This window comes from Anser anser (assembly GCF_964211835.1).
Source record: "Anser anser genome assembly, chromosome: 1".
In the NCBI taxonomy this organism is placed as follows: domain Eukaryota; kingdom Metazoa; phylum Chordata; class Aves; order Anseriformes; family Anatidae; genus Anser; species Anser anser.
The window spans coordinates 30,947,721-31,086,061 of record NC_139720.1 but is presented as its reverse complement, the minus strand read 5'-3'; the positions used below and the strand labels follow the sequence as shown (position 1 = coordinate 31,086,061).

At 38.4% G+C, this 138,341-nt stretch overlaps 3 protein-coding genes and 1 long non-coding RNA gene across 14 annotated transcripts; 2 read left to right on the top strand and 2 right to left on the bottom strand.

Moving 5' to 3' along the window:
* Window positions 1–25,943: 25,943 nt before the first annotated feature.
* Window positions 25,944–32,338, bottom strand: THAP5 (THAP domain containing 5). Of its 3 annotated transcripts, none has more exons than XM_083831759.1 (3): window positions 32,131–32,338; window positions 28,856–29,045; window positions 25,944–27,477 (listed from the first exon to the last, which is right to left on the bottom strand). In XM_083831759.1, the coding sequence occupies exons 1-3, from the start codon at window positions 32,211–32,213 to the stop codon at window positions 26,509–26,511; spliced, it is 1,242 nt and encodes a 413-aa protein (XP_083687885.1). In that variant the 5' UTR covers window positions 32,214–32,338; the 3' UTR covers window positions 25,944–26,508. The 3 variants fall into 3 exon arrangements, with proteins under 3 accessions (XP_083687885.1, XP_083687887.1, XP_083687886.1); XM_083831761.1 differs by lacking the exon at window positions 32,131–32,338 and adding an exon at window positions 31,780–32,005; XM_083831760.1 differs by lacking the exon at window positions 32,131–32,338 and adding an exon at window positions 31,799–31,982.
* Window positions 32,339–32,394: 56 nt separating this feature from the next.
* On the top strand, window positions 32,395–40,966 carry DNAJB9 (DnaJ heat shock protein family (Hsp40) member B9). Of its 2 annotated transcripts, none has more exons than XM_083831789.1 (3): window positions 32,395–32,490; window positions 35,631–35,858; window positions 37,286–40,966. In XM_083831789.1, the coding sequence occupies exons 2-3, from the start codon at window positions 35,642–35,644 to the stop codon at window positions 37,714–37,716; spliced, it is 648 nt and encodes a 215-aa protein (XP_083687915.1). In that variant the 5' UTR covers window positions 32,395–32,490; window positions 35,631–35,641; the 3' UTR covers window positions 37,717–40,966. The 2 variants fall into 2 exon arrangements, with proteins under 2 accessions (XP_083687915.1, XP_083687916.1); XM_083831790.1 differs by lacking the exon at window positions 32,395–32,490 and adding an exon at window positions 32,722–32,898.
* Window positions 40,967–52,573: 11,607 nt separating this feature from the next.
* Window positions 52,574–124,400, top strand: LOC310897767 (uncharacterized protein). Of its 8 annotated transcripts, none has more exons than XM_083831716.1 (10): window positions 52,574–52,794; window positions 63,278–63,350; window positions 74,182–76,639; window positions 100,876–100,946; window positions 101,555–104,384; window positions 109,298–109,396; window positions 112,591–112,636; window positions 113,193–113,252; window positions 120,418–120,473; window positions 121,839–124,400. In XM_083831716.1, the coding sequence occupies exons 5-10, from the start codon at window positions 104,371–104,373 to the stop codon at window positions 121,858–121,860; spliced, it is 297 nt and encodes a 98-aa protein (XP_083687842.1). In that variant the 5' UTR covers window positions 52,574–52,794; window positions 63,278–63,350; window positions 74,182–76,639; window positions 100,876–100,946; window positions 101,555–104,370; the 3' UTR covers window positions 121,861–124,400. The 8 variants fall into 8 exon arrangements, 3 of the variants coding, with proteins under 3 accessions (XP_083687842.1, XP_083687841.1, XP_083687843.1); XM_083831715.1 differs by having other exon boundaries at window positions 121,796–124,400; XM_083831717.1 differs by lacking the exon at window positions 113,193–113,252 and having other exon boundaries at window positions 121,796–124,400.
* On the bottom strand, window positions 77,140–101,559 carry LOC310897791. Its single transcript, XR_014582590.1, has 2 exons — window positions 78,977–101,559; window positions 77,140–77,341 (listed from the first exon to the last, which is right to left on the bottom strand). It is a non-coding gene; the product is annotated as an uncharacterized lncRNA (long non-coding RNA).
* Window positions 124,401–138,341: the final 13,941 nt, after the last annotated feature.

Genomic DNA, 138,341 nt, shown 5'->3' with positions numbered 1-138,341 from the left:
TTCAGAAGATGGTGATATCTGTACTCACCACCCTGCTGGTGAGTACGAGCATGCCTCTGATCATTCTCTTATTGGCAAAAAATATGAGGAGAGGTAAGTTTGGACTTGGGAACAAGCTCAAACCAGCTCTAGAAATGCAGTGGAGATCCTGCCCTGTATTGAAGTGCACACTAGGAGCAATAATTCACTTGAATGATTCTGTTTCTCTAGTTGCTCAGGATGGATAAAAAGAGGTGACTTCATTCACGGGTACCAAAGGAGTTGAACTGCACAATATACATCATTTTGTTTTCACATTTGTTTCAACTCTGTAAACTTTGGTGCCATTCTGACAACAACTGTCTCATAGTACGGTCTTTTAGTATCCATTAGATGGCATATGCTCTTATCTAAAAAGGCTTTTGTCATCTAGACCAGATGGTATAATTCATTTCTGTAATGAATGCTTTTTAATGTGGACATTATAAAATAAAGACATGACAAATATACAGAAGGATGGCTGGAAGAAGTCATATATAACTAAATGGTTCCAGGAAGATCAGATATGTCATTTCTGTACTTTATGTCAGCAGAAATTACTGCAATTTCATTGTCTTTTTTTATTTATTTTTTTTTATATTTTTTTCTGGCTTTACAAATGCACTGGGTTTAGTGAGCTGAATATACAAAAAGAGCACTTATTTTAACAAGTGAAATTAGAAAGTAAAAGCAAGATCTGCTGAGGGACCTTGTGGACCTTACCATAAGTTAGGTGGCTGGGAGAAGCATGGATCCTAGAGCACTAGTTTGGGGTGCATACATACTCTATGCAGTGCAAAACATTGGTGTCAATGCCCATACAAGCCAACAAGCAAACACTGCAGAAAGAGGTGGACATGAGATTCTTCTGTTCTATGAATTTGTCTCCAAAGCTGTCTTCTATTGGCGATGCTTGTCACCTTCTTCATCTTCTTTTTTTTTTTTTTTAAATCAGTTTTTTTTTCCTCACTCTCTTCTCTGACAAACCTTTCATATGTGATACTTGTTTGCTTGTATTGGTGGGCCCATGAGGTGGGCATTTAGTGTTTCTAGCTCTCAAATTATAGTCTAGAGATAAGAATACTTGTCCCCAAAGTGGAACGCTTAAGTTCAGTTTTCTGCTCAGATTGTGGGACTTCAAATTCAAATGGCACAGCATGGAAGAGTGACTCTATGGACAGTTGAGTTCATTTATTCCTGCTGGAAGTTTTAGTGAATTTACTCAAAGCTGTCCTGCAGTGTTCAGTAGTCTAAGTAGCAGGTCCACAAAGGACCTTCTCTAATGCTTGCACGTGTGTATGTGCGGATATTATTTGAACAGAGAAGTAAGATAATAGAAATGTTGCTAGTTACCAATACCATTAACAGTATTAGACTTGTACAGGGAAAGAACTATGTAATTTAACTCAAAGATACAAGACTTTCCCACCAAAGAAAAAAGTAAAAAAAAAAAAAAAAGAAAAAATATTTACTCTGCAACTTAATGAGTGATTAACCTATTCATATTCTCTTCTAACCTTTTATTTTTATTTTTTTTAATTTTTATTTTATTTTTATTTTTTTAGGGCAAGTGGAATGAAACAGCTCAGAGCTAACTACAGACTCTTTCAGATTTACTGTGGACTAGGATGCCTCAACTCCTGCTGAAGAACTCATGTTCTTTGAGAGACATCCTTAATCTTATTCTCTTGGGTTCCCTGCCTTTTGTTTTTACTGAAATATTGTGTTTAACATGAATATTGATGACATTACAACCCCTAACCTCCATCCCAGCCTACTAGGCTCAGAGACTGTTGCATACAATGCCACATCAAGTAGTGTCAGACTACCCATGTACAGAAGATAAGAGATTATTCTCTTCTGTCTGATGAAATGAAAAATGGATAAAACTTCATCAGCTTCTCAGGCATTTTGCTATCCTTTTTTTCTTTTTGTATGTGTCTTGAAGCCTTCTTTAAAAGTCTTCAGTATAATATAAAGCTTCACTTCTACAGAGGCTTTTACTTTTTCCAGCCTTCCACTAGGAGAATTATCTTGGTTTTATTCCTGTTATGTCACGTCTGACACTCCTGATCCCATGTTCAGTGATCGCAAAGAGCCAAAGGTCCAACAGAAGTATACCTCATTCCATGTTCTTAACTCACCTGAATACCTTCAACAAGAGTCTTAAAATTGCAGGTGCCTATTGATTCTATACTTTATTTATTTATTTATTTATTTATTTATTTGGAGGTGCCATTTCTCCATTTAATTATTATTGGCATAGACACGACAACTGATTTACTGGGATGTCTTCTGAGTGAGACCAGTTTTGTTTAGGGAAAATGAACTTTCCATAGCTGCTGCTTAATCATCAGAAATAATACCATTTAACAATCATTCATTTATTCCAGGCCAAGTTGTTAGCTTGGGAAATTTTAATTATTTCAAGAGAATGCAGTCAAGAGCAGTTTTATTAAATTTAGTTTCATGTTTGTTCAGATGTTTAAGAATTTCTTCTGTTGGTTGGACAGAACATTTAATTGGGCAGACAGAGCACCTGAAAGGGCTTCAGTTTGCTGAAACACTCCATCTACAAATGCACAAAAGCCCCTCTCTCTAAGCAATAGCTTCAATAGTTCCTTCCTGCCTACACTTCAGTTTCTGTTTACCCCCCATTCAAAGCCATAGTAAAAAGGTTGACAACACAAACAGAAGATCAGGAAGATCAGGACTACCCATTCTAGAGGTATTTTTCCTATCAACCTTAAAGAGAAAAATGTTTTAGGGATCTTGGGAAAGTCTTGTTAAAAAGATAAATGCAAAGACTTGCTGAAAGGATGAAATGAAGCCTCCTGAAGCCAGCTTCCTCACTTCCTTCCTTCACTTCTTCCTCACATCCTAACCACTGACACCTTTAAGCCCATGCTTGCTTTGGTTGTACATCTGCTTGCACTCACCATAACCATGTCTCAAAGGCATGATAAGACTGAAAATCTTCCTAGATTTTCTTCGTATCTTCATATCCAAACATCAGACTTGATGTTTCCTTCTAGCCCACAATGGATGCCTGAGGAGGGTGCTAGGTGTACTCAGGACTTGCAACTGACTACAAAAAAAACATAGAGCAGTGTACTGTTGAAGAAGGCTCTTTTAGTCTCCTTTTGTGACTGATTTACTTCACTCTTTGTAGCAAACATAAAGCTGCTGGTTAAACACGACAAGATCGCAGGTCATTCTAAAGTAATTAAGCATGATTTTAAGCCACAACATTGACAAACAAATATATATTGGGGTCTGGAGATTTGCTTGGCTTTTTTTTTAATTATTATTTTTAGTTCATGTTCGGGATATTTTATCAGCCCTTTGCTGAAACTAAGAGAACTAGAAACTTACCAGAGGCTTTCATGCAATGACTTAAATACAGAAACTTGGTCTTTAATATGTTATTTATTGCTAGACTTTCAAGAAAGTTGCAGTGACTAAAAATAATTTTGTTGTAGAGGTGTTTATGTGAGTGTATGCTGAAATCAGGAAAAAAAAAAAAATGCCAAAGGGAGGTCAGAACTTCCCTCTTGATGCATTGCAGACTGGAAGGTGAAAACCCCAAAATGTGATTTTTAAGTTCAGATATCCTAACCTTCCTCCACTGCTTCCTCACCTCCTCCTCAAATCCTGCCATTTTTAATTTGTTTCAAAAGAAAATAATATGCTCCTTGGAAGTATACTCACACATTTAGTAATACAACATTACTAGCAAAAATGGTTTTTTTGGGGGCAAGTGAAATGAATAGCCCTGAGTATTCCCTGGCAAGCTGTTTGATGCCTGGAGCTCACGCGTATAATTATCCTCTTTTTTTTTTTTTTTTTTTTTCCTGCCTTGGCTATTGGAATAAAGATAAAAGTGTCTTTTTGTCTCCCAAAGAAAATTTGGGGGGAAAATGGCGTTCATATAAGTCACATCTCATTTTTTTGAAGAGGCTTAAGGGAAGGGATTTTTGAAAGAAGCTTAATAACTGCCACACCACAGAAACTCTACAGACACACTGCTAAATAAGAAGGGCAAACTAATGATATCGACAGGGACAATCTATTTCAAAGGAAGAAAACACAGCTGATAAATATGTATCTAAGCAGAGTAGAAAGAACTGAAACAGTGGAATATGTCAGAAGGAAATGTTTTTCTTGCAAAACACAATAGATCTTATTTAGTTAAATAACTAGCGTAGCTTATTTAACTAAGCATTTCTTTTTACTTTCTCTCTCTTGTTTGGCAAAACGAGATTTCAGGGCAGATATCCAAGTAGGGGGGCTGAACTTTCATGGCAAGCAGTAACAGCTGGTAAGCTAATCAACTGAGTCAATGTTTCTAGTAAAGATGTTCCTCTACATATGCATTAGCTATCTATAAATATTTATTACAGGCATCCAAGTTTCGCTAACTGGGAGAAGTAGCAAGTGAAAATTAGAAGTGGTATTTCTGGTCTATCATTTCTATTTGGAAAAATATCCAAAGTAGTTTTTCCATGTGCTGTTTTCTATGCATGGAAAGGGATTTCTGTCCAATTAAAACCAATGGAAAAAAATCAGGATTTTGCTTTTGCTCTTGGTAATTTCAGAAAACATGGCACTGCTGTGTCACCTGTTAAGAAGGTGAATTATGCACTTTTTTTTTTTTTTTGAATCTAGGTCTCTGTGCCGGCTTGTGTCGATATTCCCCCCTTTTAGAACACACTTTCCCATTGATCAATAGCTAGATTAAATTCTTTACATATTATCTATCAGTGGTAACAAGAAAGGAGGCAGGTGAATTGGTTCTGTTATGCATATGTTCATTGGGTCACAGCAGAAGGGTGAAGAGACAATTTATATAGAAATCTTATTTCTTGATCCAAATTCTGCTAAAAGCAATGAAAATGAATGGAGGACTTATATGCAAACATCCATTGCATAACTGAGAAGATTGGCCTAGAAGAGAATGTGGAAATCAACACACATTCAGGAACAAGATCTGAGGTATACTGAAAAATGTCATTATAAAAATAATATGTTTTTTTTTCTATTATACTCCTGTACAAAACTAGGAAGATATGTCAAAGTAATGTGTAACACCTGAAGGACTGAGGGAGAATAAAACTTTTAAAAATCAGATTGCTTTAATACAACCCTAAAAGGCCTTAATTGTAATAAGATCCTCGGTGGGACAATAGCGTGTGTGTATGTGTGTATGTGAATGAACATTTTTTCTGTATTTGAACAGCTTACTATAAACTTTTTAGTTCCTGTGTTACAGCTATTAGCTGGGGTTCCAGGCCTTGATTATATCTAACTGAATAATACCTGAATAATTGCAATGGTTGAATGTTTGCAAATAGAAAGAGTATTCACTGTTAGATTGCATTGTGAATATTAATGCATATTAATTCAAGGGGCAAGCAAAGAGATAAATTCCCAGTGCTTTAAAGACATTTATTCTTGCCATTATTTATGATTGTATTTTAATATGAATTGAAGTGGATTTGTTGTCAAGGAAGTTTTTATCAAAAGTTCCTGCAAAATTGTATTTTTCAATATAAAAAACATTTCCTGGGGAGCTTATAGTTCAAAGTACCTAAGCACAAGAGATAAAAAGGGCTGCAAACATGTAGAAGCACTGTGTGGCTCCTCCTTGGTTATTTGGAAATTCTAATTATGTCAAATGCACATTCACTAGCTCCAGAGAAAAAGATCCCAATTTCAAGCTGTTGTCTGCCTGCTACATGGTTCCTGGCACCTTCTTTTAGATAAGTCTCATCATGGCAGTTCTTTGAGGTGGGCTGTGGGTCTGAGTGGGCTGGTCTGGTCTCCACAAGTAAGGCAGTGATTGCATTTCAAACTCAGCCTCAGGTTGAGCATCCTCACCCTTGCTTTCCCTAGGCAGGAGGTACGAGGGATCCACCACACCTCACTGCTGGGGCTGTTCACAGCCCCCAACAGCGGTGCTGCACAGGATGACTCGGAGCGGCCTCCTCTCTGCTTCCCTTTCCAGGCCCACACCTCCAGGAAATGCCTCCTCCTCCGTCAGCCACTGGTCTCTGAAAGCTGAAAACTGTTCTCCAGCAGCATTAAACTGAGGATCTGCCTCTCATGAGGCATTTGTCTGAGGCTGAAGGCATTAAAGGCTTTGTATGCATTAGTACATTCACAGGCTGAGCTCTGGTATGTGCTTGCCATCTGCTAAAATGTTTGCACAGATTTTGGCCCAGTTCTGGCCTCAGTCATCCAGGGCTTCCCCAGCAGTATCCGGGCTTGCGGCAGCTGGCACAAGCTGGACACCATTCCCAAACAGCCATATATTAATATTGTTGACATCAGTATTTAATATAGTACGCATTAATATAACAAACATTTTATTAATATGACTATAATATTAACATTATCTACCAATATTAGTGTATGTGATGCTAATGTAAGTGCTCTGTCTGGAGGGAGCCTGGGCTGTGTCATATTGCTTGTCTCAGGACCAGGCAGCGCCTCCCTCTCCATTTCACTTACCCACGAGGATGCAACCACAAATCCCAGCAACCTATCTATAGGCAGAGCAGTGACTTCTGAACTGCCGAGGGTTACGTTAACTTCTGAAAGCATCTACCACAAAACAGATGCTGAAGCTAGAGATACCTGTGGTCACTTTATGACAAAAACATGAACCCTGCTGCTATCTGCCTGTTGCCAGCAGTATGGCTGGGGGTCACTGGCCCCGAGGGCTGGATTCTTTTCTATTGTGATGCTTTTTCAGCTGGCTTTTGTTTTTTTATATATTATCATTAAAATTCTTAGAAGCGCAAATAAGCAAATAACAGGCATCATTTTCAGCTAGAGAACAGAAACATGTAGCCTCGTCAGTAAGTCTTCTGTGGTCAGTGTTTGCGTATGTGTGCAACACTGCTAGGGATCACACCGGGGTCTGACTCAGATTTGTAAACCACAGAAAAAGCAGGGGCAGGAGACTGGTAAAACAATACTTGTTCTGTCAGCTGTCCTAAAACACGTTTAATCAATTCCCTTTATCAGGACCATGCAGACCTCGTTTGCCAAGAGAAATTAGCTGCAACTAATTTACAAGCAATGAGTAATAAGCAATTTATCTAGAAGCTTACAACTGTTGCCTGGATACAAATCTGTTCAAATGTGTTTGTATATAAAATGCTTTCAGGGTATTTGCAGCAATTTGGATTGATGACAAATTGTGGTACAGAAAGCCAGGGCACACAACACAGTGCCTTTAGCCTCCTGTATGACTCAAAGAGCTGTCCTTACGCCACCACTGAATAGGCACAATGAGGAGCTGCCGGCTGTTGGGCACTGGTGACACAGCCCTTGCAGTCTCTGAATGTGGTGCTTGGCTTGCCTCTGGAGGCTTAGGAAGGTGAAAGCACAAAGAGCAGACTCTCATTTAATCAGCTCTCTACATTTATTAGCTGCTGTTATTTGGCACACTAAAATCCTGGAGAAAACTAAAAAAAATGAAATACAGTGGGTTAATAAAGGGTACTCTTAGGAGCTGAACTGTCAGAACTGATTGCAAGGATGTTAAAAATTTATGAGTAGGAACAAAAAAACACATGTAAAAGTGAAATGTGTAAGTGTACAGTCTGGAGAGGTGTTTTCAACCAGCTTTTCTTCTCATTCTAATGCGTGTTTGCATTGCCAAAGTCAGCCTCTGTACAGATACGTGCAAATAAAATACTGGAATTCCCAAGGTGAATGCCGAGCTGCATCCACATGTCCAGCAGCTGAACTGAGTCCCAGAAACACCAGACTGTGGTAGGAAACAAGGAAACCTCCTTTTCAGTGATTTGCTGTTCACTCATTTAGACCCACACCCTGATTTTGGTAGAATGAGAGGTTTGATATAACTGTGACATACCTGGTTATGAGCTAGAAGATCTGTTCTATTTGGCAGGAAAAGAAAGAGAAGTGGAAAACAAAAGAAAGAAGAAAGTACCACTGGGGACTGCAGTGAAGCTTCTGCTGCATTTTCCCTTCTGAATTTATTCCCTTTATTTCTGTACTTCATTAAAGGAAGAACAGCAGCATGTCCTTTAGGAGCTTGGGCCGACAGGAGAGGAACTTACTTTTGGCAGTTTGTGATATTCCTCAGGTTCCCTTTCCCTGGCACCTTCCCATGCAGAATGTGGGCAGACTGGGTAGAACAAGTGGGTTCCCATTCCTGAAATCTTCTGCACATTACTTTATATGAAGATAATACATGACAGAAACAATAGAGTTTATAATATTTTGTTGTTTGTTTTAGAAGTTTCTAATAATCAGGATTTTCCTTTTTAAAATTCTACTTAACATTTTCACAAACTTTAAACAAACAAGCAAGTGAATGCATAGAATAAAATATTTTTTATCCACTATATTACACTGCTTCCCTCTGTCACCTTCAGCCTTTGTCTCATTGGCATACATTTCCTAGGTTTAAAAGATCCAGATATTGACAGTGTTAAGAGTCACTACCAAGTCACTTTGGCCATAGCTGCATGAAAGTAGGACTAACTAAAACATAGGCTGTGCATATTTTGTGCTCCCAATCCTTTCAGTTCTCAATTGAATTTTGATATCTCATTTTCCTGTTAGTATTTGTGGATAACAAATCCACAAATAATTTGTGGATTGTGTATAACACCATTGCCGGCATGTCAAGTTTATATGTCATTCTTTGAAATACACTCTTATTCCGCTAGGCTGTTCTGGTAAGGAAAAAGACTATGCCATAAAAATCAGTACAGCCATATAAAAATTGCCTCTTTGCTTTCTCTTGGAAAAAAAAAAAAACTTTTATTTTTTTGGGGGGTGGGGGGGTTGGGGGTGGGGTGATGTTTAGAAACATGGCCCCAGCGGTCTCCTTTCTGGTAAAACGCAGTCAGCTCTGCATGACTGATGGAAGTACTGCCACTTGGCTCGAATACTTAGCCAGGATTCAGGGCCTTGCTAGCAAGGTTTTCCTTGGAAGACAAATTCTTGAAAGATTCAAGTATTTCTTTGGCACGGCTCTCTTTATCTACAGAAATGCAGTCAGCAGCGCATTTCCCGCAACACAGACAGGCCGAGCAGCAGGAGGTAGTCTTCTCTTTCAGAAGCCCAGGAATCACCCCTGCCAAGCCCAGAACAGATCTCTGTTGCCTTTCCCATGGTGGAACCATGCATCCGCCACTGGCTCTGTGCCAAGAATGAAAGCAGTAAAATGTTCCACTACTTTTTTTTTTTTTTTTTAACCTATAGAAACATCTTTGCCTGCTTGACTCACCTTCTATTTTGCCAAATAAAGCTAATTTGCCAATCACTTCGGTGCTAGTTGCTCCTGCTTAACTGCTGACAAAAGAGCAGCTTTCTTCTTTTAGCTTGAATAAGAAGTGGCTGCTGTGCCACCCTTTCAAGAATGAAAGATCAAAGGCAGCACCTTCTTAGCACCTATCATCACTTCAGAGCATCAAGTAATTGTTCACAGAAACCTTTGGCCACATCTCTTTAAGGTACAATATCATTTCCACAGCTTGAAATGAAGCTGCTCACTTTGAAACTGAAGAACACTCATCCAGACTTCTAAATGTGAGAACGCAGGACATTTTATTAAAAGATTGCATTTTATGGCTAAATTAAATTCTTTGGAAATTTTCTCCAGGATAGTTTTCTGTTGTAAAGTCAATGGCTAAAAGTTTTAAGTTGACACATTAAGATGCAAAGCAGAAACCCAACCTTTGCCTGTAAATGGTAGAAAGTGCTAGTGAGTAATCAGGCAGGAAGAAATGAAGACAGTAAAAGAGAAAAAAAGTTACTGCTTTTTTTTTTTTTTGTCAAATTCTTTAAGACCCTTGAAAACGCTGTATTTAAAATGAAGAATGAAGAAAAGAAGCTTACCCAAGTATGCAAGAGAGACAGCTGCAGCTGAGAATCCATGCAAGTTTAAGTTTAGGTGGCACAGAAGGGCTGCTGCCTTTGCCCAGTATTACCTGGAGCTCCGCTGCATCACTGTACCAAGTCCTGGAGCTGACGTGCATTAAGGGACCCACAGGCAGGAGGGAGCAGGGTGATTTGCTGCTGAAAGACAGTGAAGAACGTATGTAGGTGATGAAGCCATTCAGGAACAGAAAAGGGTTGGGGGGAATCCAGCACACTGCCACTTGATTTCATGCCCACCGCAGCTGGCTATGGTGCGAGGTGGATGTTCAAGCTGTGCTCAGTGGTGACGCTGTAGACCTGTCTGATTGTTTGTTGGGGGGCTTGGGTTGCAGGTTAGAAGAAGGATACTCTACCATTCTTACGAGGAACAATGTGCTAAGTGACCCTGCTTGGCAGGGCGATGAACCAGGTGATCTCCAGAGGTCCCTTCCGACCTTGGCCATTCTGTGATTCTGTGAATTCACTTTCAGTATGTCTGTACTGATAGCTTCAATGATATTGTCAGTATAAGATGAAAATTAGGAAGAGGAATCAGCTAAAGCAGATTTTAGGGGCTGCCTTCTTCACTGAGAATTACTAATTCATGGAGCGTATTAGTGCTGTTGCAGGTTTTGGAATAAAGAGTAAGCTTTTGTGCTGGGGAACTTGAATTTTGTAACAGAAATAGTTTTGATTAGATAACAGTCTTTAATATCTTCCAATGTCGTGATAGAAGGCATCAGCAAAGTGAAGTAAAAGCACAACTTGGAATTTAGAAATGACTTCAAGTTACTCTTCAGGTCACTAAGTTTGTTCCTGGTAAGTAAAATATAAATGGAAAATTGACAAGAGTGTGCCTTATGGTAGAGAGAAAATCTTAATCCAAGTGGATGTGCATTGGTTAAAATTACACGGGAAGTGCTGAAGCAGACTACACAGATATGAGCTTATTGATGTTCTATTTCATGGTGTCTTTTTTTTGTTTTTTCTCCTCTGCCTCTAGTTTGACTCAAGTTTCCAGAGATACTTGTTTTGACAGTTTGAAGAGACTTTAAGACAATACAAGGGTTTCAGTTCTGTGCATACCAGCATATTTTTCCATATTCTAAAGCATATTAGATGAAGACTGAATTTTGATTTCTGTAGAAAATAAAAGTATGTTTTATAGTTCCTTAACAAAACAGCTCTGGAATTATTGCTATTATATGACACCTATAAAATAAATTTGTTTGCTTCTTTATTTTTATTAAAAAGCATGGAAGATACGGCAAATGCCCAAAGTAGGGGTTTTATCTGCAAATATTCCTTCAGTAGTTGTATGTATTGTCACTAATGCTCCCACTGAAGCCGTTCTTAAATGTCATTAATGAAGCATTGTTTTTTTGATGTATACAAAGTCCTTTCAATTGCATTACATTTGAATAGTAATGAACATTTACCATAATAATTATCATAAATTAATGTCAGAGCATTGGAATATTTGTAGCAGCTAAAGTCAAAGGTCCACTTAATCTGGCATTCTGTGTCCAGGAATGGCCATAAGTGCAAGAACAGGATAAATATGTGTGACACTTCCTTCCTATTCTCCTGGATGTAATTTGCTTACTTAGAGGATCTAAATAGTAGCCAGGTGCCCAGTAGGTGTCTTTCCAATTCATTGTCAGTGTCCTCTTGAGCCTGAGTAGACTATTTGCATCCCATGTCCTCTGGCCAAGTTCCATGAAAGTACTTGTTCTAAAACAGGTTCCACCCATTGCACAAAACACTGCCTGCTGCTGGACATTTCAGACATTTGCAAGAGATGGGAAAGAATGCCTGTTCTAAAGAAAATGTAATAAAAAATATGGGTAGTCTCCTATTTTCCATCACATGTGTACACGTAGTATGTGTATTTTGCTGTAATCTTGATGTCATGACACCCGTAAGATTGAAACCTGCCATGCACTACAGACTTGACAAACAATCCGATATGTATCTCCATGGACAACATAACATCTGAGTAGCTCCTGCGTTTTAGAAGGAGAAACAATTGGCCAGGTTAAACTCAAGAGCAAGGCTTGACACACTTGGAAATAACCCATATGGCTTACTGCACCACCTCCACAGCAGTTCTCCACTGGTGGTCTTCTCCCCTCCTTGTGCAGGTGACAAGGGCTGGACCCCTCTGTGTTGTGGCCAGTGGCTGTTGTGGCTCTTCATGGGTGAAGAAAGCTTGGGTGTCGGAATTAAAAGAAAAACTTAAACAAACTCTTTCCAGGCAGATAATACTGTAGATGTACAAGCTCTCATTTTAGAAAGTATAAAAACAGTTGTTCTTCATTGGCCATGAAATTCAGATGCAAGAGGAAAAACTTGGTGGCCTGTGGAGCTGTACTGGGAAGTTACAGAGAGCACAGCAGTTGTCCTGGCATACATACTCATGTTCTTCTGGAGATGGCAGCTGCTCTGGGCTGATTAGCAGCTGTGAAACTGCTTGGGTGCAGGCCAGACTGATAAATAAAGTAACTCTTTCAATACCAAATCTGCCCTTAGATGTTAGAATGGAAATGTATCAAATTAACTGTTCCACTTTATTTTCTAGCCCTACTTACAAGAGTGTCACCTAAAACAAGAGTAAAGCTCTATAATGCTGAAATGTGCTATCTAAATTTAATGGACTTTTTAAGGAACTCTGAGATAAATAAGTAAATTACTTCAGACTGTGGAATGAAATCAGAATGACCTCAGTCCAGTTAGTCAAAAGGGATCTTCACTCCCACTCTGTTCTGAAAAATACTGCTGGCCGTCAGCAGTGTCCAAAACTGTTTTCATTTCAGCCTTCTTAGCTAAGCTGGGCTGTTAAACAGCGTGTTTGATCCCCAGAGCAGAATTAACATGATCCTAGCTGCAGTGGTTAGCCAGGAGTATCTAGGTTGCCCAAAGGAGCTACAAAAGCTGAGCATGCTGAAGAGAGGCTCCTCTAAGCTGTGACACACAAAGGATTTCGTGAAGGAATAACACTGACTTCAAAGGTAAGCAAGTTGCTACGAAAATTAAATCCCATTGAGTATGATGACAGCTGGGGAAACCAAATAAGAAGATTAGTCGAAAAATGTAGTAGTCATAAGATTTAGCAAGTCGGCAACTCACTATTTGATCCTGGAAAGCATTTTTGAGATGGTGGGGAAAATAACAACTCAAGGATATTTCCTAGGTACCCTCCATCATGGCATAAAACTGATTTACACTTAAATACCAATGGCAAAGAAAAAAACTCTAGAAAATAAGGGAAAGATTATTTTCACTTAAGGGGAAAGTGTGTCTGCAAGGTAATTTGTTCTCAGAGAAAACTAAAACCAAAAGACGTCATAAAATTAGTACCCATCAAAACATAATTTCCTATGGGCTTGCAGATTGCCAGAACCTAAACTCTAACCACATCATCCCGGTGCAGATCTCATGGTTTGATAGAGGTGGCAAGCTACTGCCTGCTCCTTGTGTTTGAGTATCGCTGTGTCTTATTGATGAGCTTGGCAGCTGCTGACTTGGAAATCACGTTGTGCTGCTGGTGGTGATGTCTGAGCAGAGCTGCTCAAGCAGAAAGGCTCTTTGTGTGGAAAATAGCATCTATTTGCAGCCTACCAGACTCGGTGAGGGTAGCTCAGTCTGTTAAACAAGAAAGCTTGCATATTATAACATCCGTGCTGCTAGAAGCACAGGTTTCCTTTAAAATCAAGTGTTCAGAGGTATTAATGTCTGCGAGTGTGTGCTCCAATGAAATAATTAGGATGGCATATGGAAAATAAGAGGATTTATCAATGACAAGATCTTTCTCTCTCTTTCCATCATTTAAGTTCTCTGGTACGTTTCAGTCATTTCTGGCCAAATACTGTGCTAATTGGTTTCAGTTTCCCTGGGGAAAGTATCTGACCTTTTTTTTTCCCTTCCCCTGAGAACATGTTTTCACACTTTTAATCAGAATATGCCTCAAGTCAGAGGAGTCTGTCAAAATACACAATAAAACCTGGAAAGTTGTAGTGGCAAGTTGGCTTTTTCTTTTTATAACTCTTCATATTTTTTCTTTTTAGGAAACAACTTCAACCTGTTCATAAACATATATCCAGATATATTTAAGTATCATTTGTGGAGATTTTCATGATTGACTTCTTAGACTGAATTAGGGAACTGGCAGACAAAGGCAGGATTTTGAGTCATTTTGCAGCCCTGGGGGATGCTATCAGAAGGAGAAGTGGTGCTGCTTACCCCAAAGAACATCAGCTGATACTCAGGCCCCTTTTTATTCTCCCATTGATATTTCTCTTTCAGAATCATCATGATCACAATCTGAAAACAAAGCAGGATTTAGTATGGGAGGATTATGCTGTTCCACTGCCACTGTTTCGAATGGATGTTCCTAGTTCTCCGTTAATCACACAGGGATGTCTCTAATGCCACCAAAGCCTGCATATTATAAGAAATGGCAAACAAGAGGCTCTACTGCCCCCTTGTCCCCCATCCTTTGACCTAGTTTTCATTCTTTTTTTCTTCTTTTTTTTTTTTTTCCCTAGCTAAATATGGCAAAGGAATATTTACAAAAGAATCATAAAAAATAATAATAAAGCAGTAAGTATATTTATGACCACAAAAATAAACTGCTAGTGCTTAAGTATTTGTACTAATTCTGAGAAGCTGTGTCAAATAATGGAAATTTTTTTATTTTTTCCTTTTCTACTAACTGGAGCAGGTACAGAACAGTGCTTCGCAGCCTTTCCATGGATTATGGTGTGTTTTGCATCATCATGATGCGCTCCTCACCCAGCAGAATTGGAGCTCTGCATGTCATCCTAAAATCAGAATGACTTTGTTCAGCCTTAAAGTAGTAGGGCTGGGACATGACTGGATGCCATTGCTATTCTTGCTCCATGTCATTTTAGTTTTCATTGATGACATGTTCTCACTAAAGGTAAAACCAGAGAATATTAAAAAAAAAAAATTAAAAAAGACATAAAAAGACATTTAAAAGTCTTCAGACGAAAAATATTGGTTGCTTGGTCTATACACTCTTGCGAACATGAGCACATCGTTGTGCCAATATTATATTCAGAAATGATAGGGAGGAACTTGTTACTTTTATTTTATGCAGTGCTTGCCCATAAAAGAGAGAGCATCTCGGTGTGGGGCTACAGGCTGTGCCAGCATCAGGGCCCTTTCCTCCCTCTGATGCTGGTGGGGAGCAGCCCAGCCCAGAGCCCTGTTGCATCAGGGATGCAACTGTAGGGCGGTAGGGCTGCTTTGAGAAGGATCACATTAAGTGCCCTCCACAGTCCTGGTGGAACCAACATTTCTGGGATTTTTTGGTTTTGTGGTTTGAGGCTAAGATACTGGATTGGCATTTGGAAGCTCTGGGGTCTTTTTGCACCTCTTCCAAGAGCTTCCATCTCCCTGAATGGCTCCAGCTCTGTAAATCAGGGGTGCTAAAAAAAACCATCTTTCTGTTACTTGCTAGCTGATTGGATTCATTACTGGATATGTTTTTGGGGCCCATAGTCCCTGAGACACGTTCCTTTTGTAGTAGTAATGCAAATTACTGCTAACCCCCCTGGGCAGTTGTGCTGTGGTTGTGATGGGTCATGGGAGATGGAATTTGGATAAAAGTTGAATGTTTTATGTTACTTTGGCCCCCACTCTCTCTTTAACCACTTTCAAACTATTTTTGCAACATGTTTTATAGTCTCTACAGGATCTTCAGGATCACGAGTTAGTTCCTTTTCTTCTTTTGTGTTTTTCATTTTAGATATATGTTTTGGCTCAAGTTTTAAATAAATGTTTTCAGTTACAATGCTTACTATCAGTTTTAAGAGTATTGTTTCCCTCAGCATCAAACGTTCAGAACAGAGCTGTGTTATACATGAAATTAAATCATCTGAATATTTATTAACAATTACATGTCTAAAGAAAATATTACCTAAAAAAGGAGTTAAAAAAAAAAAGTAAAATGGAAATGTGCATGATGTGTTCTTGTGGAGCTGCTCTAAAAGCAAGGAGTTGGCAGTAGAGGAATAATGCATTTTGTAAACTGTGTGAAACTGGCAGATTATCTTCACTGGCTTATAGAGCTGTGTTTTGCATGTAGTATTTCAAAAGTTACTGTTCTCACTTTTCAAATTAATAAAACGTCTTCACTGTGGGGGGGAAGGTTTGCATTTCTTCCTTTAGGAGCTACTTCACAGTGACTTCTTCCCAAGAGAGGACGTGACACTGATTTCAGCAGAGTGCAAATATTTGTCCTTTCCTGGGGTTGCTCCAGTGCTCTTTGGAGCAAGCACTGATGGCAGGCGGCTCGGGGGCAGCTGCTGGTGCATAGTGCCCTCATAGGGGATTGTGTTTCAAGGGGGGATTCAGGGAGATGCATTATCTGCAGGGAGAAGAGGGGGCAGCATTTTTCAGAAGAAGCACAGGGAATGTTATCTGAATATGAACAGTTTTCTGCTCTCTTGCTATCTCAGATCTGCATAAGCTTTTCCTTAGTATAGAGCTGGAGTGTTTTGATACTAAATTGTGTCAGGTGACAAAGGTACCAGCCCTCTCTTTTAGCATTTGTAGAGTCCTCCCAGCCCCTAGACTGTATAAAGTATGCTACCTGCTCCTACCAGCTATTGCTCTCCCTTTGGGGCAGGTTGTGTGTGGGGGAACATGCCTGGGCTAGAAACAGTATGAAAAACTGTATGTTGAAAATTCAGCTTCACCTCCATCTTATTCTGTGTGAGGAGGCTGGGGAAAAGGACAGCAGAAATTTGCAGTCTGTACTTTGCATTAGAAACAGCAGCAGTAAATTTCATACAGGCAATGAGGTCCCCAGTGCGTCATCCCACTGCTCGCGGGATCCAACGTACTGCTGCCTTCCTGAGAGTTACTCATGGAGTTTCTTTCATAACAGAAATGTGCTTTTGCTGTAGAGAACAGGAAATTACTAGTGTAATAAATAAAGAGTAGCAAGGTTGGTTTAAACTTCAAAAAAATCATGACTGTTTACAGTCTTCACTCAGATCCCTTGAAAATCACAAATCTCCTGGGAAGAAAAGCAAAATGAATAAGCACTTAGTGTAGTTAATATTCCTGCAGTTCTTAAGTATTACCGGCTTCTGCTTCTTGCTGCAGAAACCTGGACTGTTGTGCATCTGTCAATATTAATTTCAAATTGGACATCCACAGCTACAGCGAATCTGAAAGATAACTTGTTTCTGTTTGAACAGCTGTCAGTTTTGCTGATTAGAATGCAGTAAAGGGAGTTTCCCAGAAGGCTATTGATCCTGTCAAGGTTTGAGGTATCATGAAACAGTGATTTCCAACATTTCACAGTGTTAGAGAAGTCCTGCAAGAAAAGGCAGGATATGTTGTTCTGTCACATGCCTTTTTATTACTGCTTCATGTTCCTTTGCTAGAAAGTGTCATAGAAAGAATAAAATGTGTGTTTGCCATAGATGCTGAGGAGCACTTTTTTTTTTTTTTGTATGCTTAGAGGAAGAAGGTATTGATATAACTAGGACTGGTTCTGGCAATGTTCTTTCTTTCTTTCTTTCTTTCTTTCTTTCTTTCTTTCTTTCTTTCTTTCTTTCTTTCTTTCTTTCTCTTTCTTTCTTTCTTTCTTTCTTTCTTTCTTTCTTTCTTTCTTTCTTTCTTTCTTTCTTTCTTTCTTTCTTTCTTTTTCTCTTTCCTTCCTTCCTTCCTTCCTTCCTTCCTTCCTTCCTTCCTTCCTTCCTTCCTTCCTTCCTTCCTTCTTTCTCCCTCTCTCTCTCTCTTTCTCTCTTTCTCTCTTTCTCTCTCTCTTTCTGCAAATGTGGTACTCTGAGTGTTTTGTGAGTGTGCATGTATGTGAGACAGTGAGGCAGGGCACTCTATCACTCCACACCAGTTCTGCATTGTGTTCATATCAATGCATGACACTCATTGCATCACTTCATATGCAATGAAACCTACACTGTGTGCTCAATTTTTTATTGTTATTAAACATGTTTATTTAAAACCCAAAGAAAACTTTCATGGCTAACTGGGTTATTATTTGGCAAGCTTAAGCATTTCTTTAACTATCAGTCTACTGTGTTTTTTTTTTTTTTTTTTTTTTTTTTCTGGAGTATGTAAGTAGAATATTAAAAAAAACCTGCAGGTGTTTTTAGAACAAGGAGTTCTTAAAGCAGCTTCCAAAAGCTTTCTAGCTTTTATGTCTCCTATGATGGGAAGTAAACCAGTAATTTCTATTATATTATTTCTACAGCTGTTAATTGAGAGGGGAAAGTATACCAATTTTCGAACTCTGTATTTGTCAAAGAATCAGATCAAATAAACCTAATTTTTTTTTATTTGCATTTTATTCTTCCATTCCCATGTATTTTCTGGTATAAACAATGAGGGAGCTGGAGCTGCAGACACCACAGTTGAGAGTTTATTAACAGCAAAATCATTCAGACATAATAGGTTGTTTCTTTTAAACGAAGTGGGTTAAAAGATACACTATTCATTAGAAAGATCAATACAGAACTTATTTACATTAACTGGTGGAAAATAATTCACCTTACCAGCCAAGGCATAGTCAAAGGAAGATGAGGATTTCAACATAATAAGCCATATGCTTGCCCTTAACCTGATTTTAGTGTGAGCTTGGAGTAAGACAAAGAGATGCAGGCTGAAAGCAGTGCCTGTTAAAAGCTGCAGGCACTCAGAAGCTTGGCTAGGGATTTTGCAATAGGAAGCCATATTCCAGGAGTCCTGAAATGAGATTAGTGCAAAAGGTGAACAGAAACAACAGGAAAACCAGGGCTCTGCCTTCTTGCAGTGACTGTGCTTTGTAAATGAAGGTAAGCAAAGAGTGTCTGCAGTCCCCCAGCGCGGAGTCTCTCTGAATGAAGAATTCATCTAATTTGTGAGCCTGAAGCTTTCTTGTACTGTTGGGAGCTAGGACACTGTTACACATCAAAACCTGTGGATAAAGCTAGAAATCCATTTCAGATGCTAAGTGCAGGAAAGAAAAAAACAAACAAAAAAAAACCACACCACTGAATCCTTGCAAATCACAAATGTGTAAATACTTTTACTGAAGTCTCGTAAAATGGATCCCTAAAGAGAAGAGTTGATGGCTTTAACGTCAAAGCTGTAAAATACAATTTAATTTGGATTTATGGCTGTGATATCATTATGGTGAATTATACATTTAAAAGTTGTGAAATTAGTCAACTCAAGTGCAACTGTGGCTGAGTGCATATTTCTGTAGCAATTCTTCGATAAGTGTCAGTTTCTAATATAATTTTAATTAAAAATCTAATTGGGATTTGTTAGTGCTTCTAATTAATCTCCATAAATGAAACATAGTTTTCTGCTCATTATCTGCCTGTTATTCTCCGCGCAGCATCTCGTACCCCAGCAAATCCCAGGAGCTTGGCTTATTGGTCCCTACATAAAGCAAACCAAAGGGACAGGGGGATAAAAGCCAGCATCCATCCATGTTTTGCATCCTTGTGGAGTCCCTGCTGGAGGCCTGATCCAGTTCAAAGCCACGTCCTCTGTGCCAGCCAAACCTTGAATATTTGGGGCAAATTTTGTCCTTCTGCACCAGAGGACTTGCAGAGCTGTGCTGGGGTGAGCCCCTGGCACCTGGGGCTGTGGTGCAGTGCCCTGATGTGGTCCTGTGCAGGAAACTTCACAGCAAACTTTCAGGGCCAGTAATTTCACAAGGCATCAGATAATCTCTCTAACATCAGCCAGACAAGGCTCTAATTCCACCCCTGGACTTCCTGAAGGTCAGACCCAAAGTAGGAACTGCCTGATTTAATCTACTTTCGGGCTAGGGACAAGAAAAGCCAATTTCCCCCTTTTTAAGGGACTGCACAGATAACAAAGAGGTGGAGAGGAGCTGCTGCATTGCTAGCGAGGTGTGAAAGGCTTTCCGCAGGAGTCTGCTGGGGCTGTGACCTGGAGAGAGCATGAGTTGTTGTACACCCTTATCTAGTGACAGCAGAATATTGGGCATTTCCTGAAAACTAATGGTCAGTCTGCAAGGCCAGATAACGCAGTGCTGGGAGAGTATCCATGGCTGGTCAATAGGCATCGAGGCCGTATGGGCTTAGTGCTCTGTAAATGTCCTGTAGCCAAAGCCAGCTTTACACAGTACAGGATTTCTCATCATGTAAAACACTCAATAAAGGACTTTGATGTAAATTTAATAACATCTGCTTGCAAGTATGAGATCCAAAAGGTTTGATATATTTTGCATGCTGTGAAACCAACAGGCCTTGTATCTTTATTATCCCCCATCTCTAAAGAGTAACTATTCTGGTCGTTGAGAGCTCCCAAACCTGTTCTTGTTTGTCCTCATAGTCTATTGACTCAGAGTGAAGGTCAAACTATCTACATTTGCAATCTATAATGTCCTTACCCAAGCAGGCATGGCTGAAAAAGAGCTCAACATGGTGTTTTATACTACTTTGGCATGAGCCTACAGTGGGCACAAGGTTGTTTTCCATCCCAAGGGGCTATAAGGTGTCTGATGATTATCAATTTATGTTATCCATGAAGCAATGCAGAGCTCTTAGGTCTGATGTGCACCTTGTGAGGATGTTCTGCAGCACTGAGAAATGTGCCTTGGATACTCTGACTAAGCTAGGCACCTGTTGAATCAGTTTTCCAACTTGTCCAAATTTTCTATACAGAAAAAAATTCTTTCAAAATCTTCAGAAAAAAATGCTGCAACTGCATGAATGATATATCTGAACAGAATCTCCTCTAGAAACTTTGAAGGACCTTCCTCTTGTCGCTAGCTGTACAAGAAATCGAAGCACAATTTGGACGGACTGCCTTGCCAAGAGCTTTTGAATTAGGACTTGGTTTTCCTAACCTGCCCGTCTAAAAACTATGTGACTATCAAAACACAAGGTCACATTCATTTTAGCTAACTCCAGGTATTTATAACAACAACAACAAAAAATCTAAATCTAACATATTTGTCTACAACATCCCATTGGCCATAATCAGTAGATAAATGGGCATTTCCTCACTTCCTTTCTTAATGAAGATATTAGATATTGGTTAATGGAAGAACAGCTCATGATGGAGACAGGTGAGATGCCTTCTTTCAGGAGGCTGTGGAGGAGTTGTGTCTCCCTGGTTCTGTTAGGTGGCTGGATCTGATCAGTGAACAACAGGCTGAGTACCGCAGGCTGTACACCCAGAGAAGATGCAACCAGCCTTGAGGCAAATGGATGCTTCCAAACCAGAGTTTACCTAGGCATGGCTTTCTTCACTGTCTGTTTTTGCAATTCCTGTTTTAAGATCTGTTCCATACATTCAGAAATTCACAGAGTGCCATTGTTTTGGCTGGGATAGAGCTAATGCTGCCTGCCAGGGTTGAACCACAACACACAGATGCTTCTAACCTGCTCTGTAATACCTTATTACCTATTATATTTTGAAAGTTACACTGGAATAAGCAGGAAAAAAACCATTTGAGTCTACAGGACCAATGTTGTCCTGTACCAATGCAGTTTGTACCATCCAAAGTTGTATATTCTCTGTACAAAGTCTGTTCCACAATATTTTAAGAGAGGACTAAGCCATGCATAAAGCTGATGTGCATGCATCTTCCCAGTTAGAAAAACATGGCCACAGTGCTTGTGTAGCAAAACAGACATTCTTGATGACGGCTGTGATTAAACACTCACACCATTACCCTGATTAATATGCAAATGAGCAATGCTAAACTCTTTATGGGATTCAAACTTTAATCACTGACCCACTTCAACATATGATGAATGCAATCATGCTCCACAAAAGGACAATGAATAGATCGTCTTTTACTACTCTCTTGAGCAGAAAGCTCTCAAATTTCATGTTTTATGCTCAGAATATAAATGAGTTTCTTCTCTGAAGCTTTACTTCTGTAAAATTGAGGAAAATTAGCCATAATGTTTTACTCAGATACTACCCTACTTTATTAAAGACACATATAAATCATAAGGAAAAATCCCTGAATAGTTAACTCGTTTGCTTGTTTCTGAGTAAAAATAAAAATAAAATCAGCTTTAGGCTGATTCTACAGAGCAATCCAGTAGCACCACCTACTGTTTATATGGAGCGCTGCTTTTTTATATATGCAATATATATACACGTATAAATGCATATAATATTATGTATTCTGCAATAATCTATATAGTTTAATGTCTTAGAAAGAATGAGGCACATGCTTCAAAATTGTGTTTATGCTTTCAGAAATGGTCTTCTAAATGTCCTCTGCAGGAAAGGCAGATATTAAAACAGTGACAGGCTTTTAGCAATATGCCCCATGACATTTAACGATGCCCAGAGTTACATTTACTGGAAAAAAAAAAAAAAAGTTTAATTTAGAAAATATTTTGGGAGAAATTCATGTCTTTACTGCAGGAGTAAATGGCCTGGTAAATTAGAAAGTCATCACACTGATTTCAGTGAAGGAGAAAATAGAGCGGTGATATTTTTATTTAATTTAGTGTGAATAATATTCTAAAATTTCCAGCTTGTGTCAGTAAGTCATAAAATTCTTGGGTAATTGAGCAAAAGAAAATATATTCTGTATCTAAATTTAAGTCCAATTTTAAGTCACAATAGCATGTAATTACCACCCCCCCCCCCCCCCCCCCCCGCCTTGCCTTGGTGCTGGTAGCTCATGCGTCCTGTGGGATCCTGAAGACAGAACTTTCCCCAGGCAGCAACCCTAAATGCCAAAGCCTGCTCTTTTCTCCCTGTCCCATGCATGGTGCTGAGCATCTCTCACAAGGTCTCACACTTCCCCTCCAGCCTTGCAGTACGGTGCAGGGCTTCCTGCTGAAGGATTTTACAAAAGGGAAGCGAACAGAGTTGCTCAGCATCACCTGTGTCTTGCATGGCTGGATGTGGACTTTTTCTAGTTCTGCCTGGGAAGATAGAAAATGGTTGAGCTGCTGCCCACAGTGTCTCCTGGGTGTGCCCCAAAACCACGTGGGGCTTTCCCACTACGTCTCGGTATGTTTTCTCACAGATGCAGCATCTCAGTTTCATTGACTTACTGCCCTGATGAACTTCTAAACACGTACGAGTGACGCAATTTCAACAGTCCCCTCAGTAAGTCTGGAGATAATGCGTCCTGGCAAGCAAAGTGCACCACCGTCACTGACACAAATAAATAATTAGGGCTGTAGCAATCCAGGGCATGCAGGCAACCCCTGTCTGCACAAGCCCTCACCTAGCTACGTGATGGGGTCCATGGGTGTTACACCACGTCGCTGTGACGCAGAAGGGCTCTGCAGGCTGTGCCTGGTGCTTTACTAAGCCAGCACTGGATACAGGCTGAGGTGCCAGAGTGATGCATTGTGTGTGTGAGACACTGGCTTGCAGATAAGCAGCATTATCTAGTGAGATGAAGCATCAAGTAGTATGCAAGGCATTTTCACCAACGTGCAGTTAGGTGTTGAGGAAATCAGGCTACTAGAGAAGGAGTCCGGAGATGGAGGTAAGTGTAATTTTTAAGATGCAACATGTAGCTTTGAGCTTAAAGACAAGACAGCACCTAGTGAAACAGTATCCAGGTTTTCGAATGTCCTACTCTGAGACCCACATTTCAGAGCAGGACAGGATTTAAGTAGAAAGGAAGAATAACTACAACCTCACTAAGGTAAAGGAGAGTAACGAGATACTTTAGACAGCTAATGACAGGTCTTGGCAGACTCCTAACGAATGCCCTTGAAGTATGTAGGAACGATGTCACTACTGGTGGCACTGATGCAAGAAAGTACAGAAGAGAACTCACAGATACTGACAGAAAGAAAACATCCTCTGCTGCATCCTCTACTGCATCCAGATTGTGTTAAATAAAACATCTCACTCCACCTTGTAAAGAAAATGAAAAACTAGGGGAACTGCAGAGAACTAGGAGAAATGGGTAGCAGTTCATTCCATGTGGAGCAACACTGCTCATCCATAACTTTATTAAAGCTGGTAGAATTTAAATGAAGATCTAGGAGAAAGCCAAATGCCATATTTCCGTAGTAGTAGAAAAGATAAACTGCTTAACAGTTCAATATGTGTATTAAACTGCTGACACCTCTTATATATGTAAAATTTTGAAATAATTAATTGAATCACTGGAAAAAAGCAGTCAAAAGTAAAAAAAAAAAGATGCAAATGCAAAAATATTGAAAAGACACATAAGATCATTTAATTTTGATCACTGTAAGTTGGATACATTACAAAATGTTTAATGATTTAATGTACTATTACCACAGTGAGCTGCAGCTGCTCAAGAGCAGTTTCCATTGGATCTGAAAGAATAACATAGCATCTCTTAAAGTCCTTACGTTTAGTGGAAAAGGTTACACATTTTTATGATCAGGAAACACTAAGAACAAGACACACGTAACACCTAATCAGTGGAGTGTGGCAATTTCCAGCGCAGTTTTTCCTGTATTTATACTGATTAGCTTGAGTAAGTCAGTGTCAGCATATTTTGAAGCTAAGACCTTAGTCATATTTTTCTGTAAGCAAACATAGTCAGCTATAATTCTAAATGTTTTTAAATGAATACAAAACTTCTCTGCCCAAAGTAATTTATTGGAATCAATTTGCAACAATGATTTACAAAACACAGCACTGATTCTGGTCAAACTGCAGACTGTTTCGTGGTGGTTCAGCCTCTTCATCACTACAAGGCTGGCCCTGAGAAAGGCTACATACAAAATCATCTCATTTTCCATCTCTGGCCTTTTTTAAAGTTAAGTTGGTGATGCTGGCTGCTACTGCAAAATTCATGAATCTGGATGAGAGGGACTATGATCTAGCAGAGAGCAATCAAACATAAAATTCAGAATTAAGGAAAACTGGTAAATTTACACAGCTCTACTTGAACACTCAAGGTTAATAGGCTGGCATGTTATTTAACATCTATTGTTAGACACAAGAAAATTAAAAAAATAGAAAAATAAAGCTGTAACATCCTGCTTGATAAGAGTAGAGGTTACTTTGGGCAGCAGTTAAGGTAATAGGCTCAGCTGAGAAGAGCTAATTGTACGCCTTAACAATGACCTATCTGGCATAAAAAGTTGTGTGTGACGTAGAAAGGCAGAGGACCATTTAAGCCCACCCAAGCCTCATTGGCTCAAATCATCCTGTAGGAGAGAAATTCATAAACTTGGTGACATGCTTACTGAGGTGAGTTTTTTCTGTTATATTCCCAAGATAGTCCATAAAAAAAAAGAAAAAATATGGATCTTTTTTTTTTTCTCCCAAGTTTAAAGATATCTATGCCACAAAAAACATTTTTAGTATTACTATCAGGAATTTTTCTGAAATTTTACTAGTTTATAACTTCTCTAGTTGCAGGTCAACTTTATAATCACTGTTGCTTGGATCCTCAATTTAATAATCAAAAAATTCCCCAAAAAATTTCAGAATGAATCCAACAGAGAGCACAGGTAATACACTGCAAAGAAACACATTAGGTCCAGTCCTATACTGAACTGGTGGTGGGGGGAGATGTGCAAATATAGGAAAATACATGGAAGCCCCTCAAGAATTACAGTCACTACACACTGAACTCTAGCTCTAATCCGTAGCATGCTGAGAGAATAAGCAGAAAGTATTTAAGCAAATTCATGCCCTCAAAATGGATTATATTTCCAATGCACTCATGTCCTGCACACTAGAAACAGTTAATACAGGGGAGCAAATTTCTAATCTCTATATCCCACTTCTTGAAGAATTAGCTATAGAAAAATAGTGTGACAGATTCTGTCGCTTTGCTCCATAAAGCATTACTTTCTTCAGTGTACTATTAAGTGTACATGAATTTATGCAGATATAGATTGCATCATGATCAAAGCTGAGCAGATAGCACTCACTGAATATTTACAATTTTCCTTTTTACTAACCACAAAAAATCACTATTTGTCTCTTTTCATTTGAGTGGAATATTCCATCAGCACAAAAGAGGAGAGGGACTTGTTCATTGCAGCAATATTCTCAGAAAAAAAAACAGGAAAACTAAATGAACAGACACACCTTTTATTGCAGAAAAATTTAATAAGGTCAAATTTAATAAGGTCAAAATGTACAAAAAGCTATCAGAATTAATGCTAGATGAACAGAAGACCAAAGAGTAATTGTGGCCTCACTGGACAATGTGTATTACATACCTCCTTACTGGTTTGAAAGAGAACCAGGAGACTTTCTTTTCCTTTTAGACAGCTGTTTTATAATTTTCCATTCTACCCAGTTACACTGTCCATTCTACTGCTGCCCCAAATGCAAGATTTGCATGTTTCAGGGAAACCTGCACCTGGAAGAGTTACACTTACTTTTATTGATTCGCTTTACATACTTTAACAAGACTAACAGGTTTAGCTTTTCTTTTAAAGCTCACTTGCAAGTCATATTTTATGGGCAATGGTCTACCGTCTAGCATTGATAGGAGTTGATGTAACATTTAGGGTATTTGCTATTCACACAATTTGCATTAGATATCTAAAATACCATGATTGAATCAAAACTTATTTTGTTCAAAAGGACAGTCAAGAAGCTGTAAAGATACTGTAGAACAATAACTGAAAGCCTTTACTGTATCATAGTCACTTCCAGTGTTGTGAAGCAGTTTTCTACCATCTTGAGCTTTTCCTCAGAAAGAAGGTTTTCTTGCTTCAGTTGTCCAATAAGAGCTTCCAAGGACCTGAGTCTCCCCAAAGTCTTTATCTCCTGCATTTCAAGTAGAGTTATCTTAGAGTGGAGCTTTGAAATTTTTTGCCAGAGGTGCTCTCTGTCTATGTCTTGTTTGCAGTATGAATGCTCAGTTTGTAACACTTCACTTCCACTATATGCATTCATATACACAGATTTATCTGTTTCTGCTTCTTCCGTGTCGAGAAATTCTTGCTTAATAGGTAGGAAAGAACTATCTATTATTTCAGACTCTTTTGGACTCTCAGCTGGTAGGATGATGGCAATGACAGATTCTTCACCTCCACTGAATTGTTCAATAGTTTGTGTGACTGTACTGACTAAAACTGTGTTTTCACTTGTAGGCTGTACTTCAACAGCACAGCCTAAAACATGAGAGTTTGGGTTTTCAAGTGCATAGTCAGTTATTGAACCTAAAGCGCTGTTCAATTTCAGAGACGAATTCAAGTAATCAGGGTCTGAAAATTGCAAGACTGTAGCTGTGCAACTTACTGAATCCTCTACAGAAGTATGAACATTGGCAGTTTCCATGTTCTGGACTGCTGTTGCCAATAAAACAGGCTCAGGTTGATGTATATGCTGCTGAGATGAATTATCGAGAATAACACTGTCTGCCTGAAAGTCTTCTCTGTTTTGAAGTTGTAGTTTTTGCTTTTGTAAAGGTTTACTCAATGCAGTTGAGCAAACTACTTCTGCTTTTTCATCTAGATTTTCTGCCTTTGCAGGACTTTTCTTTGGTCTACAAAGTTCAAGTGATACAGGTACTTTCTCGGACTCTACGTTTTTAGTTGTTTCTTCCAGGTCTGCTCTCTTTATCTCTTGTGGGCTGTTCTGAGAAGAGTCTTTTTCCTGGACAACAAAAACAAACAGAAAAACCCACCAAACTTCAGTCTTAAGTGACTGAAAAATGTATGCAAAGATAAAATTAAAGAAAACCAAATGAATTCTATCATTTCAAATGTGATACTTAACATCTCAGCAATCCTAGGGATTTTGAAAGAATGAATCAATTCACTTCTGAATTAATTTCAGCAACCTGAGATTCCCACGGGCAGTAGCTCTTCAAGAACTGCTCCCACATGGCTCCATACCACGGGGTCCATCCCCCAGGAGCAAACTGCTCCAGCACGGGTCCCCCACGGGCGGCAGCTCCCCCCAGACCCCCTGCTCCTGCGTGGGCTCCTCTCCACGGGCTGCAGCTCCGGCCCGGGGCCTGCTCCTGCGGGGGCTCTCCATGGGCCGCAGCCTCCTCCAGGCCACATCCACCTGCTCCACCGGGGGCTCCTCCACGGGCTGCAGCGTGGAGATCTGCTCCGTGTGGGACCCATGGGCTGCAGGGGGACAGCCTGCTCCACCAGGGGCCTCTCCACAGGCCGCGGGGGAACTGCTGCTGCGTGCCTGGAGCACCTCCTGCCCTCCTGCTGCACTGACCTTGGGGGCTGCAGGGCTGGTTCTCTTACATGTTCTCACTCTTCTCTCCCAGATGTTGTTGCACAGCATTTTATTTTTAATTTATTTTTTCCCCCTTTCTTAAATCTGCTCTCCCAGAGGCCCAACTAGTGTTGCTCACTGGCTCAGCTCCGGCCAGTGGCGGGTCCTTTTTGGAGCCGTCTGGAGCTGGCTCTGATCTGACGTGGGGCAGCTGCTGGGCTCTGCTCACAGAGGCCACCCCTGCAGCACCACCCTGCTACCAAGCCCTTCCACGTAAACCCAATACACCAATTCCATAACTCTGTGAAAGACAAGACGGAATAGCCTTTGTGGCAAAACTTTAACAGCCTACACTCCTGAGCTCTTAGGTGTTTGAGGCTAGGGCCAGGAAAGAGAAATGCTGAGTTTGAAACAAAAACATTTTGAAGTCAGTATTTATGTACAGTTAGTTAAGAGAAGACCTTAAAAAAAAAACCACAACAACGACAACAAAAAAAAAAACAGACTAATAATAGTAATCACACAGTAAAAGAATTTTTCTATGGGGAATTTTCTAAAGAACATGCTCTTGGAACTTCCAATTAAAAAATAATACTGAACCTCCACTCAAAGTATGGGTAGTTGTTTTTCCTTTACACTACGGAATCACATACTAGTTTTATGTCAGTTCTGTTGGCAAAACATTTTGATGGATGGGTATTTTTAAAATAAGCTATATTATACACAGTTAGCACATCTTTATTACATAAATAGTTGGTTAGTTTTCTATTATAATAAAAAGATAGGAACACATTACCTCATCATCTGGGGAAGAGAAAATTGTTGGTACAGCTGTATGTTTCAAGTATCGTATACCCCATCGCACATCAAGGGAATCGGGGGTAAAATGATCACTGCATAGAAGCTGGTGTTTACTTGGAGTCCATGCATCTCGCTTCATATTCCGCAACCATTTCTCAAGTCTCTCTTTATCATGGAGTGGAAATCTTTTTTAAAACAGTTGGGAAAAAAAATAAAAAGAAACAGAAAAGCAAAGAATTGTTATTTTTTTCTTTCTTTCTGTTTTCTTTTTAAACAAAGAACTTTCTGTTGTTCCTTACCAGGCTGTCCTTCCTTGATTCTCTTGAAAGGAATAAAAAGAAAGTAATGATTTTAATTTCTTTCTTTTTTTTTTTTCCCTAAATATGAAAAGCTAATCAGGATGTCAATTACATGTTAATCTAACAATCATCGAAATGGTTCCTATTTGGATATTTGCTCCAGAGTTCAGCAGCAGAATTTCTATTGATTTCTGCTGGTGAAGGGCTTCAAAACCCTAGGCCAAGGCATTTAAAAAATCTTGATTCTGCAATACTTGCTCAAAAAGTAATTCTCCTGAAGTCAGAGGAAATACTTAATTAAAAAAATGTTAGATCTGACCCTCGTTTTAGAAATAGTATTTTTTTTGTTGCCTTACTAGACAAAATTAGTATCCAACCCTTTTGTTATTATTTTTCTTTGACTAAGTGTCGCTTAGCATACACCATATTCAGGATTGTCTGATAACTTATAAATGTGAATAGTATTTCCAGTGCAGGATCTAAATTTTGTTCAAAAAGTAAAAATGTTTTGTGTTGGTGTGCATTTACTTTTTGTTTCAGAAATTAAGCTGTCTTACAGTGTTGAGTATCCCAACGATGTCACGTAACCCAGAACTAACTTTTCAACCCTCTAACCTACTTGCAAAATACATGAAATTGATTTTGAAAGTATATACAAACAGTCATATTACATGGGAAAGTGAGCTAAGTTAAAAGAAAGTGAGCAAACGCATGTAATCTACCCAATGAATCACGATACACAAAAATTAAAGGGAAATTAAAGGCTCGTTATGATGCATGTCCAGTCATGCAGTTAAGGTAATGGCAACACAAACATAGAGACCACCCTGAACTCTCAGCTCTTACTAGACGGACATCAAAGTACTTGAAATGAGCTTATAGATTTCTCTGGGAGTGCTAAGTTTCTTTCTACTCTAGCCTACAATTACATATGATACATAGAATGTAACTTGATTTCTGAACACTCAGAAATGACTCCCGTTAAGAAAGCAATACTCTAATATTCCTTAGAATCATGAACAACAATAACTTTAAAAAAACCCTACATTTTTGAGTAAGAGACAGATTCATTTGGTCATCAAACCTGAGCTGATCATAAGCATAGGACGTAAAGAGTATTTATTAGATGTTGGCAGTAAGAGGGACAACAACCATCCAGATGTGACAAGTGCCTATAGCCTTGCTACAAACCAGTTTTGTCTCTCTCCCTAAATAGCTGAATTTTTCCTTTTAATTAACAACCAGTTCTTTCTATGATGTTTATTACTGTACGTTAATTGACCAGAATAACATTAACTGAATTTCAATGCACAAAAAAAATGGCTCAGCAGTGAGGTATTCCCACAAAACAGAAGCTGTGGAGACAGCCTGGTGTGCCGAGGGGCTGTGTGTCACCCAAATTCTATGAAAGGCTGGTTACTTCTTGGCAAACCCTAGATCCCACCCCTGAAACTACAGGTTTCTTCTCAGCTGCCATACGTGGCAATGACTCTCCTCTGCAGGCCCACAGTGTCCTAAAACTGCAAGTAGCTGCACTTTTTCAACCTTTATCCCACCTTTTGAATTTGCTGCCATTTAAGTTTTCAAGTTACCAAGGAAACGGTGCAAACTGTTGATCCACCTAGCTCTTTGCAGGAATGCAAAGAATAATGCTAGTAAAAGGAAGATAACCTCTCAAGGACAGGTCAGGGGTTCAGCCTTTTCAATTGCTGCCTGCTTAGACTGTGTACACCCAATAGCAGCATTACACATGTTATACAGCATGTTACAGAGCTCAGCCTGGGATGTTACTACCTAGGTCCAAAGAAGGTTCTCAGTAAGAGGACAAGGTTCTCAGCAAGAGGACAAGGTTCTCAGCAAGAGGACAAGGTTCTTTCAGTAGGAGATCACACCACCAAACACACCCTCTCCAAGAAGACCTTGAGAGCGTTTGCTTCCACTGTCATTACCCTTGCAAGACAGCACTCACTGCCTTCCCCACCACCAGCCAGCTTCGGACTGGGAAGCAAAAAAAAATCTGCAGTGAGAGACAAAGTCTGGTTGCGAAATGTATTATTTGGGCTACAGAATAACCTGCTCCTGCTCTCAAATACCCCCTAAATCATATTCAGCATCTGTTCTCTGGTATAAACAAGTCTCAGCACCTCTTCTGCCAGACTGTGATAGTTTTAACACAAAACAGTTCAATGGCTAGATAAAATGGCAGGGATTTTGAAATCATAGAATCATAAGGGTTGGAAAAGAGCTCCAAGATCATCTGGTCCAACCATCGCCCTACTACCAATGTCACCCACTAAACCATGTCCCTAAGCACCGTGTCATATTTACATTGATGCCGTACACTTGAATATGAATATGTACCAGCACTCCAACTTGCTTTAATCATCCGTGTGGCACACAGATTATCCATATCACTCTAGAAAATGTATTTCCACTCGTTTTCATGATTGTTTTATGATGCTAACGTATTTCGGCTGAATCATGCATGGCATATGTTGTAGGCGAAGTAGTTTAATTTGATCTAAACTAAAGCCCTTTTGAAGGTGTCTTCCTGTGAGCTTTCCGGATGTTGGAACAACGACTGTCGAACAACACTGACCGCGCAGTGAAACAAACTCACGGCTCAGCTCAGGTCTCACCAAAACGAAGTCTCGGGCTGCCTGCGGAGCCGACCCCTCGATTTTCTCCTCAACGTTAGACGATTATCTCCACGCACCCGCACTTACTGCGCCTTAACTCGACAGCAACCCGCCGATATCGGCGCCGCGCTCCTCACAGGGCCGAGCGGCTCGGCTCTGAGCCCCCACAGCAGCGCTGCCCTTCCCTTCCCTTCCCTTCCCTTCCCTTCCCTTCCCGTCCCTTCCCTTCCCTTCCCGTCCCTTCCCTTCCCGTCCCTTCCCTTCCCTTCCCTCTCCCTACACCCTTCCAGCCCCAGCCCCGTCCCCCCAGGCCCCCCAGGCCGCCCACTCACGGGTAGAAGCTGAGCTTGCGGCGGTCCCTGGCGCTCTGCCCGCCGCGGTTCTTGCAGCAGGCGGCGGCGCAGTACCGCGGCATGGCGGCGCGGCCCGGACCGCCGCCGGAACCATGGGCAGCGGGGGCTGGGGGGGAGAGCGGGGGGGGGCGGCAGTCACGGGGACAACGGGGAGGGGAGGGGAAGGGAAGGGAGGGGGAGCGCCGCCGCGGCGTCACGTGGGGGCGGAGGGGCCAATGGCGCAGCGCTTCGTGTAGCAGCGGCGGGAGGGCGGGGTGCGGAGGGGAGGGGAAGGGAAGGGGCTGCGCGCGCGCTGGCGGCTGTTGGGCGGGAGCGGCGCGCGGGGACGGCGGCGCTGAGGTGAGGTGGGGGCAGGGGGGAGCGGGACCCCCTGAGGGGGAGCGGGGAGCATGGCGGGGTCGCTCGGTCCTGTCCCGGGCACTCGCCCGCCGCCAGGCCCGCAGCAGCAGCGGCCGGGGCATGAGCAGGAGGGAGGCCCGCGGCGTGAAGGGGCGAGGGTCGGGCACCTGCCGGTGGCAGCGTCGGTGGTGGTGCCCGGCTGGGTGGTGGTTGGGGTGGGGGCTGCTCGGCCGGCAGCCTGGGGGTAATTACTTCTTGATATAAATCTCTGACCGATGCTGGATGTGCCCAGCTAAAACGGGGTTCTTCAGTGCTCTTCGTAAGAGTTATAGGGGCTGTTCTGTTGCTGAAGCCTGTTATCAGGAAGCATACAGAGCTTACCAATCCCCAAACAAGTCTAAATTCTAGGTAATTACACTGCAGAGCCTGCGAAGTGAAACTTACCTAATGGGGAGGTGAGGGAGGAGAGGCATACGCAGAGTAAGCATGGAAGAGAGGTTTTGTAGCGAAAGCGATAGCAAAGATACTTGGGGAGGGGGAGGAGGTCAGGCCTGGCCTTTATTGTTAACTAAGATGCCAGTAGTAAGATGCTGACACCATATCAAACACGTCTTCTGGCGAAAAAAATCAATAATTCAAAATACATCGTGTAAACTTAAGACCTGTTATCAGGTTAAAATGCTGCTTAGCTTTGGGTTTCCTTTATATTTGCTTTTCATTTGAGTTTTATTATTACGTTCGAGTTTCACGGAGTTCTTCAAGGACAGCGTTAAGTCTGCCAGTGTCCTGAGGTCTTTTTTCTGTAAAACTTAACAGGTTTGATAGAGGTTTTGGGGAATTTTTTAAATGCAAAGAAATGCGTCCTTTTATTATTATTATTATTGTTTAATTTAAAATTAAGTTAATTTTCAGTACAAATTTAAAAAGACTAGAAATCCAAGTAAAACTAGGGGCAGTAGAGCATGGAACTGCATTACCGAAATCTCAGTGTAAAACTATAGGGAAAGGAAAACCTAGGTATAATTCATTATCAAAAGTCATAGAAGTTGAGGGGTGTAAACAGAGCAGAAAACTTGGGTGACTTGATGTTCTCAGGCTCTGATAAATGTGGAAGTTATAATAGAGGGTTTGGCCCTTAATGAAGGAGTTAAACAACTCTTTTTAGCATCTTTTGGTGTTTACTTGTAGAAGCATGGAGTTGAGCCTTCGGAAAGTGGAACAGATTGGTTTTTATTTCATTTCCTCACACCTACATCATGCTTATGTAATATTTGGCATGACAGGAAGGCATGAGTCTGTATCTGCAAAGCAGAAACAGAAAGAAGGTGCATAAAGTGTGGAGGGATATACGTGTGTCTTGGCATCCAGGTGGCAAAGTTTCAGGTTAGTGAACTGGTGGGAGAAAATATGTGGAAAAGGCTTGGAAAGCTTCTTGTACTAAAAATATGTTCGGAGTCATGCAAGGGGAATATGGAAAAGAACCGTCCATTTGGTATCCAGATACAGTGCTCAAAATACAGTTTGTTTTAACTGCTACTCCTTACCACTTGATATCACGCGGGCTGCTTGCCAAATAAATGCTTTAGAGGGCATGGGAATGTTAATCGTACATGAGCTTTTTGCTCTGACCTCACAACATTCGTTTTAGCCCCCTGCCTTACCTATTGGAAATGGTGTTTTTGCCAGTTTTGATGCTTAGGTGTTAATTTTCTTTAGAGGGTGTGGACTTCCTATTAAAGGCTGAGTTGTCTCATGTGCCTGATACACAGAGTTCAAAACCTTTGAATGACAAATGTTTAGGCCACGTACAGTCTAAAAGTATAGTCAGAGTACCATTAAAGCTAGAATAATGTTAGCTTATTCAGCTTTCAGGAAAATGATGTTACTCTTAGCTATAGAATTCTTCTCCTTGAGTTGTGATTGTGATGCTGTCATATCAGTGCAATATGATGGGGGCTGGGGGGGGCAGGGAGCATGCTATTTCTGGCATGTTCAAGGCATTGCCATACATCATACTGGTTAGGGGACAACCAGCACTCTGTCTTTGAATGTTCACGGTTCTGTACTGTATGTTTTATGTACCTCTTTATATACATAAGTCCTCCAAATATCATTTAAGCTTGTCTTCTGGTAGGAAGAGCCCACTCTTGTCATTTATAAAAAATCATGTAAGATGATATGGCTACGTGGAGCTGATTTTTTCTGTTTCTTATCTATGCCACTGCTTTTTCCCTGAGTTTTAGTTTCAATTTGTTTTTAAATATAAGTTTTTGACAAATAAATTTGTTAAAAAATGGTTAAACTTTTAGTTATAGTTGAAGCTGTTTGTATAGAAGGTTTTTTTCGAGCTCCATTCAGACATTGAGAATCGCATGTGTAAATCTTTATATGCAGTGGCATTTATTAGATAAATTCTCTGATATCAGAGGTATGGTAGGTGTTTATATTTAGAATACAGTCTAAAATGAAAGTAAATTAAGCCCAGCCTGTTATAAAATAGTGTTCTACTTGACTGACCTCTGTACTCTAGATGAGTGTTTCCTTGTATCATGCTCACCTTAGGTCAGTTAGATGACCTTCTGAAGCCGACTGTGAGCATCTAACAGCCCAAAGTTGATTTTCAGGCCTGTTGTGTTTTCAGGTTCTTATTATTGCACAAGCTAATCAATGAGTTACTCTACCAGCATATTCAGTAGGTTTTGAAACCTGTGCTCTAATTTAGAGCTGCTGTGTTTATGATCCTAGAACTTAGGGCTTAGTTAAAAGCTAGTCTAGGTATGCCAGCATGAACTGTTTGGTGCAGTGAAAGGTACTGTATGTTTAATTCAACAGCTGGAAACAGGACTGGGGGGAAATGTGTGGGTAAGGATAGCTGTAGACCAAAGGTGAACACCAAAGAGCACTTGAGATGGATGTGAAATGTGAATTTGCAGCATTTCCATTCACGTTTTCTGTGATTATGAACCTAGGGAGGTGGGGTTTGTTAACTAACAACACAGGTGAAAGAACCTGCTGATGTGTCAGTCACAGAGTGACTCCTAAAAAATACACGTCTTCCTCTTTCAGTTTATGGTTGTGCCTTTTTAAGCTGCTGTGGAACCTGAAATAACCTGTTCAAGTATATTTCTCTTTCTTTCTAGGAACCAGAGAAATGGCAACTACACAATCTGTCTTCACGTTTGCCCTCTGCATTTTAATGATAACTGAGTTAATACTGGCTACGGAGAGCTATTACGATATCTTAGGAGTTCCAAAAAATGCATCTGACCGCCAAATCAAGAAGGCGTTTCACAAACTGGCTATGAAATACCACCCAGACAAAAATAAGAGTCCTGGTGCCGAAGCAAAATTTAGAGAAATTGCTGAAGGTAATATACGCTAACCTCAGTCTTAATAACTGGATACGTGGCTTATATCTGTGAACAAATGCAGTTACTTAAGCGTACTGTTTTTACTGAATAAGAGATGATTTTTTTTTTGTTCTACTTCTGTGGTGGCAAATGCCCTGTATCAATTTCTGACTGGTTTCCATTTTCTTGCGCATAGGCAGGCCTTTTGCACAGTTTATGCATTCCTGCCTATTAGACTTTAGGCTCGTGCCTCTTCTCACAAAAAATTCTTGGCAGGAGGACAACTTTGGCACTAGAAGAGTATTTTAAATACTGTTCTTGTATTCTGGTCTGTCTAGTAAGATCCAGCTCAGGGTTACTAGGGCTTCGGGGGACCTAATGGAAACCTTACAGTACTTAGGGGGAGTTTTTGTGTGTTTTTATTAAAAACAACCTGCAGCAGGGCTCTTCAGTGGTTCTTGGTAGGAATACGAGAGACAGCAGTTACAAGAGATGCAATGTGGCTGTAAAGAAAAACTTTGAAACTTTCTTCACCGTGAGGACAGGCAAGCGTTTGAACAGGTTGACTGGAGAGGCTGGGCACGTTCCATCCTTGGGGAGTTTTCAGGAATGAGAGGATAAAGCCCTGAGTAACTAGTCTGATCTCATAGCTGACCTTGCTTTGAGCAAAACATTACACTAGAAACCTGAGGGCACTTTCAGCCCGAACTATCCTGTGATCCTAGGAATACACCATTCATAAGTGTATTGGGATTAAAATATATTAACAGAAATGAATGATCAAGAACATGAAAAGGCTTGCTGAAGAATAAAGTGTTTCCATTTCTGCTTCCCATAGACTATTATAACATAGGTGTCCATTTTGTCTGACAAAGCTAACAAGACTTCTGGGTTTTATCTTCATGTCTACAGAACTGTTCTTTTGAAAGAAAGGTAGTGATTAATGTAGTGTATCTCTTTAGATACTGCAGCTGTTAGCACCTACTAAAGGAGGAAGCGGGGAGTTCTAAAGAAATGTTGAGTTATTTAGAACAGTTGGGAAGCCAATGCCAGGTAAGAAAATGGAGGAGTTTAAAATACCCATTCTAGTAACAGTATGTATGTTATCTGTCAACTGCTGCCTTGGAGCAACAGTAGATGTAGTTTTGGACCAAGATCAGATGGAAACCTAATTCCACTTCAGTTTTCCCCAATCACAAAATCTAGGTTTATTGTTAAACTTCTGCAGAGTTGAAAATTTGGTATGTGGTATTATATGGTAATTATGGTAATATATATGGTAATTAATTTCCTTTATTTTATCTCCATGCTGTTTAGCTTGCCACTTAGCTGTAACTGCAGCGTGGCTAGAGCTTACTGTGCTGTTGTTCTGTGTATGTGTTTGTCTTTTTATAATGGGCATGCAACTGAAGTTTTTCTGCTTTTTTCTTTTTAAACTGAAATAGCATATGAAACATTATCAGATGAGAATAAACGAAGAGAATACGATCAATTTGGCCGTCATGGAGGACAAGGAAATAATGGAAGCCCATTCCATCAGTCATTTAACTTCAACTTTGATGATCTGTTCAAAGACTTTGACCTCTTCAGTCAAAACTCACGGTCAAAAAAGCACTTTGAAAATCACTTCCGAAGTCATCGGGAAGCTCACAATCGGCAAAGACGTTCTTTCCAAGAGTTCTCCTTTGGAGGTGGACTGTTTGATGATGTGTTTGAAAATATGGAAAAAATGTTTTCTTTTAGTGACTTTGAAAACGCACACCGACATGCAGTGCGAACTGATAGCAGGTTTCATGGATCCAGCAAGCACTGTAGGACTGTCACTCAGAGACGAGGAAACATGGTCACTACATACACGGACTGTTCTGGACAATAATGTTTCCGTTCCTCTTCTTTCAACATCTTCATAATTTTCCTTGGTTTTGTGCTAATATGGAAAAAAAATCTTTGTGTTCTAAACAACACTTAACACAACTGCTATAAAGAAATTATAGATGAAACTAATCCTCAGAATAGAAATAACATGCAATTGGGAGCTAAATGCCTCAGTAACTACTTAAAATGGGAGAGAAATAATCCCATGTGACAAAAGAACTTGTGTATTTCAGTTTAGTAAACACTTTCCGTAAATTTGAACTTTAACTTTTTAATTTTAGATATGTAATATAATTCTCCTATGCCAATTTAAGAATGTTTGAGTTACTGGTGCATGGATTTCAGCAGAGGAGATACTTTATTCTGAAGTGCTGCTTTTTTTATCATGACTTTGAGTTTTCACTAGCAGTTTTTACTCGATGTGGACTTACTGCACAAATTAGACAACTTGCACAAAATAGCAGCAGAAGTATAACTTACCTGGGTCTTTATTTGTTACTGTCCAGCACTGCAAATCTATTAAAAATAAAACACTTGTTATTTTCCAACTTAAAAATGTGTTTCACCTAGAAGAGTGATGCAGGAATGACTTCTGTTTCCAAGTAACTTTTCATTGGCCTGAAAGTATTTTTAGGATGTGAATAACCCTTGACTTTCTTAAGGGCTGTTCATGTATACAGTTCTGTCTGCACGAGGTTAGTGTGTCTCTCCCCTCTCCCCTCCAAAACAAAAATATCCCTTAAAAAGTTTTGGAAGAACATATTGAGTACACGCTTGCTTTATGCTGATTATATTGTCATGTGTGCAATGTAGTTTCCATATCTCAGTTTTTTGAACTTTAATACTCCTCTGTGCTTTGGCAAACTTAAAAAAGATAAGCTTACCTACAGATTCCTAGTGTTTCTGGAAGGGCCTAAATAATAATAATAAAAAAGGTAGATTGTTTAAATTTACTACTTGTCAGCAGGGAGCTTTTGGCTTTGTGATTTGAAAGGTAAACTCTTGGCATAAAGAAAGAGTAAAACTGAAAATTACAATCCACGTTTTCACCTAATGCCTTGTGGTGCTGGAATCTGATAATAAAAGCAGTACTAATGGGTAACAGTTTCAGTGCCGTGGAAATCCATAACCAGTGTAAACTATTCAAAACATAACAAACCTCGTAATATAACTGATGCCAACCCAAAAGTTCTGTTTTATTTCTTAACTGGTAGTATAAGTCCAGTATATTAAATTGATTCCCCTTAGTAAGATGGCTATCATACACACATTGCTATCTTTTTAAACGTGTGAGTGAAGAATTTACCTTTCAAATTGATTGCATGAGCAAAATGAGCATTTTGAACAGCAATATTGCAAATAGGTTTTGAATTCTTAAAATCTTTAAAGAGATCTAACCATATGTTTCTTGAACTGATACTGAAAGCTGACTGTTTACTAAGTAACTTTAACCTTTCCCGTAAGGGTGCGTGTTATTGCTTATTCAGTTCTCATTCACTAATTACTTGGATTATTGCATTGTATTAAGTGCTTTTCCATTTCCATTTTTTCTTTATTTATTAATGGACTAATACCTCATATATGGTCTTTATAAAAAGCCAGTAATTTGTGCAACATTATCGGAATGTGCAATATTCTTGTAGTAGGAAAAGTGCTGGGGTGAGCGTGTATGTCTGTTACTTCCACCCTCTTTCTGTGTAAGTAGATATTAGTTTCTTCTGTATAAGTAATATGACTGAACTGAAAGTTGTAATTCATGTAGATTTCTGCAGCTGTTTTAACAGACTCCATCAGTCCTAAGCATGAATCAAATTGTCTGATTCGTACCATGTGGGCATCCAAGTGAACAAATTACTAACTTACAGTTATGAATTATTTTCTCACAAATATCAGTTTATTTTTTTTTTTGAGAGAACTTTTCTGTATGCATTTGGGGGGAATTGTTCACACTGATAAAAGCTACATCCTTTCAGTAATGCTGTTGTATTTAAATATTAAGTAATGTTCTTTAGGGATGAGAATTTGCTGGAATTTGCAGGTGGGAAACAACTCTAGAAGCAGGCTGTAAAGGTAAAATATTAATGTATTTCTTAGCCTAGTGAACAGTTTCTTAATTGCTTAAAAATAATTTGGGAACAGCAGAATGAGCAGTTTTTAAGTGTTGAAGAAGGAATACTTAAAGTTCCTGCTAGAAGCAAACTACTGACTTCTCCAAAGGTAGTTTTTTCTGGTTATGAACTTGGGTCTGTTCCCTAAAATGAACTCTTTAAATTGTAGGAAGCACAGCTACTGCCAAAATGTAAATATCTTAAGTGGCTACACGAGTTCCTCTTTCAGGCAAAGGTGGTTTTTTTTTTTTAAGTGAAAATTAATGAGTCCTTGGTTGCTTCTGTGTTAGCTCCCCCTCTTCAAGGATGCTCCAAGCTTTATTAATAAAAAGTGTACCCATTTTCCTTGTCTCTTGAAAGCCAAAGTATCGAGCTGGTAATAAAATGATTGGATCACTAGTTTTCTTGCTGATAATACCTTAAAAAGACTTTTGCCTAGTCTATTTTTATCTGCTTCCATATTAGTTCTCTTAAATTACATGTCATAGGAAAGCCAACAAATACATCCCATAATTCCTGTGGCTTCTCAGAGTGACCTTTTTGCTTGCTTTGGTTGTTGATCAAAGGTAAAATCCAAAGGAGAGCTTGTCAGGATAGAAGAGTAGTGTATTGCTAGCCCTATGGCTTTCTGTGATGGGTGTATTTTAAGAGGACTCAGCTGAAGAAATTCAGACAGGCTTTCCTCAGTCAGCAGTCTGCAGTTCACGGCTGTCAGAGCACAAGCTTGCAAAACATGCAGTGCCTCTCACTTATTCGGAGCCCTTGCACATTCTTTTCCTATTTATAGGGTCTGCTTCACGGCAGGCTCACTAACGGAAGTCCTGATATAACCTTATGACACCCCTGACTTCAGGAGTTTCTCAAGTGCTTGAGTCTTGTCATCTTTGATTTCCATATCTCGTGAAAAGACCCAGCGAAGGTTATTTTTTTGTTATGTAAGGGTGAAAAATACAACTCTTAGTTTTTAAGAAGGCATTTATGCATATGTATCTCCACATGGTTGAGTTTCTAACACTTTATAAAAGACTAGTGTTCTACTCACATTTGTTTTTTCCCATTATGCTTTCGAAACACAGTATCTAATGGAGATGAAAGTACTGTAAACATGATTAGGGTGCCATTACATTAAATGTGTGAAAATTGTTTGTGTGTGGAAAATCTTTTTTCTCTCTCACAGTAGTTTGTAGATTGAAGCCAGATTAAAGGGCATTGTATAGAACTTGTGTATTATAGGGCATCTCGAGTGCTACATTTTCTGTGAAGACATCAATGGGATTGACAGGGAAAAAGAATTGGAATTGAAAGAAATAGATGTGATTTTCCCTGGTCTGTTTTTCCTAGAGTTGTTGGGAATCAGTTGGAATTTAGGGATTATGCCAGCAAACTAAGCAGACAAAAAAAGCCTGTGTAAAAGGGTCCTCTTTCTTCCTAGAGGTACTAGGTGTATCAGCAGAAAGCTTCTGCCTTGAACTGTGGTCTTTCCCTGCTGTCTGAATTGTCTACCCTGCTGAGCTGCATGAGAGCAGTATGACCAACACTAATGGTCCTCCACTGAATTCTGAGGGACAGGTTAGGATGGTGCCATGTTGGTTTGAAAGTTCTTGGTTTTTCAGGCCTAATCCTTCAAAGGTGGGGGATGTGGAAGTTTCAGAACTCAAAATGTCTCATTGGGCCATCTATCATTAGAACTGTCTTTCCTGGAATCTGAGCAGGTCTTCCATCTTAACGGTGCAAAACCAAATTTTTAGGTCTAAATGTATTGGAGATGATGGAAGATCTCTGTTTTATGCTGAGGGATGGTTGTTTGTGCTTAACTCGTATCGAGAGTGTCTCTTAAGAGCTTTTTTGGGACTTGATTGTCCAAAGTCCTCAGCTGAAGACCTGTGGATAGCATTACTTCTGGAAGCCAGAACCACACGCAGAGACAGTTTCAGGCTGGATGTAAGGGAAGGAAATGTTTGTAGTGGTTGTTCTAGTGTTAGTGTTCACCCAGCTCCTTACGAATCACAGCACTCCTCCCTGCACAGGGATGGCAACCTCTACCCTGGAACCGTTCTAGGAAGTAGTCAGGCTGAAAATGCGTGTTTGTGTTTCAGTTGCGCAGTTGTGTTCAGGTCCCAGATGAAACACGAATAAAGGACTCTGCTTTCTCCTGATATAACTGCCTGACTAGGGAGTGTGTGGTGTCTCCTGTTATGCATGCAGCTGGTCTGAATCGATGGAGACTGAGGTCCACTGGGGATACTGGCCTGGCTCCAGGGAGAGACTGGGAATTGTGGAAGACCCAGGGGACATGCACTAGTGGTGCAGCTCATCTTCCAAAACAGGAATCTCATCCAATGCAATGTTTATAATGTTGTTGTAGAGTGGACAGTGTGGGGGACAATATACGGAGATGAGTCTTCATGTGACTTCAGGGATGTTATGGATGTGTTGCAGGATATTGAGCTACAGGATGGTACCCTCAGATGGGGTGTGGAAGGATTTTTTTTTTTTTTTTCCAGAGTCCAGGACATCTGCTGTTTGGGGTGGATTAGGTCAAGAGATGCAGAACATTAAGTAGTCCCCATCAGCTGACCTGGGCAATGTGACTGTATTGCTGTTTCCTGAAGCTGTGGTTTTCTGTTTCACAACAAACCTCTTGTTAGGCACCACTTGTTACCAGAATTTTATCTAAACACGAGGAGGAGAGAAAATACATTTCAGGTGGTTGCTTGTTGATGATACCACTATCATCTGTTCCTCATCTCCCACTGGCACAGAGGTGAATGTGCTAAATGGGAAATAAGAAAGATGAAGTGAGCCTTGTCTGAGGGGTCCCACTTGACTTCACACCATTTTGCTTCAACACCTGGCACAGGCAAGACTTTTAGCTTTGAATATGCAGGGCTTTGGTTAGTGATTTGATGAAAAGTTGTATATTATGCCCACGGGGCAGGGGTAACATACGTTTCTCTTCTGTCATGCAACAATAGGCACTTTAGAGAACTCAATTAAATTATAAAGCAAATTTGAAATGCCTGTCCTGGGGCAGTGTTCTCCAGACTCCACCTGGCTGAAGAACAAGAACCCGTTGTAATGCCATGATCATAATGCTGAGCATGCAGAGTTCCAGCAGAGAGGGAAGATACTCTATCCTCCACCCAAATTCCTTAATGAGTCCAAACAAAGGCTTTGATTCAGTCATTCTGCTTTAATATGTAAATTTGAAGTCTTTTAAAATAACGGGTCTTTGGCCTGCTGGGCAGCTAACCCACCTGCTTGGGGGTTGATGGTTCTGCCACCTGTCTTGGGGACAGGGCAGTGTGGAGGGAGCGCTGGCTGTGTCGCTGGGGTCAGTTCAGATGTTAACACTTGTGTACAAATAAATGAAGTAACTACCTGTGCAGGTGAAGCGTATATACAACATGCTCCTGCTAGGAACTGAATGCAGAACTCGTGGTTTGTTGTTAAAAATGTTGTTAATCACAGAACTGTAGTGGTTAGAAGGGACCTCGAGAAATCATCAGGTCCAAAACCCCTGTCAAAGCAGGATCCCTAGAGCAAATTGCACAGGTAGGCATCCAGATTCTTGATTAAAATCAAGAGACACATTCTCTGTTCCTTGTGTAATACCTCCTCCCCCGCCCCCTCTTTTTTTTTTTTTTCTTTTCCTTTGGATGTTTTGGCCTCCACTCCTTCTACTTTTCCCATTTGGCAATTGCTGTGGTTATCATGTTTCTACTTGCGTTTTATTCTGTGCATATGAAAAATATTTTGCAACCCAAGGAAGTTTTTTGAAATGGTACAAACCACTTTGGTGCAACCTGATTTCCTCCTGTCTTTCCCCATATTCTACTGAGTTAGCCAAGCGCACAGCATGGGCTTTTATACTGACTTTCTGCTTTTATCCTGTCAGTGGTAGGACAAATGATACCCAATCTCGCATAAAGCTAGACAGGTGCTGACAGAGGATCTCTCACATGAAATCTGTTGGTATAAATTTAACCTATCAACATTTCAAAAAGAAAAAAAAAAAAAAGACCTGGCAGAGCAAGTTTACACTAAAGCAGTACTTTGCATGATAACCTTGAAGTCAAACAAAGAAACGAAAAACTTTGGTGAGTGTAGACTAATGTGAGTAGGGTAACTTTTATCTTATAAAATTCCTTTAGTGTTGAGGGAATCAGGACATTTAATACTTGATTAAAACAAAAACAAAACAGAATTCTGTATGAGATACTGGAAATAAGAGACTTAAACACTTAGACTTTTGTGCTCTTTAAAAACAATGATTTATTTCAACTTACAGGCACCTAAGAAAAACAGCATGTGGCACTTCATGAAGTTATCCCTGTCATAGGAATTTTGTTAAGCAAGTGCTGTCTTATGCCCAGTTCCAAGGCACTGGGATCAGCTTACGTGTCCTTCACTGGCGATGCAAGTTGTTATCGTGAGTTATCGCTGCTGAGACACACAGTCACTTATTAGATACTCATAATTCAGTCGTGCATTTGAGCCCTGACCTGAGTCACCCCTGGTTACGTAAATAATCTGAGATACAGCTGCAAGGAATGGCAAGGTTTCTTGTCTCCTGACGCTGTAGTCTTATCATGAGTTACTTCTGGCTTTACTCAGCGTGTTTTTACTTTGGTAAGGTACCGCCTGGATCAGAGTCAAATTAACATGCTGCATCAGATAATGACTGTTGGCTGTGTTACAAAACATGTCCTGTTTACATGGTGCTTCTGTTGAAACATTTTTCTTCTGTTGTGGCAAAGGTGGATGTGGTGGTTTCACAGTGACGGGCAGCTAAGCTCCACCAACACCAGTCTCTGTCCCCTTCCTCAAAAGAACAAGAGGAGAAAGTGTGATGGGAAGAAAGGCTCATGGGGTTGAGATAAGGACACTGAGATCACTCACCAATTACTGTCATGGGCAAAACACATATATAATTTATTGCCCATTACTAACAGAGTAGAGCAGCGAGAACTAAAAGAAAGTTAAAAACACCTTCCACCCATCCTCCATCCTCTACCACCTCTCCCAGAAGCGCAGGGGAACAGGGAATGGGGGCTGCGGTCAGTCCCTAACGTTTCATCTCCGCCGCTCCTTCACGGTCACTGTCTGCCCCTGCTCCACGCGGGGTCCCTCCCACGGGATGCCGTCCTTCCCCAACTGAGCCTGCGGGGGCTGCCCACAGGCAGCAGCTCTTCAAGAACTGCTCCCACACGGCTCCGTACCACGGGGTCCATCCCCCAGGAGCAAACTGCTCCAGCACGGGTCCCCCACGGGCGGCAGCTCCCCCCAGACCCCCTGCTCCTGCGTGGGCTCCTCTCCACGGGCTGCAGCTCCGGCCCGGGGCCTGCTCCTGCGGGGGCTCTCCATGGGCCGCAGCCTCCTCCAGGCCACATCCACCTGCTCCACCGGGGGCTCCTCCACGGGCTGCAGCGTGGAGATCTGCTCCGTGTGGGACCCATGGGCTGCAGGGGGACAGCCTGCTCCACCAGGGGCCTCTCCACAGGCCGCAGGGGAACTGCTGCGGCGTGCCTGGAGCACCTCCTGCCCTCCTTCTGCACTGACCTTGGGGGCTGCAGGGCTGCTTCTCTCACATTTTCTCACTCCTCACTCTACCAGCTGCTGTAGCACAGCAGTTTTATTTATTTTTTATTTTTTATTTTTTTTTCCTTCTATCTGTTCTCCCGGAGGCCCAACCAGCATCGCTCCCTGGCTTGGCTCTGGCCAGCAGTGGGTCCCTTTTGGAACCGTCCGGAGCTGACTGTGATCTGACATGGGGCAGCTGCTGGGCTCTGCTCACAGAGATCACCCCTGCAGCCTTCCCCCACTCCTCCCCCCAAGCTACCAAAGCCTTGCCCTAGAAGCTCAATATGTTGGATCAGGAATTATCCTTGTTTTATGTTGATATGTGTATTATTATTTTATTTTTCCAATACACATCTTTTATAGAGAAGACATAAGTGGTTATTTTCATATCTGTGGTTTTACTGGTAATTCAGTTGGTCTGTGTTTTAAAAAGGATTCAGGTTGGAAAAATGGCAAATGCAACAGGACTGTACATTTGAGAAGGCGTGGGTCCTGCCATAAAGAATAGCAAAGCGTGAAGAATGGGTGATTTGTCATGGAACATCACAGCTACCCAGTGAGCAGTCTTGATGTGCCAAGGCGAGTACATCCGAAAGAGGGAGTGTAACTACATTATTGTGTTTACATGCTGGAGGAATCATGTGGATACACATTATTTATGCCTGTAGGTATCATTTCCAGTGTGTGGCTGACTGTCACTTCACTCTGACTTAAATAGTATGAAATAACAGCTGTCACACCTCATGAGAGCCACAGTCTATTCTAACAATACCATAAATCTGCTTATTTGCCATCCATGAAGTCTGAGGACCAAAGAAGTGCTGCATCACACAGCAGTACTTCCCTATGAAATAAAAAACAAGCTATCCTTTTGTGCATTATTGTACGCCATACAGTGCTTTTCAAGGCAAATAAATTACATAAATTAGGTTCAGAAAATACATTAGTTACCTATCATGTTCTAGAAATACAGGCTTGTTTCTTATGAATATGCTTGTAGGTTTTACTCCATTTCAAATCTTAAAAGTCAACCAGCAACCATGTCTCCAAAACAGTGACTAAGAGATTATTGTGCCTAGGAAAGCTTATTTTTCTTCAGAAATCCATTGACATGCTGGTCTTTCTGCAGAGACTATGTTTCTTCTTGCTGGAACCACTCTACTGAACATTTGTAAAAAATTAATACCCCCCCCCCCCCCCAATTTGACTGCATTGAAAATTTGAAGGGCCGGCTATAATAATGATCTCTTCACAGTTATTTATTATATAAGTAAATTAGTAAATATTTTGACCAGCAAAAATTAGCTTCCTGTGAATAGAGCAGTGTCTTAGGGTGTAAAATCTTTCATATTTGCTCAGCTGATCTGTAGAGGTCTACGAAGCAAGAGTGTACATAAACCAATATTAAAATCTTGAAAGAGTAAAGAGAAAGATTTGCCATTTGAGGCACATATAACTGTGGATAAATTGTATGAAAACAACAATTTCGCCTGTACAGGATTCTCAAGTGTATCTTCTATAGCACTCATTGAAATTAATAGTTTTGCTGATGCCATGTCAGATTTATTTTGTATTTATTACTTGGAAAGTCATTCTGATGCTTCATTCCTTATGAGTGTTTTTGAGAAACTTCTGAGAAGCCTGGATAGCTGAACAGTAAAATGGAATTCAAAGTAAATAAAGTGGTGTTCAGGGGGTAAAAAGTAAAATAATGGGCCTGTGATGATTACTGTTAACAAGATCTTGTAGGGAATAGGTTTAGGAAAGCATCAGCTCTGTGCTTAGGAGCAATGAGAAAGCAAAACAGATGTTAGGAAGGAGTAGACAACAAGAAAAATATAACTATGACACGGACCTGTAGAGTACTATGGTCAATTCTGATCCCCTTACTTTCAAGATGCTATAGTAGAATTGGAAAGAATTTGGAAAATGGCAGCAAGGGTAATTAAATGGTAAGGGTTTCCATGTGATGAATGACTAAGAGGCATTCTTCAGCCTTGAAGAGATGGCTACGGTGGGGATGAGCAGAAGCACAATCATCGGTGATAATGAGATTGTGTATAGAGATCAACTGTTGACTGTCTTTTGGTGTTACAAGGACCAGCCAGTTCCAGGAAAACAAAGAAAATCAGCAATGTTTCATGGAAGAGATAGTAGATACACAGAACTAGCCAAAAAATAGGGTGGAGACGAGAATATTAGACAAATTCAAGGTGAAAATGGGCAAATCTTGGAAGAGATTTCTGTTGGGGATAAATAAATAGATAAACCTCTTCAAACTCAGGAATTTCCTGAACAGAAAATATTTGGAACTGGGGGAGTAGAAGGGAAAAGCATGAAATATGCTTACTCTGTGCTAACATTCCTATGTATTCCCTTATTGGAGTGGCTGGAGACAGAGTACTAGACTTGAAGGACCCTGGGTTTGAGCTAGTACAACCATTCTGATGTTCTAAGACTTAAAATCACAGGCTGTACTAAAGTCTGCAATCAACTTACAGCTTGTTAGTATGACTTTTTCTAATAAGAATCGACTTGCAGATGCATTCCTACTCAGCTTGATGTGATGCTCTCTATGCAGATACAAGTCTCTAATAGTAGTTTCTTACAGCCTCATTGTATGCATTCAGGTTTCAGTTCTGTCTTCTGTCACTCCTAATTCTTTCTGCACTTTTTCGGGGCAAATCCTGTCTCCGCACACGAAATTTTATTTTTCATTAGAAGAAATAACTTCGGTCTTGTTCTCTTTTTCACCCATACTCATCATCACTTATGATTTAGACTTCTAGGCCCCCTCTTCTGAGAGAGAGAGATTACAACATAAACGTCCAACTATAAATTATACAATCTAAATTATACAGCTTTAAGATGGACATATCTAAAGGAATAGTATAAGAAATTGAGTCTTATTTATATTCTTCATCTTTCTTTTTACAGTTTGCTATGAAATGGCATATGCATGAGCATAGAAAATCAGAAAAATTTACGTACCACGTGCCAATTTCACACCCAATCCTTGCTTGTGAAGTTAGAAGTGTTATTAGGAAGGTTGGGTCAATGAACTATTGCTAACCTAAAATGACTTCAGCTAATTTGCTGGGGCAAACATTTAAGATGAATTGCAGCTTCCCCAGTTAGTATATTAGCAATATGTTTTCTGAAGCCTTTATCATATGGAACTGTTAGAATTACATGCATATTTCTCTCTCTCTGAATAGCCAAACAGATAAAAAGCTTCTCAGAAAAGACATCTGGGTATCAGATCCCCTTTTGTAAATAAATGTCTGTTCAAATTTGTTAGGTTTATAAAGCCTATGGATTGTTCAGGAACATCTAAGATGATAGTCCTCTCTTTTTTTACACACACGTATGTGCACACATAGTACCTTGTGCTGCTGCCTGGTGTTGCAGGTGAATTATTGAAAATATTTTTATCTTGAGGTTAACCAAAAGGATTTATTAATCAATGATCAAGCAGAATTAATGATCAAACATAGATGGCAGTCAAGCATTCTATTATGGTTGATTGGAGGTCAAACCTGCTACCTACTACAAGCCTAATAATTAAGCTAGGTTGATGTATACAAAATGTCACTTAAACTTGGTAAATTTAAATGTTGCAAGTATATAGCAGTGCCACTTACCCTGCTGTAAACATCAGATGCCAGGTAAGGGATCTCTAAGCTTTGAGGAACAACCCTGAGAGGTGTCCCTGCTCAGTGGGCTCTAGTGGCTGCAAGTATTTATAGTGTAAAGTTGTTGACTTGTAGTCAAATTCCTTCCTTCAACAGTCATCCAATACAGGCCTTTTTTTTTTTCTTTTTTCTTTTCCTTCTTTTTTCTTTTTTCTTATTAGTAGTTTCTCAACTACACCAGCTCTGCATAGGAATTCATGTCCTTGGACAGGCAGCTTAGTTCCTGATAAGGTGTGACTCTGTACAATTTTACAATGTCTGTGTCCAATTAGGACTGCTTATCAGCAGCAGCTGAGCTAGAGTGCTGCTAGCACAAAATAGAGGAGGGATGCAACTGTCACACATGCCTGTCAGGTCTTCTAGTTACTGTGCAGAACCGTGTACTCAGACTCTGTACTGCTGTGATGCAGAACCCGTAAGTATAGGTATAAGCCAGGCAAAGCAGCGAGATATGGGGAGTGCCTGTCAGCATGCCCTGTCCTCCTTGCAGCCCCCCTCCCTGCCCTAAATAAATCTGTGCATGTCCAGAATTAGTGTTTGTTCTGGGAGAATGGAGGAGGAGCAATGGTGAACTGAGTTCCCAGAAAAATAAACATGTCCTAACCTGGGAAAGTTGGAATAAAAGTGGAGAAATCCCAGCTCCCAGTGCAATAATGATATGTCAGGAAGGATTTCAGATGATGATGATGATTATTATTATTATTTTTTCTTCAAGTACCCATTATTTATCACAAGCTGTAATTGTAAGAAGTTAGTCTCCTAGGCATAGCAAGGAAGTCAATGTTGACCAACTCCTGTAGCTAATGAAGGGCTCAGAATATTTTTACCTAGCACAGGATAGCACAGTGATACCAGCACAGATGTGGAAGACAGGCCACAAGCTTTAGTTTAGCATTGCAGCCAGCTGCAAGGGAGGGATTCTTTGGCAGCTCACTCATGGTTGCTGTTGGCTGTTCTTTACTGTCATTTTAAGAGACTCAGTGTCAAGGTCATCACCTGGACTGGGTGGGGGGGATGGAGAGACCCAGGAAGGACTTGGGGGTTTTCCCTAGCAGGGACTAGGAGGTTGACTGGAGAGAATGATGGCCACCAGTCTCTGCACGCTGGGGGTAGGTATGTAAACTCTCCAACTCTACTGACCCTTGACCCTGGAGCTACTTGTAATAATAAGAGAGATGACTGAGAAACAGAACTAGGTAGGGATCCAATGATATGTGGTGGCTGCTAGTTTTGTTACTTACAAGAAGACTGTTATGACTTAAGAGCTGGTGCTACCAACCAGCTAGGGTTAAGCTATTAACCTGGGTTAAGCTCTGAAACATTGCTTTCTGACCACCCACACACATATAAAGCCATGAACAACTGTGCATATTCAGGAGCATATAAAGTGATTTCTGTGACTCCACATCAGCGGCACCACTTTAGAGCCTGGCCAGGTGAATAGGGCTGATCAGACCTAATGGGACTTCAGTGGGACTGTGACATGAAAGGATATGCAGCATAAGGGAGTCATCTGATGCTGATTTCTGGTGTGGATGAAAAGCCCTGCAAGGCTGGCTGGTCATACATCTATAAGTTACTGTGGGAGGCTGGAAACTCTTCAGTCAGATCTGTACAGAGTGTCCAGCCAAGAAATGGGTGATGGCTGCCTTGACTTGTTTAACAGACAGAAGAAACTTTCCATGAAAGCACTTCTATGTTCTGAAGTTTTCTTTCCTTGGACAAAGGGTACACGCATAATTCCACGTATCGGAGGATTTAAATGTGGTGAATGACTAAGAGTTTGGGCGGTTCAAGGCCTTTTCTCAAAGGCATTGTAAATTGACCAGAATTACTTCTGTGTAAAAGATGGTGGAGAACTCTCGGGTCATTGCAGGCTGATGGGGCCAGAAGATTTGTGAGTTTCAGGGAGCAAGGTTAGGAACTGATAAATCAGCTAGATATCATAGTCAGCCTCCGTCTCATCTGTGGGATTGTCTGGAAAGGTAGTTAGGTGATTACTTGTATCTCTATATGGCAAAGGTTTAAGAGAATGCATCTGTTAAAGAAGATGAAAAATGGAGGAGAGAGGAAGGACAATAGATGTGATGTGATGGGCTAAGGTGCTGAGCCTGATATCCTTACCCAGTGGATATAATCTGTTTAGGAAGGAATCTGTATTTTACCTGTACTTACTGGTAAAATACACTTGCTGGTAGATCCCACTTCAACTGATAATTAGACCACGTCCTTGGCCTTGTACTTTTCTCCCTGTATGACAAGGTTAGTAAATTTGTTTCCTTTCTGATTGTCTTTAAGTGGAAAAAATAACATACTTTTTAGGCAGTAGAGTTCATGTGGCAAACATCTAAAAAGAAGCAGGGGCAGGAGCCCCTGTCTAGATGCAAGTTTGCTCCAGTAGCGCTGTTGCTGGACTTTCAGGACTCCCTCTGAGCAGAGGAGACTGCTCTCTGTCTCCTGTTTCAGGTGTGCAGATGTCTTTTGGCCTCTTCTCTCTTCTTCCAAGCCAACAAAACAGGCCAATTCTAGCCTGAATGCTTTCCTTGAAAATGGATCCTGAGAGTGGAGGTGTGTGCTGGTAAAGACATGGCCAAGGAAAGATACAAACAGGTCGTGGAGATCTGGAGAACTTTTTTTTTTTTTTTCAAAATGTCGTGTCTTTTTGAAGAATTGAATCATTTATTTTAAAGAAACCTGAGTGGAATTAAAGGCAGATTGTTTAATTTTTAGTCTTACTAATGCTTTTCCTGAGAGAGAGAGATTTTCTTCTATATAAATTCATAGCTTTCTTCAGCACTTCAACAATGAAAGAAGAAATAACCTCAGTACTTCCAGGTTTGCAGTCTAGTTTAATGAGGGTTTAAAACTAGATTATGAGCATATGTTCACACATAACTTCATGTGCTCTTAGTGTCTTGTCGGCGCTGTTCAGTCTAGAAGGGCCATTTGAATGAACCAAGCTGTTTGCTGAGGCTGTAACCTAGGAACAAGGAGGTGGTCCAAACAGTCCTGAACTTTCTGGCACGACTAATTTCAAAACTTTCTGGAATCAAGGGTATGACCTGGCAGCTGATGCGAATGGCAACTGAGCATTCAGTAGCAAAATCTTTCTCCAAATGTTCCAGGCACAGCTGTGCTGCCAACTCTTTTTATCGACTTCAGAGCTATGATGCCTTCAAAAGGGAAGGGACCATGCATGGATTTAAAATTCTGAAATGTAATATTGAATAAATTGGTTGCTTCCTAATCCCATACTACAGCTTCACACATGCACAGGAGGTAGGGTGCATCTGTACAGACTTCAGCAACATCCTCAGAATACAAAGACCTCCAGTCTGAGCTGTGCCAGTACTGCCTTGAGGGTAGTCCAAGGAGATGGGTTAAAAATGGAGTTGCACTGTTTTTCTGCTCCTGGTTTCTGGAGACCGGCCAGACCTTGGCATACTTGAAAGCAATTAGGGAAAACAAAACTAAACAAAAAGCAGGTCAATGTAACATTGCTGAGAGTCTGGCACAGACCATTTATCGTCTGAGTTAACCTTTCACACCGTTTTTTGATAAAGTTGCTCTTGCCTTATTCAGACAGCATCATTTTTTCTCTTCTTTGTGAGGAGAATCTGGGACCAAATGTTTGCTGAGGCCATGCCAAAAATGAAGAGAAGGGAAAAAAATAATGAATTCCTGAAGAGCAAGGTAAGAGTCAAGCTGGGGCATCCTGGCTCTAAAATACTTAAAGCATAAGCTGCTACAGTGAAGAATAAACCTAGCATTCCTTTGGGTAGTGACAGCCGACTCTGTCTGAATTTTTTTCTTTTCTATCCATGGCAGCTAAAATCAACATGGCAATGAAGCAGGATCTTAATTACTGAGTGTCTGCTGGTGAAGCTGCGTTCGTTCATTTAACCCAGCACACTCTGTAGTGGAGTCCTGCTGCTGCCACACCTAAGAAATGTGAACTGCCAGAAGTACTCCTCTTTTACATTAGACAAGAGGAGGTTATTGATGTAGCTGTATGAAGCCGGAGGAGGAACAGGAGAGGGAGGTGGGTGAGTTCCTCCCTTCTTGTCTCCAGACACTGTTATATTGGCAGAAGAGTATCAGCTTTCAAAGTGAATGTTGAGAACTGAGGGAGGATAAGAATTAAAACACACAGCAGTTGCTGTTGAGATTTTTGTAACAAAAAAACCCTCATTTTATTATAGGAGTGTGCATTTTTAGGTTTCATATGTGATGTTTCAGTGTAGTTATCCAGTTAATAGTTTTTGCAATTTATGATCAGCACTTAATGTATTTCATGCTTAACAAGAAGTCTGAAATACTGTAGCTCCAGGAAAGCATTTTTAAAGTTTCACCACTGGATGGAGACAACACTCTAAGACTTGTGAGTAATTACTAGTGGGTCTGTAATGAAATCCCTTGTGATAAAGAGATTGAATAGATTAGCAGACACTGCAGCAACAAACAGTGGAACACCAGCAAGATTTATGGCAGAAAATGTATTGAAGGCACATCCTTTAGATTTGTGTTTGACCTATTTTTACAGAAAGAAGAGATTTAGTTTTTTTAAAAAATTAATTCTGCTTCTCTTTCTACACACGCACAGAGCTGTGATGACACAGACCAGCAAGAAACAAGGGAAGATAAAGTGAGGCTTTATAGGGCCCTCTTTATTTTTTCCGAGGTCACAGTATATTTTTCGCTGACAGGTTCATTGGCAGTGGGATCCTTCAGCCTTGTAGGTCCGGCCTTGAGGGCTCGGTGCTGCTGGTAGCAGCTGAGGTTGCTCCAGCAATGGATGCCTGCAGTACAGATACTTCCCTAGGGCAGGGACATGGGGAGGAAGTCACTGGGTGGGAGGCAGCAGCAGGAGCCATTCCCACCAGCCAGCCTCTGCAGGTCAGGGCAGAAACATCTTCAGCAGAAATCACTGCAGGTCTGGGGTGAAAATACAGATGTGGGAGAACCTGTCCTATTGAGGTTAATTTCTCTCCTCAGATATTTTAAGGTATTTTTGCACATTTTCTTCTCTCTTTGCATGCCAGCGTGTAGAGAAGCAAGGAGGGAAGGGCTGCGGTGATTCTTAGCTCAGTCTCTTATGTAATCCCACTGCGCTTCTCTGTTGCCAGCAATAACTTTTGAATTTGTTGGATGAATTAAAGTGAAATTAAAAGAATTCAGGCAGCCAGATAGTCTTGAAGTGCCTTGACTGAAGGAAAGGCTGCAATGTGAGTTCATATACAAGAGAACCCACTCTGGAGAGAGCTCTGATAAGTGCCCCTGCCCTGGGAGAAGCTTTAACCAGAGTCTGCAATCAACCACAAGAAAAAAAAAAAAGATAAAAAATGGCAGACATACTTCATTAGTTCAATAAACACTAGAACACTTTTTTTATGAAGCAACAAATCTGACCTGCTCCATTATCATCTCTCTTCTCTCTTCAGGTCACAGAGTCCGCATGAAATATAAAAGCTGAGAATTTTCACAAGTAAAAACAGTCTCAAAGAAAATAGTATCCACTGTAGCTGATTTTTTCATGGTTCTGCTTGTTATATACAAGAGATGTACTTTCAGACAGCTCTGACATTGTGTAGTGGTTAATGGAGTGGAGCTCTTTGGGGAAAGGGAATGGGGAAGGAAGGTTGAAAGTAGGTGTGTGACAGCTGCTGTTGTATGCCTGACACTTTTGTTCTCCAAATACAATTTCCGTTGCATCAAGTATATGCTGATTTACAGGAAATTTTCTTAATTTTCTCTTAAATCGAGGTTTACCAGTGTAATTCCTTTACCTACAGCCAAGTTATATGTAGATCTTCAAGGCTAGATCCTTATAGGGAGTGAAATTCTCTGCCCAAGTTCAACAGCCAGGATCAGTAGGGAACAAAGGGAGAAATCTGGTGCTGGGGTAAGAAAACTGGTCAGTTGGATGAGCAGAGTCCTAAACTACAGCAGAGAAAGGCATAGACAGTGCTCAGGCACGAGGGGGAGCTGACCTTCCGTGGGTAGGGTTTGTTTGCAGTGACAGACAGATGTCTGCAAGCATGTGCCTTGTTATTTACTTGTTTGACTGCTCTGCTATTGGATATGTACCCACCTCATCTGTTATTCATCTCCTATGCTGCTGTTTGTAGAAAGAGGTGAACACAGAAAGTCTGGAAAACAAGCTTTCCCTTGCTGTGCTGTGGGAATGCTCTGACTTGCAGAGGTTTAAGGTAAAGGGAACCAGGTTAATTTTTCCATCCCACCATCTTTTTTACTGTTTGAGAGGGGATATGCTACTACTACATGATCAGTCAGTGTGAAATTATGGACTGCAGCTTTGGTCAGGGGTGATAGACTTTTTTTTTTTTTTTTCCAGAAAAGAAGCCTTCTGAGGAAAGAATTATGTCAAAAACCCAAATCTGCTCTAGGTCCTTGGTATAGAAGCAGGAAGGTTTACTGGATGGGATTAAGAGGCTAGATTTAGACATGAGAAATGGAAGAAGAGGTGGGCTAGAAACTTCAGCAATATGAACTTATAGTGCTGATAAGCACAGATGTGCTGTAGATGCACTGGAAAAAATATGTGCAGGGTTGGTAGAGGTAATGCCAAGGCCAGGTCTGTAAATGGTGAGGTGCACAGGTTCAGCCCTTGGTGATGGTGAGACATGACCTGCAAGTGTAGGAGCTTGCGGGTGATTAGCCACAACAGTTGGCAGGGACTTGAATGTGTTTGATACGCCTCATTTTCCTAATCCCTCTTCAGTGCTCCCATATTACCTCTATGGTTATTTCCTGGGTATGTGTGAATTGACCAACCGATCCATCAGTGCCCACTTCCACTCTGTGTGGTGTGGGTAGCAATTTGCAGCTCCACAGACACCTCGTAAGGTGCCACAGAGTGATCAATCATTCTGGTTTTGCTTCTTGGGCTTCCAGGTGACTGCAGGGCAATGTCCTGCATCTCTCTGGGCACGCACTCCAACATTGTTCTCCAACTGCCAAAGGCAGGACTGAATATCTTCACGCTTCTCTGCTGTTGGTGGGCCCTTCATGCCAGAGAAGCATCACAAACCTTCACTCTGGCAACCGGCTTTGCAACTGGTTAGCCAGAGCCAAGTAATACCCTGGACTAACCAAACCATGTAGAGGAGGGCATGTGCAGGTATGATTTTTTTATTGGTCTCCCTGTGCTGTAACCATGGCACAGGCGATGCAGATAGGTTTATGAAAGTTTACATCCTCATAACGAAGATCTGAGGCTGGGTCTACAAAGCAGTGGTAGCTTGCTATTCAGTGCCCTGTCTCCTCATGTAGAAATGCCAGTGAATCCCTGAGGAGAAGGAGGAATTTGTCACAAGCATAATCATAATCTGCAAATCCTAACGTGGATTTTCAAATCAGTCACATCTATTTCCTCCTCCGCCTCTGCTTCCGCCAGCCTGGCCCAACTCCATCAACCTGGAAAACCTTCCCAATCTTCACCAAGCAATCACTCCACATGATTAATCGCTCCGGACACAGCCGTAAAGAGGTCTGCCAGATCCATGCTGGTTCCATACCTTGCAAACAGTCTTAACCAGGCAGCATGCCAGCCTGATAAAGATGCTTATTATGGCAAACAGGAATACCTCTGATTTTAGTGCTAGAAAGCTAAACCACAGATTTTCTTAGCACCTAGGATGCATCTGCATGTATGGACAGATAGAATATAATGAATTCACAGACAATACCATAGCATATGGACATCTGCCAGAACAGTCATACTAACATGAATCTAAACACTTACTTTCAATTGCTTTTTTGGTTCGTATGCTCTGTTGAGGGGCTAGCTACTTAAACTCAACTTTACTCTCAGTAATGGAAAGAGAGAGATGGAGACACTGTAATATTTAATAATCATCTGCTTAAAGCATTCTTAAATGGTAGGGTAGGTCCTACTGATGGCATCCAGGGATTTTATTTTACTTAAAAGCCTTCCTCCTTTGCCTTGCACTGGATCTTCAGGTCATTTATCAGGCAATGTTATCACTTCAACACTGTTCTGCATGATGTATGATGAAAACATAATCCTTACTGTGCTTAGTGGCCTGTGTGACATCATAGATGCAGTACAAGGTTCTTGAGAACCTACATGAGACAGCAATAGTAAATCTGGATGTCCAAAGAGTAAGGTACTGAATATCCCTGAATATCTTCTTTTACTACACAAGGTGTGAATACATATTTTTGTTTCAATTGGAATCAGAAATGTAGTTTTGATGCACACACTTGTCAAACTTGAGTTTTAGAGTTGAGTTTAGAGTTGAGTTTTAGAACCAACCCAAAGCTGAAGTAAAAAACTTCGGGTTGGCCATGAACCTTCAAAGTGAGATATGAGCACAATGTCCCTTGAATTGGACCTAGATCTGGGGAGTATAAAACTAGCATACTATAAAACTAGCAGTGTTTTCCCTAAACCCACATTTTCTCTGACTTCGAAGCTTTGCAAGAAAATATCATTACAATTTTATTGGAATTTTGCATGACAATTTCATCTTAAAAAGTTAATGTCAAATTATGAACACAAATACATCCTAATTTTTATTTAATTATTTTGTAAGAAAAATAGTTGCAGTGTTGAGGAGCTGTAATCCAAAGCAGCAGCAGCCTTTTTTTTTTTTTTTTCCTGGGGTGGTCATTTACCTCCCTTAAAATAAAAAATTTAAGATTAAAACGGAGATAAATCTTGAACTGTACATAGAAAAAGACATATATTTAAAAATGCATGAAGATGATGGTAAAGTGTTTTTGCCTTGTTCATAGCAAATTTCCATGATTTTTATGAATCTATTAAATTATTTCTTTTGTTAAATATGCTTCTACTCGTATGTAAAATGTTGATCACATAGGGTATTTCTTCTATTATATCTAAAGCTATGCAAAGTGAAAATGTAGGTACATTGTTTCATTGTCTTGTGCAATGCTGTATTTCTACAGATGCCCTATTTACTTGCTTTCTGCTACTTTTCATTATTATAAGGAAGTACCCTTCTCTCATCCATTTGGCCTGGAACATAATTCTACCTCTGCTTTTTTTTTTCCCTTTTTTTTTTCCTTTTTTTTTCTTTCTTTTTTTTTTTTTTCCCCTAAAAACATGTCCTTGTTTGGGTTGCATTCCTTCAATACCAGCAAGATTTAGGTCTTGGTAGCTCAGTGCCCCCCAGGTGAGGGATGTGCAGATGTTTGACACGAAGATGCCTGGCCTCTGGGGAGTGAAGACTGATGGAAACTCTTGGCCCATTGATGGCATGGCCAAATGCAAGAACCCCAGTCTGAACACTTGTGAATATTTGTGAAAAATCAGACTGAGCATGACCTTGTCTGCCTGAAAGACCCTCCTCTTTGCGTAGGATTTCTGTTAACAGGAGATAATGGCAGCTTCTCCTAGGGAAAACAGTGAAGGGTACTTCAGAAACACAACAGCTATTGAATGTTATTTTCTGATTAGTGCAGTTAAATAATGAGAAGGACTCGTAGCAGTATTACCATTTCCACTTGTCACTCAAAATCATGGCAGTATTATTGCAAAAGAGAAGTTCCCGCTGCATTAGCAACTCGTGTTTCTGACGCAGGAAGAGGAGTTAAACCACCATGCGCACAAAGTCTTTCTGCCTCTGCCCCAGCATATTGGTACGTATTCAAAGATGCTAAGATGCTAAGATGATCTTTTCAGAGATGGTGACACCCTATCGTTTCCTGACAGAACCCCCTCATCGTGAAGCCCACTCAGGAATGAGTCATTGCTTGAAAACTATTTTTAAGTAATCCTCAACTGCCATACACAAAGTTAAGCGCTCCACTCTGCTAATGTTGCAATTAACCAGAGCCACACAGATAATCAGTGGAGATCTACAGATGGGGAATACAAATGCAAGAAAAGCTTTCTAATGTGCCATACTAACAACAGAAGTAGAACAGAATAGTGCCTTAGGGAAGGCTGCTGCTTTTCACCTCACCCTGCTCTCTTTTACATTGTATTTTCCATGCATTATCCTGTGAAATTAATTCCTGTATAATGACAGTAGCACAGCCTTAAATTCAGTGATTTTTCCTTACAGAGCAGGAATTAAGATTCCAATCTGTAGGTCTTAGGGCTAATTCTGGAAAACATATGTACTTCCTTGAGGCTTGCAATATAAATGGTATCAATAAATTCTCATGGTCGCTCTTGTTCTAATTTGAAAAGCAAATACATCAAATTTGCAAAACACTAGTCTTCCTACAGGTGGTATTGGGATCCCATTGTATAACATTTACCGTAAAAAATAATATGTGTTTATACATGCAAGTGTCTAAGCTATATGCAAATATATACATATGTATAACTACACATTCTCTCATGCATATACAGCAGCTTTCTCTCAAGGGCTGTTATACTTTAATGGGTCACAGACACACAAAATGTAATAATTAGGCATGGAAAAAAAACAATTAGAGAGAGTTCATTCCCTTTGCAACAGGAGGTTATAGTCCTTGGTGGAGAATGTGGATGCTATTAAGCTGATATCTTAGAGCCTACTGGAATTGTTTCCCACATGAGGATGCTGACAGGATTATTTGGTTTTAACATATCTGTGCAGGATTTAATAATGCAGGGTGGAAGAGCTGTCTGAAGAGGAAGTCACAGTTCAGCACAGTTTATTTCTGTTCTTTGTACTAATTACATATATTTTATTTTTGCTTTCTCTTACCTCCTTTGCTCTATTCACTTCTTTCTCTTATATGCTAGGAGTAGAGCAACCTCTCCCTTTTTAAACCTCTGTAGAGTGCCTACTGCCATGGAGATAACATTAGGCTTTTATGTTAAGGTTAAGCTATGTCTTTTCTGAAATTTGAGAGTTCGGCAAGGTGACATGATCAGTACCAGAGTAGCATTGACTCTGCTTCAGTTTATGCCCATGACCCTTTGTCCTGTCACTGGGTATCACTGTGAGGTATCTGGACTCCATCTTCTTTACTTCTCCCCTCAGATATTTATACACACAGATATGATCTTCCCAAGCCTTCTCTGGGCTTAACAGCCCACCTCTCTCAGCATCTCCCTCCGCGTCAGATGCTTTTTGCTTTTTACCATTTTCATGGCCTGTCTGTGAACTCACACCCATATGTCCATGACTCTTTTGGGGATATGGAGGGGGAGCCCAGAGGTGGACCCAACGCTCCAGGTTTGTCTCACCAGTGCTGTGCAGAAGGGAAGGATGACGCTCCTCATCCTGCTGGCAATGCTTCTGCTAATGCAACCCTGGATGCAGTTGGCCCTCTTTGTTGCAAAGGCACGTTACTGGTTGATGTTCAACCCTGGGGAGCTTGGTGCCCGCCAGGACCCCCAGGTGCCTTTCCCACTGAGTGCTTCCCTCACCCTATCACCCTTATTGATACATGGTTTTTTTCCTTCCCAAATGCAGGGCTCAGCGTTTACATTTATTGAACTTCATGACAGTCCTGTTTGCCTACCTCAAAGGGAAATGTTCAGCCTTCACCCTGCTTTCAAGCATGGCAAAAATGACATTCAAGAAAAACAAAAGACCCAAACAAACAAAAAACCAAACCAAACCAAACCAAACAAACACCCCCCAAAAAAACAAACAAAACCCAACCAACCAAACAAACATTGCAAAATTGTTGTTTCTGGCAAAGGAGGATTAAAAAAATAAACGAGGAAAGCATGGAAAGACAACCCATCTCTTTAGGTATAATAGGATTTGCCACATGTACTTTCCTTCCTAGTGTTAGACTTCATTGGGGTAAATCCCATTATGCTTAATAACTGTGCAGATTAGAGAGCCTTCCAATAGGGAGTGATCGGTATTAAGTAACACAATATGAATACCTTACGTGTATGCTGAATCTGAAAATTGAATAAATAACAAGCGTTCTTTAAAAGGATTTTTCTGTGATCAACACAGATTTCAGTGTCTTTTGATGAAAAATACCATTTTTTCCAGTGGAAGAAAAGTGGAAAAAAGGTTACAGTTTCAAGACCTGAAAAAGAAGGCTGAAAAAATAATCCCTGTGGAGAATCAATTAAGAAGATTATTTTGCTGTATGAAAATCTCAGTTATCATAATTTGCATGAAGTCTTAAGACAAATAATTAGAAGAGCAGGGTAAAGATGTTAGTTTGCATCACAGAAGACCTCATATGGTTGGAATCAGTGTAGAAGACACACAAGTAAAAATAACTTGAATGTGTATTTTAATGTAATAAATATTGGCAGTGCAGTCTGTACTAGTACACTACTACTAACTTGCATTGCTCATAGTAGTATCCTTATAACCCCAATGGCTTCAATAACACTTCAGGTATGATTTCAGAAACATCAAACTTGCCCTTCATCTTTTTGTTTAGCTTTTTCAATTTGACACAACCCTTCTCTTGGTACATGTCCTGAGGTAACTTTTTTTTTTTTTTTTTTTGGTGTACTGATCCAACTTCACTGAAATGAAATGATAGCAGAATTTAGCTTTAGGTCTTCTGTTCATTTACTGTCTTTTGCTTTGTTTCATTTGGAACTACTACTTACAGGATTTTTCTTGATATAATGCTGGCTTTTTCAAGTGAAAATCTTATGCTAAAATCTCAAGACAAAATGTGTGCAGAAGATGCCTTTGTCAGGAATTTTGCTTGGGTATTCAAAAATTAAACAAAAATAAGCAAAATGGAACTATACCAGTGTGCTATCTATCCTGCAACATCATATTGTATTCAGGCACTAGTGGACATTGAAGACATTACAGCCTAAAGAACATATTATGCCGTAGAACACTTATGTCTGTCTGCCTGGAAATTGGATGCAAAGAAGGCAATGGCAACCTAGAAAGAGCAAGTGAACTGGTGTAAATTGATATAACACTGTGGAAGTCAGTAAAAAATACAACAAACTGAGCATCTTCACAGTATCTCAAAAGTATGGCTTCCTGTTCAGGAAATGGTATTTAACTCTTTGAGTGACTGTTATATTAAAGTAGTCATGCAGCCACACATTTTGCAGAAACAAAATTCTCTGATATTTCTATGAGTCTTTTTTTTTTTTTTTTGTAGTAAATACTAAAAAGTGTACTGGGTTGACATATCTTTAAAATGTATGGTAACTGTCACCTTCAATGTAAATAGTAATTCATAAGAAATTACAATGTGGTTTTCTCATTCAGGGACACTTAGAGGGCTAGGAAAGACCAATGAGTGCATAGTGTAGAAGCTGGTATCCAGGCAAGGGCAATGCAAAAATGTGATGAAAAATAGGGAAGTTAAAATATTGAAAAACTGAACAGAAGGCTTTATTATAGATGCATGTGTTAAACATTGTGTCTCTAGGAAGAGCAGACATAGAAATCTCAGCACATAATTAAAATTATTACTTAATTGGCATAGCAGAGGCTCTAGGGGACAACTCACATGTCTGTAATATTGATATATGGGGGTATAGCTGGCCCAGGAAATTAGGATTGATAAAAGAAGGAAAATGTGACTGTGACTGCAAATATATAGAGAAAGAGGAGACAGAGACATAAACACACTCTAATGGAAGTCTCTGCTAACAATAAAAAGAGGAAAGAACCAGACAAGAGTCTGTACAAGGGTCAGCTGTGGTGATCATTTTAAAGAAGTAAAGCAGATAGAGTAAGAGTTGCACTTCTCTGGGTGAAGGAGTGCACTGGATATGCAGGTTGTTTCTACTCCGCTAAGCAGGAAAGGCTTCCTGGCCAAATTCTCTATAAATTATTTGAAGTTGGCAGATGACAGCATTTACTCCTGGCAGAAAACTTGGAGTATCTTTGATCTTTCTTTCCACGTATAGGGACTTCTTACTCTGCACATGTTCTCACCATGGTATCAGGTGACAGATATCATCAGACGGGCTGTCCTGGGCCCTAGGAGGGCCTCCAAGCAACAGTTAGAGTGGCATTCCTGGCTTCCTCCAAGGAAAAGTGTAACGAGATGGAAGGTTGTAGGAGTGTCAGAGACTATCAACTGAGCTGTAGACGTTACCAAACCATACGGAAAGCTCTTGCACTATGCTGGGAGCAGTTTCTTAACATGGGAACTTAAAAGAAAGTAATTAAAACCAGTAAACCAGTTATTCTTGCTTATGAATAAGAGGGAAAAAATAAATGAGAATGTAAAGATGAAAGGCTTTTTTTTTTTTTTTTTTTTTAAGGAAGGACAGAAGACAAAAGAATAAAGAAAATGAACAGGCTTTAAAAAGTTGGGTCATAGCCTTCATATAGAAGGTAGGTCAAGCAAAAATATTTCTAGAGAGCTAGCAGCTTTGGAAAAGAAAGAAATGTGTACTGTGTCTGTGCAAAGGATGGATAAGGAAACAACTTCACTAAATCATGTGTACATGCTGGAACTGAACAAAATCTTGAGTTGACAGCCTGATATTGAGAATAAGAAGACATTTTATGCATAGCACCAGGAGTGCAAGAACTGAGACATAGGGAGCAAGGATGTAAAATGTAATGAGAAAACATTTTATGAGTACACTAATAGTAAGGGGAAGACTAAGATATTATTAAAAAGAATGTGTTTGAATGTTTGGGTGGGTTAGAGCCTTCACACTGAATGGACTTGAAACTTCTTCAAGAGTACCTGGAGAACAAACATGAACGATGTTAAAGTCATTAGCTGTTATTCTGGAAAATTATTCAGAAAGGGTGACATTCTAGAGAGGGCAAACATATTTACCTATCTTTAAATGCAGTAAAGAAGAAAAAGAAAATTACAGACCAGACAGCTCAACTTGAATGTCTGGAATGGTCACAGAAGAAACAGTCAAAAAGCTAGGGACATAGCTAAACAACAAATAACAGCCAGAATAAATTTGGGGAAAAAAATCACATCACATCAACTAAATTTCTTTCCACAAAGAATAGTAGGCTTTTCAGATGGGGAAAAAGTCAAGTGACTTTACTAAGGTGGTTGGCTCTACGTCATATCCTGTTCTCTTAAAAAAACCCTAGGCAAAATCTGTCTTGATGAAACTACCATTATGTGAGAAAAAAGGACTGGAGAAATGGTTCACGGACAAATTAAGAAAATATTTCAATTTATTTCCTAAATGGGTTTTCGAGTATCAGTCACTACTTCCATTAATGACATTATTAAAAAGTGTATTTACTTCATATACAGATGGTAAACTGGAAGCAGCTGGAAGAACTATGGTGGACAGTATTTGCAATTCAGAATAACTGGCAAATTGGATACATGGTCTGAAAAATACAAAAGGTGTGTCGTGATGTGGACAAATACAAGTCCAGCAGAGAGCAATAGGAACAGAAAACGTGGCCCATGAGGGAAGATTTGGGAAAGCTGAGTAGAACTGGTGTCATGGTAACTCTACAGATGTGCAAAGGAACCTTCAAAGAAAAAAAGGAATGAACTGTCTTCATGTCTGTTAGTATGAAGAAGAGAGGTGGTGATTTTTAAATTGTGTCAAGGGGGATTATAGCTGTATAGCAGGAAAAAAGGTCTGTAATAAACACTGTTAAGCAATGAGCCTGCGTACTAAGAAGACACTGGACAGCACAACCTTTTTATGCAAACATGAGTTAGATCTTTGGGTATTACTAATCTTGCCAGGGCATGCGCCAAACAATATCCCCACATCTATTTTGCATTAGAGAGCAATCACTAGCTATTATCAAATTGTAATTTCATTCTAGTTCAGGGCCAATGAAACTTCTGGAAGACACATAAGTGTTGAGTTTATTTTAAAAACATGCAAAGTATTCTTTTCTACATCTTTTCTTCCATAAATCTATCTAAGTAATTTCCTCTGATTTTACCTGTAGAAAATGACCAAGAGCGAAATAAAACCAGAGAAGTATTTAAAATAACTCTAAAAGTGATTCACTGTATTGATACTTAATCACTTTCAGAAATGCGGTAGGTTGTTCTAACAGGGAATCTGCATTTTTAGTGGTATAAAGCTCCTATACCAATGCCTGTGTAATGTACTGAACATTAAACCTCTCAGTTCGGGCAGTATGTTTTATTTCTCTACGATCTAAAGCTAGTGAATCTTTGATGGAAAAATCTGTAGGTTGACTTGGAAAAGTCAGCTCCTCTGCTTGGCTGGTGAGAATACGGAGAAGAGCAGGTGTGTGGGCAGGTGACGCAAGGGACTGCGCATTGCTTCATGGGGGAAGATGCTATCCAACTGCAGAGCTCTGGGCCAGCAAACCATCTCATTTACATTTAGACTACACCTGAGTGGGGCTCATGGGCTAACAGGCTTGGCCAGGGACAGGTGCTGCCCCTTCCCATGTTTAGGGTGCTGGGGGGTTGCAGAGAGTGCTGCTAAAGCCATGTATTAAGGGGGAAGCCAGTCGATAGCTGGGATGGCTGCAGCACCGCGGTGTCTAGGTAACGGTGTTAGTGAAGCTGGTGTATGGAGTACTTTAGTAAAGTGCAGAAGATGGGATGAATGACCCAAGTTGTTTTTTTGCAATGTGATCTTCTGTAACATACTGAGCAGCAATAAAAATAACCAACTAGGAAAACTGTGCAATTACTGCTTGTGGATGGAGATCCTCCTTTGAGGCCTGTGTAGCCAATTTTGACTGAAGTTCGGTTCCTCTGGGATATGCTGAACTCCCAGCAGTGTTCACTTGTTCCTGGTAGATCAGATAGAAGAATTTGCTGTAAATGGTTTTATAGTAGGAAAAGAATATAAAAGGGGTGGGGGGTAGGGTGTAGATGGCCATTCTAGTTTGCTTTAGGTCAGTAAACTTAGATTTTATTTTTCAGAGATTAATACTCTGTATTTAAATGCCCCTTCAGAGGATAAAAAAGAAATATACAAATGCTCTGAGTTTATTTGCCATGCAACTCATTTACAAGTGACTTGTAAATTTAAGTATCCTAGCATCATATAGAATAGATATGCTTGTTCTCTTGGTGGCTGTATTGGAATCTAGTGAATAGGGTCGTCTCTGGAGTTAAACTGCTCCTATTTCCACTAATAGCAAATTACTATAAATTTTGTTAAGTGATCTCTGAATAAAATCTTGTCCCTTTCATTGTTCTTTATGGATATTTTTGTAACTGTATTTTAAAATGAGCAAATAGTTTCAGAAAGAAATACGATCTCTTCTAGTGACTAGGATAAAAGGACATAAAATGAGACTGAGATAAACTGTGATAAAATGCAGGGATGGAAGTCATGTCTCACTAATCAAGAGGGAATGATTTAGTTACTCTGTTCCTCTGGCTTTTTTGGTCCTTGTTATTTAGATACATGTTACCAGCTTTAACTCCCATTGTAAATAGTAGGCTTCTGTGATGAGCTTCTGTGGTAATGGTACATACTTTTTAAACATCTTTGCATGAATCTCTGCATCAGAATACCTGAATATCTACTGTAGATGATGAAATAAAATTAACTGGAATTCCATTTCATTTCTGGCTTTGTAGGCTGCCCTGTCCAACTCAACAGCTTTGCCAGAGCCAAAGCTTAACAAAATTCAAAGCAGCGGAGTGTGTTTCAGACCTGTCATCTGTTGCTCTATTTGTGTATTCTGTGCCATTATTTAGTTTCAAAGTCTTTCGGTCTTGTGGAGTTTTTTTGGTTGTTTTGTTTTGTTTTGTTTGTTTGTTGGTGCAAAATTAAAAATATGGATGAAGAAGTGTTTTACACATTCCTCACAGAAAGAAACATTTTGCCTTATTACTGTGATCTGCTTCAGTCAGCTGCATTAGGAGGTGCAGGAGGGTTAAATGTCCTAAGTAGCCAGCAGGCAGAAGATAAAATTAAAACTCTGCTTGAGGTCTCTTGCTATCATGTCAAAGATGAAATAAAGTGCCTATTAAGCTCAAAAGAGTGTCAGAAGATTCAGGCTAGCAGGCTCTGGGGCTGTCGGGTACGTACATCCTCCTTGCATATAGAAGGGAAAGGGAGTGGTGCTGTGTGTTAGCTGTGCAAGCATTGCATCGCTCTGCTCATTACCTTGCTGACCCCTGGCTCAGAAATGCCACTGAAGACAAGCCTGCAGCAGCCAGCAAGGTAACAGTCAGCTGGTCTAAAACCACAGACTCATCCCTGTCAGCCCCGACTGCAGAGTCATAGCTGATGTTGTGTTAGTTAACATATTCCCTCAAATCTTGTTCTCATACAGCTCATTAGGCACTCTCCAGCTTTTTATATTGACTGAGATTCATGCTGCCAAATGCATCCACAGTTTGTAACGTTTTTTTTTTTCTTTTTTCCTTTTTTTTTTTTTTCAGGTCAGCTATTTAAAAGGTATTTATGCCCTTTCACTGGCTTGTACAGATACCCTAAAATTAAACCAGTAAACAAGTTGTTAGGTATTCCTCCACAGTGTGATACAAGTTCATAAAATGACCAAGATCAGAAACAGAACTGCTCAGACTATTTAACCCAAAGAAATTCCAAACCTTTGTAAAACAAAGAAAGATCTCACAGCAAGCTGAGTATTTGTCACTTCTTGCTTGGAAAGTATTCACCTGGAAAGTTGAAAGAGCTTTTTCTAGAAGCTGACATTTTGCAAGGCATACAGTGTTACCCTCACCCCTTTTTTTGGAAAGAATTTATTTAGTCAAAAATCCAATTTTCCTTTGAAATAGTCAGGATGGAAAATTTTCCACAAGTGCAGCAGAGAAGAAAAAAATGGTACTGAATTCCTTGTCAGATTGCTTCAAGATAACAGCCTACTATCAAGTCAGTATAAGGTGAAATAATTACAAGTATCCAGCCTGGTAAGGAATTAAATGCCTGCAGAGCTCATTTGCATCTGGACACTATGGCTTCAGAAAATATTTTTGATAGTAAATGTTCCAGCTTCCTCTTTTGTCAAAAGAGACAGCCTATGAATCCTATTTTGATCTTGTAATAGCTTTAAAATGATAGAAGTCTAGTGGTCCTCATTCAGTTGCCTTCTAGTCAGTATTGATTCCTATATTTAATTTAAGGGACGTTAAAACATTATTAATAGAATAAATCATCATCTCTCAAGAATAATCTCTGGTTTGTAGGTAGAGACCAATTTATTTTCTCAGTCAGAAAAAACAGACAAACATTTGGCCATTCTTTAGGTCTGAAATAAAAGCAGAAGTCTTCAAAACCAAATACAATTTGAGAACAATTTCTTAGAGTTAGTTCATGTAGCAAGCGGACCATCTTGGAAAGAAAGGGTAAAAGGACAATGGTGAAAAGATATTTATATCTTTGAAAGGGAGAGGAGTGGTCATCAGGCTGTTGATTGCATTTCTAAGGGGGAGGGACGTTATGGACTGTACAGCTGCTAGCTCTGCTGCGTCTGCATTTTTTGTATCTAGCAGAGTTATGAAGTTGAGTTCCCGTGCTCATTTTTGGAAGGTATTTTGTGGGTTTTCCCTAAGCTGCAGGGCTGAGGATTAGGCGCAGATTGATTATTCTGTGAGAAATGTTCCTCCACTGGCAACTGCCTAATCCTTTATAGATTGTCTGGGTGAGTTTATTCTGCTGTGAAGTGTTTGCTTAGTTTCACTGACATAATTACCCTGAGAGCATCTGATGTGTTGGGTGAGGAATATAATGTGTCTGGATGCACAAGAGCAAGTCTGGTAGGATATTTAGGGTGGTATAATGTATGGCAGTTGTACACCCGTTGTCCTGCTGACTCTGCCAGCAGTTGGCATGACCTAAAGGCTGATCTGGTAAGAGCAGCCTCCATGTACTAAAGGAAAATGAACTTTTCAGCTGGCTTAAGGAAGCCATTGTGCTCAGTTTTGCCTGCTGAGAGCTGTAGGGCTGCAGCTTGGCACTCATTGCTCAATGGCATGGTGTCTCACCAGGGTGCCTGGGGCCAGAAGGAGCTCCCCATGCCTGCCAAGTTACCTTTGCTGATGGGATGTGTGGGACTCTCCTCTGAGCATGAAAATGATTCTTTCCTGGGAAGCTCAATGTCAATCAATCACAAAACAAGAAAGCCATCTGAGCTGGCTGTAGCCCCTTTATTACACTCTTAATCCATCACTTTTTCTCCAAAGGACAGCCAAGGGGAGCTGGGAAGGGATCAGGTGGCACTGGCAGAATGTGACAGCTGTGGTGGGAGAGCAGGGCCTGTCTGTAACCCCAAGATACTTTTATATTTAATATTAATGAGGAATGATCCATCAGCAGACAGAACAGCTAATAACTGCTCTATTGTTTGGTTAATTATTTCAAGCTGACATTTTTTTGTGACCATGGTAGGCAGTTTTTATTTAGAGTGTATTTTGGCTAGAGAAAGAGATTAGTTGCCACAAAGATATGAGGAATTGTAAACAAAGTTTATGAGGATTAATTAAGTTTAAATTTACCATAGACCTAAGGTCTTGAAGGGCTCTTTGGCATCTGTTGAGTTACCCTTATCAGCTGGGCACTTTATTATCCAAATGGAGCATACCAGCTCACATGGATATGGCACTAGCTGGCTTGGATGTTGATCCTTAATTTTATGTGGGTAGATGAATCTGGATCTGTGTTACTTCCTGAGAATGTAGCTTATCAGATACTATGGATGTAATTCTAGCAGTTTTCCCCAGTCCTAACTCTAGGACTTTCTTCCCCTCACTCATAGATACCATGATCAAAGAAAGGGCCTTCAAATGACACCTGCTTGTCTTTTTCATAGACATGTAGACACTAAACACAGTAGACACCTAATTTGTCAGCCCCAGACTCTCTATGGACCGAAATGTCTGCAGGCAGATGGGATGTGTCCCCAGAGTACCGCCTCATGGAAGTTAGTTCCTCTGACAATCCCCGTCTGTGTGAGAAGCTCCCTTGAAAATCACAGAACAATAAGCTGATAACTGGAGTCTCTCTGTTCCTCTAGACTGGCATCTACAGTGACTGTGAACCTGAGGTGTCCTGAAATAGAATTTGGAGCTGGGCTCACAAACTATAGCTTTAAGGGGTGGTCTAATCATCTCTTTAAGAAGGACTAAAAGGATAAACAAAGGATTGAGATCTGGGGATGAAAAAAGGGGTGTGACAAAACGAGCTACAAGAAAATATTTTGCTCATTCATTGAGGTAAGTTCTCTATGTTCAAAGCTTTCCCAAATGTGCAACATAAAGTGTACATTCTAGAGAAGGTTAAGCAGAAATGGGGCTTGACATACCATGCAAGACCAGACTGATGAGCATGTTTGCTTTGGAACCTGGGTGTGAGGTATGGTCTCTCATTGTCTGTAAGTACATCAGGAGCATGTGCGGTTTTCCATATGCCGGCTGCCTTGTCTCATCTGGAACCTGACTGATGAGCAAGGACTGGAAACAGGCTGAAGAATCTTCCATGAGAAATCCTGGGAATATTCTGTAGCAGTGGATGACACTAGAAAAGTTATGGATTTGGCTATTCAAGGGCTGAGCTGAGCCAAGCCTGGAATGAGCAAATATCAAACAGATCAAGAAATATTTTCAGAGCGATGGAAGTGGCCTGTGGCCATCTGCCTGACTAGCTCAAAACACCCATGAACTTCAACTGTTTTTCATTGGGAAGCATGGTGTGAAGAAGAATACAGATTGCCTGGATGCACTGAATTTGGCTTTGGTCTCCAGTAGTGCAGTAAGGGCCCCCTGTTGGGCTATCTGTAGAACAAAATCAAAAAATAAAGGCAATAAGTAGACACCAGTTTGTCTCATAGCTAGCACATGCAGTGAGGTCTGACGTCTCACACTTCCCCATGGATAAGCTTTCCCTACAGAAAATGTCTTTAGGTGATTTTGTTTGACAACAGAGGTGATGTCATGCTATGGAAGTACTTGGTACAACTGTAATAGCTTGGACTGTTCAAGAGACGGTAGAACTGAACCGAGTCCCCTTATTTTTGACAGAATAATGCTCATGAATATTCTGTATTGTGACAAAGGCTCCAACAAAGATAAAGATTCACTGATGCTTTATAGGACATGCAACAACAACAAGGCTGCTCCAGGTCTAGACATTCCTGCATATAGGGACATCCAAACATTTGTAAGATGTTATATGTTGTCTATATGAAGAATTTTTAAGGTTTTCCCTTGGCATACTCTGTCCTCTCACATAACATCCCTGACATGGCTCAAGGCCAAGAGCATGTCGATGTCTAGAAAGTTTGATTTTGAGATTGATTAAAGGGGAGCTCTTTCAAGACAGAATCGTTCAATCTTCAGTGGTCTTGGCATGTGGTGAATGGATTGGTTTATCCTGGCATCAGTTCTTAAACAGTGGATTTCACCTAGAATTGTTTGGGCTTTATTACTGCGGTAGTGTTTTAACCCTCAGTTAAAGACATAAACAAAGACCTGGAAGTAAAAAGTTACTCCAGAGATTAGGAAAATCAGAAATCATTAGAATGAATTGTATGAGGACTAATGTCCTGGTTTCTTTGCAGAAATCAGTTGGTCAAATAAATTTATATTAAGCATCAAAGGAACATTTTCCAAGTATTTTTTTTTAATCACCTACCGTTATTTTTTACAATCCACTTTAAAGTTTCTGGCAGCCTTAATATGCATCACCAAGATTTCTGGAGTGCTTTGCCTAATTAGTTTGCAGAGGACTGACAGCTGACACGACTTCCATTAATCAGTTCTGATACTCTACATTAAATTTCCTTTTACCTTGTGTATTAATTCATTGCTGAGGGGCTGTCAGGAAGTGGTTGAGAATCTCTCTGGGATTGTACATTTGCTAGAAACTGAAGTGTAGGAAGATAATAAATCATGTGAATTTCTGGCACTTCTCCCCCTTTGTCATTAGACTTTTGGAACAATTAATGCCTGACAGTTCAGCCACACTGATACACTTGTTTTGCTTCAAAATGAAATGCAAGGATTGACTTTTATCAGACGGAATTTATTTTTTCCCCCTTTTTTTTTTCCCCCAGCTGCATTTGTAAACATCTCATTCCCCTGCTTCATCAATTGTTTTCTGTCATTAATATTTTGTGTGTGTTTAATAAAAAAAAGGAATAATCATGAAAATTGGTGAACTGTAGAAAGAGAAGAACACTATTACTAGCCATGACCAGTTAGAATGCCACTTCTTATCTCATTTGCATAATACAAAGTCAGAATGTTTATATATATATATATATATATTATTTTTGTTTGTGGATATAGTTTCCCTTAGAGTCCTAAGGAACTGAGCACCCAGCTTCAGTGGGACTTACATGTTTATTTTATTTCTTTTCCTTCTTCAGTACATGTAAGAAGTCACAAAATAGAAATATTGCTTGATGAGCTGATTGTCATGACTGCCTGATGGGCTTTTGCCTCAGAGAGTTGATGTCAAAGCTTTTCTCTCTCATCTGCTATCAAGATGTGTTATCTAGCTTACCTCAAATACATCAGAGTTTTTTGGTTTGAAGGAAACACACCTTTAGGTTCTGGACTAATGTCCTGCACAATGACAGTTATGTTCTCCTCATTTTTATTCACATGGCTGAAACACTAGTAACAGTAAAGAGATGCTACTTATGGGACTGAGATCTAGGCTCAGATGAGGTACAATAACCTTATTGTATGCATATATAAAATATCATTGTATAGATATATATTCATGTATATATTGCATATATATCATATCATAAAGATATGATAAAACATATGATAAAACAACACTAAAAGATAGAGATACATTTGGCAGTTCAGTTAGCTTCAGATAAGGATATCTTTGTATAGACCTGCCTTCACTTTCACAGAGCTAAACATCTCATCCCCACTGCCTTTAGACAGATTTTATGTTCTGGCAAACATGTAACATATATAACTCTTTTGGCAGTCATTGCACTTTGCTTTTTGCAGTTCCAATGATTATCACTTTCTTCCTCAAGTTTCAGTTGAAATGAAGTCTCACATAACTTATTGTTACATATAATTTCCAGTATTAATGAAAAAAAAAAAGAGTGAGGAAATGACTGCTTAAAATCCAAGAGAATTTGTCATTCCTTGGCCCATTTGACAGAAGGGAGATTTCCTAAAAAAAAAAATATGAAAGAACATTTTTTACTTAGCAGAACTTTTGGCATATACAGGTGTTTTCAAGGAGACAAGTGAGCATTGAAAAAGTACCTTACCTGATATTCCAGGTGCAAGCAGTGTATATAAATTGAAAAGGAGCCCAAATCCTTCAGTGATTCATAATCTAACATTTCTACTAAAAACATATTATTTTATGATTCAGAGGACAAGATGGTTGAAATTATTAAGCTTTTCATGCTAATTTAATTACAAACAAAATGAAGTACTCATAGCTGAAACACCGAGAAAGAATCTTTAAGAAATCCAGCAAGTTTAATATTTATTATTAATTTAGGGAATTGCTAGAAAAGTCAGCTACAGTACAAATTGAACCAAATATGGAAATTGGTTGCATTCAGTAGTTAAGAATTTGTCAGATTCAGAGAGCTTTCATGAAGTATTAGTTGCAACTATAAATATTTTGTATGCATCTGAACCGCTAACAAGTTACGGGCAAATAAGAATTAGGTTATACTTGTACATTATATAAAATATACTTCCACAGTAATATATAAATATAACATAGCTGAATAACATCACTTCTGGATTAATATAGTTAAATGATGAACAGTGTTCTTATGGAATATAATAGATAAGGTTATGGATTCAATCAGATATTGGGTAAAGATATGTTTGTGTAGGCTCTGCCACTTTCCTGGGAGTAACTAGTTCATCTCTATGTACTTTCAGATGTAGTTTATACTCTAGTGAGTTTATGCATCTTCTTTTCTCTCCTGTAGCTTAACATGGTTATTTTCAATAACGCTGAAGATCAAGTATCCATGCTGATGCTGCATGTAATGTAGCAGGATAAATAACCTTAAAGTTACCATGACCTTTTCTTACACTTCATGTCTCTCAACTGAATTTTAATGGAGAAGAATGCCATGCAGTTACTTAAGCTATTTCATATTATAGATGCAAATCCAGAATATTTGTGAGTTATTTTTGTGAAAAAATGATGAGGCAGTAACTGGCATTTACACACTGCCTTATGTGACTGCTGTCACCCACATTTAATTGTAAACTTTACTTTGCTAAACACCATTATTTTTTTTTTCTGCACAGGTAACCTTCCAAGTCACATGGTGCCATCAGCAGGTTGTATGCCCCTTGAGTTCCCCATCCAGAGGGGAATACCATCTTCATCTCTCTCCCTTCCAGCTCCATCACAAAGCAAATTGAAGACACTGAAATATATTTTTGAAACAATGATGTTAAATCAAGCTTTCAATCCAAAACAATGATGTTTTTGCTCTGTTTATAGCATATTTGAACAGGTTCATAACCATGGACAACTCTCTGGAAATTCTGCTATTAGCAGGGTTTAAGTGTTTACCTAAGTAAGGCAGAATGTTTTGAGAGGAAACAATTAAAAGGAAACATAGAATATTTTATTAAAATTTCCAATATTTTACTGTTGTGATTAAAAAAAAAAAAAAAGATAAGAGAACTCTCCTGTGTCTACTTTAAAAGCTGTAAGTATCTTGGCTGAGTAGTGAAATTACTGAGCTTAGTAGATGAAGTTATTCCATAATATCTGCAAAGTATCTTGAATGTAAAATCAATCAAACAAAAAGCACCACCCCAAAACAAATATAAAAAAACAAACAAACAAACAAAAAACCCAAAACTGTGGCACTTAAATTGAAGAAATAGATGTTAAAAAAAAATGAAACATTACTTAAGCAAAAAAAAGTAACAATGAAAATAGGAAATACTCACTTAGGTCCCAGACTTCCAATCATTCAGCCATAGAGACGTTGGTTGTTGCTGGAGCATGGCATATATAAACCAGAGATGATCAGTATTTACTGGAGCTCTACTAATCATCTCTGCTTTAGATATGCCATGCTCCAACTCCGCTTACAGAAATTTGATTATTTACAACATGAAATGTGGTGGGGAAAATGTTCTAATTTTTTCTTCACATTGTGGTTTAACCTGGCTAAACACCACAAAGCCTTTCATTCAATCCCCACCTACAACAATGCGATGGAGGAAAGAATCAGAAAAAAAAAAAAATAAAAGCTCATGGGTTGAGATAAATATAGTAATAGGGCAGAAAAAAAGAAGGGGAAATAATGATAAAAGAATATACAAAGGAAGTGATGCACAATCCAATTGTTTACCACCTGCTGAATGATGCCTAGCCAGACCCTGAGCAGCGGCCCCCCAGTTTTATCACTCAGTGTGATGCGATATGATATGGGATATCCTTTTCACCAGTGTGGGTCAGCTGTCCTGGTTCCGTCCCCTCACCCACCCTCCATGCTGGCAGGGCAGCATTATAAGCTAAAAAGTCCTTGGCTATGTGTAAGCCCTGCTCTGCAACATCTCAAACATCAGTGTGTTATCAACATTATTCTCATCGTAAATCCGAAACACAGCACCATACCACCAGCTACTAGGAAGAAAAGTAACTCTATCCCAGCCAAAACCAGGATACCCCATCACATGAGATTTGTTAGTTGTCATGATATTACTTAAATAATTAAAAGCCAGTCAGTGAAGAAGACCTTGAAAAATTGGAAAAAAAATTGCTTCAGCTGAAAGGGAAAGATCAAGATTTTAAGTAAGCCCTACCAGTTCAGAGAATATGATGTCCTTGATAATCATTCTGAGGAGTAGAAGTTACTTAATATTTTGGATGGGAGTGCTAAAAGCCTAAAGAGGCTTACTAGGGCATACAACTTTATGTGTAAAATGAAGACCAACATAGCATGTATACTATAATCCAGTTTCAAAGCTGGTTGCAAGGCTTGGTTTACATTCAAAATGGTTTGTAAAGGCAGGCAGATAACAGTTCATCTCACCAAGAGGATACACCTGTCAATAATATTCTAATGAAATAAATGCCAGTTTTGGTAGCTAAGGTTTTGAGATTTACCTTGAAATGAATTTTCAGCTTTGTTGGTAACTTACAGCCTTCACTGACACAAAATAAAGCTTTTAGTTCTCTGCTCTTCTCAGATTTAGACATTTCTAAAACCAGATAGCTAAAAGTGAAAGCATCTCCCACACATAGCCAGAGAGATCTTGCTACAAAAGAGAATCTGAAGACTGAAGTTTATGTGCTCTTTGAAAATGGATACCTTAGTGCAAATAATTGGCAGTGGTACAGAAATGAATCGATAACATTGCAGGATTGAGGAGAAACAAACAGAGTTTGGACTTAGTGTCCTGGTTCCAGTTAGGACAGAGTTAATTTTCCCTCATAGTAGCTGGTAGGGTGCTATGTTTTGGATTAGGATGAGAAGAGCGCTGATAACATGCTGATGTTTTAATTGTTGCAGAGCAGTGTTTACACCAGGCCAAGGACTTTTCGGCTTCTCGCTCTGTCCTGCCAGCGAGCAGGCTGGGGGTGCAGCAGGAGCTGGGAGGGGACAGACCCAGGACAGCTGACCCAAACTGGCCAAAGGGGTATTCCATACCATCTGACGTCATGCTAAACAATATATAGGGGTGGCTGGCCGGGGTGGGGGGCCGGCTGCTCGGGGATAGGCTGGGCATCGGTCAGCGGGTGGTGAGCAATTGCATTGTGCATCACTTGTTTTCTTACACATTATTATTATTAATACTATTATCATTATCACTATTATTATTATTAATGTTATTATTATATTCCTGTCTTAATAAACTGTCTTTATCTCAACTCACAGGCTTCACTTTCCCGTTTCTCTCCCCCATCCCAGAGAGGGAGGGGGGAGGGTGAGCAAACGGCTGTGTAGTGTTTAGCTGCCAGCCGGGTTAAACCACAACACTTAGCTATAGTGATCTTTCCATGGGGAGAGTGGAAGCACTGCAATAGAAGCTTGGCTTGATGATATATCAATAGTTTGAAAAAAAACCCTGAACATTAAGATGTCAAAGTTTTTGATCATATAAATGGATGTATGAAATACGTAGTTGAAATATTTCAGGAACATTTTTTCAGACATTTCTGTATCCTTTAAAACAAAATTTCAGCTCACTAATAAATCTACTCATAAGTAATAATAAATAATAAATAAACCACCACAATGCTAAGAAGCTTTTTCCTTCAGATTAATGGAATTGCTTTATTTGACGAGGCAGCAAAAAAGGTACCAACTCTTCAAACTGTAGACATGAGCTGTGGTGTTCACTTTTGACTTCAGTGGGGTGCTGGGGTTTGCATGGTAGGATCTTAACCATAGAACCAGAATCTCATGAAGCAAAACAGCATCTTGAGGGACGTCAAAATGATCTGAGCCAACAAAAATTGAAATGCAAAAATTACCTTCTGTAACGAAGCACTTACGGTTTTTATTTTCCCATCACCGTCTGTTCACATTTTTACTTTCATGATTGGCTATGATGTCTACTTCTATTATTTTCCATTTTATGTCTCTGAACTATGAATTCTAAGTGTGACATTTTATTGAAATTGTCATGATTTATAGAAGCATTTAGTAATTTGATGATGTATAGTGGCATTGAATTAGATGTGTGGATTTATAAATGTAGATTATACACATATTTCCTAAAATAAAAAATCCCCTTGAATTATTTTCCTTTTAAATATATACATTACTGACAGTGTTAATGTTCATACTTGCAGTTCTACTGTGCTTAGGGAAATCTGGATACTGGAAGAGAAATCTTTTGATCGAACCTGATTAAACCTTTCCTTTAGCTTTTTCAGCCTGAAGAAGAGAATTTGGAATGCCTGGAGAGACTGAACTTCTCTTCAAAAGCTTTTGGAGCATAATTTGATTCACTCAGAGACACCTCCATAATTCTCTACAAAATAAGGAAAACTCCAAAGTGTTTGAAAAGGAGTGAAGTTTAACTGTGCTACAGAGTCAATTGGAGAGGTTTAGGCAGAGTATGCTTTACAAAGAAGTATTGCAAAGAACAGGATGGTTAGTGTGCATGGTTTGTCCTTAGAACTAAACCATAATTCTTCTGAAAAAGTAAAAGTCAAAATAATAAAATGATATATGACACTATATTTTTTTTTTCAGGTACACTTAAGAATCTCAATATAACCAGTCATATGGGATAGCTATATAACAAAAAGATTTTGAAAGGGTGTGGCTGTTTCTTAAATGCAGGTTTTCTCTAAGTTGCCAGAATGATGATGCTTTTTTCATAGTACTTTCATGTATTCACTCTAGTGACTCTAAACAGAGTGGGGAGATGAGAGCATACTTTTTCTTATGGTCATTTAACCTGTAACACTTCTGACTGTCATCAAGACTGATGTATGGGATTTTTGCATAAGAAATTTATACATATGTATTTTTTGCAATATGTGACATGAGGGATCATCTCCTAGAACCTAACAACATTTTAACACCCTAAAATGGCTACCAGGTTTATCTAGCTTCTAGGAAATGGTAAATGAGAAAATATTTATTGCGATGGGAGTAGGTAGCTGTTTTTCATGACAAGAGAGGTGACTCCTGCATACTTGGGCAACGTAGCTAGGAACAATTACCAAATATAATGAGTTTTTCTAAATGTATTTGTGATTTACTGTGATAACCCATTACTCATTAAATTTCAGACTTTTAAAGATTCTCCTTCCCATAAGTTGCTGAGTGAGGGTTTTGTGGAATTAGATTTACACAACTCTAATGTAGCAGCAATTAAGGATTTATTATATACCTTTATAGCAAGTAACAAAATTAGATCATATAATTTTAATAGCACTTAATCAGTATGTAAGTATTAGTCAATTAACACAATGATCTAAAGTCATTTGCTACAATAGAAACAGTGAACTGGTTAAAGATTCACAAATGGCAAAGTTCACCTGAGACCTACTGCAGTGTCTTGGGGGTTTTCTAAATCCAGTTGCATGCTTCCAAAGTACCCCCTAAAATGAATTACTCACCCTACTCCTTCGTTGACATTTGTCCATGAGTGAGCTTGTTCCTCAAAGCGTCATCCCTGAGATGCACATCCTCTCAGGGATATCCCTACTTTTCATTGGGGTTTGACTGTGGATGAGCTTGTTCCTTGAGGAATCATCCCTGAGTTGCACATCCCCTTGTGGGTACCCTGAGAGACGTCTCATCTCAGGGGGAGATTGAGGGGGCAGCCCACTGCAGTCCCTGGAGTTTTCAGAATTCTTATTTGGGATTCCTATTTATAGGATTGCATGGTTACTGTCCTTTGGTCAGTAATTTTCAAGAATTCAGGCCAATTTGTTTAGGAGTCGGGTTGTGCAGTCCCCCTCCCGTTAGCACTTAATTATGTCCTTGTCAATTAGTCATACCACAGAGCCTGGGTGTGATCAGAGGGGAGGCCTGATCATCTGAGGCCTATATTGTATAAACAACAGCCATTAAAGGGAGTGGGACAAGAAGTCAGGCTTCACAGAACTCCACAGATGGTGTCAAGATGACTTTTCCTTTGATTATAGACAGGAAAAGAGATGAGGAGCTATATTTATTAGATAAAGTGATTGATTTGTAGTCAAGCTCAGAATCCTTCATTACTGGCCATGAGAGATTTCATGTGGATGAGCTCTCCCTGGGGCCCCGTTGCTAGCAAGCTGTCTAGCCCAGACATCGCATTGAGGCCTGCTGTGGCTCACAAGCCTGAGCAAGACTTATGCCACGTACAGGAGCAGAGGGTACCCGCCACAGAGGGCCATTGAGGCTCTTCAGCTCTGCTTGGAAAAAGATAGGTAAAACAGGAAGGACAGGGACTAGCCTGGCATTCTGCCAAGGATGAGGAATCACAGGTTGGAAGGTACCTCTGGAGACCATCTGCTTCAGTTCCCTGCTTAAACAGGGACACCCAGACCAGGCTGCCCAGGACCATGCCCAAGCAGCTTTTGAAGATCTCCAAGGGGGGAGATTCCACAACCTCTCTAGGCAGCCTGTGCCAGTGCTCAGGCACCCACATAGCACATAAGTGCTGCCTGGTGTTCAGAGGGAACCACCTGTTTTCCAGTTTGTGCCCATTGCCTCTTGTCCTGCCCCTGGGCACCACTAAGAAGAGCCTGGCTCTCTCTTCCTTACATTCTCTCTTCAAATATTTGTGCACATTGATAAGATCTCCCTGAGCCTTCTCCAGGAAAGAAAAAATAAAGTGAAGGAAGAGCTGTGGTTATCAAAAATTCTGTGAGATCTCTTCCTCCCCAGAGGAAAACAAAATGTGCAGTTAGAATAGGTTTCAGGACAGACTTTAGTTCATGTTAGAGTCTGCTTATATTTTGTGGTCAAGTAAAGGGAGTCCAAAAAACCCTTTGAATTACATGTAGAGGCACATTAAGGCTAACTGATGTTGCCTCAGCAGTATAAAGGAGGGTCTGAGGTTACAGTGATGTAATCAAAAGGGGTTAAGTTATCACAGTATAAGAAAATACTGAGCCACAGTTAGTGAAGTGAGTGTGTGAGATCTTAATCATCCACTGTCACGAAGAAGGCAACCTAGTTTACACCATTTTTGCTTTGCAGCTTCTTCGTTTCAGTTCCAAAATCTGTTGTATAGCCTCATAGACAGAATAATTAATTTGTCTGAGGAGATACAAAACAAAACAAAACAACCAAAAAAAAGTTAGAGAAGGCCTGGCTTTGTTCTCTGCATCCATAATTTACAATTTTGAAATGAAAAAATAAGTCAGAAGCAGAACTAATAAATGGGCCTGCTCTATACAGAACAACATGGAAGGGGTTAGAGAGAGAAAGGCAGTGCAGGGTTCTTTCTGGATCTCAACAGTAAAGGCTCAGAAGTAAATGGCTTGATAAAATAGCTGCTTAGACAGAATAAGAAGAGGAATACAGATAGTGACTAAGTCTCACATTTCTTCAGATGATGGTAACCCTGCATTTTTGGTTATTCGAGCTGTATATAATCATCTTACAAGAAAACAACTGCATTCATAAAGGATGTTTCAATGAGAACATAAAGTTTCACATAGAGACAAGGCCAGGCATGTGGTGTGATCACTGGCTCCAGTGGGAGCTGCCTGCAGGCTCCTCTGTTGTAGTGAGCTGAGCTCATCCTGCGGCTGAGGATTTGAGCAGCACAACATAGCCTGAAGGCCACACTGGATGTGCAGCATAACACAGAGCAGCACAGGGTTGTGCCTCCTCAGGTTAGCTGCTTTGTGTATACCTCCTCAATACACAGTGGTTTCCTGGTCTGGATCAATATAGGACCTTTCTGATTGTATAAGGACTCAGGAAGAAAATGAAAGATAGCATAGAAAATATGACTTGGAACATGAGAATTTGAGGCTGACTTTATGCTAGTTCAGGAAAGCTAATGAAAATCTGTAATCATGTTTAAAATATGACTTGCTTGCAACAAGACATTAACAGATTAATATTTATATATTAGAAAAATTGCATTATGTGTTTGTTATTCCTATGTCTGTATACTCTGAAAAGATGAGACTGATGATAGAAATGGTGGTGAGAAGAATATCTCTAACTACCTCGCTAACAGCCCATTTTGAAACATTCCTTTCAGAAGCTGTTTTCCTCTGTATTCTTCTTCACTTAGCATGAAGCCATCATGGAGATACAATTATACTTCATTAGGGATCCATGAATCCAGGAAATGAAACAATCCGTTCTCTTTAGACTCTGTAGACAGCGACAAGAGAAGCACTTTTTGGATCTAATATGTTTTCCTTATGTTGCTGTCATGGATTGAAGGCAGTTGTTACAAACCTTGTCTAATGGTTTATTTTAGCCATATTTTCTGCTTACATGGAAATTACTCCACCACTAAAAGTGTTTTTGTTATTTTTTTGAGTGTGAAAATGTAAGCATTCCATAGGATGTTGAGAAGCAATTAGCATTACAGGAATTCAGTTTGCTCTAGAGAAAAAAGCCAACAATAAAGTTGTGATTTATGAACTTTGTGGGGTATAAAGCAAAAGAGATTGACTTACACTTAGTTTTCAGCAGACTGAGAAAGCTACAGACTAACTGGCAGCCAGTAAAGCTTGGAAGTAGCTCACAAAACTTGAACAGATTGTGCTAAACCTACTGCTTTTCTGCAGTCATGAAGGTCTAGTGCTTCTTTGTTTAAAAAGAAAGAAACTTGTTCTCAGAAGCTGAGTCATTTAAATGAATTTTCATTGGTGTATTCAGACACTAATGCTTCAGAATAATGTCCTTAATTAAGGACTGCTAGAAGGAAGACAAAGCAGCATGAAATTAAAGACTTTCAAGACTATGCCAGTAATAGTTTGCTTAACTTTGAAAGCCAACAGACACGGGGTTTCTAAAAAGCTCCTGAGAAAACAGAAGCTTCTGTAGAAAGTGTCACCTTCAAAAAATCTTTAACATTTCTGAGGGATGTAAGATACATATGTGCACATGACTGTATAAAGAAGTCTGTTGTTTAGTTTGTGTCATATCTGCATTTATTGAAGATATGGCACTGGCTGAATTTTCAAGCAGGAGATGTTAAACAGTATGTATTTAGTGCCATAGATATTGCTAAGTGGGAGTTTTCAGGTGAAGAAGTCAAAAATGGAAACTTTCATGTCATGATTGTATGCATGTTTTGAAATGGATGGATAGAATTTCCGGTCACACTGAGAACTTGCACTATTAGTGTATCCAGTAACATAGTACTAGGGTATGATATAAGAAACCAGGATGTAGGACAACAAATTCAGGGCTTTTTTTTCTCAGAGTCAGACAGATTTCTCAAACTCAGAGACCTAACTGTGACAATCATGCTAGTATTTTTATCTCTGGCCAGCTAGAGAAAGAGTAGCATCAGCGTTCATGTCCTTGGTGCGGACTACACAGAGCTGGGGTTCGCATCTTGCTGTTCTCTGTTTCAGACAAATAGCTTGGCTACCAGTTTTGCAATGAGCAGGTTGGTTTTCTGTTTCTCATGTCAAAAGGCTTTGACAACTTCCAGAAAGATTTCTTTTTTTTTTTTTTTCTTTTTTGTTCTTAAATCTGAAATTCCTATTGAAAGAGAAACCAAATGCCTCTCCAGGTGCACTGAATGGTTGCATAGTGCTGAGAGGCAGCTGCTGCAGCCCTGGTAGAAAGCTGTGGGTAGGTTCTTAGCACATCCACAGAAGGGAAGGAGCTAGAAGAAAAGAAAAAAAAAATCCAGTGAGAAATTTGATGTGGCAAAGTGCTACAGAGACAAGATTTTTATTTTATTTTTTTATTGCTATACTGGGAAAAATTATGCTGCTTTTTTTTTTTTTTCCCACTGGGGAAAAAAAAAAAAGGAAAAGTTAGTGTCTTTAACACTGATGTTTCTGTTCATGGATCTATAATCTTTCCTTTTGTGTGTGCGTGCATGTGTGTGTGTGTGTATAGCTCCCTCTTCACTCCTTCTCTTTCCTCACCTCTCTCTTTCCCCACTGCACAGAGAATGGGTATACCTCAATTCAACAGAGTAATTTAAGCTCATGTTTAGATCCCAATAACTCTTGGACAACAGCATGCTTAAATAAATAGAGCATGCTGATTAGATATGCTAGGCTAAACTAGCCTTTGATAAAGAGAAATAATGAAGTCAACACTAGTGTCAGTGAGATTAAAAAAATGGAAAACAGAATTAAACTCCTACAAAAAGAGTTTGATCACTTAATCATTTTCCTCAAACTGCTGTTTGAATAGACTCACTCCAACCCATTTCATTTGATAGTCATTAGTTTTCTTTCATAGCAGTGAAGCAGGTCATTACTAAACTTCCTTATGCTACCTCATTTCTACATTAACAGAATTTTATAGCAGCAATGTATGGGTTTCAGTTCCCCCTCAAAAAGGAAAAATAAAGAATTTATCAAGACAGAAACTGAACTTGATATCTGCCCCTGAGGAGAGCAAAAACAGCTCTGTTCTGTGTGATATCTTTGCAATTTACTCCCCCTGCACAACAATAGAATGACAAGATTTAATAAAATGCAATAGAGGGAAATATGTTCTCAAGTGAAATGTGAAAACATATGCGTTCTTTAGTTGTGCAGAAAATGAGGACATCACAGTCAGTAATTTTGGACTACAATGACTTATACTTTACCACTGTTTTTTAATTAAGTTCTTGTCATTGTTCTATTGTTAAGACAGCAAGACTATTCCCTTCTATTTCACGATATTTTGAAAATTAGTCAGAAAACATTCCCGGAGTTATTCTGAAAGTTAAATATTTTTCCAAAAAAAGAGGAATTTTGAGTTATTGTTGTTTCTTTCACATACCTGTAAAACAAAACTAAAGAAGATATAGCCAAAATTATCTTAATACCTTCTGCAGCAATGCAGATTACCCATCTTGGTCACTTGAGCAAGTGGGATCTTTCAGAAAATATCAGAAGAAGAAAAGCTGATGGGACAGTTCTGCACAGACATGAACAGTGAGAAGACTGTCCATAAGTGATGGTCTACATATGACTCTCTGATTATAGCCCCGTTGCAGTACAAAAATCATAATTATAAACCTGAATAATAAAAGGAGTTCCTAATATAATTTTGTGAGTTTTGTGGTCAGCCTTTGAGTTTTGTATCTTGGTAGACTGACCAGGAAGTAGTAGTGGCTTGCTATAAGAAATCATGCTCAACATATGCAGTGATTCATCTTTTAGAAATCATGGCTGGTAAAACTTAAATCTTCATGCAACCAAAGGAGGAAACATTAATGTTTCTTGCTCACAGTGGAGACCTACCTTACTTTAGGGTCCAGGGCTGGCTGTACTTCCAAGATATGTGGGACAGAACAAAAGTGAACAGATGGAAGGAGTCTGAATTTTGGTTAGAGATTTATGACTACTTTGAGAGAAAATTTTAGGCTGGGATCTTATAATTGTCTTGAATTGAACAATGACTTTGAAATATTATATAATTAAATAAATTGTGAAGATATAAAATCTGTTTTATCTGAACTACTAATTTCCATCTTTTTTAGTTGTGTATGCTTGTTTCTTTGACTGCTGCATTCTTTGGTAAACATTCAATTTTTTATTAAAGTACTCACTTTCACTGTAAAGATGTCTTTCAGAAATGAATGTATTTAAGTGGCACCCTTAGTAAATGCTAGTAATGAAGACTTCTGGAAGAAATATGCTGTAAAGTAAACTAATCATTTATAATTGAGGATGCTGTAAAGTAGCAAATTTCTGCACTTATTTCAAAATTATTATTATTTTTTGGTTTGTCAGTGTTTTAGCACTATTTAACAGTACTATAAACCTAACTTGGAAGAATCTGGTATGTGCATTTCATCATATAGGAACAAAAATATTTAATGGGAAGGTTTTATATTGTGAAGCTATTCAGAATTTAGTCTGCTCAAGTACAGCAGTGAACATATCTTGCCTACAGGAGAAAAAAAAATGAAGAAGTTCCTCAAAATTCAAAGATAAACATATCTAAGGGCTGCCAGTATTTTTGGAAGGATAATGTGTATTCTTAATAATCTGCCAAACACATTGTTCAGGTTATGTTTTGGAGTTAGACTGTAGCAAAATGTTTAGCTAACAAACCTCTTTCATGACCTATATTTCAAGCAAAACAAAGTATATTCTGAGCTGATAGTGAGAAACTATCATAGGCACCTTAGTTTTTTTTCTGAATTTAACTGGCAAAGATAAATGTTGATTCATGTCTCTCTATCTACCACTTTGACAGCATGACAATAACAAATCTGAATTTATTTAACTGACTTCAAGGCTTATTTTGCATTATCATACAGAAATAAACATTCTTGTGGTGACTGGATCAAAGATAAAAATGATGACTGAAAAATAGTACTGCAAAATGAAGCTGTTAGACATCTGAGTCTTTATTGAAAGAACAGAAATTACCAATGTAAAAAGAATTTCTTGAAACTCTAAACATTCAAAGTTTAACACTATTCTTAATTTTGCTAAATAGTATACCTTGTGAACTTTGATATATTAAAATATTGGCCTTAATGACCCCCACCTAGGGTACTACATTCGGCTCTGGGGACCCCAGCATAAGAAGAACAAGGACATATTAGAGTGAGTCCAGAGAAGGGCCACAGGGTGACCAGAGGGCTGGAGCACCTCTCCTATGGGGACAGGCTGAGGGAGTTGGGGTTGTTCAGCCTGGAGAAGAGAAGGCTCTGGGGAGACCTTACAGCGGCTTTCCAGTATCTTAAGGGGGTCTACAGGAAAGCTGGGAAGGTAGTCTTAGGACAAGGGGATAGGACAAGTGATAGGACAAGGGGAATGTTTTTAAACTGAAAAAGGGTAGATTTAGATTAGATGGGAGGAAGAAATTCTTCACTATGAGGTTGGTGAAGCACTGGAATAGGCTGTCCAGAGAAACTGTGGATGCCCACCCCTGGAAGTGTTCAAGGCCAGGCTGGATGGGGCTTTGAGTAACCTGGTCTAGTGGGAGGCATCACGGCCCATGACAGGGGTGGACTTTAAGGTCCCTTCCAATGCCATCTGTGATTCTATGATTCTATGACTCTATGAATGTCAATTTCTACACTTGAATCAACAAAGTTTGGAAAACATGGGCAAAACAAAAAAAGTATTTACAAGTGACTACTTTTAAAATTTTTATGAAATCTGTTTCAATGCCACTATATAAATGTTATGATAAAACATCTGAGTAGAGAATAGAAATATAGTCTGGTGCAAAATCATTTCTTGTTTTGGATTTGGAAAATCATTTCTTAGCTGGAAAGCTTTTTTTAAGACATTTTCAAGCACTATCCTTGGTTAAATTTTAATTTTTTTTACACAGCACAATAGGTAGTAAAGTATTGTAATATAAAAGATAAAGAGAGAAGTTCACTGAGTAGATAGTGAAGTGTCATCTCTCACTTTCAGATATGCATGAAGCCATCTGCATTTGCAGAGTAGAAATCTAGTCCTTTTTTTTTTTTAAGATAAATGTCAAATAAACTTTTTTCCTGAACACCACTGGTTGTGTGGATTTAAGACTTTCTAATGTCTGATGACTTTTGGACTTTCTAATGCCATTCCAGTGAAGGCTGGAAATTCTTCTCTTTTGAACTCTAGAAATATTTAAAAATACTTCATTTCATACCTCCCTGGGAAAATAAGCTCGTGTTTAAGCAAAATCTCTCACTTCTGGATACTGCGAAACCTTAGTTTTCTGCTGTATTACTTTGGTGACGTGCAGGGAGAGTCAAATCTGCATGAAAAGGCTCACAAGTTTCACATTTGAAAAACAAATCCCAGTGGAGCAGAGTTATGGTCTGAAAAAGAGTTGAAGAAAGTGTTAATATCCATACACATTATTACAACTTATAATAAATTCTTAAGAGTTCATGAAAATACTGACAGGGCATATGTCACAGTAATGTAATTTTGTTCCCTAAATAAAAAGGAATAAAAGAATATGAACTGGTAAACCATACTGGAAAAAAACATACCAATAAAAAAAATACATACCAATAAAATAAATACTATTAAATGGCTTTTTTTTTTTTTTTTTTTTAACAAGCAATAATGAAAGATAGATATTGCACTGAGTTTGCAGGATGATGATGAAAAATACGTGAACATAACAGTCAAGATCCATAATGTTCTCCGAGCCAGCCACTTTGCAGTTTTATTAGTTAAACATAGTTATTTTATTTTAAAAGATGGATGACAAGAGCAGACATATTCTAATCCAGAATCTTTCATAGTGAAAATTTATAGGAATACTCTAACCCTGCTCTTGTACATTCATGATTGTCTTTTTTTGTTTGTTTGTTTCTTTATTGTTATGCAGGTATTTAGGATTTGGGGAAAATTTTTAGAAAAGAAATTTATTTTGATTCAAGTGCAGGGGAAGATTCAAATGATATTTGAAAATTATGGACTATATTTACTAGCCTGTGTCATATGATTCAGCTTCAAGAACTGATTTATCATGACAAATTCAGGACTGGCTTATCCTGTAAGTCAAATATTCAGGAAAGCCAAGTTACCTCTGTCCATAGGAGTAGTCACTTGCTCTGAATACTTCAGGGTATATTTAATTTAAAACACTGTGAATCAAAACTTTCAGTTTTTGCAGACACAAACTAATATGGTTGCCTCTGTTCCCTTACAAATTAAAGATTTATGTGTAAATTTTCAAAAATGTTTTAAAGAAAATGTAAAAGATCAAGAAGATAAATGGTATAGGCAATTGGGTAATGCAGTAATAAATTATATTGTTTTAGAAAAATTCCCCAAATGCAAAAAAAACAAAACAAAACAAATTCCCCACAAAAATAAAGGAAACAACTGAGGATATATGGATGAACAGCACCTGACTATCTTTTCAGGCATGGAATTCAAACATAAACTAACAGATTTAAAAAAAAAAAAAAGTGTACACTTTTAAAAAAGTGTAGAAGGTTTGAGATTAACTGGATTTATGACAAGTCAAAAAAGCAGAATGAACTCTTAGATATATAACAAAGTACTCCAGAAGGCGCTATGGCAGATACTATTCTAGCTGAAAGGCTTGAAAGAAAATGGGTTCTTTAGCAGCCTTTCTACTCAGAAAAAAAAAAAAAAGAAAAACCACAAAACATATCAAGTTCAGAAGAAATTTGAAAGCTTCAGTCAGTATTTTATAACATTACATACTACACAGTAATAGATTTATTTAATAAGATCACACAGGGAGGTTATGATTTCATTTCTTGGAAGGAAACAAGGACAATTGCACCTAAAGAGACTGAACAAACTGCTGATTACAAGGACCCATTACAGTGAAAAGCATTGATTCAGATGTCCTTACCCAAGTGCTGGTGGACTAGGGTGTCTATTTACATAAGAACATCTAAATTAATTAAGATTTATTCTAGGCTAACAAAGGAAGATCTTAAGATTGTTGATGCTATGAATGTATGCTTATAGTCTAACAAGCTTTTGATTGTAGCCATTGTCTTTAACAGAGTGAGTATTGATTAGAAACATTTGGAAGACGTTGGGCTGTTGAATTCCTTCTCTTTACAATGTGCTTTGGCCTTTGGCATGTTGGAAAGTCTCTTACCATCATTGCTGTCGGTTAGTGAGGAGAACTAGGGAAGGATGTTCCCCATTGCTGCCACTGCTGGCTGTGGCCAAGGAACCTCTAGCCACCTAGGGACCTCAAATCAAAAGAATAAAAGTCATAAAAGTCACAGAATATTTGACAACTGTCTAATGAGCTGACTTAAGTAATTTTCCCTCTGAAGACTAACAGTACTACAAACATGCAGGCTTTGTACTCCCTCACAGAAATAAATAACTAAATCTCAATTGCAGGGAATCCTAAATTCCGAAAAAAAAATCCCATTGGTATATAAAACATATTGTTAGCTTACATGTTTTGGGAGTTAAATGATAAAAAAAAGGTTATTAATCCCACAGAAGATCATGATGATTTTTAAAACAAAATGTGTTAATCTAGCGTAAACAAACAAAGAAACAAAAACATCTAAGCCAGAACAAAAAAAAACATAAACTCTTGAAGAAGACAGTATGGAGGCTTTTAAGTGGTAAAATGGCTACTATTAAAATATATACACTCTCTAAATTTCATTTTCTATCTCCATGTTCACGTGCTTTATCACAGACAACACAAAGACTCAGCACGGTTCTCCTCTGAAAACAGCGTACAAGGATTTGCATATCAGTATTAAATAGGCTTTCCAAGATAGGAGGTCTTGCAACTCGCAATACGATGACATATTATCATGCAATTCAGGTGAAGGATGTTACAAAACAGTGTGAAAGCTTATTCAGAACAGTGGATTAAAATGAGGAAAAAATGGTGTGAAGAAATTGATTTCTCAAATGGCTTCTGAAATTTAGGCCAAAGTGCTTTAAAAGAAATCCATTTATTGATGTCATCTTAAGATTTCTAGATAATTATGAGAAAATACAACTCCTTCCTCATTTACTGCTGTCATTAAAAACAAGGAATTGCTCCTTAAACACCTTCCAGTCTTTAAACACCGTCCAGTCCTTAAACACCTTTCAATATTTATTTCTGACAGTCTAACTAGGCTAATCATCCAATTAGATCATTTCTTTTGGAGAGGAGAAGTAATTGCAGTCTTACCAAGAAATTTGTACTAACTTTGTATGGGTGACTTAAGGCAAACTAAAACAAGAACCCAGCAAATATTTTTACTGGTAAGACATAACAGTAGGGAGGCTGAAGAGAGAGTAGCCCTTGTCATTGTGCTGTGGATCCAAATATCCTGGGTGGGTGTGAGAACCATTGTGCGCAGCAATGCCCTTTCAGAGCAGTCAGCATTCAGCCATAGACATGTCTGCTAGCTGCTCTTTTAAAGTAAGTAAAAGTATTAAGGTAGCTGTGACTGTTGAAGAATATAAACAAGTCAAGGTCTGAGATGAAATGCAGTATCTTTCACTGATATATGCTTCTCTTTGTATTGGTTGGTTTAATGCAACACAGCTTCTTCCTGTTATCTATTAGATTTTTTGGTGTGCAGTGCTAATAGACTCCTAGACTCGGAATTCTTAACATGACAGGAACAATTTGCCACTGTATTCTTTTCACTGAAAGACAGTGTTACATTAAGGCATAGGACATTTTGGTATGGAGAACCACTGCACACAGTAATTTAATTACTTAGAGTATTGAGTTTGGACTTCTACCATGGGCAAAATTTCAACACACAGTAAGACCGAGATTCTGAGAAGTATCTTTGGCTATTTTAATCAATAACCTTACACAACTTCACAATTTTCCTCTAGGAAATTTTAATCTTGAGGTAGACACACCAGATGCCACTCTTACCCTTCAATTACTTTTTTTTTTTTTTTCCATCTTAAAAATGTTGTAATTTCAGTTTTGAACCGTGCCTGTATGTTTCACATATTTCATTTAACTGGTTTTCTGTTGCCTGAAGAAAAGAATTTAGATAGTTTAACCAGCTGTCCTTGCCTTTTCTAACTAGCCTTTGCGCAATGGTCTTCACTATCAGTTTCTTTTCCCCAGATTCTTTTTGGATAGTTCTTGGAAGAAATTGAAATAAAAGCTATAAGCCAAAAAGCAATTTTATACGAAAAGCAGTTTTCAAGAACATATTTAATTGGATTTTATTGATGTAAAGTAGTAATAGATTTAGGATTTTTCTTTATGTGATTTTCATTATAATTGATTTTTTTTTTCCTTTTTTGATGTGTAGCACTAAGTTTATCTGCTGGAATATGCAGCCAATCATAAGGCATGTAATTAAAAAGATAATAGGAAAAGTCTTTATAAACTTCGTTTTGACTATTATCTAGTGAAGCATTAATATTTTGAAGAACATCTGACATCTGATTTTTTGTAATAAAAAATAGAATGAAAAGAGAAAATGTCCTTATTAATCTGGTCAAGTGCCAATAACTGTAATTTCAGTAACAAAAACTGACAGCATGAGATGTTTCTATGACATACAGTTTGCACAGTTGTATTAGGATAGTAGCATGCAGAAATTATTTTGTATCCCTTAAAGTGCTTTGTATGCTGTTTAGTTGCTCTCGCTGTTAACCTCTGTTTCACAAGAGCCCTTGAGGAAAAGCCAAGCCAGCAGTCAGAGCTGACCTTGAGCACCAGCAGCTGAGTCTGTTGGGAGGAAGAAAAGGTTGCAGAGCTTGTGTGTGCTCTCAGGACTCTTCCAGCACCCACCATATCCCTGAACTCACCTGCCCTCCCTGATCCTAGCTCAAGGTTGACTCAAGGAGCTCCATGGCCAGATAATGACTGCTTGTCTTTCAGTGCTCCCCTTTGACCCTGCAGGCCTGTATGAGACACAACATTAAGTAGGCTTGGCATATGTCAGTGCCTCCTGAGTACCAGCCCCCTTCACCAGAGGCTACTAGAGCATTCCTCTGCCATGTTCTTGGTGGGTGATGTGAGCAAGCTGAACACCCTTGTTCTGGAAGCATGGTTGGCCAAGGATTACCTAGCTATGTAGCACAGGGTAACACACCTGGAAGAGGATCTTCCCTGAGTTAAAGATGAAAGGATGAGGTATGGCCATTTTCCAGGACATTGAGTCAGCAAGCAAGAGTATACCTGCCATACAAATTATTTCTAGCAAAAGACACACCTTTACAAACTGTTTGTCTTTGCTCTTATTTGCAGAGCAAATTTAGCAAACAATTTGGGCAAACAATTTAGGCAAGCCAAAGACCTTACCGAAAGCACAGCACTCTTACGGTGTCAGTGCCTTGTTGCTCTCCAGAAACTGCACAAAGTGTTTGACAAAGAGATATTTGGCTTTTTCTACACTGCTAAAGACCCTGCAGGGAGCAGACAGCAGCCACCAGGGACAAGTAGTACCAAGTGGTTGTTGCCTGTGAGCACTCTCACTCTTCCGAGAATGCAGGCCTGTATCTTGCTCCCCTTGCAAAACCTTGTTATTCTTTCTAAAACCTGAGTTCCTCTGTTTTCTCTGTTAGATCCTTTCCTGGAAATGGCTTTGAAAATTATCTGATTATCTGTCCAAGGCCATCTGTTTAGTCTTCCTCAGTCCTTTCTCATTGGAAACATTTGTCTGGAAGACTCAGCATGGTGTAATACAAAGAAAATCTCCTCTATCTTTTTCTCACATAGCAACCCAGGTGATGGTGAAAGCAGGCAGTTGAAGAAGGGGAGACTAGGAAAGGAGTCAGTAACATTGAATCTGGAACATATCCTGGCTATTTTAGAAAGAACAAGAAAGTGACAAAGAGAGATAAATTTAGAGGTTGTACCTTAGTCATGGGCAGCTGCATGCAAACCTAGTATCTTCCCAAGAAAATCTCTGTGTTTGCTGGTTCTGAAATGTCCAGATATAAATTGTGTTATGGATACTTTCTTTTATCAAATCTGGGATATTAAAAATACTACTACTAATAAAACTAGAACAAACAAACAAACAAAAAAACTAACCACGTCTGAGAATCTTTGCTTTCCCCAGAGCACACAGATGGACATTAATTGTGTTGTTATTCCTGAATGCACTGTTGCTTGCATCCTTTGTTAGAATTCATGACAGGCCATGTGATAACCAAATCTGGGGTTAACTTATTATTTTTATTGTCTACTCTCCTGAAGTCTCACTGCAAAATTGCTATTTTAATGTTTATAAGAACATTATCAATGATGGGTTCATACTTCATATGGGTTTTGACTTCTCTTAATACCTTTGATTCTTAGTTTAGCTGATCTTCTAGATTATAAAACAACAACAACAACAACAACAAAAAAACAAACAACAAAACCTTTTTAGTAGTTTTCTGGTAATAATAGCAAATTAGGATTTATTCATCCAATAATGGTAACTAATGAGATAAAGATACTTCATTACTTTAAGGCTGCAAAGGAATGTACCATTTTGCTTTTTTACACAAAATACCTATTAAACATTTTATCTTTTTTTGTTGTTGTATCTAGATGATACCATCCGTACATACTATTGAATTTACATAATTAAAAAAATAGATTTATTTTAACTGATTACTTAAATTATTTTCTTATTAAATTATTGCTTAGAGTTTAAATACATTTAACTATAAAATTGCAGGGACCTCTTTCCCAGATTAGAATTCCACGTATATTTAATCTGGAATTTTATTGTAAACAAAGACATCTTTATTGAGGTGAATTCCACCTGAACTTGTATCTGTTCTGTATTTTGTTCACTGTATTGTAATGACACAATTGTAATGACATATTACATTTTGTAATTAAGTAATAATTTTGTAATTAAGTAATTATGTACATTTTGTACATATTGTAATGAAGATATGAAACCCATCATATAAAGATATGAAGATACAAAAAGTAGTGAGGTATAAACATTTATCCATGAAAACAATAAACACTATTTTAATTGAAGGTCTCATATTAAGAAGTTGTATTCTTTAACTGTAACTCACCAATTGACCATTACAGTATTTTATATAAATATATAGTACAAGACATAAAAGATAAATTGATTACAGAATACTTCAGTGGTTACATAGCCTTGTCTTGGTTATGCCAGAAGATGGGAAAGATGCAAAGAATGTGCTGTATTTGTAATGACCTCATCTGAGGACTTTAGGGACTTTTCTTGATCCATTCTGGAAACCAAATCCACCCCTCCTTTTCCATCCTTACATGAACTGGGAAGAAGATAGCCAGGTCCACTCTGTCTTCCTTGGCTTTTGGCTCTGTGGCTATCCTGGAGGAGAATGACAAATATTTCTGCTGTATTCATGAGTACTGAAGTATACATGGAATCTTGCAGGTATACCAACCCTGCTTATCATCTTGTCTTGATTTTCAATAAGTATGTTTGAAATCTTTAGCAATCTAAGTTTTTGTGGGCCCCATGTGAAGGTGAAGGGGACCCATAACCATGTGTTACTGCGGGAAGAATCTCTGCTCTTCCCTTGCTAATTTTGTTAATTAAAATGTCAGAAAGGGTTTGGGTGGCAGGAATAAGTTTCAGTTCTCTCCTCAAGGTGTGGCTTCTGCCTGACTTGTGTACTAGGAGACTTTTTTTTTTTTTTTTTGGTCAGGTGAAAGCTTGAAATCAAGGCATTAATGTTGTAATCAAAGTCACATTGCCGTCTTAAATTAATTGTCTCCTTCTGTCTCACATTTTAAAATTCCCTGTGATTGTATAGAATAGTAAAACTAATATTCTTATTATTGTTAATGTTTCAGTTAGAGATATCTGGGTAATCCTGAAAGAATTTGAGCATCGATAAATTAAATCATTAATTTATTTTAAATATCTTTAAAATAATTCTAAAAATCATAAAAAGATCATTAAAGTCATTAAAGAAAATTAAAATGAAATATAATTTAAATTCTAATTGTTTACAAGCTTTTTCTGCCCCAGGGTCATCACCCAGAAGCACTCTGCTTGCTCCAGATAGGAGCTCAGAGAACCCCATTTCTTTGGGTAGACACTGGCTGCCTCAGATCATTGCTGCAATATTGACATCCTGCTCTCATGACTGGTTGCGATAGTGGGAGATGGAGAGCCAGCATCTGCTGGTGACCCCAGTCCAAACTTTAGAGGAACCTTATTGTCTATTGGCACAAGAGGCTGAGAGTTTAGTTAGTATGGCACAAGCGGTCATCCAGCACACACAGTTCTGAGAGAAATCATGTGGAAGCATTGTGCTACTTGGAGTTCAATTTTCCTAAAACTATAGGATTTGTCTTCTAAGACATTTTTTTTTTTTTAAACTGGTACTTCTGAGGTGGTATATTCAAATTACAGATGTCCAGAAATCTCTTATTCACAACTGTCAATGACTTTTTTCTTTTGGGGGGGTCCAATATGTTCTTATGTGGTTACTGTGAACAATGACTGGTTTGCTGGGGAAACTATTATACTAAACACACCTCAGTTATGAGTCTCTATTTACTTAAAAGAGGAATTTTAGACCTTAGTGCTAAAAGCATACTGCCACTTAAAGGTGTTTTACCACAATTTGTGGAGAGTACTTCTCTACTGATCCAGATCTTGTGCTTATCTGGTTCTTAAGAGTGTTGGTTAAAAACTGTAATATCTATCCTGAGGGAAAATCTGATATTTCAGAAATGTTCTCTTCTCTAAATTGAAAAACAAAACAAAACAAAACAAACAAACAAACAAACAAAACAAAAACCAAAGCACTTGATTTTTTTTCATGAACTGGAAAATTCTGAAAAAATTCAGTTCATATTCTTTTGATTTTACACTTTTTAATTGAAACATTTAATTCCCACCAAATTTAAATCCTTCTTCCTGGCTTACTCTTTGTCTTTGTCTCAGATTTTGTCTTAATGTTTTGCTGAAGCTTTACCTCATGGGAATTTTTCTTTGTATGTACCATGATCCTATTCTTTGTGGACTGGGCTCTCAGGACAACCTCTGTCGCCCATGATGGATAGGGACATGGCAACCTCATTGCAGATTGAAGAAAAGACCAGTACACTGTGATGTGTATAAGTCTGGATGGTTATATATACTCTTGCAAAACAATTAAATGACAGCAAGGTCAAAATGATATTTCACTGAAGCTCTACAACAGATTGGAGAAGAGAGCTGATTAAGACAGAGCTGATTAAAAAGCTGATTAAGACGGAGAAAACTTAAAATACAATATTCTAATACAACATGAGATTGCTGGACTTCCCACCAAGATTTCCTAGACTGATTATTGGATTCAGGCAGGAATAGAAAAGAAGTTTGAACATTTGAATTCAGTGGTAAATGTATTTTTAGTGAAAGAATTTAGGATAGAAATTTTCCATCAGAGTTAGCTTTTAGTAGCTTAATTGCCACTGCTAGCAATGTTTAAAATTATTATTTCAAAATTTGCATGTGTGCACTTACATGCAAAAATTAATTCTTAAAACTCTCCAGAAGTAGTAAAAGCAAGACATAATGCTATAGAAATATCATGATTCTGGTACTTATCTGAATGTTGAAGTTTTCAGCAGCAGAGCTATCATCTGAATTTAGAGGGCTTATCACACTTACCACAGTGCAAAATTGCTTTGACTCATCTATAAGTTCTTTCTCTATGTTGGTATGATTGGCCTCATTAACATTATACTGTTGAATTCTTGTCATTGCACAGGTGTAGAGTTGAAAATCTTGTTGAGTTTCAAGATGCCTGCTGTGTGGGCTCATCAAACCATGACAATATATTTTTCTCTGCTTCTTGATGCTTTTACATTCATAGAAATCAATTTAGTTTGTGCCTATAGTTTTCATCTGTTTCTGCATGAATGCAATTCCAGTCTTAAAAACAGAGATGTACAGTGATTGTATTTGAAATCCTTTATGTGCATCCTAAATAATGCATTGAGTTAAGTTTACTGGCAGGTGCATTCGTGTAAATAACTGTTTGTAAGTGAATACTGCAGAATAGCAATCATCGAAATCACAGAATGTCTTGGATTGGAAGGAACCTTAAAGATCATCTAGTCCTAATCTCCCCCTGCCGTGGGCAGGGACACCTCCCACCAGACCAGATTTCTCAAAGCCCCATCCAACCTGGCCTTGAGCACCTCCAGGGATGGGGCTTCCATAGCTTCTCTGGGCAACCTGTGCCAGTGCCTCACCACCCTCTGAGTGAAGAATTTCCTTCTAATATCTAATTTAAATCTCCCCTCTTTCAGTTTAAAACCATTCCACCTTGTTCTATCACTACCTGCCTGTGTAAAAAGTCAATCTTCATCTCGTTTATAACCCCACTTTAATTACTGAATGGCTGCTATAAGATCTCCCCAGAGCCTTCTCTTCTCCAGGCTGAACATCCACAACTCCTTCAGCCTGCCTTCATAGAGAAAGAGAGCTGCTCCAGCACTCTGATCATCTTTGCAACCCTCCTCCACATCTTTCTTGTGCTGGGAGCCCTAGACCTGGATGCAGCACTCCAAGTGGGGCCTCACAAGGGCAGAGTAGAGGGGCACAATCACCTCCCTCAACCTGCTGGTCAAACCTCTTTTGATGCAGCCCAGGATGCAGTTGTCCTTCTGGGCTGCAAGTGTGCACTGCTAGCTTAAATTCCATAAAACTGTTACAACACCTCTGACAGAATCTGTCTTTAAGAACAATTCTAAAATTAACTGTGTCAGAGTTGTTTTCATGAATATCCATGCACTGTTGAGACAGCAGTTATATGTGTACATTTTTTTTTTTTTTTTTTGGCTTGCGAAGCTTCAGAAGCTTAGTTATTCTTGACTATTGAAATACTGAGAAGTGCTTTGTGGTAAAGTACTAGGACTAAAAATATTTTTGGCACTAGTGTGTGTGTGCACATAGGATACATTCTCAAGTATATGTTGGTATTTACAGTGACTAGGAATAAATATACAATCTTATTTATGAGAGAAGGATTTAAATTATATAAAGTTTGGGAAATGCCACTAGTATTTATCCAGAGCATGAAAGTTTATCTTAAGAAGATCTAACTAATTTAGAAATAAAAATATGTTTAAATTTTGATTTTTAATAATAGTTAAAAAGAAATTTAATTCTAGAGAGCTACCTTGCATAGCTTGTTATAGAGTACTGAAGTTACAAAATTTCTGTTTCTTGGCAGAAAGAAGAAAAGATAGTGTCTATAAATTATGTTTATCTAAAAAGAGGTTATAGAACTATTTTGTGAGGCCTTGTTTTGGTTACAGTGGAATTCTTCCCATCATGCGACTGTAAATTATATAGCAATCAGCTATTGCTTTTAGGCAAGTCTGATAAGCCTATATCTAACATGTTAGTGTTCAGTTTTTCTGTAAGAGTACTGTTAGCAAAGTATCATGGTATTTAGCCAGTCTACCTAAAAAGAAGAAAATATATCATTGCCTCAGTGTTTTGCAATCATATATTATGAAGAAATACCTACAGTTTGAGGTAAGAATTTATTTTATGCTCTTGTGCCTGATCAATACCACAGTAACACTTACATGGCAGGATAGTGCTCTTTTTAAGGACATTATCCCACATAAAGAAAAGCGACCTGCACTTTTATTCTAAGGTTGTCAGGCAAATCTCTACACATCTTAACCTTCTTGATTCTGTAGCTGCAGACCTGCCTCCAGTAGATTAATCAGTGGAAAAGCATATGAGAGAATCTCCATGGGAAACTTTCAATACTCAGATGCCCTTTTAGGTAGCTCAGGGGGAGAATAGCACACCCTTAGTTCCTCTGTAAAATAAGGATGCTGACACCAACTTCAGTGAAGGATTGCAAAAATTAACGGATTAATGCTTAGACTCATTGGATGTAAGATTCTGGATAAGAATGAATTATTATTACCATTAGTAATAAAAATAACTATGTTGAACAATAGACATTCTTTACCAGTTTCCATGTTAGCACTTTGATGTATTTCTTTGATTTTGTTGACTCCTTATGGAAAAAGATGTAGTGAGTAATACTATAGTGAGGAAGATGGTTAGTTGAATACCATTTTTTTTTCTTTTTTTTCTTTTTTTTTTTTTTTATCCTGCATCTCCCCAGGATTTTTCAACACATGTAAAAAGAAGGTGTCAAAACACACATGTTTAGACCTGAAGGATATACTACTGTATGCACTTATGTGCTGAAACGTCTTCAGAATAATTCATCTTAAAGTTTGTGGTCCTCTGAACAGCCTTGAACACAGGATTACACATATAAATATTTGTCCTCATGTGTATTGGCATGAGGAAATCACGTTAAAGAAAATGGGAGGTGGAAGAGTATATGTGAAGAAGGCAACATCCCTGAGGAGATAATAAAGATGTTCCATTTTCTTCCTACATAAAATGTCAGAGTCATCTAGTATCAATCCTGCTTAATATTAAGAAAAAAATACTTGAAAACTGCTGGAGAATTATAAGTGAAAATGTAAGATTTTGTATGCTCAAATGTAATGAAAGAACAAAAGTAAAATATAAATGTTTAATCCATGTTCAGTACATACATATACAAAGATAACATCAGAAATGCAACAAACATACTGTCATGGAAAACTAGGCATTATGTAGGGTAGCTGTGCTTGAGGAATGAGAAAAGGAATGCAGTTGCTCCCATTAATCAGGGAAATCCATCTATGTTTCTACCCATTCCCACAATATCATCCACTATTTTTTTTTTTTAAATTCTGAACATGAGTGGAAGATGGATGCTCATTTAATGAGTATTTTATTATAAATGAGCAAACTTTTCAGCCTGGTCATAGACACACAACACTTCTGAATAATTCTGTGTCACTGACACTTTAATGCAGGGCTGAAAAGGTTTTATAATAGTCGTGTTCCTTTCTTGGGAGATGGATCTGCTGTGGTAATGATATTTTATCTTTCATTCTTTCAGTAAAATAGCATAGGCAGCAGGCTTTCCCAACCAATTAAATATCAATTCATTTGAATCTTACACATGCCTAGCAATATCACTATTAGACCAATGTAATTTTGATAGGTATCTTAGCAAAGCCTCAGCAGAAACAGGAATGTATACTGAATGCCTTGAAATCCATTAAGCTGTTTCCCTGATGGGGAAACTCTGGCATTTAAACTTCTTGGTTCTTAAATAAATGTCAGATCTTACAAAATACAGTTTTTCTCTCTTCACTGCAGATAAGACTGTGGATATTCCCTGCCTGTGCATGAACTGAAGATAGAATGGGAGAGGAAGAACTTTGTATGCATGCTCTGCCCCAGAGGCTAATTAGGATTGCCATTTCAGAAGGGACAAGAAATTATATTAGCTCTACTTTCTCTCCAGGATCTTTGATAGGGAAGCAAGAGGCAGTGTTCCACACATAAATGCATTAATCCATCCCCTAAACTAACCCACTACATAAAGTGTGTGTAAAACATATTTCACCTTTCAAGAGATGGCAACTTGTCTCTATTTTTTTTTCATCCTATTCAATAATGATTACTTTTCCTATGTAATCATCCTCTGGAACAATTTTAGCAAGGGTGTGTACCTGGTTGTCAGATCCCCATGAAGAATTCTGCTTAAGAATGTACTCGTTTTCAGCATCTAGTTCTCTGAACCTGATTTCATGTGTTTTTTCCTGGCTTCCTTTTTCTTTTCGTTGTAAAAATTATATTACAGTTGAAGTGCCACCTCTTCCCATTGAGTCACACATCCTCTTTGTTAATCATCATCACAGGAGTATGTTGATGTGTTATTATACTAGTGATACATTGATACATTTGGGCTTCAGCAATTGTCTGTGAACCCATTTATTTTTTTTTTTATTTTTATTTTTTTTTAAGTTGGTTGCAAATATATTTGCACCTGTTGGATTCACATGGAGATTTTGGAGAACATTTCAGAAGTCATGTTTGAATCTGAGGCTAATGTGAGGTCAAATAGGTAATATCTTTCCAAATGTCTTCCAGTTCCCTGTCCTCACAAGTTGACCATGTGCTTTTAAGAGTCAGCAAAAATGACTTGGACTGATTCTTAAGCAGTGAGTAGCTCTCTTATTACACTCTTTTACTGACATGTTCAGGAAAAAAACAGCTTATGCTTTAATTTTTAAATTTCCATTGTCGTTGATTTTTTCTGGGGAATCGTCAATTCTTTCTATTTATATTATGAAGATGTCTATGAGGGGAAGTCAGATGCTCTTTTACCACATAGACATTGCCTTCTGTTTAACAATCTAATAGAGGTTTGCAAACATATATTAATTAAGCATCAGAAGGGCCCTTTGAGGGAGATATGGTAAGGAGCATTATCCTTGTTATACAAATAATAAAGAGGTTTCAACTTGCTGAAAGTCACACAGCAATTTAGTTCTAGACATGGAATTAGAAATTAATTGCCCTGTGCTCTAATGATTCTTTCACTATTCTGTTTTGTATGATGGTGATAATAAATAACAAACTAAATACACAATGGATAGAGGATATCATGGAGCAATCTGATTCTTAGTATCTGTCCTTGGCTGCTTCATAGCAGAGAGGTTAATTCAAATGTGGTGCTTCGGGTAACAAACACCAATAAGGGATAGATTCTTTTCTCAGTATGTGTTTGCAAGTCTCATTAATGATAATGGAAGTTATGTGCCTGCAGGAGAATGAAAAGAGAATACATCTATCACGTCAATGATCCATGAAGTAAGAAGAAATTATATAGTCTACTATAAAGGCGCTGAAGGAGTCATTATAGCCTATTAGGTAAATTATGTGTTTTTTAAAAGTCTCTACATAGAATATGCATGTAGCTAATAAACTATAAAACTCAAATGGAACCATTTTGTTATTATTATTATTATTATTATTGAATTACTGTGCTTTAAGACAGTGATCTGCGGCTGAATATGCAGGCAAAGTTTTCAGGAGAAGGACAGTTCATTGCAGATTTCTGAGGGCCATGGAACAGGTCCATGTGTTGGAGTATGCCCATAACAATCTACTTGGGGACAGGTGACAGCAGACATAGAATAACTTCTGGGTGTTGACTTACAGATCTTTTGACAGACTTGGCTTGATACCACAATTCATTTTCAAGAAATCACTTAAGCTTTGCAAAGGGGATAAACATTTTGTTGAACCATTAAAGCACTGGGACCATAAGCAACTCAGTTGTCAGCACACAGGGACCAGAAATAAAGTATGCTACTTATGATGTAAGTAAAGGAGAGATTTGGGGCACTTATCTGAGGACCCTGCAGCTTATGTTTTGCAATACTTAGTAGTGAGACACCTGGTCTCAGCAAGGTGATATAAAGCATGGGGGTTACGATGTTTGGGTTCCCTAATAGAGAAAGTTAAATGCCTTTGAAGCCCTGTCTTGGATGCCATTACGTGGAGCAGTGAGCTGCTTTGTAGCTAGCCAAGAGGAAATAGAAAGTCTAGAAGTGTGACTAAACTTCTCTCTTCCAAGTATCACAGAACTGCTCTCGGTGCATTATTGCAAAGGAAATTTTTCTTTCTAGCAGCCGAGAATCTCAGCCTTTTAGAATATCTGCAAAACAGACAAGAGAGATGGGACATGATACAAGTTGTGAAGTAACTTGGCTGAAGTCAAGCAGCTGAGAAAAGAGCAGCAGATACAAGAATAAAATCTAGTTCTTTCAGCATATGTTTTGTTGTTCTCTCCCATAGACACCAGCATTTTTATTTTTTATTTTTTCAGTTTGTGAAGATTGTTCCAGTATCACATTAACTCCAAATGAATATATATATATATATTTTAAATTCATTCTGAATGTGGAACAGTGAAGTAACCCTAGAAAACATTACAGGGACAAACTTATCTCTGCCTTTTTAATACAGTAACCACGGTAAAAATGAGATGCTTACATTTCGTTTTCGATACATCATAACTGTATCCGGGACAAGTCTTACCTCTAGGGTAAAAAGGTATGTATCTATTTAGATCTTCAAAAGTGATCATCTTTGCAACACGAACAAAATGTGATAGTGGAAATAAATTGCTTCTCCTCACTTGGTACAGTAGTTGTGAATAGTATGAAAAGAGCTGTTTCCCAAGTGTTGCCTATACCTCCAGCTGAAAGCAAAATACAGAGGGGAGAGAAAGGGTTGTTTAGTAACTCCCCACTTATTTGGCATGGAACTCATTATTTGAAGTCAGTTGTTAAACCTGTGTTAGTGACTGCTCTCACTGAAGTGCATTCTTTCCAGAATCTGGAAATCCACGCTATTCATTATATCTGGAAATCTGCACTATTCTTTATAGAAACAATTTTGTTTCCAGCATGCCTGACTGCCACTTTGCTTCTGTCAGCTAAGCAAGTGTTGCACTTTGAACATTTGGAAATTGCAAGAAAATATGGAGGTAGTTACTTTTGCAAAACTGGGGTGTGGGCCACTTACACGTTTCTGATGTAGTGTAACGGTTAATTTTATTGTAAGAAATTCTCAATAAAATAAATGCGTGGGATTAGCTTTCATCAGAACATCTATGCCGGCATACTTAATCTGGGCTAGCACTGCTGCACAGTCAAAGCTTTACCATTACCTAACAGAAACCAAAGGTTTGCAGCCAAATATCTTACTTGGATTCACCTGCTCTGGCAAAATAGCTGCAATAAATTAAAAGAGATGCTGATTAATTCTGTCACCTTTGCTCTTCAGCACTTGAAATTTGAAGCTTAGCCTTTTCTCATTAATTTTTTGGAGAACATTGGCATTAACTTCAGCCAGAGAGGATCAAACCTTTAGACAGTGTGTTTCTGCTTTCAGATTGGGAAGGCAGTATTTTGTTGATAGGCTTCCTCTTATGATGGAATCTGTATTTTTTTTCCTCTTTTTTTTTTTTTTTTTTCTTTTTTTCTCTCCTTACTTTGGATGAGAATTAGGCAGTTTTGCCATATGAGAATCATCAGATCAATAATGGAACACACAGAAGCTTGGTAATGACTTACCTAAATAGGTGTTATGCCCCCATCATTCAAGGTTAATATATCTCCTATAACAAAGTGACTTCAGAGCACCTAGAAATGTGATGTACTATCTGAGAAAAATTTTTAGATTCAAAGTGACATGATGAGAGGAGAAATGGAAGGCGGGTAAAAAGACCAGAACTGTATTAGCATTTTGTGGAGGAAGGTGATAAGGAGACAAAAGGAGATAACCAAGGATATGAAGGAATTAATAAAGTTCAACAGGAAAGAGGCTTAGAGTGAAAATAATTTGTCAGTGTATAAGGACTTTCAGAATTTAATTCCATTTTCCATTGCTTCTGTTTAGCAAAAGTGACATCCAGGAGCCCACCTGAGAGCTGTAACAGCAACTGTGACACTGATCAGAGATCACTGATTCAGAGATGAAGTTATAACTGCTTCCGCAGAGAGATCCTGGAATATTTTTTGCTCCAGGCAAGGGTAACATCAAGACTCTTACAAGGGTCTTACATGGTAAAGAATGTGGATTACATTGTAAGTCAAAAATTTCAATTATATATGAAACAGCACTTAAAAACAATACTACTAAATTTGTTATGGGACTTTTGTTGGAGGGATATTTCTAAGTATGCATTATTTATGATCACTCGGTATTAACAAATCTCCCTATTTAGGCATTCATGCTGTGGCCACATGCAGAAATAGGGATTTTCATGTGCAGCCAATAGCTAGGTTTCAAGTGAGTTATCAAGCTTTAAAGGCCTATGAAATCTTGAACTGACATACTTATTAAGTGTAGCTCTTGAATGGGGGATACAGAGAATTTATTGTTCTAGTCTACAGGTTACCCATTAGTCAGGACCAGAGAAGTGTTTGACAAATCAATTGTTAGTTTTCATCCAATGTGTTTGATGAAGTTAGACCCAAATGGATAAAATTACATTGACATAATTTCAATGTAAAAGTTTAATAGTGTTTAGATAAAATGCAATGCAAACATAATTCTTATGAGCTAGTCTTATTGGAAAGTTTGTCATTGTGCCTTGATTAGTTTCTTTTCCAAGAACAAAAGAGCTATTCATAAAACTTCTAATTTATAAAAGTAGAGATTAAAATGACAAGTAAAATATACCTGCCAATATTCTATGTAGAAATCAACTCAAGAACAAAAAATAATCCATTTATGAATTTACATTTTCCTGATAGTCTTCAGCTGTATATCAGTCATGATAACACATGCCATATCTCCCCAAATCCCAAACATGCATTTGGAAATTGCTGTAATTTATCAAAGCTACAACACAAGTCAAGTTTTGGTAATAAATGAGGTTTGAGGCTATCTGATATCTACTCATATCATGTTTCATTCAGCATCAGCGGAAGACTGTGATTTTTGCCTATTAATACTGCAGCTTTCAGGAGGCAAAGAAAAATTAGTGGAATCACAACTGATAAATTTACCTGTGGTTTGATACTACATCAAATTTCCTTTTGCCTTTCCTTCTCCTATCTAAAATGGCCATGAAAGAGTAGCTTATGCTACCAATCTTAACTCAAGACCTACCCTATTAAATCGCTGCATATTTGAGAACAGGCCACAAATACAGTTTCATTAAAATAATGGATATTCTCCCAAAACATCAGATTTGAAGAAAACATGACCTCATCAATATTCTGATCTAAATTTTCAGAAGTGGCCAATATCATTGGATGATGTTATTTATTATATTGATCTTTTTTTTTTTAATTATTATTTTTTATTGTAGCCTTTACAAACCAACAAAAAAAGAACAAAATGATAATACAAAAATAGCACTTTCCTAAGTACTGTATTTCCATAGCAAAATAAGGCTGGAAAAGAAATACCTAATATAGAAAAAAAGGAATAATGAATCAGAAAACACTCCTACTTACCTTATCTTCAAAAAGGGTACCTGGAGTAACCTAAAAACAGTACAAAATAGCAAAAATTGCAAAAAGATGTGAGTTCCTTGGACTGTTGATTTTTTTTTCTTTCCTCTCCTAAGTACAAAGACATATATTTTATATTTGTTTTTATTTATTTATTTATTTATTTATTTTTCCCTGGGATCATGTTTTCTAATATAGTTTAAATATTTTGTTTTGAGAAAGTACCCTTTCTGCATTATATTTTCTCTCAGATCCAGTCCTGCAGATATACCCTTAACTTTGATAAAGGAAGAGACTTGGTCAGTAATTGCTCTGACAGGAGCAAATTGAATCACACTGATAAATGTTACCAGGATCTATTCCATTTTATTCCACACACACAGATGATGGATTTCTTTATAGTGTCCTTCACACTGCTACAGAGTAGTAACTAATTTAATCTGCCACTAGATGTCATTCCTTTTTCATTGATACATGAAAAATGTAAATTTCCACTTTAAAAAATCCATTCAAAATGTAAGTTTTAAAATGAAAGAATCAATTTGCTGTGTACATATATAAAACTAAGTCTTTCTTTTCACTGTTTTCCACATATGAACAGAATGTTGTAAGTGTACTGGTAACTTCAAAGTGATCCAGCTGTGCTTAAACAATGTGAAAAGATTTCATATGCTCAAGCAGCATTTTGTTGTGCTGTTTTGATGGTGGTACAGGTCGATTCTGTTAGTACTGGAGGTTCAATGAAATCTATTTCTGTATTCATCCAGGCCCAAATCCTATTTCACTAAAACACAAAATGGCTTTTGCTTGGTATACATCACCTGTCTGCTCAGAACTGGTTTCCTTGCTGCCTTTTCTCACAGGCCTTTTGTTTTTTCTGGGTTTTCTTTCATAGGTATTTAAGTTTGCAAACCAAAAGCCAATGAAATTCTTTTTTTTTTTTAATTATTATTTTATTCATTTATTTTTTGGTACCTTGCAGGAGGCTTCATTCAGGATAGTGGAAGGTGATTGTAAAGGCCTTTATTCTTTTGGTTATCTGGGCCCACTAAAAAGTGTAGCCTTTTTTTTTTTTTTTTTTTTTTTTTTTTTTTTTTTTTTTTTTTGTTCAGATGAAGACTTCTGGAAAATACAACCTGTCTATACGAAAGACTATTACATTTCTGATACTTATAAATTTATGTTGCAAAATATGTCTTTTATTTTTGGCAAACATATAGACACCATTATTTTTATTTCATCACTTTCTTAGCTGTGCTTAAATATTACTAGCTGAAAGTACAATACGATAATAATAGAAAAGAACTATTACAATCTATGCCAATAACTGGATAGCCTTCAGCATATATTTCACTGCTCTAGTCACAGTCTTTCATTAAGGGTTCTGGGCAAGGATGCAACACCAATTTTTCAAGTATGCTCTGCAATCATTTAAATAACATTAAATGTAATAAAATGTAATCAATGAAGCATGACAATCTACATCCTCTATTTTCTGTAATCTATGATCACAGCAGGGAAAATGACTTTCTAGTGCTCTATGAAAATAATATGCATCTAAAATGAGAAATATAGTAATTGTTTTAATATGTGCTGACATTTTTGAACTGTCATTGCTTTTTAGACCACAAACAATTTACTGTGATAATATTCCACTAGAATAGTAAGATGCTATATTGTTGGTATATTAATTCCTCAACACTTCATTTTGGTATCAAATATTGATAAGCCTCCTTTAAATTCCACATCACCTTCATTTCAGTCTACTTTAATAGGCTGCAAGTCATATTATTGAAAAGAGTAAATACCTGACATATTTATATACCATATTGTTAGAAATTCTTTCTTTATTTGGAGCCAGATAACTTGTACAAAATACATGATCTCTCAGATTTAATTATAATATCAAAAAGTAGATATATGTCATACTATGCATGGATTTGCTTGTAAATATACATTTTAAATATTGCAGAATTCTTATATAACATTTCTGCTAGCAGTACTTTGAGATATGATTTTTTTATTGTTATTTTTCTCCGTTACAGAAGAATTTCTATTTTGTTGTTGGGAAACAGCTGTAAGGAACACAGAAATTGATTTTCTTTGAAAAAAGGGAAATTTGATGAATCTCAGATTTGCAGTGGGAAAATCTGTTTCCTCTGCAGACTCCCTCCCTAGTCATGAGACTTGCATCCCATTTTAATTTCTCCTTCCTTCCTTCCTTCCTTCCTTCCTTCCTTCCTTCCTTCCTTCCTTCCTTCCTTCCTTCCTTCCTTCCTTCCTTCCTCTTTTTCTTTCTCTTTCTTCCTTCCTCTTTTTCTTTCTCTTTCTTCCTTCCTTCCTTCCTTCCTTCCTTCCTTCCTTCCTTCCTTCCTTCCTTCCTTTCTCCTTCTTTCTTTCTTTCTTTCTTTCTTTCTTTCTTTCTTTCTTTCTTTCTTTCTTTCTTTCTTTCTTTCTTTCTTTCTTTCCTTCTTTCTTTCCTTCTTTCTTTCTTTCTTTCTTTCTTTCTTTCTTTCTTTCTTTCTTTCTTTCTTTCTTTCTTTTTCTTTCTTTCTCTTTCTTTCTTTCTTTCTTTCTTTCTTTCTTTCTTTCTTTCTTTCTTTCTTTTTCTTTCTTTCTCTTTCTTTCTTTCTTTCTTTCTTTCTTTCTTTCTTTCTTTCTTTCTTTCTTTCTTTCTCTTTTCTCTCTCTCTCTCTCTCTCTCTCTTTCTTTCTTTCTTTCTTTCTCTACACTACAGTGGTAGATGTTTTATGAGTCACTCACCTGTTCTCTTATTTGATTTGAGTATGGATTTTATATGAAGCTTAGTTTGTTCTGTGTCAGAGAGATCAATAGCCCATTAACATTCAAAAACCTTGGCTGGAGTTGTCAATTACCCAGAGGAAGGAATCAGTCCTTTGAGGGCAGGTACAAGACGCTTTTGCTTACTTCACCCATGCTAGTTGGATTATAGTAGTGTTAAAAACTCTGGCCAAAAGAATCCATGTTCTAGGTTCCAAGAGTACCAATAATACCACTTTCTTCTTCTTAAATATTAACACTGACAGCATGCCATACGTCATCTCATTTCCTAAGATCAAGATATTGGCTATTAAAATAATTCTTGTGTATTCTTACTATTTAAATACATTCTCTGCATATTCCCTCAGCATCACTTAGCTTTCAAAAGACTACTCTGTGGCCATGAATTAGTACTCTTTCTGCTTGGTACTTAATGTCCTCCCAGTTAATGTGTGTCACATTGAGGCATTTAATAACTCAGAGGATCATCCATCAAATGTTTCAGGAAATTTTCTATTATTATTTGGGTTAGCAGGAAATGGCCAGAAATATTTCATGTTTTATATGTACAATTAAATATTTGTTACTGATCTTCTACTGCACTATCTCTTTTGAGATTGTACAGAAGAGAGATTTCCCAGCATAACTGAAGCAAAAGATGGAGTTGGCTAATTCCCTAAAAAAATAAGCCAATTCCTCAGTTTTGGCAAATTAATCTTTCCCTCTAGCAACTAATTCATCTCTTGTTGAAGCAGTATGATTTCAATACCTTCAAACAAAGATGTAGAAGTCAGCTTCTCTCTGTCATTACAGAAGAATATGCTCAGTTCTTGTGGAGGGAAAGGCTCACACAGGTAAACTTCAATGATATTCACAAACGCTTTTTATTTTCCATTGGTTTCTTCTTCTTGGAACTGCGGTATTGTTGGATAAACCACTCTTACTGATTTCCTCATTTCCCATGATTTAGCCTTTTTACAAGTTTATTTTAATTAAATGCATTCTAAATTAAAATTTTTTTTTGTTTATTTCTAAATTAAAATAAACAAACAACTGACATGTCTTCAAGCTTGACTAAGAGGAATTAGAGATAGGATGTCTTTCTGCTTCTGAAAATTCCTATAGATGCTTGTCTTCAGCTTTAGTCAATCACATTTTAGGAGTAATTTTTGGCCATGCCCAGCCATTTGTTATCATGATTGCTGAGGCATCTGTGTTAAGGAGAGCTGTGAGTAATACAGGCTGACTCCCATTGAGGGGGACATTAGGACTAAATGTGAGCTGAAGGTGTGACATCAAAGCAAGGGACTCACCTTCTGAACAATGTAATTCTGAATGTAATCTTTCTCTATTCAAAGTTGCTCATGGAAGGGAAACCCACGATACAGGGTGTGTTTCCTAGAGGAAATCTTAGTGGTTGCAAGAAGATTTAAGCACCAGTGATTTCCAGAGATTGGGCATTCTCTCTTTAACAGTGAGATTACTGCCTTCAAAAATACGATGAAAACAAAAACCTTTGTTGAGCTACAAACTAAATATTTCATCTATCAGTTCTATTCCTGCAGCCAACAAACACAGGTATAAGGTATTTCATGCACTTCTTCCAAAAATGTTTGGTGGTGCATGTGTTTAAAAAGGCTGAGAAAAACGTGTGCAAGATCTGATAAACTGACTAACAGGACACTGCAAACTGCTAATCTCTGGTCTGAATGCATGTGGTACAGGAGGAGCCAACATCCATCCTTGCTGTTTTGGTGGCTGCTTTGAAGGCCACCTTTAGATACTGAGTGCTGAACTCTATCTCCATGGGCTGCTGCAGACGCCTCTAATTGTGTTGGGCTCTGAACTGACTGGTTGCAAGCTAGGTCTTTGCACAAAAAGTATAGTCACATCAGCTGTGTGTCACTTAGTGTTAAACTGGAACTAATAATACTTGGTAAATCAGAAAGTGTTTCACACTCCTAAGTCTCTAGTTCTTTCTTTAAAATTGGATTTTTTACCCTGGATCAATGTAATACTGAACAGTTATGAATGTAATTTTGCATGATGGTGATCCTTTCAAAATTAATTTTTAAAAAATGACAGAAGCATAAATTACTTACCGTGTTATAACTAAAACTTGATCCTTAAAAAAATGTTTGCAAAATAGCTCTGTAATTAGCAATATCAGATTAATATTGTTGATTTAAGTTCTTAGAAATAGTGATTATCACATTCTTAATAAATCTAGCAGTATTGGCTTTAGCCACATACAGTTCTTATGAAAAACATAGCACTATTTGAGAAAGTTAATTCTCTGCGGTTTTGAAATTGAACAGTGATTTTTCCTCAAATCAATAAATACAGATAACAGACATTATTAATGTTATGCTGAAACTGCACACTTTTCTTCATTTTAGCTGAAGTTCTTGCACAAGATTGTTTTATTTAATAAAGCCAAATGAGATTGTTTTTAACATCCAGACAAGCTAAACCTGATGTAAAATGACTCTCCCAGTTTGGCAGGTAGGCTGTAAATTATGGAGATGTGAGTACACAAAGGAAGTACTGCAGTTAATTTTACCAGGTTTTAAAGCAAGTCAAGTTTTTGATACCAAAAGGGAGATGAAAATGAAAATTTCTTGATCAGAATGCCATATCAGTATGCTTTTTATTTCTTGTGTAGTCCATTGACTATAAAATATCAATCTTACATAGCATTTATAGTCAATACGTTGAAGAAATAAAAATGTTCCAGTTTAGAGAAGTGATGTGTAGATTACCTAGAGAACTTTGAGATGCTACAGTTGTGATTTATCTATGCCTTTTACAGTTTCATTTCTACTTCTTCCATGATGTTAAATATTGCTTCAAAGCATACTGCTTTCATAAGCACAAATATTTTGTAGTCTGTGAAAGATTGGTAATTCTATTGTAACTTGCTACAAAACAGCAGTTTTTATGCATATTGGTTACTATGTTATGTGCTCTTCATTGCAACAGCTTTGTAAGGTTGCTTTAGCCAGTATTTCATCTGGTATGATTGTATCAAATAAGGATTATTATTATTATTATTAATCAGAAGCTATCCAAAGCAAAACCCATCAAACTCCTGTAGTTACAGGTGACATTTTATATTTTCCATATATACAGGGTTATTGCAATGTTTGTCATGTTGTGAAATCCTATCATACAAAACAGCAATGCAAAGACAAGTTTGAACCAAATCCAACCCAGTTACAGTCTGCAAGAAGATTCTCTGGGTGGTATTTATTTAATCTGACTCTTGATGTGAATAACATAGACGTGTATATCTCAACTATTCCTCCTAAGCTTCCTTTATAGTTGATGAAAAGAAAAAAGCACTTCTGGGTGTGATTCATATAACTTTTTTTAGATAACTTTTATCTCTTTGGCATGAGATAAACTGTCCCCAGAGTGTTTGTTTGCTTTCCCTTGCTTTCCCTTCCTGTTTCCTTTTGCATTGGGTTTTAAAACTGTGCCAGCTCTTGACATAGATGGTGCTGGAAAGCAAAGGTACCTCAGCATATTGATGCTACAGACAACAAGAACACTTAATGCACCCCCAAATTCTCCAGAAATTTCTGGGAGAACAGCTACACGTTTCATTTGAGGTTGAGTTAGATAATTGTAATGAAACATTTTGATATTAAGATTTGTAAATCTAGAAATGTCTATCGTAAAAAGCTCTGAAAATTTTCTAGGTGACAGAAATGGTCCTTTGTGACCATGGGCCTCAATTTAATATATGTGAATCATGTGGCATGTTAGAAGCACTGCTGCAATCAGTTGGATGCACATAATGAGGCCTTTGTGTTTCCCTGACTAAATTCTTGTTTGTGTGGGAGCATGCCGTTTAGGAAAGCTTCTAATTTTGGTTTTAAGTGGCACTGAAATGAAAGCTCTGACCACAAGAGCATATCCTTTACATAAGCAGAGCATGGATGTTTTCTGCTCCAACAGCAAAAAGGCTAAGAATCTGGAAAAAAAAACATAGGGGAAAAGAAAGAAATTGACTATAAATTTTCTCATGCTTTCTGCTTTACAGAGTAAATGCAGCCTTAGAGTCAGAGGCAATAACTTTAAGAATCATGGTACGTGTCCTATACCTGCTTTTTCACTCATTCACTTATATTGGAATAGTTTAAACCTCAACTCTACCTTTCCACAAGTGCCAGAAGTTGTCAGAGGCTACTTTGCAGCCACTGAAGCCTGTAGTACAACTACGACAGATACTACAAATGTACATAAGGCAGTGCAGAACTGAGCCCACAAAGAAATCAAAGGAATTTGCTTCTTGAGCTTTGCTCTCTCAAGTCCATTTAAAATATCTTTGATATCTCCATATTTAGCTATATATATTTTTTAAATCAGATCGCATAATTATTTTTCTATTATAGAATAGAAGCTATTGAAATCTCTATGTAGAGAATATCTATTATGCAGTAACCATGTGTAGGCTGGTTCTTTAAAGAAAGAGCTTTTAGTCTACAAAACAATGATAATGTTTACTTAATTCATTTCCCAATCCCTTCACTTTGCTTTATTCTGAATGAAACTGGCACGCAATATTTCTGCTTTGTGTAGCAGTTTCTCATTGCATTTTTGATTATTATCATCGTAACTAAAGCCTGAACTTCCACCTTGCAGAGACATATAAGAAAAGGAAGAGAATACAAGTTCCAGAACTTTTTCTACATGACAGCTAAAGTAAGCGTTACAGTGATTATTATTCCAGCTGTGGTGCTTTCACGCAGCTAAACTCCACAACCACCCTCTTGCTCTAACTCTTTCCCTGTAGAGCTTCTAGCAATTAAAGTTCACGAATCCTAAACTAGAGGTGGCATTTTTGACTTTATTAACCTGTGATGATTTTTTTTTTTTTTTTTTGGTCTACTGATTTGCTCAACTGCTTTCATAGTACAAATGTTGCAAAAATTTGGCATCCAGAGCGTTGTATGCCTAAATGGTTCACAGCTATACTTTGCACAAAGTTTCTTCACTTGTCCTGAACTGGCCTAAGTTCAGACAGGTTCATTCTGGTGTACAAAGAGGTAGTGACAAAACTCTGTTTAACTTCCTCACATCCCTTAGGAGTCTATAGACATTTCTCATATTCTCTTTGAAAACATATTTTCTGGGCTCAATACTGTAACCCCCTCAGCCACGCCTCATGCTGAAGCCAGTCCATCTGTTTGACCATCCTTGTCTGGGAGACTGTGGTGGTTTTACCCAGCTGGGCAGCTAATGAGCTAGTGGGCTTCCTCAAAGGAAGAGGGGGAGAAAATACAATGGAAAAGGGCTCAAGAGTTGAGATAAGGACAGGGAGATCGCTGACCAATTACTGTCATGGTCAAAACACACTCAGTGGAGGGAGATTAATATAATTTATTGCCCACTACTAACAGAGTAGAGCAGTGAGAACTAAAAGCAAACTAAAACCACCTTCTGCTTCTAAGGGGCTTTAGTCCTCTTTAGAAGACTAAACTTCTGTTTAGTTACATTGACTTACCTGACATAACAAAACATATTCATGCTGGGAAAAATAAATAAATAAATAAGAAAAAAAAAGGATGTCCTACTTCTGGTTATAGTGTCTTATACGTCTTCTACATATTCAGGTGATGGGAAAGTTTGAATTCTGTTGGCACAGCTCCAGAGGAATATATATTTCTGAATCGTACCTCAACATGCTGTTTTGTCAGGTACCACACATACAGAGATATCAGCAAATCTCCTGCTATGTTCTCAACCATCTATGACAATAAGGGTAATTGAATTCATGCTTAACTGTAATTTTGAATTTCAGAAAATCAGAGTGATTTCTTTGTCTAAGTATGAAAGCAGAATAGGAAACACTTTCCATCATGGAAATTCTGCTTATGTATACATTAAAAGTTGAAATGCAACTACTGAACTTGTTCTAGCCTAAGCCTATGAAGGAAATCAGGGAAGGATTTGACAGAGTCATGCTTTCTATATAGTGATGCAGCTGCCACAGACTGACAAGAACTATTGATCTCATCTAACTTATGCTACATGAATACTAGGCATATAGCACTTATCTTCGCTTCCTCTATATAGTGAGAAGAGAAGCTGGTCCTTCAGGAAAACACTATTCAATTCTAGCTTAGGTACTTTCTTGGGTGTTAGTATTCATGAATTCTTCCATCTGAACTGTTGAGCTGGCTATCACACAAAAAGGGCATTGCCTCTTCTTCTCCAAGTATACTGCTATAGAAGGCATGGCCAGACATTCAGTGCAACTGATGACAAAGATGATTTTATGTATTTATTTATTATTATTATTATTTTTTAAAAAGGTGATTTTTTTGAACGTATGAACATATATATTTTTTAACTCCTCTTCATCTTCACTAAGTAAATTCCAAATTCAGTTAACACTGAAGGGTGCTAGGAGTGTACTTGCCTAGTAAAGCTATGCTAGGCAAGTGAAAACCTACATTAAGAGGAAATATCATAAGATTTTATCTTCCTTACTTTCTAGCACTTGGAGTTCTACTTTTTAATGGACACAGGTAGAACATTCAACTTAAATATATATATATTTTTTTTGGTTTTGAGGTCTAAGTGAATAAAAGGTGACATTGCAAAGTAGCATAAGTCTCTTTCTTTACAACGTGTCACACTATCTTGTGCGAATTTTATATATTGGGACTAGTAATTTCTCCATTTCCATCACTCCAGCATAATAGTGACATATTAAAACACAGTTTTGAATGTGTCAAAATCCCATTTATCCACTCTTGAAAATAAGCCTTATGCTTTTGAATTACTCAGGTGTATCTGAAAGTATCAACCTTCCTGCTCATAACTTTTTTATTCTTCTTAGGTTAATCAGGATTCTCTGATTTTGTGTGTATGAGAGAGAGAGAGCAAGAGAGACGCACAGCTGTAGTATAACATATACATTTTTTTTACTCTCTGGCATTTAATTCCCATGATTGCAAAAATCTCAGTTTCCATAGTAGTGCAACTGGGGATACATACAAGCATATGTACAGTGTATGGAAACGTACACTATGTAGCTACCTATATAATTCAGAAATTTAGTTATGGAAAGAAAGTATTCAGCCTACTTCCAGAAGGTATTGAAAAAGTACATGTTTAAGGGAAGAGAAGTTAGAATCTAAATTCATAGCTTATTGGACAGCATTCATGCCTACAATGGATACATTTAGAATGGTAAAGTAAGATTTGTAAACACTTTGTATTTACCCAATATAAAGGTCCTTGTGGCTCTAGGGAAGAGCATTTCTTATTCCAATGTCTGATGGTTCATTGTCTGTAAGGTTAGAGAGAAATACTTCATGAACTAGGTGCAAATTACTTTGACTGTATGTCACCCGGGAATCTTTAAGGTAACACCATCACAATGAAATAATCACAAATGCGCATTTTATAATTATGCTTTCATATTCAACTTAAAAGCAGCAGCATTCAGAATCTGTCCAGAGTTACACACAACCGGAAGAGTTTATTGCTATCTGGGAACCTTCAGGCTTAGACAACTCAGAAGAGGAGCCACAACAGTCCAAATAGATTTGTAACAAATTTGAGAGGTGAAAATAAAATGTCTCCCCATGATAAAGACATGTAACTCATAGCTGAGTTTAGCACATGAAGTTATCTCACCATTTGGCACCTTTTTCACAATTCCAAAGGAAGGGGCTAGTGATTGTGGGGAGGTGAGAGAAGAAATCTTAAATGGCATCATATTCTTTTTCCTACTTCTTTTACAAGGAGAGGTATCTCCCCAGTTTAGAGTATCCTTCTCAGTCTATTGGTACATCCATGTCAACAATGTGAGTGACGAAGGCAACAGGTTGTCCACACACCTACTTTTCCTCTCCCTTCCCCCTTCCACTAATCCTTCTAGCTACATAGGCTTTCCACTTCACACCTGTGTCTGCTTTAAGGCAACTAGCACAGGAATATAAAGAAGGAATTTGTGCCTACTTTTTTTTTGTGTTGTTGTTTAATGTTTCATCATCTTTCCTTTTCCCTTTCTTTTTCCCTTTCCCTTTCCTTTTCCCTTTCCATTTCTCTTTTCCTTTCCATTTTCCTTTCCCTTTTTCTTTCCCTTTCCCTTTTTCTTTTCCTTCAGGAAAGAGAACAAATTAATGTGAAAGAAATGCCCCAGTAAAGCTGAGCTATAGCGAAGTATTATCCTCTAATGGTCCTTAATGCGGTATAGCTTAGTACTAATTACTCATTACTCAGGAGTCTGCTGCTTTCAGTGCACCCATTAATTCCCATTACTTGTGTGCTCTGAAGGCACAACACAACAGGCATTAACATTTAAAGATTTTTTTTCTCTTCTGTTTTGTCATTTCATGGACTTATAAAAGGACCAATAGGTTTAATGAGTTACAAGCAGTTGGAAATGATCATGACATTTCTTTCATACTTCCTCTCCCTCCAGTTAAAGCTCACTTTGGAACACTATTCACATGCATTAGGATCTAGGCGTTACATTAAACCACCATTTTATTGTACAAAATGATAAATACACTTCAGATGTAGCTGTGTTTATATAACAGCCATTTTAAGAATATGATTTTTTATGGTAATTTTCTGACAAGCATAAAATGAACCTTACTTTGAGGAGTTTAGTCTGTGTTAAATTTGTATAAAGTTGACCAATGGGTTTAGAAGTTACTGATAACATACTAAGCTAATGTTGCAGACCCACAAAGAGGGAAACTGCAGAAAACTCCACTCCTTAAACAAGGAATTGTCAAACACTCATTTGATATTGAAAACAATACTGTCTCAATATGAAATATGGTGCTTGATTTACAGATACATTGCATTCCAAAGCTAAAAGAATGATGGAATTAACTGATAAATATCCTGAGAAAGGAGATGAAAAATCAGTTCAGAGTTTGGCTATGATGCTAAGTTTTTAATGTAACAAAACCCAAACCTGATTTTTTGACAATTTTATAGGGGCCTCTTGAAAAATTAATAACTGACAAGTGAAAATATTATGTAGAATTCAGTGTAAAAGAATAGAAAAATGTGAAAAAACTCTTAACTGTCTAGATGCAGTGATAGACCATGAACTAAATATTAGCATTAAGGAAAAAGAGGGAGTGTTTCAATGGAAACACACTCAGTGCTGAACAGGAACAAGCAAAATAAAGTGAATCACAAAACGTGAACAAAAAGCAAATCAGAAAATTACATGCTAGTGCTGGGGAAACAGAGCATCCATCTAAATGATGATGAAGGAGGTGGCAAGAGGGCTGTAGGGGTGTCCTCTGTAAGCAGAGCCCAGCAGCTGCCCCATGTCAGATCAGAGACTGTTCCAGGTGGTTCCAAAAGGGACGTGCCACTGGCCAGAGCTGAGCCAGTGAGCGACGCTGGTTGGGCCTCTGGGAGAGCAGATTGGCAAAAGGAGAAAAAATAATGCAGTGCAACAACAGCTGGGAGAGAGGAGTGAGAAAACATGAGAGAAGCAGCCCTGCAGCCCCCAAGGTCAGTGCAGCAGGAGGGCAGGAGGTGCTCCAGGCACGCAGCACAAGTTCCCCTGCGGCCTGTGGAGAGGCCCCTGGTGGAGCAGGCTGTCCCCCTGCAGCCCATGGGTCCCACACGGAGCAGATCTCCACGCTGCAGCCCGTGGAGGAGCCCCCGGTGGAGCAGGTGGATGTGGCCTGGAGGAGGCTGCGGCCCATGGAGAGCCCCCGCAGGAGCAGGCCCCGGGCCGGAGCTGCAGCCCGTGGAGAGGAGCCCACGCAGGAGCAGGGGGTCTGGGGGGAGCTGCCGCCCGTGGGGGACCCGTGCTGGAGCAGTTTGCTCCTGGGGGATGGACCCCGTGGTACGGAGCCGTGTGGGAGCAGTTCTTGAAGAGCTGCTGCCTGTGGGCAGCCCCCGCAGGCTCAGTTGGGGAAGGACGGCATCCCGTGGGAGGGACCCCACGGGGAGCAGGGGCAGAGAGGGACCGTGAAGGAGTGGCGGAGACATCAGGGAATGACAGCAGCCCCCATTGCCCGTCCCATTCCCCCGTGCTGCTGGGGGGAGGTGGTAGAGGATGGTGGATGGGTGGAAGGTGGTTTTAGTTTGCTTTTAGTTCTCACTGCTCTACTCTGTTAGTAGTGGGCAATAAATTATATTAATCTCCCTCCACTGAGTGTGTTTTGACCATGACAGTAATTGGTCAGCGATCTCCCTGTCCTTATCTCAACTCTTGAGCCCTTTTCCATTGTATTTTCTCCCCCTCTTCCTTTGAGGAAGCCCACTAGCTCATTAGCTGCCCAGCTGGGTAAAACCACCACAGTCTCCCAGACAAGGATGGTCAAACAGATGGACTGGCTTCAGCATGAGGCGTGGCTGAGGGGGTTACAGTATTGAGCCCAGAAAATATGTTTTCAAAGAGAATATGAGAAATGTCTATAGACTCCTAAGGGATGTGAGGAAGTTAAACAGAGTTTTGTCACTACCTCTTTGTACACCAGAATGAACCTGTCTGAACTTAGGCCAGTTCAGGACAAGTGAAGAAACTTTGTGCAAAGTATAGCTGTGAACCATTTAGGCATACAACGCTCTGGATGCCAAATTTTTGCAACATTTGTACTATGAAAGCAGTTGAGCAAATCAGTAGACCAAAAAAAAAAAAAAAAATCATCACAGGTTAATAAAGTCAAAAATGCCACCTCTAGTTTAGGATTCGTGAACTTTAATTGCTAGAGGTTCTACTGGGAAGGAATCCCTACCACTTGACCTATTCATGTATCTTTCTCTGTTATCGGCTATTGTCTAATATCGTAGATAAAGTCTATGCATAGACTGACATTTCTTCTTATACAGCATGATCGTTTTGGTATTCTTTCATCTTCCTACATTTCTGCAGTAGGAGTCCATGTACTTAGTCCTTTTTAGTTTGTTCATATCTCTAGACATTTTTTTTTTTTTAAACCAAAAATTAACAGCAAGAGCATGAATTTAAATGACTCTCTTCCTAACAACACAAGGACAATTTTAAAGATTACTTAACTATACACCATAAATATCTCTATATTAATAATCATATAGATCTCAACCAAGGTGGTCCTAATTCTAGATGACAAAAAAAGAGTGTATAATTTTGATCAGAAGCTTTTTAAATACATGCATTCTGCTCTTGGTTTCCCAGGGAGCCCAGTGGTATTAGGTGGTGTTATGAGAGACTGAAGGATAGTTTCCCCAGCTAACTTTTGGCCTTTAACTGAGGATAGGAAGTCTCTCAGAGGACACTTTTGGGTCAATGAAATTCTTTGTCAGCTGGAACTTAAATTTACATGCTCTTATAATGCAACTAACATACAGGGCACGTGCACTGCGTGGTATGCCTCATAGTCCTTCTTTCCAGAACACCTAGATAAAAAAAGCTTGTTGGATAGTACTGTTACTCCTGTCCTGCCCATGTACCACATTTTGTGTACCACATGCCATTGGAAATAAGTTGAAGCGGTGCCAGAGAAGACGTGAGCACAGACCACAGTCTGCATGCATGTCAAAATGACACCTTTAATGCACCAACTCAAGTTCTGACCCAAGGCAGGACCTCCAAGGCCCTCCCTTGGTTTATACATGTAGGTTTATATTTGTAGTCAGATTTAGCCTGACTCCTCAAAGGACCTAAAAGTCCTAAGGGGGGATTAGGGCTATATTAAATGGCCTTATAGCAGCATACTAAATTAGCTAAGGTCATAGTCCAGTGAGATGTAGAATGAGAATCCTCCTCCTAGAGTCTGATCCAAAGTCTATGGGAAAAGAGAGAGAGAGAGAAGCAGAGGGGCAGGGGGGAGGGAGGGGGAAGAACATTAGGCCTAAGGAAAATTGCTCTTTTCAGTATTACTATATTTTACAGGCTGATAACTTGAAGGAAAAGGAAGAGGGGAACAACAGTCTTCAGTCTTATTCTGGGTGAGAATAAATCATTACTTACACGCTGTTTTCTTATGAAGCTCTTCTCCAAATAGAGAATACTAAGTGAAAAGTAAAGTTTCATTCTAACTCTATGTAGAATCACCTTATTTCTTTCCTGTGGCTTTTTTTTTTTTTCTTTCCTGAAACCAGGCAAAGAATAGCTTACAGACCTCAAGGTGATTTCAGACACATAAAATATTAAAGAACAGGAACTTCAGAACAAAAGAGAAAATCCTTTGGTAAAGAAACCAGAAAACAATCCCACCTACAAAATCTCTTTATTTTCATACAGATGTAATTTGTTCATGTATTTTGCAACAGATGTACAATTCCTTTTCTGTCTTGTTGACTTTTCTATAAGCTTGTTTCTACATACTGTTTGTAAACAAATTCTTATTTTTTATATAAGAAGACATACAGTAAATCTCTCCTTCATTTTTAAAGCTCCTTCACTTTGTTGTGTTTAGAAAGCCAACACTGAGCTGTGACTGAAATCAACAGGAGTTATACCATTTACTTAAAGAAAAGCAGGATTAGGTTCCTATTGATTCAGCGTGATTAATATGCATGATGCTCCTGGAGTTAGTGCAGCTTCTTCAGACTTGTTTTTATAGATGACTGTAGGAATAGTACAACAAAGATCTGCATTTCTTTGCATACCGCTCAACAAATATTACTTCCATCAAGTTTTCCTTTTTCCATTGTCAGATCCAAGCAGAACTCTTTTGATATGAGATTACCAATGCTGACATTAGCTGATCATTTATAAAAACTTCCATGTGTTGCATGTGTCTTTGAAAAAAAGGAAAACAATACATTGCTTCTGTTCTGAACAGATAAGTAATCATTCCGTTTTTATCTGTCTACCAGAAAGAACAATTCAAACCTGCATTCACTGAGAGAAATTTGGTGATGTGTGTTACTGCCCTGAGGTCTATTTTCACATACAGAAGAGTTCTGACAGTGAAGGGTTGTACAAAAATATTTAGTTTTGTAGTGCCTTAGGGGACTTGTTTTTAATGGAGTCAGTAGGTAGTGTTCTGTATTTCTCCTTAAAAAGGCACAGTATTTTTGAGTTTATAAGTAATTTTAGATCTCTTTTTATTAAACATTGTATTCATAACAGAAACATGACTTTCTATGGTTTAATAATTCTTTCTTGTTTAGATACTCATGATGCATCCAGTCATCTGGTATCTTTTGGTATCACTCTTATGTGATTATTAATTATATTCCCACTGTTATTAAAATAGTATAGATGCAGAATATGGTTTGATAATTAAAGATTTCACTGATTTTACAATTTCCAAACCACCTAGCTTTTCTTTGATTATTTCCTTCATTTCTCCCTGAAAATTGAAGTACCTTGGACCATGGTTCATGAACTCAGGTAAGTACTCTGAATTTGTAACCTTGAACATACTTTTTGGATCTTTTGGGACTAAACTGGAGACTTCTCAGGTGTGGTCTCCAAAATCACTCCTGGTGTTTCACCCTAAAAGAGTATAACAGAATTATTACAAGAAGGGCTTTTGGTTCATTCTTCCAAATGTGATTTAATGAAATTAAAGAAATACATGAGGACAGAAGATAATTCAGCTAAAACCAAGTAAATACAGCTTTTTACAGTACATGCGAAAGTTTTTGGGATCACAGTGTTCAGCAGTATTATTTGTTGCTACAGAGCCAACTCTCCATTATGCCATTCTTGTCTGTTATCAGAATAACTGCTGAAACCAATGTAGACAGGTTTCTTTGAGTGTGATTCAGTACAGCGGTATAAGGGAATGCAGAATCTGATCTAATTCTATGATGAGCTGCAGTCCCACTGTATCCTTCTAGGCATTTGTCACATACTGATTCTAAACTAATAGGATTGCAAATAAAGGAATGACTACACTTTATTTCAGTTTGCATTGTGCTAGGGTCCTGGTGATGGTGTTTTTGCTAGGCAGAAATTCCAGTATCATTGCTTCACATTACAGACGCTACAAAATGTCTGCAAGCAAAGAAGGATTTGATTCCTAACACTTTTCATTAAATTTCGCTCTGATAGTATTGACTGCTGTTATTAGCTAAGTTTCTGAGTAGTGTGAACAGGTGGTGTCCTCAATCTGCTCCAAATACATGCTAACACACCATGGACCAGATTGCAATACTATCACCCACACTGAGAGCACATTTTTTTCTACACATGCTCTTCATCCACTGGAACTTCTTGTGGAGTAACATGCCGTAGTGTTTTATAACCAAGTGTAGAATGGCTTGGCATATATGAAGGGCCAGCATTTGGTTTTTCAAGTAGCTCTTGGAATAATGATACCATTCCCTGCTGTATTCCTCTAACTTTGTCATTATCCATTCCTCCCTCCCCCCCATTGTTATAAGTGGTTAAAACTAAGGAGCTTGACATGGGATTATAATGGTTGCTTAGAGGCTGAGCAACCCTGTACACCTGTTGTTTAAGGGTTGATATATCTGTTACCCATATAAATATATATAAATATATATATATATGTATATATATATGTGTGTGTGTATATATATATATAGGTATATACCACTTACCACTGTGGTGTGCTTCTAACTTTGTGTCCTTTTTTAATTTTCAGCTTTACTTTTGTAGTTTCTCAGGCTCATATTCTGTATTTTCTTTTGATGTAAAGGAATAATAGTAGGTTGTTAGTAGAATATTGTTTCAGCCTTATTAATATGTATGATGCTTCTTTTTTAACCTCTCTTTTTCAGTTCCTTGAAATTTACTTTTGTAGTTACTTTTTGGCAGGCAAAGAAAAGGATGGCATAGTTACCAAATCTTTAAAGTAGGAGCAGAGTGTGGGGAAGAATTTTAATGTGGAAAAGTCAAGCGTAGACTCACAACATCTGAAGGAAAAAGAAGAAATAATATAGGGAAAAACAATTAAATGTCTGTTGATCCTTGCCAGTGATACTGGAATAAAATGTGAAATATAAAAAAAGAATTTGAGAAACTGAGCTATGAAATATGGTACTAAACAGCTGTTAGGGGAAAATAGCTTGTAATTTTGAGACTGGAGAAAATGTCAGAATACAGCATTATGAGCTGGAGAACATAATACTAAAAGTACAGATTTTCTCCTCTGAGAAAATAAAGATTAAGGAACTGACATAGGTAAGATGGGGAAGACTGGTGAATCTGTCTCATCAATAGAGGGATTAGGAGGCTAACAGGTAGACTTCATTTCCCATGACAGAACAGAGAACACGGTATGAAATAACATATTCTAAGATGAGGAAGATATATTACCAGAATGGTAAAATTTGGACTATGATCTTAACCTTACTTATTGTGATTACAAAAACCTTCAAAGCATTTTATTCTGTACAGAAATGACAGATGTAGAGCAGGAGCTTAAACCTGAAAATTATGTGCCAGGATCACATACACTGTAATGGAACCATTAGATGAACAGAGCAAAATACTACATGGTCCATACTGGTTTTAAAAGTTGAAGCATAGACTGATTAATCTCCTGTTGTGCCAAATAAATAAATTTCAGTACTATTAGGAATCAACTACTAAGTGACAGTAAGGTTGCACTCCTAAATCTTAAAGTAAACACTGGCAAAGCAGAGGCTTCAGAAAATTTGAGGCATGGAAAAAAGTTAGTCTGAAGTGTTCTGTTATTGACCGTAATGAAAATCTGAAGTAATCCAAATTAATAAACCCTTGTTAATATTTTAAGTCTAGCAGAAATGTTAAAATCAAGTACTACTTCTCTAACCATATTGCTGTTTTCAGTTTAGCTTTATTAACAAGTGTTGACTTGGATCATAGTCAAAACAACTGAAGTAAGTCAGAAATGTACTAAATAATAATAAAAGAAAGAAAGAAAGAAAGAAAGAAAGAAAGAAAGAAAGAAAGAAAGAAAGAAAGAAAGAAAGAAAGAAGAAAGATCTAGAACTGGTGCAGTCTATCCTTTAAGAATATTCCACAAATAAAGAAAAGATAAATTAACTGAAAATTAACGCTTTCCATTAAAGAGTAGGAGCTCATTTTAGAGACCTGTCATGTCAGTCACATATTCCTATTTGTACACTTGGCACGTGGCTGGAAAAGATAATTGGTGCTATCAGGGTAAATCTAAATGACGTACTGCATTCTCTGCCAGGATATGAGATAGCATAATGACTTTGGTTATGACTGTCTCTGGTGGGTTGACCCCAGCCAGCAACGAAGCATCCACAAGCTGCTAGGTCACTTTTCCCCAGTGAAATTAGTGAGAGAATCAGAAGAGAAAACACAAGAAAAACGTGTGGGCTGAAATAAAGATAGTTTAATAGGTGAAGGAAATATTAAAAAACAATCAAACAACAACAACAGAACACAAAAAATAAGTGATCACTCACCACGTCCCACAAGCCGACCGGTGCCCAGCCAGTCTCTGAACAATGGCCAGTTAGGAAAGAACAAAACCCAGGTGTCTTTATTGCTGAGCATGATGTTACATGGCATGAAATAGCCCTTTGGTCAATTTGGGTCAGCTGTACTGGCTGTGTCCCCTTGACTCTGGCCCACCCCTGCCTACCTGCTGCGAGGGGGGCAGGCTGAGATGCTGAGAGTGCCTTGATGGCTATTGCTCAGCAATAGCTAAAAAGTAGGTGCACTATCAACACCGTTTAATCACAGATTCAGAACAGCACCATACAAGCTACTATGAAGAAAGTTAACTTTATCCCAGCCAGACCCGTTGTACTCTCTCATCAAAGAAACTACAGACTTTGAAAAGTGTAATGTCAGTGGTGTTCATCTGAGCCATAAAAGGCATGAACACCAATGAAAGTTATTACCGATGACAGCCATTAGCGTAGAAAGGATGTTCTTGAAATAATGCTAAATGGCAACTCTAAGGAGAACTGAAAACTAAAAGAGCTATAAACACAGCCCTTCAAGTGTTTTTAACATTATTCTCAAATTTCATTTTGTCTCTTTCATCCTTCCTTAGAAGATATGTCTTGCTAACATAAGTAGTATTACATGCCACATGCATGAAGATAAGGGATGCCCATGGGAGATCTAACCTGCCTTCCTGAGATACCTACTCTTGACTGCTTGTTCCTTTCTCCTGCTGGCTCTTATTGCTCCCTGAGGCGGAGAGACAGAAAAAATGTCTGTGCTTGCCTTTGCCATAATGTGCAGACAGAGACTGTCATCTATCTTAAACCTCTCTCTGCATGCCACTTACGCTAAGCCACAGGATGCTGTACAGACACACCTGAACCACAAGCACAAAATCCTTCCAGCTGACTTTGTTGCAGGTGGAGTCATTTCTGAGAGAAGGAGCAAGAGACTCCTTGGACTGACACCTCAGGTTTCATGAATGCTTTTCAGTCTGTGCCCCTGTATAAAAAGTTAGAGTAATCATTATGTTATCTTCATTTTTTTGGTGATCGAAATGGTTTGGAAAGCAGTATGGGCTATTTAATACAGGGTGATTTTCAATGCTTATGACATTTATTAATTTGTAAAAAAAATGATGCATCTCTTATAGCTTTGCATCTCTTCATTCATCAGCTGAATGATTAAAGTTTGTGTCAATTCTACTGTGGTAAACAGGCAAATCAAATCTTTACCTATACTGGAACAAACAAGACAACTTTTGTCCTTGCCTGAAGGACGATGTCATTGCCCTGAGATTACATCTATCATTACCATCAGTTAATTAGAATGAAGAAAAGCTTCAAATTCTTTACTCTGATTCATCATTCAAGACTTCTTCAAACATTAATACAACTGTCAATCATTTCAATCTTTCAAAATTTTTTATAAAAATCTATTAAAAGTATATTTTCTGTAGGGGTCAACAACAGGAGGTAGAGAGTCCCTTTTGTGTGTTGATATTTGAGCTTTATCCCAAAAACACTTTCTCAGGCTTCTTCTAATCTCATTTTCTCTGCTGAAATAATGTCATCTTTCTCCTGGAGTGGCAGTGCTCTGCTGCTTCAGTTACAGATATACCTAAAAAATTGTGATAAACAAAAAAGTAAAAGCACAATGATACATTATCTAAATCAATGTTTTTTAAATTGTATTAATAAAACCTCTCTGTTATTTACTGTAATAAAGTATTTAGTGCTGATATTATTTGTTAAGGTAAACAGAATTTGAAATTTTTGATCCTGAAAGTCTTAAAACCAGAACATTGGGTCAGTGAAGTCCAAAGAGCAAAAAAATTCTCTAATCTCAAGAGCACGCTTTCAAGTGCAATTTTTTAGTGCCTTTGATTTGTGGTGTCTAAATATTTTCTTTCTCTCGGGTTGTAATAAATGGCTGCTGAAAGAATGGTATGTGATGGGAAACTATGGGTGAGTAAAACAGCAACCAGCTGTGGAAATGCTAGCCGCTGGGAAAAGGCAGTTACCATACAAAATTAATTCTCTTTTTACACAGCCCAAAAATCACCTCTGGAAATTATATCCCGTGTGTAAACTCTGTGGGTGTTCAGATATACACATAAAATTGAGCAAACAAGAGACTTGCTTATAAATGCCAAATCATCCTACTGTAACCTTAGTGGCTTATAACTAAATGCTTGATTATAATCCTGGAGTGAATTTCTAAGAGCAGAGAACACTGAAAGCTGTTTTGAGTAACCTTTAGCCTCTATATATAGTATTCCAAAAATGAAATGTCATACACATCAACATCAAACACAGCAGAAACTCACTTTACCATAAAATCCACCATAACAATCTCTCTTTTTTATTATTATTATGCTTTTTATTTTATTATTATTATTATTCCATGTTAACAGTATGGAATAGCTGCATTTTAAAGTTAATTACCTATTTCCACAAGCAAAGGTGATAGGCTTTGCACACTTGTATTCATTTGAGTTATGCATCATTCTGCTTCTGCTATAATGCTCAATATTCACCCTGAATTTGTTTTGAGCATGTTCTCCATTATTTGCTCTGTAACATTAAATTTTAAGGAAATACTTCTTTATACTAAGCCTTTGTTTTAAAACCAAAGAGAGACTGGTGTATGAGCACTGAAGTTAGGTTTAAGTCATGTTTGTAAATAATTCTTCATTGGGAATACCACAACCAGTACTTTTTTTTTTTTTTTTCAGAAGATCATTTAGAATTAAAAAAATGTAATTTTACCATTTATAAATACTAAAAAATAATGGGATTACTACACTTGAACTTTTTGGTTGCTGTGCTAAGCCAAATAAGTGCCATCTTCTCTTTCAGAATATTTCATCCTAATTATCAGTCATATCAATACTTGAGAGGAAATAACATAGATTTATAAAGAGTTATTTAAATGCAATAAAACAGGACTTGTGTGCTGAAGTAAATGAGGGAAAGCATGAAGGAGACATATTTCCTACAAATGTATGCTATCTAATCACATTGACCTAATAGCTAAATCAATACAACAATTGAACTTCTTTCAAAGTGAACTAAAGAGGACACCTAAAAAAGGTGTATTGTAAAGGAGAACCTTGAGAGATCTCTTACACCAGACAGTTCGGCTATTTTGCCAAAGAAAATACTGTATGACCCAGTAGGTCTTATACTAAGCATTCATTAGTGCTTCTCCCATTAAGTAAGCATGAGGAGTGAGATTCCATTCACCTAGATATAAATGTCTACATCTGATCTTGTCAGCTTTGGTCCCTTTTATATTCAGCGGACTGAAAAAAGGTGTTTTCAGAATGCGATTCGAGTTATTTTAGCTCCCTCTTTCAAGACAAGATGAATTGTGCCTTAAAAGTGTCCATTTTTTTCTGCCAAATGTGAATGAAGGAAAGGATGAATCACTCAGCTGAAGAGGTCTAAAGTATCCACAGCTAGATCAGATGAATCCCATACAATTCATCTTTCTGGCTCCAAATTAGATCCAGTATTTCAATCTCTGGCAAATCTTCTCTAGAAGAGCTGTCAGACTTTGAAAGAAGAAACACGGAGTTAGAGCCTTCTCAGCTGCCTTGCTTTGTATCCATTTAACCTGACTTTTTTTTCTCAATGCACAGAAGTATCTTCCTGAGCCAAGTTATCAACGTTTGATGTAGTTAGTGGCTTGTGAGGACAAACTACCTAGAGGCACCACCTGATGCCTCATGCTGCACAGCATTTTACCCCTCAACTGTTCCATTATATTGTCTGTGCATTCATGAAATTAAGTTCAATTTAAAATAAGCAACGTGGCACAGTTTGGTCCTTACTACTCATATCTCTTTATGTCCTAAAAGAAATCAAATTCCTGTTGAGTAGTGCTCCAGACGGTCAACCTGTTCCTTTATAGTCGGGTGTTTACATAGTATGTTGGTTTCCTTAAATGATCCAAAATAAATTTTATAAACTATTTGCTGTAAAAATAATTTGTAAACTTTCATGACATTTCTTGTTGAAAGTGTCATGCAGGTAAAGGTCAGCTTCCAAATATTGCCAATAAAAATCACTTCAGAAGATTAAATTGAATAATTTATGACAAAAACCTGCAATTTTTTATTGTCTCTTAAATGTCATGGAGACACACAAGAAATCTGCCCTAGCAATTTCATTGTGTAAATCATCTAATGCCTGTGATGCCTCTCATATTTCCATTATCATATACAAATTTCACATAAGGAATAAATGTCGGCTAGTAAATTTTTGAATGTCGTAAACATATTCATGAGTTCTACTCTAAATATTTTAGTACACCATAAAGGGAATAGATACACCTCTTATACATAAAATGCAGATTTATGATACAGCAAAAAAACAAAAAGCAAAAACCCAACCCCCCACAGTTTTATAATCCTGCTAATAGTATTTTAAATCCAAGCTGGGCTATGATACATAATAAATTTTTAGTTGTGCCATTAGATCATGCCAGCTGCAACACAGTGTTAAGACTCAATAAGAGATGAAAGTAATTAGTGCAATTAAAACACGTTAGTTAAAAACTACAATAAATATTTTCAAGTTATGCACTTGACATTTTAAACCTAACCAGTACAAATACACTATTTAGATTTGTGTTTATATTGTCTATTTTATATGACTTTAGATTTTAGATCTTTTCCCTTTCCTGATATATAAGACTGTCAGCCACCATTATTATATAAAGTTAGTCTTGAACTTCATGGATTAAATTAATTTCTTTCTGGAGACCCACCATTCACATACCCTGAGCTTGAGTTAAGGGCAATGTGCAAATGAAGATAAGCAAATGAGTGCATACATCATTTCTGAATAGGATTCATAGGATAGTCTTTAACAATTATGTGAGATGATTAACAGGCTACCAAGCATCCTGGACAGAATGTGCTACTTGAATATAGTCACTGGTACCCTGCCAAAACTGCATGCACTAAAGAAAGTCCCATTAGCACTGAGAAATTAAATAAAAACTGAACTTGTCCAGATGGTTAAAAAGATCATATTGAATAAATTCAGAGACCAGCTGACTGGTCTAACTGTATGGCCACTGTTATAAAACTAAATTGTCTTGAAGATTAAAATAAAATCATCAAACATGGTCTCAGTTAAAAGGTCACAACATGCTTCAGAATGCAGATTATCTTAGGCATTTTGTATGAATCAAGAGTTCCAGAAATTCCAGCTCTGAAGAAAGAACCTGAAGTGCATCTTCTGCTGAGGAACTAGTAAGGGTCTGTTTTTTAAATTTTGTTTTATTTTATTTTATTTTATTTTATTTTATTTTATTTTATTTTATTTTATTTTATTTTATTGTTTAACTTCATTTAATTTCATGTCATCTGATCTCACTTAAATTTTATTTATTTTATTTTTATGTTGGTCACCCGAAGGGGATTAATATTTTAACTGTTTGTATCTACTGACAATGATCAAAAAAGCACATATTGCTATTAAATTTATATCATCATCAGTCTGCCCCTGTGATGTGAGTACTTCTGATTTATTTGGACAGTGACATGATCTCTGCTAAGTCCAACAACCTGCTTGGAGCTTGGTAAGGTACAGTAAGATTTACTGACATAAAATTTCTGAACTTGTCCAGAAGGCAATTGGAAGATACACTGAAATTTCACTGTCTGGGCAATTTGTCTAACAAAAGAGTCAGAAATGGTCAAAGAGTTTATTCTAATTGTCTTAACTTTTGCCTTGCATCCAGCCGGCATTTGTAGTTCCTTGTGAAGCAGAAAGCTGCTGTAGGAATGACAGGAGGTGACTCTGAAAGACATTGAGAGACCTACTAAATACCTCAGAGTCAGAGAAAGATTGGGTATGAAATCTGGACATATTTGTTCTAACACCTATAAATCTCAGAAAATCTCACTGTTATAAAATGGTGAAGAGAACTTCTTTTTATTTACAGTACACTCTGGATTTATCATAAGATGGACAACAGTTACAAGATTCAGTATCAGGAGCTCTCCTTGTTATTTAAGAAAAGAAAAACATTTACCTTCAGTAACCTGGTTTCCTATTTGTAGCATCTAAGTTTTTGGCCAGTACCCATCCTAATATCATTGCTGTCTCCTCAAGTAGGTAAAGACAAAATGCCATGAATTCCCTGTGGCTTGTATGCAAAGGAGAGACATTGCAATTTAACAGCATCTAGAGTAGCTCTTGTGCATATCAGACAAATGAAGAAATCACCTGATTTTCTATATTTTGAATGAAAACTAGCTAGACACAGGACAACAGCAATTCCCTACAACAGTGAAAATCAGAGTGATGATAGTAAAATCTTCAGTTGGAGTCAAATCTTTATTTGATATTTGATAACTCATGCAGCACAATGCAAATATCAACATTTTAAATTTTGGTTATCATATCTACACAAGTCAACAAAAGACAGAGGAACAGGAAAACTAATATTTTTGTTTGCAAAGTTAAAAGTTGTCATAAATGTCATTAAGAAGGAAACTTATTTCAGTAATATATAGAAATATGTGGAAGTACTTAAGGTTTTGTTACTTTCTTTCTGATCTAATATCTTCAAGCATATTTTCTTCTGTAAAATATAAATTACCCATCAGAAATTCATCATATAAATCATTTCACTTGTGCTATAATAATGTTATCTTTAAAAATAAGGCCATAATTTTTTATGATGCCATAAATATCTCTTTGATAAAAGGATTACCCAATAATTTTGCTTCTACCATGTAAATGACTATGGGTGCCATTGTACAACTTCAATATTAAACCATCATATTGTAAAGTGGGTTTAAAAGTACTTATTCTCTAGTGTTGTGATAATTCATGTGAATTTAACTAAAATAACTCAAACGTGAAATTGCTGTCACTGTATACTTAGGATGAAGAGAGTTATGGTGTTGAATATTTAGGTATAGAGCTTATATTTCTGCACTTGGGCTGGTATAAGAACCCCTGGAAATATTAGCAGTTCCAGCCATGGAGGTTTATTTTTGTATCATTACCACTTTGAGCATAAGGAACAGAGTTCTGTAAATAAATATTCAAGCCTGAACCTTTACAAATGTCTTCTGCTCCCTAAAAGGGAACTATTTTCCATGTCAGAAACTGTTTAAGCATTACCTCACTGAAGAAAGACTGCATTAGTGGATGAAAGAATGCCATATATTCTGACCTTTCAACCAAGCTAAATTCATAGGATCAAATTTTAAGGTTATGATGTAGCAGAAAGTTAGTTTTTTATTGAAAGTCAAGAACATGCATTTTATGGACATATATGTCATCATACAGTTGGATGCTCCTGGTTTCTTTTCCTTTATTTTTTTTTCACTTTTTTTTTTCCTTGATGCAACAACTTGAGAGAAAAGGAGCGATCAGCACCGGTGGAGCAGAGCGAGGTACCAGCAGGGAACAGGTTGTTAGAGATGTATGGCAGAGAGAAAATTGGTCGTTAGCATCTGTGGCAGAGAGGTCAGTGGGATTGAAATCACCACCACCAGTGCTCTTTTAGAACAAGACCATTAACATCCATGTCTTACACGGGTTTATATCTAGGTATCAGCTACTCCATCCACTCTACTAAATGCCCTCATGGAAAGTATGTAGTTGAGATCATACAGCCTCTAAGCACCTGCATGGATCTAACACAGACAGTCAATAAAGGATGCCTGCTGGCAGGAGAATACTTTTCAAAAATAACCACTGAACTGCCAGTCCTGATCCTTATGGAGTCTACAAAGTACCTTTGCAAGGAGAACTTGGGAACTAGAAATCGTAACTCTAAAAGGTATTAAAATGTGTGGAACAATTTTACGGTATACTATTTTTCTCCCAACTCAAAGTCAGTTTGAGGCTTCTCATGAGTACAGACAAAATTTAAAGATGTCATCCAAACATGAGGAGTCAGGTTCTGCTCTGGCTGTGGGAAGTGGCAACCCCAGGACAGAGATTTAATATGTGATCTAAACAGCATGTGTGAAGAAAGTCAAATATATCCTAGGTTGTGTTAGCAAGTATAGCCACAAGGTCAAGAGAACCTCTGTCTGGCACTTGTGAGACTGCATCTGAAGTACTGTGTCTGTTTTTGGACTCTACAGTACAACAAAGAAATAGACATACTGCAGTGAGTCTTGTGGGGATCCATCAAGAAAAGGGGATGGAGCACAGAAGACATACAAGAAGAAGCCGGGAGACCTGAGTTTGTCCAGCTGGAAGCAAGGAAGGCTGAGAAGTAATCTTGGTGTTGTCTTCAGCTACCTAACTGGACTCTTCTCAAAGTGAAAAGGTGAGAGACAGTGGACACAAGTTAGAGTATGGCAAATTATGGCTTATGAATAAGGGAGAATATTTTCACCATGAGAGGGGCCAAACACTAGAAGAGGGTGCCCAGGGGTTGTGGACCTCCATCCTCAACAGATATTCAAAGCAAGACTGGGCAAAGCTCTGAGAAACCTCACCTAGACCAGCTTTATGCAAGAGGCCAGACTAGATGACCTCCAGTGGTCCTTTTTGAATTAAATTATTCCATGTTTCTATGATCCCTAGGAACTCAGGATAGTGTTCCTAGACAGGAAGGGGAAGCACTAAGGTGTCCCTTCATAATAGCAGTAGCAGCCATCTTACATCATTTTGCCTACTCTAGCATAGTCAAAATAGAGCAGCTAGGCTTTAAATATATATATATTTTCTGTTTCACACTCTGCTACTCCAGCTAATACCATTGCTATTATACATCTGTGCAGAACCAGCTTTGTCTCTATATCTGATGGTGCTGATCCGTTAATATAAGAGGCCACCGACTATGAGAACTCCAAGTGCTGCTCAACTTCTTACTCTGCATAACAGCTTCCTTATCTGAAGGGATTAGGAACCTGACACCTCTACCCAGGAAACATCTTTCTCTGCTTCAAATATCTTGGCTATTATCTCTGTCCCAAATTGTCTAGTAGTGTTAGTTATATGGTTAAACCAAAACCAAAGAACTCCTCTTTTAACTGAGCTTTCAGTTTGCTACTATGCCAAATGCCATGAAAAGACAGTATTCCTGAAATATTTTGTTCATTTCCAATTACATAAGCTGCTCAAAGAAAAATACTGTCTTCCTATTAACCTTGCAGCTCTTGTCTTAGAACTTCACGATTTTAATAATTTTTCTGCTATTTAAAATAATTCAATAAGAGAATTATTAAAGGCTCTGTTTTGCAAAAATATACAGTATGTGTAGGTACATATATACCAATTTTTAAAATGTTTTCAAAGCTTCAGATGAAAAGTTTTACATATATTTAAACTATTTCAGATATCACTGAGTTAATATTTGTAAATCTAATGTTGTCCAAGTGAGAGGTGATCTACTTAAAAAACAGTTTGCAACTTATACATCCTTTTATTACTGTTCTTTTAAAAATCTTATCTAAAATTACAAGGCATAATGAGCATTAGGCTATTCTAATGACCAATCCACCCAAGCTATTGTTTTATTCAAATCTAAAATGAAATAAAAGAGAAACTTTGAGCTCAGCATAAGATATTCCACAGAAAATGGATGAAAGAAAGAGACAAAGTATTGCCAGAGACATAGCAGTTGCAATAGTATGTTGCTTTCTAAAATAACAAGTAGGTAACACAGACGAAATAGTTCCTGGTTATTCACAAGTTTCTCAGCAAGTAGTTGTTTCTCAGTTTTTTGATACCAAATCAGGGTTTCACCATAATGTGTCTGGTGGTGATGTTACTACTAGTCATGTTTGGTTATTTTTGTATTAGCTTTTGAACATTTAGGCTACTGAGTTTTGTGTGAAGTACAGCCTACACAGTGAACAGTCTGGGAGAGCTGCCAACGATAAATTGCAATAATCCAACCTTGTTGTTATAAAGGCATGAATCAAAAGCTCAGCATCTTGCTGACACAGCAATTGTCTTAACCTTGTTTTACTCCTGAGATGGTAATATGAAGTCTTATCAATATTGTTGATATGGCTCTCTGAGGAAAGCTGAGGGTCAAAAATGACTGGGATTCATCATGAAGAGCATTTCTTTGCAGGATGTCCAGCAGAAGAACCATGAATTCATATTAAATTGTCACTGCAATGAGAAAAATATAGCTGCTTGCCTGTGGAAGCACAGCAGTATGCAAGCAGCAGCCAAAATTACATAAAACCCAGTGAAATGAAATAAAAGCCATTATTTACATTTTCACTGATGATTATCTGATTTTAAGGTTGCTCTGTAGGTTTTTGAAGACCAAATATGGTTCTCAACTATTCTGCACATTCTCTGGAATTGAAAGTTTCCAAGAAGCCCGTGTCTGGGTTTTTAGAATTAACTCACCCTAACAGTCAGGGGACAAGATTATATTTGTTTCTTAAAAAACAGTCTGTGACAAAATGAAATCAGATGAGCCCAGACAATTTGCAGTAACAGACTAATATCCAGATGAAGATTAAATACTTCTTTACTTATATGTTATTTTCATTAGCATAGGAATTTTTCTGTATTTATATTTTGCGAGACATAGCTACTGTGACCCAGTAAATAATATTTTTTTTTCAGTATTATTAAAAGATCACAGCCTTTGTATTAAGTCACCATTGTAGGCCTGGTGTGGACTTGTCTTAGCTGGAACTGATTTTATGTTGTTTTCTCTGTGATAATAATTGTTTAGAGGTGAGGTGACTATTGACTGCCTTCTTTTGTTTTAGTTCTCTGTGTATGGTAAAGGTCTGAAAAAAAACCTGTATAGTCATTGAGAAACAAATATTAGACCTTTAGAGCTGGGGAACACTATTGTATAACTTCAATAAAATACTGGAACAGTATTGCAGATTTAGCTTGGAAGCAGTGAATAAAGAATAAGATGATCGTGTTACAAAACCTTTTTGAGTATCCTCAAGTCCACCTAAAGTTTTGAGTGCTGTAATTAAAAATAACTTTTCATACTAATTAGCATCATGGATTTATTGATGAGAAACTAAACATGCTGATGATTTTTAATACTAACCCTTCCCTCCTGCAATAAAAGTTTTCGAGAAAGACTGAAGGTGTGAGCCTTAGGATGGAGAGGGATACTGGGACGGTGAGCACAGCACTACAGAAAATAATAGGAAGCCTAAGTATAGCATTTTAAATTGTATTACCAATGACCCTCTTCTGTTATTAAATGATTTGAACCATGAATGTAAGTACTGTTGTTATTGGACTAATAATTGCTTGTTGTATTTTGATTAGACTAATAAGATTTTCATTAGGCTAATGAAAATTTCCTAAATCATGATATAAGATCTTGTACTAATATTTTGCAAGTAATATATTCCAATGTTATAGTCCCGATTAAACAGAAATATTCTGACAGTTCTTTGTGTGATGTTTCTGGACTTCCTTATTTATGGTAAATTTTGGGCTCACCTAGACAGCTCTTACTGTGTACCTTGTGATCAATGATTCAATACACAGAGAAATGGAAAAAATATCTGGAGAGGCAAATAACTCAGAAGCAGGAGAACCTAGCTCCAACTTTCCCAGTCAAGAGAATGGAAAACCCTGGCAAATCCTTACAAGTTCTGAGACGGGCAGTGGGTTGGAGATACTTACATGACATGAGATGCATAAACGCACACTTTTTCAGAAGGATACATTTCATTGCAGCTGCTTTCAAATCAAAATCTCACTGGCAATAATATTTGCCAACTTCCAAGGTACACAAAGCCTTGAAGAGGAAACCTTGCTGAATAATCAGAAGTTTATTTTTAAAAGGAGTAAGTTTTCCCTTTGGAGCCAGAAGAAGTGGGTCTGTGCTAAAACCTATCCAATCGCCAGTGACTCACAATGTGAGATAGTATATGGACACACTATTTTTTAAAAATAACCTTATGGCTATGCATTTGCTGTTTGCTTTTTTACATCCCTATAGCATTGTGTAGGAATTTGAAAGCTAGAGAGGCTATCATTTTTCCTTAGTTTTCTCTTAATCTGCATGACAGCAGGAGAAATTGGAACTTAGCTCAGTTTTTTTCAGTCACTTCATTAAAACTTCCAGATTTGTTGATTCACTGACACATGGCTGCCTTACATATTATGGAATGGGCTGGAGACAAATGTTTACATTTACAGAATCACAGCCCCCTCCAGTGATGCCAATTCTCTTGTGGATTTTTTTTTTTTTCCCAAAAGCCTGGAAGCTCTCAGCAATGGCCATTATGTGATAGATCAGTTCCTCTAGAAAGTTGTGGTGATTTCACACTGCTGGCTAGTTAAGCTTCACCACACCACTCCCCCTTCTCAAAGGAACAGGGGAAGAAAATATGATGAAAAAGGGCTCAAGGTTTGAGATAAGGACAGGGAGGTCACTCACCAATTATCATCACAGGCAAAACAGCCTCAGCATAGTGAGATTAATGTAATTTATTGCCTACCACTAACAGCCTAGAGAAGTGAGAAACTAAACCAAACTAAAAACACCTTTCCCTCATCGACCCTCTTCTACCTCCTCCCCCTGAGTGGCACAGGGGAACAGGGTTTGTGGTCAGTATGTAACGCTTCGTCATCTGCTGCTCCTTCGTGGTCACTCTCTGCCCTCCCATGGAATGCTCCCAAACTGATCCTACGTGGGTTTCCCACAGGCAGCAGCTCTTCAAGAACTGCTCCAGTATGGGTCTGTATCTTCCTTCAGGAGCAAACTGCTCCAGCACAGGTCCGCCACGGGCGGCAGCTCCCCCCAGACCCCCTGCTCCTGCGTGGGCTCCTCTCCACGGGCTGCAGCTCCGGCCCGGGGCCTGCTCCTGCGGGGGCTCTCCATGGGCCGCAGCCTCCTCCAGGCCACATCCACCTGCTCCACCGGGGGCTCCTCCACGGGCTGCAGCGTGGAGATCTGCTCCGTGTGGGACCCATGGGCTGCAGGGGGACAGCCTGCTCCACCAGGGGCCGCTCCACAGGCCGCAGGGGAACTGCTGCTGTGTGCCTGGAGCACCTCCTGCCCTCCTGCTGCACTGACCTTGGGGGCTGCAGGGCTGCTTCTCTCATGTTTTCTCACTCCTCTCTCCCAGCTGCTATTGTGCAGCCTTTTTTTTTTTTTTTTTTTTTTTTTTAATCCATTCTCCCAGAGGCCCATCCAGTGTCACTCACTGGCTTGGCTCTGGCCAGCGCTGGGTCCCTTTTGGAGCCATCTGGAGCTGGCTCTGATCTGACATGGGGCAGCTGTTGGGCTCTTTGCACTGAGGCCACCCATGCAGCCCCCTGCTACCAAAACCTTGCCACGTAAGCCAAATACAGAGGTGAGACACTCATTACATCTCTAGGAGGTGACTGAACATTTCTATTTAGGGAAATGACAGTTTTTAGAGCAGCTGTTTTTCTTGCTTTTCATTTTCTGTAGAAACACTAACATTGCAGGTCTGGCAGATGTTCCTTTCCTGAACAGTTCCTAGCATGCTCTGACTAGTTTTGCCAGGAGGAGAGGCAATG

Coding starts and splice junctions, on each gene's coding strand:
- THAP5 (XM_083831759.1), bottom strand. CDS start 32,213: ATGCCGCGGTACTGCGCCGCCGCCTGCTGCAAGAACCGCGGCGGGCAG. Junction 29,046..32,130: donor CGCAAGCTCAGCTTCTACCC/GTGAGTGGGCGG, acceptor GTTTTAAAAAAG/ATTTCCACTCCATGATAAAG. Junction 27,478..28,855: donor TCTCTTCCCCAGATGATGAG/GTAATGTGTTCC, acceptor TTTGTTGTCCAG/GAAAAAGACTCTTCTCAGAA.
- DNAJB9 (XM_083831789.1), top strand. CDS start 35,642: ATGGCAACTACACAATCTGTCTTCACGTTTGCCCTCTGCATTTTAATG. Junction 35,859..37,285: donor ATTTAGAGAAATTGCTGAAG/GTAATATACGCT, acceptor AAACTGAAATAG/CATATGAAACATTATCAGAT.
- LOC310897767 (XM_083831715.1), top strand. Junction 109,397..112,590: donor GGAGGGAAAGGCTCACACAG/GTAAACTTCAAT, acceptor TCTGCTTTACAG/AGTAAATGCAGCCTTAGAGT. Junction 120,474..121,795: donor AGTCTTCAGTCTTATTCTGG/GTGAGAATAAAT, acceptor CAAACCACCTAG/CTTTTCTTTGATTATTTCCT.